This window comes from Peromyscus eremicus, chromosome X (assembly GCF_949786415.1).
Source record: "Peromyscus eremicus chromosome X, PerEre_H2_v1, whole genome shotgun sequence".
Lineage (NCBI taxonomy): Eukaryota > Metazoa > Chordata > Mammalia > Rodentia > Cricetidae > Peromyscus > Peromyscus eremicus.
The window spans coordinates 85,097,660-85,241,838 of record NC_081439.1 but is presented as its reverse complement, the minus strand read 5'-3'; the positions used below and the strand labels follow the sequence as shown (position 1 = coordinate 85,241,838).

The 144,179-nt window shown below is 42.8% G+C and overlaps 2 protein-coding genes, 1 long non-coding RNA gene and 1 other non-coding gene across 4 annotated transcripts; 1 reads left to right on the top strand and 3 right to left on the bottom strand.

Moving 5' to 3' along the window:
- Positions 1-23,118: 23,118 nt before the first annotated feature.
- Positions 23,119-48,859, bottom strand: Fam199x (family with sequence similarity 199, X-linked). The gene is made up of 6 exons (XM_059250807.1): positions 48,444-48,859; positions 34,775-34,994; positions 28,357-28,506; positions 27,913-28,074; positions 25,907-26,173; positions 23,119-24,528 (listed from the first exon to the last, which is right to left on the bottom strand). Exons 1-6 carry the CDS (start codon positions 48,638-48,640, stop codon positions 24,358-24,360), a joined length of 1,167 nt encoding a protein of 388 aa, XP_059106790.1. The 5' UTR covers positions 48,641-48,859; the 3' UTR covers positions 23,119-24,357.
- A 16,874-nt stretch (positions 48,860-65,733) lies between these two features.
- LOC131899858 (uncharacterized) lies at positions 65,734-128,982 on the top strand. The gene is made up of 3 exons (XR_009376135.1): positions 65,734-66,110; positions 127,224-127,420; positions 128,157-128,982. It is a non-coding gene; the product is annotated as an uncharacterized LOC131899858 (long non-coding RNA).
- Positions 118,782-118,900, bottom strand: LOC131900256 (5S ribosomal RNA). Its single transcript, XR_009376174.1, has one exon. It is a non-coding gene; the product is annotated as a 5S ribosomal RNA (ribosomal RNA).
- A 12,830-nt stretch (positions 128,983-141,812) lies between the features above and the next one.
- On the bottom strand, positions 141,813-143,937 carry Zcchc18 (zinc finger CCHC-type containing 18). The gene is made up of 2 exons (XM_059250677.1): positions 143,813-143,937; positions 141,813-143,391 (listed from the first exon to the last, which is right to left on the bottom strand). The coding sequence occupies exon 2, from the start codon at positions 143,276-143,278 to the stop codon at positions 142,112-142,114; it is 1,167 nt and encodes a 388-aa protein (XP_059106660.1). The 5' UTR covers positions 143,279-143,391; positions 143,813-143,937; the 3' UTR covers positions 141,813-142,111.
- Positions 143,938-144,179: the final 242 nt, after the last annotated feature.

Here is a 144,179-nt window from a genome sequence, read left to right as displayed (position 1 = left end):
AATAAAAGACAAGACACACAGGAAGAAGGTCTCTCTCAGGGGAAGGACGACAGCGAGTGAGTGGTAAGCTAAGGGGAGTCGTGGCTCTTGCTCTGATCTCTTAGGCTTTAACTCTGTATTTGGCTCTGTGTTTCTTATTTAATAAGACTACTTAGAATTTCATCTACAATTGGTGCCCATGTGGCAAGAGTTCATTAAAAACCGTTGGTGGTTACGGGGCCCTGGCTCAGCCAGGGGTTACAGGCCCCAGGCCCGGCCAGAGCTATAATCGGTCTGGTCCAGGGGCACACGGTCAGAGCTGCAGCAGCTTGCAGCCAGATCACCAACTCACCTGGACTGCAGAATTGATCCCTGATAAGTCAGAATTACCTTCACTATTTATTCAGTTACAAGATACAATCAGGAACAGGAAGCATCCTTTATATATAACTCACATCCAATCCCATATGGGTCTGCCAGGCCCTCTAGCACAAGGTAATGATGAGATTGATAAATTATTGATGGGAAATGTGCTGGAGGCCTCAGAATTTCATAAAAAACATCATGTCAATAGTAAAGGTTTAAAAAGGATTTTTCCATAACCTGGCAACAAGCCAAAGAAATAGTAAAGAAATGTCCTACGTGTTCCTTTTACAATCAGACACCATTACCAGCAGGATGTAACCCAAAGGGTACTCAGAGGAAGGAAATCTGGCAGATGGATGTGTTTCACTTTGCAGAATTTTGAAAACTGAAATATATACACCATGCCATTGACACATATTCAGGATTTCAATGGGCAACTGCTTTGAGTTCTGAAAAAGCTGATTCTGTAATCACTCATTTGCTAGAAGTTATGGACATCATGGGTATACCTGCACAAATTAAAACTGACAATGATCCAGCATATGTCTCTGTTAAAATGAAACAGTTTTTTGCTTATTACAATATAAAGCATATTACAGTTATACCACCTAATCCTACAAGCCAAGCAGTTATAGAAAGATCAAACAGAACTCTAAAGGATATGCTAAATCAACAGAAAGGGGTAACAAAAAACTCCAGAAATAAATTGCATAATGCTCTATTAACTTTGAATTTTCTCAATGCTAATGAGAAAGGAACAACAGCTGCAGAGAGACACTGGATAATAGAAAAAAAAAACCTACAGAATTAAATCAGCCCATATACTTTAAGGATGTGCTAACCTCAGAATGGAAACCAGGATATGTGTTACGTTGGGGACGAGGTTTTGCTTTTGTTTCTACAGGGAAAGATAAGCTGTGAATACCATCAAAATTGATAAAGGTTCAATTTGAGAAAGACCTCTTAATTAGAAGAAGTGATAGTTCATCAACCAGCATGACCATCCAATTTAAACTAACTTATACCATTAACATATGCCTTTTCATTTAATCAGATAATAACTTGCCAAAAAAGGAACATCCCCAAAAAACCTTGGGGAAAGGTTTTTGTTTTTGTCTTTTAGGAGAATGAAGGTTAAGGAATCTGAAGAACACTGGACAAATGAGACATCTGAAGAAAAAGGACAAATCATCTGTCCCGGGCTGGAGAGATGGCTCAGAGGTTAAGAGGACTGGCTACTCTTCCAAAGGTCCTGAGTTCAATTCCCAGCAACCACATGGTGGCTCACAACCATCTATCATGAGATCTGGTGCCCTCTTCTGGTCATACATGCTGTATACCTAATAAATAAATAAATAAATAAATAAATCTTTTAAAAAAAATCATCTGTCCCACGAAAAAGAGTAAAATGGCCTATTGGTATATCATCTATAAAATTTCATAAGTCTTCCTAAATGTTTGTTTCTGCTCTTCTCTAAAGACATTTAATACAAATGGTCTTCTTGTAGTCCCAGTTCAATTAAAAATTAAAACTGGCTTTGGAGTTGGAGAATGGCTCTCTCCTTCTTTAAACCCAAGCATATTGTTAAAAGGAAAATGCAAACTCCCTGTATCATGCCAGAAGAAAGAGCCATCTTCTGATATGGGACAGGAGAAAAAAAATCAAGGGACTATTCTATTGCTACTAATCTCAATTCTTTGATCCTATTCTGATTCTTTAAACTTTTCTTAAAGTATGAATTTTATATCAAAATTTACAAGATTTATATATATATATATATAAATTTGTTAAGATATTAATGGTCATATAGAGTACTAACTAATTCTAGAAAAAAGGCTTCAATTAGCCGCCTATACATGTCTTTGTGTTTGAGTCTCTATCAGTTTTGTGCAGGAAATCATGGACAGGCCTAACATCAAATTTGAAGTCTCCAGGAAGAAGATGGGGCCCCACCACAACAACGATTCCATGTGGATAATAATATCATTAAGCTGACAAACATCATCTACAGTTCAGCTTTGGACTACAAACTGCTCAGAGCAATTTTGAGATGGCTAGCTGAGATGATTCAGTTTCACAGACTACTTAAATAAGGACTTGGGATAAGCCCTGAACTTTGGCATTATGCAGAGACTGGACAACAAAGGATATAGCTACCTTTCCTAGAATTTGACAATTAACCCAAAATTTTTCTTTTCAGAATAAAGATGCCTTTGCCCATGACCATCAGGAAGCAATTTTAAGAACACGACACCCCCATTCCCAAAGAGGTGGTGTGGGGTGGGTGGTTTTTGGTCTTTTAATGGTTTGGGGTCTGGGATAATTTTCATTGTTTAGGAGGGTTGATTACAAGTTGTTGTTAATGGTTAGAAAAAGGGCTAAGCAAAGGAGATTAGATTTAAGGTTCTTGTTTTAAAAGACGATATATAGAAATGATAGAATAGAGGGTAGATTATTGAATCTACTCTGAAAAGTAAAGAGAAGATATAGATACGACATAGATAAAAAGATAGATTACTGAATCTACTTTTAAAAGATAATTACTAGTTTTAAATACTTTACATTGGATTGGGTTTTTGTATATTGTACACAAATTATATATATTGAGATTGATATTGTTAGTAAATGCTATACATATATTTCTAATCTTTTTCAAGATATTGTACTTATACAGTTTATTTAACAATGTAATGCAATTTGCTAATCCTTGAATGTTATTATTACCAACTATTAGGATATAAAGAAATGAAAGTTAGTAGTTAGACATTACAATCGAACTTGTAGTCATATTAGGTATGTTTTCAAGATTGAGCAGATATATTTTAGATAGACAGGTCATCTTCAAACCCTTCAGAGATCTACAGAATATGGCATTTAAAATGTTTTAATAACTTAGAAATTTTTCTCTTTTTATGACTATGAGACATGTTGGCTCCTGGCAGTATCAATCTACTTCAGAAAAATATGGGCATTGAAGAAACTGCATATGGAGTTAACTTTCATTGTGGCAAAAGTTAGCCACTGGACAACAAAGTATCCTCGAATCAACAGGACAAAATGGACAGACAGGACACGAAACAAAGGACTACCGATTCTTGCCAAGACAAGTGTGGTTGTGGCTTTAGCTACAGGCATCCTCTGAGGCCAGGACAATATGGCATCATCCCTGAAGTGGCCTTCGCAATCCGGAAAAGGTACAGTGCTCCTTTCTTTGAAGGCAGCTGAACAGGCAGCGGGCCGATGGCTTCTGATGTGCAGTGGAACAGTAGATGAAACAGTTATTCTTGAAGAGTAACTAAGCTGACAGAGTCTAACCTCTCAATGGTAGACTGGCTTTTAAAATGTGGATAGGACCACAATCATCACCACACACTTTTCTTGCTTCCCTGTTTCCCTTGAAATTTTTGTTGAGGAAATTGAGTCGTTTATCCAGTTGAAGAACTGACTATGGATCAAGTTACATCTTTTCCTTTCATCTCAGTTTATTCAAACTTGAACCAAATATGTCCTTAACCACATATAAACTAGACCATCAAAACTTGTACTTTACAAGGCCAGGGAGATGGTTCAGTGGTTAAGAGCACTTGCTGCTCTTCTAGAAAACCTGAATTTGGATCCTAGCACCCATATCAATTCAAAAGTGCCTGTAACTCCAGCTCCAGGGGATCTGACAACCTCTTCTGGCCTATGCAGGCACCCATACACAAATGGCATGAACACACATACTACCAAAAATATGAATCTTATAAAAAAAAAACTTGTACTTCTTCCAGCAATAGAAAAAGTACCCATTTTATATAGTGTCAATACTGACAATTGATGGCTACTGGGAGAGGGATAGTCAGTTCTCTTTAAGGATAAGGACCCTGAGAGGTTACCCAGGCTCCAAAAGATGGTTCTACAGGTATGCACAAACAGGCATCAAGTAGATTCTATGTTTTTTTTTCATTTATTGTTTTTTTTTTCAGGAGGAGTTGAAACAAAAATTTAAGAGTTTTTCTTTTCTCTTTTATGGGTTTTAAAAAAGAACACATGAAATTGAGAGGGAAAAGTGGCGGAGTATATATAGGAGGAATTACTGGGAAGGGAATGGAGGGGTGGATTTTATCAAAGCATATTATATGCATGTATGAAATTCTCAAACAGGAGACTGCAACTGTTCCCTGAGACAGAGCCCACCAGCACCCGATTGGACCAAGAGGTGAGTCTTTATCCTCATACCTGAACACCCTAGCCCCTAGGCTTTGGGCCCAGGGGCACAACCCTGTGCCCCACACCACCACCCGTTGTAGTCCCAGTTACAGGCCAGTTAGCAGGCAGACCTCCTGCAGGCAGGTAAGACTACCACCATCCCCCATCAGACCCTGTAACCCACAAGCCCCACCTCCCCCAAATCCCACCTAACCTCTGAGACTGCAACTGTTCCCTGAGACAGAGCCTGCCAGTGCTCGATTGGACCTGAGGTGAGTCTTTGTCTAGGTGGGGCCCAAGGGCACAACCCTGTGCCCCCACACCACCACCCATTTCAGTCCCAGTCTCAAGCCAATAGGCAGGCCTCCTGCAGACAGGTCAGACTACCACCATCCCCCATCACACCCTGTAACCCACAAGCCCCGCCTCCCCCAAATCCCACCCACCTCCAAGACTGCAAGTGTTCCCTGAGACACAGCCTGCCAGAGCCAGACCGGACTAAGAGCTGCTCCCTGAGACAAAGAGTCCATCAGCACCAATTAGACCAAGAGCTCCCACTGGACCAAGAATATCAATCAGACCAAGAGAGGCTCCCTCAGACACAGACACCGCTTGTACCAAGTGGAGAAAGAGATGGGTAGACTCCAGTGCAAAACTACAGTCAACAACATAAAAACCAATATGGCTCCATCAGAACCTACATCAGCAAGACCTGAACATCTCAGCACAGAAGAAACAGAAGAAATCGACCTTAAAAATGACCTTAAGAAGATGATATAGATCTTTAAAGAGAAAATGAAAAATTCTCTTAAAGAATCCAAGGAAAAGTCAAACAAAAAATGCGAAGAATTCAGTAAATCCCTTAGAGAAAGCCAAGAGAAAGCAATTAAACAAGTGAGGGAAACAGTTCAAGATTTGAAAACTGAAATGGAGACAATAAAGAAGACACAAACTGAGGGAATGCTGGAAGTGGATAATCTGAGTAAACAAACAGGAACTACAGATGCAAGTATAACCAACAGAATGCACGACATGGAAAAGCGGATCTCTGGCATTGAAGATACGATAGAGGAAATAGAATCATGAGTCAATGAAAACATTAAACCAACAAAGTCATGACCCAAAATGTCCAGGAAATTTGGGTCACCATGAAAAGACCAAACCTAAGAATAATAGGGATAGAAGAAGAAAAATACCAACTCAAAGGCACAGAAAATATTTTCAACAAAATTATAGAAGAAAACTTTCCCAACCTAAAGAAGGAAATGCCTATAAAGATACAAGAAGGTTACAGAACACCAAATAGACTAGATCCAAAAAAAAGTCCCCTCACCACATAATAATCAAACCACTCAACATACAGAATAAAGAAAAAATATTAAGAGCTGCAAAGGCAGACCCATAAGAATAACACCTGACTTCTCAATGGAGACTCTAAAAGCCAGGAGATCCTGGACAGACATTATGCAGACACTAAGAGACCATGGATGCCAACTCAGACTATTATACCCAGTAACACTCTCAATCAACATAGACAGAGTAAACAAAATATTCCATGATAAAACCAGATTTAAACAATATATTTCCACAAATCCAGCCCTACATAAAAGCACTTGAAGGAAAAACTCAACCTAAGGAAGTTAGATACACCCATGAAAACACAGGCAATAAATAGTTCCACACCAACAAATACCAAAGAAGGGAAACATACAACACAACCAACAAAAATTAACAGGAATTAACAATCACTGGTCATTAATATCCATTAATATCAATGGTCTCAATTCACCTATAAAAAGACACAGGCTAACAGAACGGACACAAAAACAAGATCCAATCATTTGCTGCATACAAGAAACACACCTCAACTTCAAAGACAGACACTACATCAGAATAAAAGGCTCGGAAAAGACTTTCCAATCAAATGGATTTAAGAAGCAATCTGGTGTAGCTATCCTAATATCTAATAAAATAGACTTCAAACTAAAATCAACTGAAAGAGATCGGGAAGGACATTACATATTTATCACAGGGAAAATCTAACAAGATGAAGTCTCAATTCTGAATATTTATGCCCCAAATATAAGGGCATACTAAATGTGAGGGAAGGGATGGCCAGACTGCAACCCACAGCTCCAGAGAGGCTAGCTAGCAGGGAAAGACTCTAGGAGGGACACATGGATTGCCCATCAAAGGAGAAGTAGAGATCTATATGAGTGGACTGGGAGTGCGGGGGTTGGCGGAGGAGGGCAAGGAGTGGGGCATGAGAACATAGGGAAGTGGGAGGGTCGAGCTGGAACGGGGCAGAGTGGGAGGGCAGGGAGGGAGATACCATGATAGATGAGGACATCATGGGAATAGGAAGAGGCAGGGTTCCGGGGAGGCGCTAAGGAATCCACAAGGATGACCCCACCTTGGTCTGCTGGCAGTGGTCTAGAGGGTGCTTGGACTGGTCTACTCTGTTGTCCAGTCTAGTGAATACCCTGTCATCATAGAGCCTTTGTCCAGTGACTGATGGAGGCAGATGCAGAGATCCACCTCTAGGCACCAGGCTAAGCTCCAGGAATCCAATCGATGAGAGAGAGGAGGGATTCTGCAGGCGGGGGATGTTGAGATCATGATGGGAAGACATGTAGAGATGACTGGCCACATTAGTGGAAGCCCATGAACTGTAGAGTAGTGGCCGTGGAGCCCCCATGGGACTGGATTAGGCCCTCTGGATACAGAAGACGGTTGTTTGGCTCGAACTGCTTGGGGGGCACCCAGGCAGGGGAATCAGGAGCCATCCCTGGTACATGGGCAGGCTTTTGGGAGCCCAGTGCCTGTGGTGTGATGCCTTGTGCAGCCTTGGTGCAGTGGGAAGGGCCTTGGACCTGCCTAGGCTCAGTGTGCCAGGCCCTGCTGACTCCCCATGGGAGACCTTGATTTGGGGGATGGGAGGAGGGAGGAGGTGGGATCTGTGGGTGGTATGTAGAGTGAGTAGAACATTTCTTAATAAAGAAAAATGGAAAGAAAAAAAGAAAATTCTCCTGCCGGGCGGTGGTGGCGCACGCCTTTAATCCCAGCACTCGGGAGGCAGAGCCAGGCGGATCTCTGTGAGTTCAAGGCCAGCCTGGGCTACCAAGTGAGTTCCAGGAAAGGCACAAAGCTACACAGAGAAACCCTGTCTCAAAAAACCAAAAAAAAAAAGAAAAAAGAAAATTCTCAAACAAAAATTAAAATGGATATGTTAATGCATGCCTATAATACCAATACATAGGAGGTGGAGACAGAAACAGCAGAAGTTCAAGATTATCCTCAGCTACCTAGAGAATTTGAGGCAAGCCTGGGATACATGAGATGCTGTGTCAAAACAGCAACAGAAACAAAAGAAAAAGACACAACATATATAAAGTAGAACAAGTGAAAAATTTAAACCTGAGGATAAGTTAGGTTTGGTGGCACAGGCTGGTAACCCCCGACACTCAGGAAGCTGAAGGCAGAAGGACTGCAAATCCACAATCTGACTGGGCCACACACTGAGGATAGCACCAAATATTTTTAAGAAATATTAGCTGGGCGGTAGTGGCGCACGCCTTTAATCCCAGCACTAGGGAGGCAGAGGCAGGCGGGTCTCTGTGAGTTCGAGGCCAGCCTGGTCTACAGAGCAAGCTCCAGGAAAGGTACAAAGCTACACAGAGAAACCTTGTCTGGAAAAACTGAAGGAAGGAAGAAATATATGCATTAACATAGGGAAAATACATGATTAATTTGAATTTTTAGCTGAAAGTATTTCTTTCAGAAATTAAGGAAATCAGTTTGTCTCTGTCTGGTTACACCTTTTCGTCATACGTACTATAGCATTGATCTTAATTTCCCTAGCTTTTAAAGGGACTGACTATATTTCCAGTGTGGGGAGAAATATCTTGAGGACTATCTCCTTTAGGTTATTCTCATAGTTACTGCTGAAAAGGCAATTGTCTGAATGTACAGGACATAAACTGAATTGATACTGATGGACAAACTTGATCAGGGATGAGTCACCAAGAAAACCCACTAATCACAAATTAATGCCAACATTAAGAGACCATTCTGCCCTTGCCAGGCACATAGCCAGCTCTAAATTTATAAGCTAATATGTTCATTCTTGCTACAAGCAGTCATTATTAATTGCATGGTATTTTTTTATTTAAAATTTTTTTCATTTTACATACCAACCCCAGTTCCCCCTTCTTCCCCCTCTCCCGCCCTCCCCCTCCTCCCCATCCCACCCCTCTTCCACTCCTCAGAGGGAGTAAGTCCTCCCTTAGGTAGTCAACAAAGTCTAGCGTACCAAGTTGAGGCAGGGCATAGTCCCTCCCCCCTGCATCAAGGCTGAGCAAGGTATCCCACCATAGGGAATGGGCTCCAAAAAGCCAGTTCATGCACCTGTGAAAAGTCCTGCTCTCATTGCCAGGGGCCCGACAAACAGATCAAGCCACATAACTGTCACTCATATTCAGAGGGCCTAGTTCAGTCCCATGTAGGCTCCCTAGCTGTCAGTCTAGAGACCATGAGCTCCCACCAATTCAGGTCAGCTGTCTCTGTGGGTTTCCCTGTCATGATCTTGACCCCCCTTGCTCATATGATCCCCCCTCCCTCTCTTCAGCTGATCTCTAGGAGCTCAGCCTGGTGCTTGGTTGTGGATCACTAATTGCATGATATTTTGTGTTCTGTTTATGATCCCTTTCTGTATGTTTTGGCATATTATTATAAAGTATTAAACAAACATAAAATAACAGGATACTTTTATAGCGGCAATTAATGAGGCAATTCCACGTAGTGTATCTGATAGTCAAAAGGGGTTTATTTTGAGTTAACTTAACAAGCAAAGGGAGTTGGTTACCTGATCCAGGAGGGGTGGACCCCGGTCCAACTTGGTTCTCTGGAGAACTCTGACTTGGTCCGCAGTACCAGCATCCAGCATCCAGGATCACAAGGTAGCCAAGAGATAGCCAGCCCATAAGCATTTCAGGTCTTAAGGGGTCCATGTCTTGGCCACGCCCTAGGCGGGGGCAGGTACCTAGCAGTTATCTGCTGCCTACTAGGGGTGGTGCTTCAGGGGTGAAGTACAATCACCCCTACATAATTTGCATAAATTTTGAAAAATGTTCTAAGAAAACTAGTGGAGAATATCAATAATTTCATATATTTCATATTTCATATGGTTTTTGAGACGAAGTTTCTCTTGTGTAGCTTTGGAGCCTTTCCTGGAACTCACTCTGTAGCCCAGGCTGGCCTCGAACTCAGAGATCCGGCTGCCTCTGCCTCCCGAGTGCTGGGATTAAAGGCGTGTGCCACCACCGCCGCCTGTCTCAATAATATATTTATTGCTTTATCTTGTGATGATTAGGACTCACAACCTTATTAGGTATCATTATTATAATCTAAATACTTTAGAAAGAAACAGAGATCTAAAAATTAAACATGTTAATGGCTTTAAAAAAAATACTTCCCCCAAATATGAGAAAATAGTGACAGCCCTCAGATTAACAAAGCCATAATTAATATCAAGTCACTATCATTCTTCATACATGCAAGACACTATTGTGGATGTAAAAGTGAAAGTGTGGACTAGCAGGGAAGATAGGAAAAGGAACCTAACTGTAAGGCAGAATGACATATAAGGTAAATAAACATAAAGTGTATATTTTAGTAGAAGAACTACATCCTAAGGTAAGTTAGGGTTGCCTTAAAATGAACTAGATAAAAACCCCAGAAGTACCTGTATGTGCGCTATGGCCAGACCAGAACAAAGTCTTTGCTGATCTTTAATAAAATGACCAAAATTACGGTGTGGAAATGTTTTCCATTTAATGGAATGTGTCTTGGTTCTCTTTTGTGAAACTCTGAAAACCAGTGCAAAAGTCAGACTGTGTGTTTTTGTTTACCACTCATCCCCTGGAGCTTACCACAATGCCTAGCATTAGTAGGCATTCCAGAAGTACTGCTCAATAAATGAATGAGGAAGCAGCATCTGTTTCCATTCGGAGAATGAGAAAAATCTGACAGAAAAGTTGTTTCATTTCTGTTCTGTAAATGATGTATCATTTACCTACTGTCAAATAACGAACTACCCCAAAATTCAGCATAACTTCTGTATTATATTATAGCAGAGTCCCTAAGTCAAGATGCTGTATATGCTGAGATGGGCACTCTGTATCAGGTCTTCTCACAAGGCTGCCATCATCACAAGGATTCACTGGCAAGGATCTACTTTGTACCTTACTCACCTGACTGCTACCATGGTTCTGTCCTCCACAAGATATTGCCACAGGCCTCCTTCAGCTCTCTGCCAGGTAATCTTCTCCCCAGGGTACTGCATTGCATAGGAGCTTGCTTTATCAATAACCAATGGAGAGGAAAGGCCAAAGTGCTAACAATAAGAGAATGGCTTTCCTCCCATAATCTAATCACAGAAGTCATAGCCCAAAGTAATGACTTTTGCTGTTTTGTTTGTTTGGGGAGATAGGGTCATATGTTCTCTCCTGTGTCTGCTATAACAATACTTACAAGGCCCAAGAAATGAAAACAGCTTAAGTGTCTCTCAGTGAATGAATAAAGAAAATGTCATGCACATACATGATGGAGTACCATATAGCCATAAAGAATGATGTCCTGTCATTTGTTGCAGCATATAGAAGAAACAGATCAGGAACAGAAAGACAGGCCTCACTCAATATGGGATCTAATGTTTTGCAGGATGATTGTTACTATAAGGAAGAGAGTTGGAGGCAGGGCATGCCAAAGGTTGACCAAATGACAAGTTATAGTTAGATAAGAGTAAATTCTGGCCGGGCAGTAGTGGTAAACACCTTTAATTCCAGCAGGAAGCAGAGGCAGGCAGATGTCTGAGTTCAAGGCCAGCCTGATATAAAGAGTGAGTTCCAGGATATAGACAGAAACCCTGTCTTGAAAAACATAACAAAACAAAAAGAGAATAAATTCTGACATTCTATTGCTCAGTAGGATGACTATAGATAATATAATATATATTTCAGAAAGGTAGGGGGAAAGGGCTTTGAATGTATTCATCATAAAGAAATATTTGATTCATACATATTTACCCTAATTATATATTTAATAATATATACATGTATCAAACCATTACAATATACTCATAAATACATACAATTTATGTGTCAGTTAAAAGGATGTTTTAATTAAGGATGGGGATGTAGCTCAGTTGATAGGGCACTTGCTTAGCATGCATGAGGTCCTGAGTTTAATGCCCAGCATACCATAAAAATAGCAGCATTTAGGAGGTAGGGACAGATCAATGTCAGCTGGGGCTACATGAGAGACCCTTTCTCAAAAATAAAACAAAATGAAATATGGTGTCCATAGCCTGAAAATCTTGAATAACAAAGTAAACAACACAGTACTGAATCACAACTCAAAGGAACTAGTGGCCCAGGAGATGGCTAGTGGGTAAAATGTTTGCTGGGTGAGCATTAAGACCTGAGTTCAGGTCCCCAGTGCCCATATAAAAGTCGGGTGTGGTTGCATATGTATGTAATGCTATCACTGGGAAGGGCAGAAACAGGCAAATCCCTGGAGCTTGCTGGCCAGTTGGTCTAGCTGTAATACTGAGCTCAGGGTTCAGCGAAAGGCTCTGCTTCTAAAAATAAGGTGGATCCCAGCACTGAGGAGGCAGAGACAAGCAGATCTCTGTGAATTTGAGGCCAGCCTGGTCTACATAGGGAGTTTCAGGCCAGCTAGGGCTACAAGGTGAGGCACTAACTAAAAAATAAATAAACAAAACAAGGTGGAAACAGAGGAAGAAACCCAGCATCATCTTCTAGCCTCCACATGTGTATGCATTAGCCTGTGTACCTCACACATATGAACACACACACACACACACACACACACACACACACACACACACACACACACAAACACACACACAAAGGGAATGGGAGGAACCAGTATTTTCTAAAAGATTTCTACATGTTTCTGATGTTCAGGGGAAGAGGAAAATACTATTTCAGAGGTTCTCAAATTTAAATATGCATCAGAATCATCTAGAAGGCTTACTACCATACAGATCACTGGGCTAGAGATGTAGCTCAACTGGTAGAACACCAACCTAGCATGGATCAGAACGAGGGTTTGAACCCCAGCACCAGATTAAAAGAGAACAGCTTGCTGAACCTCATTCCCAGAATTTATTGCTCAATAGGTTTGGGACACAGTCCAAGAATTTGGAGCCTCTTATAAGCGATTCTGATTTTGCTAGCCCATATACTTGTGTGTATGCCTGTCTTAGTGTGGAGGTATGTACATATGCATTTACATGTGTGGGAAGAGGCCAGAATTTGATGCTGAGCATCCTCCTCAATCACTCTCCATCTTATTTTCTGAAGACAGGGTCTCTGACTCAATCTGAAACTCACTGATTCAGTTAAGACTGTCTGGCCAGCAAATCGCCAGGATCCACCTCTCTCCCTCCCAGTTCTGGGATTACAGTTCTGTGCAGTTAGTTGAGCTGGGCTTTTTTTAAAATGTGATTTTTGGAGACTGAACTTATATCCTCACAATTACATGACACGCACTTTACTGGGACACCCCTTTACCCCAACAAGTTTGGTCCCTATAGTAGAATCTTTTGATCTAGGCAGACAAAAACTGACAAAAACTGACCACCATCCAAAAAACCCCTCAAATATGCAGAGGAGCCTGAGAATAAGGCTTTTTGGGCCAACCACTCCAAAGAAAGCAAATTTACGATAAAAACTTTGGGCTGAGGGTATAGAATGGTACTTCTACTTTGGGATTCTGAATTGGCTATGTCTACATCACTGAACAGTTTGCAGCAGATAATCCCTTTCAGCTTAGGTGTAAATTCTCCCATTTTTACAATGGAAGGACGGAGAAAAAAAGATTGTGCTGTATCCACAGCTGTTCACTGGACAAAGAGCACCAGCATCACACAGGAATTTCTGACCTGAGGGGAGGGGAACAACACCTAAGAAGGCTGCTTAGATGAACTGACAGAGCATGAACCACCCCTGCAAACATCTGTTTCTATGCAGGCGAAAGGCTACAGTCAGCCTTATAAAGACTAGGCTCTCCTTGCAGTGAATGAAGATAAAAGCAAACTCTCATGGCTGCACAAAATGCTGACAATAAAGGACAGTTGAGGACTCTGAGAAAACATTTATACCATTTGCATAAAGCTCAGGAAATATAGTGAGAGGAGGAAGGAAGAATATAAGAGCTGCAGGATGAGGAAGGGGGCTGCTGCAAAATAGCATTCTCTAAGCAGGCTATGCACACGAGAACCACAATCTCACAGCAGCTGTGCATCTGGCACAGGGTCCACCTAAGTCAGACCCTCCTAACAGTCAGCTATGAAGGTAGAAAAAAACCATGGAGCCCTACCACACACTGCTGATGTGTTGGTAAACAACAGGTTCTGGAGGAGAGGAGAAGCATGGCATCAAACTGTGTACCAAACTGTGAGTCCACCAGGCTCTGATGGATGGTTCTAAACTCAGGCTCACATGGAAAGTCCTGATTAAACTTTCCATGGGATACTAAAGGACAAAACAAATCAATAAGGAAAAGAGATTTATAGAGGGGTGCTGGTATGACCCAGAGGAAGATGGGAGAATGTGGGAGTGGGAAGAAAGAGGGACCAAAAATATAGAGTGTGCGTGTATGAAAGTGTAAAAGAACAAACTTTACTAATAGAAAAAAAGCAAATTTTCAAGCCCAGCCCTAAATCTCCTGGCAACTCTAGGGCTGGCTACCATTATTGCTGGAATAAGCCTCCTGGGAATTATGATACACTACTTAAGGTTGCAAACCACCACAGTGGATGATCTACAAAATCCCTGCAAACTCTCAAGTTGTATCATTTAACTGGTAACTATACAGTCTGATAAGTTAAAATAAAAAAAAAATCCAATAGTCTCAGAAATGTTCTTAAACACAAGGGGGGAAGCTAAAAACCTCCATTTCCTTATATCTTCCACATGACCCTAGTGAAATCATCTTTACCATTTGGGTTAACTTTGACTAAGGAAATTCTTTGTGTGTGTGTGTGTGTGTGTGTGTGTGTGTGTGTGTGTGTATGTGATGTGCATACATGTCTGGGTGAGTACACACATGTAGAGGGGCTAAGTGTACTTGTGAGTGCATGTATGGAGGTCTAATTTCCATCAGGTGTCTTCCTTGATTGCACTCCACTTCATTTACTGAGTCAGGGTTTCTTGCTGAATTCACTGATTCCAGCTAGTCTAGCGAGCCAAATTACTCTAAGGATCCCATCTCTGCTTCCCAAGTGCTAGGATTATAGGCAGCTGCTATGCCTATAACCTGGCTTGTGTGGCTTTCATCTGGGCTCTGGAGATCTGCTACGGTCCTTATGCTTCCATGCCAAGCACTGTATCCACCGATCCATCCCCTCAGCCTATGAGAAGAAAATTCTTAGATATAGAGGCACATCGAACAGCAAAGACATCCTTCAAGTTACTATGAACTATTCCCTTCCTTCTGCCTGGGAACTCAAATCATTCTATGACTTTTAACAACATACTGAAGAGAACAACTGGGAATTTGTTTATATACAAAAAGCAATAGATATGGTACTTCAATACACATGGGTGGGGGTCTATGCCTGTGAATGCAGCTCAGTTGGTAGAATGCTTGCCTGACATGCACGAGGTTCTGGGTTCCAGTCCTATCACTGCATAAAAACAGGTGCGTTGGTGCATGACTGTAATCCCAGTGCTCAGGAGGTGAGGTGGAGGCAGGAAGATCAGAAGCTCAGGGTAGGATACATTCCATAAAACCTTGTCTTGAAAAGTGAGAGAGGGCAGAGGCCAAGATACTTCCAGAACTCCTCAAGCAATAGAAAAGTACTAATTTTAGATTAGTGTCGACAACATGCAGAATTATTGTTGAAATTAGTAACAATAATGGTTATGGTTTTTATTGCAAATAAATAGAACACTTGACATTAGGAAGTATTTTTATAGATATGATTATATACATGTGTGTATAACACATATAATAGAAGTACATTTATCTCTTAAAAAAATCACAGACAGATGAAATTCTGTCACCTGGGTTTAGCTTTTGTAGCATTAGAGGAGCTACTCTCAACCTGTGGGTCTTGACCCCTTAAATGACCCTTTCACAGCCATTACCTGAGATCATCAGAAAAACACAGATATTTACATCACAATTCATAACAGTAGCAAAATTACAGTTATGAAGTAGCAACAAAAATAATTTTAGCAGCGGGGGTCACCACAACATGAGGAACTGTACTAAAGGGTCACAGTTTTAGGAAGGTTGAGAACCCTTGCTTTAGAGGGTAGAATGAGTAGATCAATGGGGAAAGGTTAGAAAGAAAGATTGGCTGGGATGACAAGGTTGAAGTGGGTATGCGTATGTGGGGATTCATTGTTCTAGCTACCTGAAGCTTTTTTATAGCAGAGTTGAAATTACATAAACCCAGTCATCTGCTCATTTTAAAAGAATATATAGTAATTATAGCATCCTAATGAATGTCGAGCTAAAAAAAAAAAATCACCCCTCTTTATAAAGTGAGTGACATTGGACCTAAATCTAGTAACCGCCAGCCCACCACAAAAACCCCAGATAATGTAATATAACATTCCACTTACCATGAGATGCAAACTAATAGCAAGAGGGTAGAATATTGTCAGGTTCAAGAAGCAGAGACTCTATTAGAATCTCCTACCACGAGAATTAATAAAGAAACACTGATTCTGTAACTCACACTTCTTTATATTTGTAAGAATAGTGGTATTAAATTAAAATGTAATTCCGTCATTTCCCCCTCCTGTCTCCCCCTCCCATGTCTGACCCCACCCTCCCTCCCAAACTCATGGCTTCCTTCTTCTTCTCTAACCACTGTTGATACATATACTTACACACAAATCAACATATAATGCATCCTACTGAATCTGATCAGTGTTGCCTCCATGTGTGTATATGTCCAGGGCTGAGCATTCAGTATTAGATTGTCTTCAAAATGTCTGTACTTCATTCTGTGTCCTAATACTGTCATTAACAGATTTATGTTGAAGGAAGAACTCACAGAGAAAGCTGCATGACAGTCTCTTTGTAATAATAAAACTAAGAAACTGTGGGGTCAGGGGTTCAGCTCGAGAGTAAGAGCACTGGTTTAACATGTTCAAGGGCCCAGGTTCAACCCCACCAAACCCATCAAAACCAACTAACCAAAGAAACTCTTTCTCATAGTCAAATGAAATAGTATCAGAGAAATTCTTCCACTAAACCACCAGCTTCCCAACTCTGGCAATGGTTTTAATAAAAGAGAAAACAAATGCATTTTACTTGCTCTCTCACACCAATCACTACCACCTTCGTGGGCAGCAGTTCTTAGCCACTGATTATTGTTAACTGGTGGAATGATAATGACCGCTAGAGAAACCATCAAATCTCTATAAGCAGCATGCTCCACAAGAATTCTCTGTGATCGTGGAACATTAAAAAAAATTTTTTTTTGTTATTTTGTTTTTATGAGACAGGATCTCTATAGCCCTGGCTGGCCTGAAACTCATAGAGATCCAGCTGCCTCTGCTACCCAAATGCTGTGATTAAAGATGTGCACCACCATGCTCAACATTGTGGAACGTTTTTTAGATTCTGTGTTTTCCAAAACAAAAATTAGCCTAAAGCCACACCTGGCTATTGGACACTTGAAGTATTGCTGTATGACTAAGGAACAAATTTTGAACTTTACTTAATTTCAGTTCATTTATGTAGTCACATATGTCTAATGCCTACCATAAGTACAGTACAGCCATGGAGTACCTTAAAAAAAGAAACACACACACATACAGGTTTTACTTATTATCTAACATTTATTAAAAATGGAAGATTACAGACAGCATGAGTAAGACTGCCTTTTTCATTAAACAAGCTTAATTAATCTACCTTTGACTAGTAAATGAACATAGTTACTAACACAAAACATTTTGAGAATAAGTCTATGCCAATCTGTGAAACTTAAAAAAAAAAAAGCTAAGATTTTTTTTCCAAAGCAGAAAACAACCATAGACATTCCTCTAGTGGCAAGAAATAACATTGTTGATCAAAAAACAAACCAAAACAAACCAAAAACTTACAAAACAAAAACAAAAAAATCAGAGTGGCACCTGAATCTACACATACAACTGATCATAGACATTTCTTTTCTGGAAACTTAACTTTAAAAGATTCTACAGAAATATATAAAGAAAATAGATCGTTTTTGTCAACAACAACAAAAAAACCAACCGAATTTTCACTCACTGTGTGAATGATAATCTCTCTAGAAATCTGACCTCTTCAGAAAAAAATGTTTTGCTCATGACTTTTGGGAGACTGAGACTCTCACAAAAAAAGTTTATAAGAGTCTAATCAAACTGTGAACCAATGATGAGGACAATTCTCTGTTAGTGGGAAATGCTCAGGGATGGAACTTGGAGAGGAGCTGATTCAGAGTATAAAGTAGTAAGCAGCAGTGGGTTTTTTAAAAGAGATAATTAAGATGGAATAATTACCACAATTCTTAATGACCAAAATGACTCCTTTTGTTCTGATATTGGGTTCAAAAGACAGTTCTGCCACATAGCAACCTTCAGTTACAACCATAATACTTGCTTAGACATAAGGACTAAAATATTTCATGTGCAAGGAACTCAAAATAGAAACCAAATGTGTTATAACTATCATTATCCCCTCACATAGCTTTGAGAACAACAAGCAGGTTTTATATACACTGTAGTAAGTACAGAATGTACAGAAGACTGTTGCATATACAAAAGGGCATTAATATAGAATATATTTTTCAGGAACACAGGGAAAAGTCCTGGTTAACAATCTGATACTTTACAATATGTAAGACTACTTGCAGATTCTCCAAGCCAGTCACCTTCCTACTTACTTTGGTTATGATACTGATGCTACATAACTAATTTTTGAAAAGTGGCGAGTTCCACAATTTGCAACTCTTAACCCTCTGTGAAATGTTTCACATGTACTTGTGTTCATTGTTAATTTCTTTTGGTAACAGATTAAATTGCCAACACAAAGATTCATGGACAATATGTTTTATCTAAATTAGAGTACTCAATCAGGAAATTAAATTCACCCACTACAGGAAGAGACACTCTCAGCTCCATTCTATAAAATCCCCGAAATCTCAATGTAAAGCCAAGAGGTCAGCTTCAGTTTAAGATCAAGCAACTTCACAGAACAAGCCATGGCTCTTCTGGACAATTCAGCATCTTAACTGTGTACTTGTCATCTGTACACATTAATTATACAATTACCTTGACATAGTCAAAACAGATATGCATTAATTAAGCAATTCTTCCCCTTCCCACCCCATCCATCAGCACAAAAAAGAATACAGATTTCCACAGGTTCCATTCACCACAGAGATGTAACAGAAGAAACCTGACAATAAAGAAAAACTACTACATACTGAAATCATCAAAGACCACACTGGGTTTTCCGAGTTTGGCATGAACGTCAAATTAAAATGCAATTTGCCATTTTCTGGTCTAGGTTGAAACATCAATAACCTCAATTCAAAAATTAATTGGGCAGGGAGCTGAAACAAATTTAGTACTTAAGAAATGGAAATTTAATTGTAGTGAGCCAATTTGGATCTTGAGCTATGGCATGCAACTGCCTTACTCTTAACACCCAGTTAGAGGAATTGTCAGAGTTTCTTCTAAGTCTCATAGAGAACGTAAATTATTTTTCAGAGACCAAATTTAAATATTCCAAGGATTGTGTTCCAAATACTATACTGACAGAAATGCCTAGCTCAAAATACCCGAGAGGCTTCTTACATATTTAATAATGTTCAATTTTAAGATAAAATTTATCTCACTTCATTCAAGTTTAAACCTACTGCAACGTTACCATACTAGATTTTCACTCAAATATTTATTTCCTAATAGTCCCTTTCGAGATGGATTTATCTCTAACTTAAATATGTTGAATGTCAGTGCATTCAACATTCACACTACTATTGAACACAAAAGAATACTATCAGCTTAGTCCAACTGACTTCACCCTCCATCAATTCTCAAGAATTGAAGACAGAGTGCTAAGAGGTACTGTGTTAAAGGAGAGAGGACAGGGTGCCCCGACGATTACACAGATGAATCCAAGGAATCCCTAAAGTTAACAGAAGAAAATACCTTGCTAGATAATCTTGCTTCTCCAAGAGTTTTTGTCTAGACCCTAAAAATTCTCTTTCATGATATATGTTACCTAGTTTAAAAAGGTATATTCCCCAGACATGTCTGAGTTCCAAACACCAGGGAAGCTAAGGGGAAACGATCACAAGTTCCAGACCAGCCTGGACAACATAAGCAAGTTCAAGGCTAGACTGAAGTATATAGGGAGACCCTGTCTCAGAAAGAAAAGAAATATAAAGTATCCTGGTCTCAGACTTTTTCCCCCAGTGGAAAAAAATAGGTTAACTAAAACTTTACGTAAATGCAAGGCTCTTCAATAATCTGGTGGATCAAAACTAGTTTTAAGCAAATTAGTCTAAGATCTGAAGATTTTTATTTCATTTTATACTCTACTACTACTGATTGGTAAGTTTTGCTTACTAATATCCAAACCCCATGAGCATTATATGAACCAAATTATAACATTCTGATTATTTGAGTCTGGAAAAGCCTGATATTGATGAAAATGACAAAATTCACCACCTTTAAGGCACATGAGGCTACAGAGAAGCCATGAAAAAAAGTCTGCTAAGAGAATCCAAAACAAACAAGACGTCTATAGAGTTTATGTAATAATATTTTTGGCTTAAATATGAAGATATACAATAAATTTTACAATTTTTAAAGCTCATCAGAATCTGGATACCTTTATACAATAATTTCTTATAATTTTTCCTTTTGAGGGAATTTACCACCTTTAAAAGCTAAACAAAAAATGAGATGTCTATGCACACTATAGGTCATTATTTTATAAGTCAGCTTCTGGGATTTAATTCAGCAATATCTAACTTACCCAAAAAACAGAGGAACTCAACAAAACTGCCACTATCTACCACAGAATGAAGAAAAAGTATCATTTTACTCTAAGTTCTTGGTAAGATAGAATGAACTAGCCCTTTACAACCTACTACATTCTAGAACACCACCATCCTTTAATCATTTGCAAAACTGTATAAAAATACATGCCATTTTGCTTAACTCATTGCTCACACTTTTAAATGTTGTATTAAGGACTGACATACTCTTCCAAGATCCCTAATAAAAAGTCTCTGGATAAATCTGCAAAGAGGAGACTAATTCACTCCACCGTGAGTTTTGTACAGAAGACAAATTCTGTACACTGGAGCAAATTCTGGACTTCTCGTTCATTCACTTATTTATCCATACATATCTACAATCTACTTCAATCATATTCACCCACCATCTTTTGCCCTCCTTTCCTTTTTCACTAGAGCCTTTCCTCTTCCCAAATAGTGCCCCCTTCCAATTTCATGAGTTGCATCTCACTAAATCTAGATTTCACATGTAAGAGAAAACCACAATGTTTGTCTGAGTCTGGCTTTGTTTAACATCATGATCTCTATCTATCCATTTTCCTGCAAATGGCATAATTCCAGTCTTCTTTATGGCTGAATACAAACAACTATGCTCTGTATATATGTCACATTTTCTTTATTCATCTGCTGTTAGGCATCCATTTATTGACTATTGGGAACAGTAAGTACTGTGATAAACATGGAAGTACAAGTATTCCTGTCATATGCTGAGTTCATTTATTTTGAGCATATACTCAGGGATGGTATAGCTGGATGACAATATAGTTCCATTTGTAGTTTTTTTAAAAGAACTTTCATATTGATTTCCACTGGTACAACCAGTTTATATTATCACCAGCAGTATAAACAGATTCCTTCCTACTCTCTACTGTCACCAGTATTTGCTCTTGGTTTCCTTGATTATAGCCATTATGACTGGAGGAAGACAGAATCTCAACAGTTTTGATTTGCATTTCCCTGATTTTCCTTTTAATTGATTAAGTAGGCTTTCCATTGAAAAGGAAAAAAAGATACTGACTTGAATTTGTTTTAAAATATACCTCAAAGAGATTCCAAATTTAATAAATTACCACCTATTTCAACAATTCTCTCTGAATTATCTACATGAAACATCCTAACAGATAACAGACCACAGCACAATAACAAAGACAGAAGAGACTGTGTCTTTTTGTGATAGTTGCTATTTTGGAGGGAAAAGAAAGGCTTTAATCTCTATCTCTTAGATCACAAACAAGTCTAGTAGTTCCACTTTTTCCTTTTAAATGAAAGTAGTGTTTTCAATCTCCTCCAAATAGACTTTATATTCTGGTTCTACCATTTAGAGTGAATCTGGACTTACACAAAATTTCATGACACATATCTATAAATACACAAACCTTTACAGACATTAAAAATCTGCCAATGGCACTTTGGTAAACTTATTCAATAGTGACTTAAGTTAAATCTAAGTTAAGAAGACTACATGATTTTGGGGAGCATAGAAGAATTGGTCTTAAATTAGATCCAGAACCAGTTTTGGATTTTCTTCTACTGAGCATCAACAAATAAATAGTTTGCAACTGTGTGATGAAAAAAAGGTTGCTCTGTATCTCAACGCTGCCCATCTTTGTTGGACAACAGAAAGAGCATGCAGATACTTCCTCTGTGGGATTTTGCTAAGGCTAAGGGAAGGCGGAGAGTTCAGATATATTTACTTCTCTTCTTTGTTCTATTTCTGTGTTGGACGGGAAAACAGAGTACACCTTTCATCAAGTATTCTAGGGCCCGACCCTAAGATCTCTTTGGTCCCTCTAAACTAGACTGGAGTACCAAAGGAGGTAGGAGGAAAGTCAGAAATACTACTTGAGCCGAAAGCACACATATTCATGCTTTTACTTTAGTAGCATTTAAAATTCTGATCTTAGTGGGCACTCAAAAGTTACAGCCAGACCACAGACCTCAGCAATGCTGCAAGGTACTAATTTTTACCCTCAGTTTCAATTCTCTAACCCTCTGAAGAAGCAAAATGAAATAAGAATTTTTATGTATCCGAAACTTTAGTAGCACTATGTAGCCCAGGCTGGCTTTGAACTAGCAATCCCCACCTCAGCTTCCTGAATGCTAGGATTAAAGGCATGTGCTAACATACCAGGATTAAATCTTCACTTTTAATTTAGTAAAATTTAAGCCTTTATATCAACTAAAAATGAAGAGATTTAAATTGTTAATCTTTCTGAAGAACTAAAGTTAAATAGTATTGAAACCTCTGAACTCTATATAGTCTGTTCAAAATATTCATTACACAATCAGTTTGCCTTCTTTTTTTTTTTTTTTTTTTTTTAAAGATTTATTTATTTATTATGTATACAGCAGAGGGCGCCAGATCTCATTACAGATGGTTGTGAGCCACCATGTGGTTGCTGGGAATTGAACTCAGGACCTCTGGAAGAACAGTCAGTGCTCTTAACCTCTGAGCCATCTCTCCAGCCCCAGTTTGCCTTCTAAATGCTATAGTAGAAATGAAAATCAGAAAGCAAATTGATTGTCAGTAGTCTCGGTTTCTATCTTCTCTAGCCTGTGTAAAATGCTCAAAGACTTATAGAAGAAGAAAAGGAGTCAGACTATTTCTAAGTTCATGATAATGAATTCTTTGAAAACATTAAAGAACCTCCATGATTTCACATTTAGACTTAGAATCCTATTAGGAATCCACAAAGGTATTTTCTATACTCCACGGCTTTGCAGACTCACAGCAGTTTCTGAAGTTTGGTAGAACTCTAAGTGGTCTATCAGTCAATTTTTAACATTAACCTGTTCACATGCCTGTAAGCTGTTAAACCAAATATAAAAAATTGGAGATGTGCTGCATAAAACAATTTTGATAGAGAAAAACAGATAAATTATTGAGTTTAGAGATTATCTGACAGCCTAAAATGTAAGGATGAAATGGGAAAGTTTGATTGGTATCATTGCTTAATCAGAGTCTTCATTTGAAAATTAATCAACACAGCATTAAGTCTAAAATTTCGCTAGTGTAGCATTATTTTCTCAGTAGTTATTACTTGCAGAAATAATTCTCACTTGACATAAAGTATGGAAAAACAAAAAACACATTTGATTGGAAAAGATTAGGGCCTTTTCTTATACCTTTGCATTAACACTTAATGGAAATGGAACTAAACCTAATGAAGGCACTATTGTAAACAGCAATGCATACCTTATGCGCACCCTCACCTCAAAAAAGATTCGCCCCTAGGAACTCATAATTATACTATGGCCCTCTTGAAAAAAAAATAAACTAAGAAATCTTATCATTAAGAAGGGAACTGAATTGCAGACCCTACACATATAGTGACAAAATAAACTACTTGTACTTTAAAATCCAACAAACTGTAAATGTACTAGTCTTTGAAAAGCCCACTTAATCACCATAAAGTTAAAGTAGTTAAGACATTTACCAGTGGTTCTTAAATCAGAATGTGCACGAGAATAACTTGGCATTGGTTAAAACACAGTGTTGCCCCAAATCCACACTGTCTGTGGGTCTGGGATGGGGTTCAAATGCAATTCTAACATCTTTTCGGGTGATGCTGAAGCTGCAGGTACTGGGACTACCCTCTGAGAACCACTGGCCTAAATTATGAATGGTACATCAGCACAACCGTAACCAAACTTTTGGTCAAGATACATGTAAACCAAGGAGGACAGAAGAATGCTTAGGAAGAATGCTGATAAATTCACCCTATTACATCAAAACATCAACATCTGCTTCGTGGTCTTCTTCAGTCACTTTCAAGGACAGTACCTCTTCATTAAGGAAAAGCCCACTAAGCCTCTCCTTCCGGGCCTGCCTCTGCTCCTTCAGCTGCCTCTTGCGGAAGGCCTTCTGCTGTAATTTTCGCTGCTTGGATCGTTTCTGTGAAAGCGAAAAGTATAAAGTCAGTAAGGTTTAGATATTGCTATATGCAGCCCAGGATTTTGTGGCTTAAATTCTCTATTTTCTAAAATTTTCGGAGTTGTTCAAGTTTCTCTGCAGAGTGATTCTTACACCAACAAGTAATCCACTGGCTTAGATGTAAAAAAAAAAAATTAAGATTCTATTTTTATGGCATTTGACTAGTGACTCTTTTGGCTAGGAAGGGTTAATACTTCATCATTTGGGCTAGCTATGGATAACAAAATACTGTGAAGAATTGTATTTTTAAAATTGAATTAGGGTGTATTGGCATCAACACAGCAAAAATAAAACACTGGAGCACGACACTGAATATAAAATGCAGAAAATATTGCCCAAGTCCCTAATGCTTATGCTTTCAAGGTACACTTTACACCAGAGTAATAAAAATCTTCCAATGGCTGTGAAAGAATCACACCTTCCTAATATCAGGCAAATGCTATCTTAAAAGCCTGTTAGGAACCCAGTAGATACTTAATCCTCATCACTGGTAAACTAATACCAGAAGAGAATGACCACACATCCGGTGAAATCCCTTGGTAACCATCAAAGATGGCTGTTTCTTCTACTTTGACAAAAACAAAACAAAACAAAAACAATACAAAATGGGGAAGGAATCATTGCATATCTTCTGATAACCACTGGGTTTCCAAAGAGTTAAAGAGATTCCCTTTCCATCTTTAAATTGGCTCCACTCTGTGCCATGCAAGGAACCATTCATACTCCCATGCTGAGCCACATAACCATTCCATGTACACTTCTACTTTCTTTTACAAGTGCCCAACAACAAGTTTAATAACAAAAGAATAGAACTAGATTACAGAAAGCATTATTATACTTTTTAATTAGTCAAGGAACAGTTAAGGTTAAAACATCAAGAAAACACTGAAAACACACACAGACACACACAGACACACACACACAGACACACACACACAGACACACACACACACACACACACACACCCCAAAGACACACACACAACAGTTTTAGGAGCTAATAGGCGGCAACATTAGCAACATAGTGAGATTCACTCAGTAGTGAGTTGCAATCTTGAGAATTAGCTATTATTTTCATATTTCCAATATTTCTTACTGAAAATGAACATAAAAATCAGAGAAGATTGAAGGTGGCATGGTTGTGGGTTAAGAGTATTGGAAAGCACTAATAAGCCTTGAGTCCTTTCCTCAACAGCAGTGCATTCTGCTTGTTCCATCAAAACCAAAACCCACAGGCATCCAGAGAGCGGGACAATTTTTAGTTCGCAAGAGATTTTAAATGAAAGCGTGCTAAGGTTTGCTATTAAAAGGTAAAGTTTTGTATTGATGAGAGACTTTACTTTTGAATCCCGAATCCGCTCTGCCGCACTTGCCGACAGGTTGCTGTCACTGTGTGCTCGACTCATGTTGGCACTGGAGTTTGAAGCCGAGTTCCCCACACTGGAGCCACTGCTGCTTGCAGAACTGACCATGCTGGCACTGCTGCTGCTGGCGCTGGCACTGGCACCGCTCACGCCACTGGTGCTTGCACAGCTGAAGTTGCTTCTCTTCCAGGCCTCCCTTGCAGGCCGCTGCCGAGGGCTATGCTCCTTGATATAGTTTCTGACCTTAGGACGGACACAGGGACAAGCACTGTTAAGTATTGCGCCTTCATAGTCCATCCTCAAAATGCTGGAGAAAAAAACAATCACAGTACGTTTACTCTGAAAGAGTCCCAAAGTGCTTCAGATGTATAAAAGAGGTGGAGTAGAAGGTCATAAGGAATATCTGCCAGGCGGTGGTGGCGCACGCCTTTAATTCCAGCACTTGGGAGGCAGAGGCAGGCGGATCTCTGTGAGTTCGAGGCCAGACTGGTCTAAAGAGCGAGATCCAGGACAGGAACCAAAACTACACAGAGAAACGCTGTCTCGAAAAACCAAAAAAAAAAAAAAAAAATCTAAATATAGAAATAAATAAATGCCAAGTCAGGTGCATTAATTCTAGCACTTAGAAAGCTGAGGCAGGAGGGTTGCAACTACTTTCTGCCCAGCCTGAGTTTAATATTGCATTCTAAGCCAGTCTGGACTACAGATTGAAACTGTTTCAAAACAATACTCAAGAGAGAGGCAGGGGAGGAAGAGCATGAAGGAAAGGAAGGACAGGGAAGAAGGGAGGAGAAGGAGGACCAAAATACCAGCAGTGTTCAAAACTCTAGCAAACACACAGGCCTGTATTTTAAAGATATAAAATTACTTAGCAAATTCTATTGGCCTTCAGAATTTTAATTTTAAGAAAAGAACACTTAAACAGAAACAATAAAATAAAACTGATGTGGTTATACATTTTAAAAGATTTCCACTAAAGATGAGTTAAGTATACTAATGATTTTATGTCTGACTAGTGTGTACTTTCCCCTAATTTTTAGTGAGGGGGATAATGGTACCTGATTTTAAATGTAACACATCAACTTACCATACTAGAGAAACTAGCTGAAATGTGGAAAAATACTCCCTGTTGCGAGAAATGAGAGATTTTTCACAAATGCTAAATGCAACACACTAGAAGCCGAGAATTGAAAGCCTTTCAATTAAAGCATGCATCAGAGAAAAGGTGCAACAAAAATGTTATTTGGAAGGGACTGGAAGTGTGCATTTCAACACATAGGAGAAAAAGTTCCTTAGCTTTCACTGTGCACAGGCTCTTAGTCCACAAGACTACTCAAATCCTCAGCACAGATGCCTGCCCACCTGCAAATGTTGTTAAGTAGAACTTGGAGGTTTCAGTTTTTATTTTGGCTTTGAGACATTCAGGATCTCATGTATTCCAGTCAGGCCTTGAAGTCTCTCACTAATCAAGGACAATCCTGATCCTCCTAGCTCTGCATCCCAAGTGCTAGGATTATAGAGTGTGCTATTACTCTAGGTTTTAATTAGTACTTTGAGTCTGATAATTCATCTGCTGTAAACTGAGTTAACACAAACCTGTGCCTTAGTTCAGCCATCCTTTAAGTGGTAAAATAAGTTTCAAGACCTATATAACTAAAAGCAGCTTCTAGATCTTCACTCACCAGAAAGGTATTGCTATGTGAGTCACACAAAACTTCTTAAAACTATATACTCTCAAATATTACTGTCATTTTTTTTCTTTTTCTTTGCAGTTCTGGGGATTGAATTCAGGGCTCTGTGCATGTTACACTCTACCACTGAGCTACAACTCTTAGCTCAGTATCATTTTTTTCTAATGTTACATCTCATGGCAGTGATTCTGGTCTTAATAGTATATGAGTATGCATACGATTATGTAAGCCTACATTTTATAAGATGGTGGCATCTTCAATAGGTAAACAATCTATATTTACTTTACATACCTGCTTCAGTTTTTCATCTGTGAGACAGTTAAGTTCAATGATAAACTCACTGTCAGTAGGGGAGATCTGAGCAGAAGGATCAATGATTTTAATAATATCAAGTTGCTCCCGAAGGCCCATCTCAGTACTGACTTTACGGCTCAGATACTCAATATATTCCACCTATGTGAAGAAAAATTACAACAAATAATATCATTGTTAATACCTGACCTTTACTATGTAAATTATGACACGTTTTAAACATTAGAAGCATTATTTTGCCCAAGAAAGCTGATTATTTCTTAGGATCATTGCTAAGATGTCATAATTTCATTTGTTTCCTAGAAAAAAAAGTTAAAATTCAATTTCAGAATTATTAAGCAATTCACATAATTCAGTGGCTACAAAGAGGAAATTAAGCTTTTTTCCACATACACTTTTAATTAAGAATGTCAACATATTTACCTGCTCATCATTTGTCATCGCACTCCAAGCAAGTTCATCTAGATTCCGGTGCTTGTTTTTCTTTTTAGGAAGCAGGCAAGGTGAACTGGGAATACTGGGTATGACATCAGAAAGTACATCACTTCCACTGGCAATGTCACTGCCTGGTAACTTTAGAAAAGTTAGAAGTACAGGGGTTAAAGAGATTGAAAGCTGCATTTGAAAATGGAAGCATGTTTTATACATCAATTAAGAGCTACTTTAGCCACGCACGGTTGGTTACCCATGCCTGTAATCCCCATACTCAGGAAGTAGAGAGGGGCAATTAGGAGTCTGAGGACAGCCAGAGCTACAGAGCCAATCCCAGGTCACCCTAGGGTATAGAAAATTATGTGTCAAAAAAAAATAATTACTTCAATACAAGACTAAGGTAAATATATAATCAGGATCTTTCAGGTAGATCAATCCTGAACCATACCTATTTTCTACAAAAAGGACCAATGTCAGGATATTCTCTTTGAAGATAGCCCAAGAAAATGTACTTTCTAAAAAGCACAGATCATAAGTAAGAATTACTAAAATGCTAATTTAAGTTTCACTTGTCACTAAGGTTTTTAATTTATAGCCACAATATTATCAGAGCCCATAAAACATGATGAGTAAGCAGTACTGATCACTATCACAGGAGACCTGAATGACCTGCCACTAACTGACTTTATTCAAGATACATAATTCCATGAATTCTTCTCAAGTGCATAGTACTGAATATATAAGAATAACTAAAGTAATTTAAAATATTCTACTGATATAAAGCAAAAACTCTTTCAAGAATAGAAACATTAGAAAAGGAAATAAGACAAAGGAAGACAATGTGTAGACAAAAGAGAAATAAAACCTAAACCCAAAACACAGAAAAATCAAATCAAATCCGATTAAAGCAAGACAAGTATCAAGACTATTATATTGCCTCTAAAAAGAGTGGATTAAACAGCTTTATTAATGTATACTTGATAAACAAAAACTACATAATGTATAATTTGATATATTTGAACATGTATATACACCCACAAAACCAAAACATGTCACATGAAAGTGATAAGCATATAAATATCCTCTAAAATTAATTTAATGTAATATTTTTTAAGATACTAATCAAAAAATAGGTAAAATCTGGGACTGCAATGAGAGAGAGGAGAGGGATTCTGCAGGCGGGGGCCGTTGAGTTCATGATGGGAAGATGTCCAGAGATCATGGGCCACACTAGAGGAAGCCCATGAACTGTAGACTAGTGGCTGTGGAGCCCCCATGGGACTGGACTAGGCCCTCTGGATACGGAAGATGGTTGTTTGGCTCGAACTGTTTGGGAGGCACCCAGGCAGGGGGATCAGGATCTGTCCCTGGTGCATGGGCAGGCTTCTGGGAATCTGGTGCCTGTGGTGTGACGCCTTGCACAGCCTTGGTACAGTGGGAAGGGGCTTGGACCTGCCTAGGCTCAGTGAGCTGGGCTCTGCTGACTCCCCATGGGAGACCTCGATTTGGGGGATGGGAAGAGGGAAGAGGGAAGAGGTGGGATCTGTGGGTGGTATGTGGAGCGAGTAGAAAATTTCTTAATAAAGAAAAATTTAAAAAAAGAAATATATGGAGAATGAAATAAAAAATAGGTAAAATCTTTTCTTAGCAATTTTCAAAGAATATATTCATGATTACAAGCTACATCAACTTTTATTGGTTTTTGGGTCTCTAGATATTGCAACTGTATTTGACTCTGGATGATTTCTAGGCCTTGAATTTTCCAAAAGAGCAGAACTTTAGTACTAAAAACTATTTCTTTCATATGTATTTGAAATTCTAATACATATATGGCACTATAATAGGTATAGGGGATTCAACAGAGTGGAAATTATGCTCATTACATGAAAATTTTATACTTTGGAAGGTAACACAATACCATCCATATACAATTGCACAATGCAGCACATGATGGATGTAAAAAGAGAGACAGGCAGATCCTTGGGGTTCACTGGCCAGTCAGCCTAGCTTAACTGATGAGCTTCAGGTCAATTAGAGACAGTATCTCAAAAGATGTGGATGGTATTCCTGAGACACACACACTAAACCTAACAGACTGTGAATCCTATTTGTCAAATTGACTGGATAAGGAATCAATTTTCCTTACTGGATTATTTAAAGTGGGAAGATCCACCCTAAATGTGGGTGGCAGTTCAGATAAGAGAAAGATTTAAAAGATAGAAGAAAGCAGCTTTCTTTTTGCCTGCTTGATTTCACTTTTACTAGCAACTTTGTCTAATTCTGTTGCTATTCCTGCAGCTGTATTCCTTTGCTGATATTAGAAGCCAGTTTTGGGCTTTCAACACGGACTGAAGACTAGTGGCTTTCCATGCTCCAAAACCACAAAACACTGTTGTACAAGCACAAGAACAGACACCAGCATTAAGGCAATGGAATTGTGAGTCCAAAAATAAACCCATTTGCAACAGTATGCCAAGACTATTCAATGAGAAATACAATAGACTTTTTAGCAAATGATGCTGAATTTAAAAAAAAAAACAACTAGAAATCAATACCCACAGCAATGAAGTTGTATAAACTGAGAATAAAAGAGAAATTCTTCTCTAGCTATCATACGGGGCATTTACTGAAAAATTACACCAACATTACATGCAGTGGAAAAGATTGCAAGCTTTTCCTTCCAACTAGGAAAAACAGATAGGCTTTCCCTAGTTTCAGGTTTTTTTGAGGTGGGGGGGGGCATGTGCAAAAAAAAAAAATACATCAAAGGCCTACATATAAGAACTAAATCTCTAAAACCCTAAGAAGAAACAGGTAATCTTCATGATCTTGGGTAAAGCACTTTTTAATACATCATAAGCACAATAAAGAAAAAACACATGCATAGGACCTTATCTAAATTAAAAACCATTTGCTGTACGTGGTAGAAGCCTGAAAGATTTAGCACTGAGTCAGGAGGGTCCTGAGCTGAAGGCCAGCCTCTGCTGGGTAGCAAGATCTTGTCTAAATAAATTTTGTTTATCAAAGGGTATTATTAAAGTAAAATACACTTCAAGTGAATAAACAATCTAAAAAAGGGGAAATTCCATAAAATATATATTTAGTAAGAAAAAATATAGAAAAAGGGTTTACAATTAATCAGACATCAATAAACACTGGCAAAGGATTTAAATAGGTGTTTCTTTAAAGAACATATAAAAATGATGTAAGTAATGAAAAGATGCTGAACATTAGTCATTAAAGAAATGTAAAACAAAACCACAATATGACACCACTTCACACTCACTATTATGGCTGAAGTAAAAAAGATAAACATCAATATAGACCAAGATGGAGAAACTGAGATCAGCCCCAGAAAGGAATAAAGTACTGTTACAGGCTACAATATGGATGAACCTTGAAAACAGCACAGCAGATAAGAAGCTTGAGATACCCCCACAACAGACTGCTGGCAATGGTCGAGAGACAGCCTGAACTGACCTACTCTGGTGATGGGATGGCCAAACACCCTAATTGTCGTGCTAGAAACCTCATCCAACTACTGAGGGATCTGGATGCAGAGATCCATGGCTAGGCCCCAGGTGGTTCTCTGGGAGTCCAATTAGCGAGAATGAGGAGGGTTTATATGAGCGAGAATTGTTGAGACCAAGGTTGGATAAAGCACAGGGACAAATAGCCAAACGAACGGAAACACATGAACTATGAACCAATGGCTGAGGGGTCACCAACTGGATCAGGCCCTCTGAGTGGGTGAGACAGTTGATTGGCCTGATCTGTTTGGGAGGCATCCAGGCAGTGGGACCAGGTCCTGTGCTCATTGCATGAGTTGGCTGTTTGAAACCTGGGGCTTATGCAGGGTCACTTGGCTCGGCCTGGGAGGAGGGGACTGGACCTGCCTGGACTGAGTCTACCAGGTTGATCTCAGTCCTCGGGGGAGGCTTTGCCCTGGAGGAGGTGGGAATGGGGGGTGAGCTGGGGGGAAGGTGAGGGGGGCGGGAGGGGGGAGAACAAGGGAATCCGTGGCTGATATGTAGAACTGAATTGTATTGCAAAATAAAAATTTAAAAAATTTAAAAAAAAGAAGCTTGATGCAACAGCCATATATAATCGTGTAAGTCCATTTACACAAAAAGAATGGCACATCGAAAGTCAGCAGGATAGCTCAGAGGGTAAAGGAACTTATACTCCAGCCTGAGAACCTAGGTTTGATCTCTGGGATGCACATAGTAGAAGGAGAGAACTCACACCTACGTTGTTCTCCAACCTCCACATGTATGTTGTGGTGCGTAAACCCACACATGCGCACACACACACACACACACATGCACGCACGCACGCACACGCACGCACGCACGCACACACTAAAAATAATTAAAAAAAACATATTTTAGAGATAAATCTATAGGACAGATCGGTGTTTGCCAGATGACAAAGGAAGAGAGGAAGTGAAGCTCTGTACTTAACAGGCATACAGTTCCTTTTGTGAGGTTACAGAAATACCCTGGAATTAGTGGTGATACTTATACAACATTGTGAGTATATTAATGAGCATAAAATTGTATGTTTTTAAATTACTTAAATGGTGAATGCTAAGATTTTTAAGGTTAAAAAAATAAACATGGATTTGAAGTATATTTGCATCTCTATGTAGAACAGAGTTGAAATTATACAAAAACAAAACTGGGGCGGTGCATGACTTTTTCCTCTTTAAAACCTCTTAGTTCAGTGTAGCACTCCTTATAGCACATATATACACAAAACTGAAGGCAACTACAAAACATTATGATGGACATAGCTCTGAAAAAGAATGAGATAGTCCATTATCTGACAAAATCATACAAATATTGAATGAAATATTTGTATATGAACATCCATGCTTTGTGTATATGAACATACACCTGTATCTGTAAAAGCATCACTTCACAGTGGTACCCAGAAGAGTTTTTGAGACTTTTAATTTACCACCCCATGTTATTTGATATTTCATAAAAATAGTTTTAATGCAAATAATGTCTGAACCCTTTTTAAAAATAAGTTCCCACATTTAGATGACTTTAAAAATAGCAGGGATTCAAGTTTATTTGTTGAATAAAACATGTACTATATGCAAGGGAAGCTTCTTTTTACAATCATAAAATGGATGCTCCAATAAAGCAACACACATTTTCTGATATATCATACTCATTATAATGCAGTATTTTCAAGCATCTTGCCACAAAGACATTTTACATATTACATAAGCCACAAGAAGAAAAAAATTATTGTAGGTAGAAAAACATCTATATATAAAAAGCATATAAGTTGATAAACTACAGTGTACTTCTGCTAAGAGAACCAAAAATTACATGCCTTTGATAGAAATGGTTTATCATATTTGATATCTAACATAATCTGATATGTGTCTAGAAGCACATGAATGCTATCAATTATGAAGGAGGGAGAATATATTTGCATAGTAAAGTACTAGGTATTTAATACATGAAAATCTACAAAAGGATGACTGTGGGATCAGAATTCTAAAATGGGTAATAGCAAAGTTATAGAATGTCCATTCCATAACTGTACGACAAGATTTCAAAAAAAAATGCAAAAAAAATTGACTTCACCAAAACTCCAAGGTGGCATCAGTCATACTAATGAAAGCAAAGAAGGCCCTGGATGTTAAACTGGGAGAGCTGCCATACTGGATACTGATGTAGGATTTCATCCCCAAAGTCATTGCTGAAGCATTTCAGATTGGTTATGAGCAGTATTACAAAAAGAATGTCAGCACAAGCAAAGAGACCATCACTAGGGTTAGCATGGTGCTAACCTATAGCTTATGTGTGTTTCATCTACTTGGAGCTAACAACTTATGTTTCTTACAAGAAACTCAATTATGAGCAATGGTACAAGTACCACTGAAAAGGAACCAGAATAGAAGACACTCTGTACTTCTTAACATGACTTCCTGCCAGCTCCCAATCATGAAGAATTCAAATTACACTGAATCTTTTCATATCCTGAGAATTAATGTCCAATAAGAGGTGACTGGCACATGTAAAAAATAAAATTAAGGGCTGGAAAGATGGCTCAGAAGTTAAGAGCACTGGCTGCTCTTACGGAGGTCCTGAGTTCAATTCCTAGCAACCACATGGTGGCTCACAACCATCTATAATGAGATCTGGTGCCCTCTTCTGGCTTTCAGGCATACATGCAGGTAGAATACTATATACATAATAAACAAGTAAATCTTTTTTAAAAATTAACATAAATACTTGGAGGTAGGAATGAAAAATTTGAAAGAAGAATTTACACCTTGACTTATTTAATAATGATGTTAACAAGTGTGTGTGTGTGGGGGGGGACCTTACCTGCCACTCAAAACCCACTTTGTTACAATGTTAGTAAGAAGGAAAAAAATCCTTACCTGCCACTCAAATTCACTATCTGACCAATCCCAGTAAGTGCTGATAGAGGAGGAGACATCGCTGCAGACACTTCCTTCGGGGAATAGGTCAAAAGAAGTGAAGTCTTGATCATCCAACAGGGAATAGCAATCATCTTGATCTCCCACAGAAACCGATGAAAATAGCTCCTCGCTGCATTCCGAGCTTGCAACACTTGTCCCACAAGAAGTGAGGTTCCACCTTCAAAACCACAAGAAAAATCCCATCAGGAATCCCAGAACTCACACAATTTGAAGGCATGAGCAAAACCCACTTATGATATTTGTGAAGAATGTCTTTTGTAGTCTGAGGGTAGTGTATTTTTTAAAGCTTTTACCCTTTAAAGAAATATACTAAGGGCTGGAGAGATGGCTTGGTTACTGTGAGGATTAGATCACAACACATACAGAAAATTAACACATACAAAAAACCCACTAAATACATGGCAGTTATTACTATTATTAAAGAATGAGGTCATCCATTTCAGGCCAGACAAAAGGAACACAAACAAGAGGAACACAAAGTAGACAGAAGTTCAAGTGCCTCTTAAATGATTATTCTCATTCTCTCTCTCTCTCTCTCTGTCTCTCTCTCTCTCTGTCTCTCTCTCTGTCTCTGTCTCTGTCTCTCTCTGTCTCTCTGTCTCTGTCTCTCTCTGTCTCTCTCTCTCTCCCTCTCTCCCTCCCCTCCCTCTCTCTCCCTCCCTTGCTCTACCCCTGTGTGTGCAGGTGCCCATGGAGGGCAGAAGAGAGTGTCAGACACCTGGAGCTGGAGCTACAGGCCACTGTTAACCACCTGACGTGGGTGCTGGGAACTGAACTCAGGTTCTCTGGAAGAGCAGCAAGTTCTCTTAACCACTGAGCCATTTCTCTGGCCCTTTAAAGAACTTTTATTAATGTTATATAGCCTCACTCTAAAAGTGTTTGAAGAAGATTAACATATTTAGTACACTATCCAGCAAGACCTACTACTTTAGCTTCTTGGTGCTTTTTTCCCACGTGCCCATATATTTTAGTATCCCACTTTCACTTACCACTCATTATATACTAAATATTTTAAGTAAACCATACATATATCTTACCTGACATGTTTGGGACTAGATGTGTTTTAAGATTTCAAATGTTTCTTTAATCTTTGGAATTTTTTTGTATGTATACATATTAAGATATGTTGGAGATGAGACCCAAGTCTAAATATAAAACCAATTTATGTGGGGCTGCTCTTCCAGAGGACCTGTTTTGATTGCCAACACTCACATGGCAGTTCACAATCATCTGTAACTCCTTCCAGGGAGTCCAGCACTGTCTGGCCTTTACAGATACGAGGCACACTCATGATACAGACATTCATGAATTCCAAACACTCACACACATAAAAATAAACTAACATATTTTCAACATGCACCCTATACACATAACGTAAAGGTAGTCTTATACACTGTGTATTTATTATGTTTATTTAAAGTGTGTGTGTGTGTGTGTGTGTGTGTGTGTGTGTGTGTTCAGTTAGAGGACAACTTGTGAGAGTTGGTTCTCCCCTTCCACCATGTGGGTCCCTAGGACAGAACTCAGGTCATCAGCCTTGGCTCATTCTAAGTGCCCTTACCTGCAGGGCCATACACAGTATTTTTTTTTCCCGAGATAGGGTTTTTCTGTGTACAACTAACTCAGAGATCCACCTGCCTCTACCTGCTTCTGTGTCTCCTGAGTGATGGGATTAAAGGCATGCACCACCACTACCCAGTGAAATATAAAGTATTTTTAATGCACCTACATTTTGACTACATCCTATCATATGAAGTCAGAATGGAATTTTCTACTTCAGTGGTAATGGTGTTCAAAAAATTCTAGACTAGGGATTTTTCCATAAATTATGTTCAACCTGTGTATTGTATGAAAGCATTTCAATCTCATATAGTAGTCAACAGAACTGAATACATCATAATTTATTCATTTTCTCAATAATAAATATGTAGGCTATTTCCATTTTTTTATAATATTGAGATGAGCCGTGTGTGTGTGTGTGTGTGTGTGTGTGTGTGTGTGTGTGTGTACACTTGTGTGGCAGTAGTACAAGTAACTGAACCTAGAGATTCACACAGGCCAACAAACCTTCTATAACTGAGTTATATTCCTGGCTTTCTGGCTGTCTTTTGATACCTTTATTTTAAGGATGGATTTCACTAAGTTGCATAGACTAGAAGAGAACTCACTCTGTAGCCCAGGAAGGTCTTCAGCTTGCAATCTCTCTACCTCAGCTTTCCCAATAGCTGAGATTACAGTCCTGTGCCATCAATCCAGATGAAATTAGCTTTTTTGTTTATAAATATTTAGCCAAAGGAAAGTTCTCCTAGGATAGGCTACTTAAGCAGTAACTACTGGATCAAAGAATATATGTAATTCTAAGGTTCATGGTACATTTAATCAAAAAGGTTTCTGGGATGGTAAGATAGCTCAGAGGGGGGGCTGGAGAGATGGCTCAGAGGTTAAGAGCACTGACTGTTCTTCCAGAGGTCTTGAGTTCAATTCCCAGCAACCACATGGTGGCTCACAACCATCTATAACGATATCTGGTGCCCTCGTCTGTCTTGCAGTCAAACATGCAGACAGAACGCTGTATACATAATAAATAAATAAATCTTTTTTTAAAAAAAAAAAGATACCTCAGAGGGAAAGGAAGTCTGATGACCTGAGTTACATGCAGACAGAACACTGTATACATAATAAATAAATAAATCTTTAAAAAAAAAAAGATAGCTCAGAGGGAAAGGAAGTCTGATGACCTGAGTTCCATCCTTAGAACCCATATAAAGGTGGAAGGCGAGAAGCCCACAAAGGTGTCCTGTGACCTCCATTGTGTCTATGCCTACACACACACACACACACACACACACACACAAATGAATGAATAAATTTTTAAAATATATAAAATAGCTTTTAATTGTGGGAGCCCACAACTGACTCAGTTTCCCAGTTTGAATCTGAAGTCTATTCTGAATCAATGGAGTTCAAGCTTGCTTGCTCCAGGGCTATGAGAAAGTCCTGATTAGCTGGCAGAGTCTCCTTGAAGGGCTGTGAGAAAGTCCTGATTAGCCCATGGGAAGGAACACACTATCTAGCTAGACACAGCCTGCTGATGCCAGCCAGAGGTACACTGAGATAGAAAAAGAAACTGCCTGCTCCTTGACGCAAGGCAGGATAAATAGTGGTTGAATGCCTATGCTGTGCATTGCTCTACCTCTGTCCTTCCAGACTGTATATAAGCTGGCTGTGAAATAAACTCGGGGCTGTCTGACATTGACCGGCAGACCTCTCAACTCTTTTCTGTCTTCTTCAATGTCTCTTCAATCCGCACGCCTCTATCCAGCTACCCAGCTGATTGTCGGCAGGCTCCACCATTTAATGTGTTTAAAAATGTGTGTCTGGTGCTGGAGAGATGGCTCAGAAGTTAAGAGCACTGGCTGCTCTTCCTGAGGACCTGAGTTCAATTCCCAGTAACCACATGGGTGGCTCACAACCAGCCTGGTCTAAATATCAAGTTCCAGGTCAGGCAGGACTATATACTGAGACCCTGCTTCACAAAAACAAAGAAAAAATATGGATCAGCTATTTCTGTTATTTGTGTTAATGTTTCATTACTGCTTTTATGAGTATTTCAGACATTCAAAGATATAAGATAGATATATATATACACTTTTGTAAATTTCCACTAGTTTTATATTATTGATCATTAAGATCAGACATATACTTAAGTTGCCTTAACAAGAGCAGAGGAAATTAATCCTTAAAATAATAACTAGTATTTCCAATACTAATAAGCTCCTGGAATAATGACTTCCTGAAGAAAAGTCTATTATTAGATTGTTCCTCATCCTTCATTAAATCCAGCTTTTCTTGAATTATGTAATTTTGAAAAATTCCTCATCTGTTTTCTATGGCTACCCTTAAAATACAACAATTCACGACTTAAAAATTTAGGCAATAAAAATTGCATGCTATATTTTCCTTTGAACTGAAGTGTAAAAAACTCTAAAGCACTGAAACACAAACACTAAATTAATTTAGTTCAATAAATAAAAGAGCAACTGTCAATCAACCTTCATAAATATAAAATTCATCTAAGAATTCTAGAACACTTTCCTTTTTGTTGTTTCTTGTATATTGGTATGTATCAGGGAAGGGGTTTATGTAGATACGTGCATGTGTGTGTATTTAGACAAGAAGACAACCTTGTGTCATTTTTTTTCAGGGACCATCCACTTTTTGTTTCGAGACAGGGTCTCGCTGGCTGGAACTCACCAAGTAGGCTAGGCTGACTGGCCAGTAAACCCCAGGGATCTGCCTGTGTCCCTCTCCCCAGCACTGGGTTACAAGTGCAGGCTGCTACACCAAGTTTTGAGTTCTGAGGACTGAACTTGGCAAGTGTTTTAGCAACTGAGCTATTTCCCCAGACCCTAAAACATTTTCTAATATTACTTAGTTTTATCTCATGGTTACCAGGTAGATAATATCCTCGTTTAAAAAAATACGGCTGGGGGAACAACTCAGTTGGTAAGGCTCCTCCTGTGGTGCTAATGTGAGGAAACGAGTTTTAGCTCCAGCACCCATGTAAGAAAGACTGGCACACTAATGTGAGCATGTAATTCCAGTGATGGAAGGATGCAGATAAGAGGAGCCTGTCTTGCTGGGCAGCTGGCCTGGCCTAATCAGTGAGCTCTAGGTTTAATGAAAGATCCTATCTCAAAGAATAAAGAAAACAATAAATTAGGAGCTGGAGAAATGGCTCAGTGGTTGCTCTTACAGAAGACCAGGACTCAGTTCCCAGCATCCACATGGTAGCTCAGAAGCATCTGTAAACTCCAGTTCCAGGGGTTCTGACACCCTCTTCTGGACACTATGAGCACTGCATTTATGTGGTACACCAACATACATGTAGGCAAAACACTCACACACATAAATTAAATAAATAAAAATTTTAAATGTCATTTAAAAAATAAGGTGGAGAGTGATTGAGAAAGACACATGGTATCAAACTTTGTGTATGAATGAACACATATACACATACATGAATAAGGATACACATACACACTAACAATAATAAACAACCCAATAGAATTAACCAAATTACCAGGTCTTTCTATAAAAGCTCTACATAGCAATCAGAAATTCTGTCCCAGGTGCAGCAATATACTGAGCAAACTATTTTTTCTTGTCTTCCAATCCCATGTGACTCCACACCACTCCCTACCTTTGTTCATTCACCCATTCAACAATTGTTAGTAACAGCTAAGTGCCAAATACTATCTTCAGTGCTAGAGGAAGCTGCTACTAATTGTTTTTAATTAGAATTGCCTTTCAGCTTGCAAAAATCCTGTGGAAACCTGTTTGCCTCCATGAGGAATAACAGCATTCTTCACAAAAAGCCTGTCACACTTAACAATCTAACTAGTCAATCACTGACAAGAGTTAGGCCGTTGCTTGCTTTTGTACTCTTCCTATGCTCCTCAGGGTTTCAGATTTGTGTGTATATAGCAAGGCTCTAGAATATGGATCCTCTTGGACGCCAATACCTTTTTTTTAAAAATCAGCAGCAAGTGAAAAGGATTCACAGCTAAAACAAATAATTGGCAAAATGAAAAAATAGTACCTTTCTCTATCAAAAATTTTTAAATTCTGAATATGTATATCTAGTCTAACTTGCAAATATAATTCTTATTATTATCTTTAAGCAATGCAGAGAAAACAAAGTGAGTAATACTTATCCACTTCTGGCAGTTGGTACTATGTGAACAAGAGGTTTACAATTCCCCTTCTAGGAATCTACTCCCTTCCCCAAATAGAAATTTGGAAAATAAAAGATGTATTACAAATATGTACAAATAATATCATTTTATTGGTTATTTTTTTGTTTTTGTTTTCCCGAGACAGGATTTCTCTACCTGTTAAAGGTGTGTGCAACCACTGCCTAGCAAATAATATTATTTTAAATAGATAAAATAAATGCCCCCAAAGCATGAAAAAACCCGGTATATCTCAATAATGACATTTTTCTTTCTTTCTTTTTTTTTTTTAAATGGGACAGTCCTTCAAAATTCCTGCTTTTTTTTTTTTTTTTTTTTTTTTGGTTTTTCGAGACAGGGTTTCTCTGTGTAGCTTTGCGCCTTTCCTGGGACTCACTTGGTAGCCCAGGCTGGCCTCGAACTCACAGAGATCCGCCTGGCTCTGCCTCCCGAGTGCTGGGATTAAAGGCGTGCGCCACCACCGCCCGGCTCCTGCTTTTTTTTAAAGATTTATTTATTTATTATGTACACAGAAGAGGGTGCCAGATCTCATTACAGATGGTTGTGAGCCACCATGTGGTTGCTGGGAATTGAACTCAGGACCTCTGGAAGAGCAGTCGGTGCTCTTAACCTCTGAGCCATCTCTCCAGCCCCTCAATAATGATATTTTTCAAACTATCTATTGAAAATGGGGAGAAGATGCAGTGGTTAAAGCACTTGCAGCACAAGCCCAAGGAGCAGACTTTGAATCCCAGAACAGTTAGGGTGGGATTATGGTCCACCTATCATGCTAGCATTCTGTGGACTGAGACAAGGGATGCCCCGGACAAGCTGGTTAGACAAACTGGCTGAATAGACAAACGCTGGCTTCGATGCAGAGATCCTGCCTGAATGAACAACATGGAGAGCAGACAAAAACAATTGTCAACATCTCTTGAGCCTATACACACAAACACGCACTCACATACATGAACACATACACATACATACACATGAGAGGAAAACAGGAAAGTACAACATAATTACAATAAACAGCTCACAAAATAAAATAAATGGTAAATTAAATTATATATGTGTATGTGTATCTATATCTATATAGAGAGCGATATATAGATATATATAGAGAGAGCCTCTGATCCTGTTTTGTTTTTACTTAAATAGGTGAAACATCTCTAATCTAAAAATCAAGAATTTATAGTGTCCCCAAATCCAAAACTGCAGGCAAGCTTTATACCATGAGTGGAAAATTCTACACTGACCTCACATTATGGGATACAGTCAAAATAAAGGTCTACTAAAAATACTATATAAAATTTGCTTCAAGCTATGTCTGCAATACACATGTGAAACTTAAATTTAGTATTTAGACTTTGGTCACATCTCTAACATATCTCATTATGTATGTAAATACTGCAATATATACATACATACACACACATATACACACACACACACACACACACACACACACACACACATATCAGAAACACATCAGATCCCAGTATTTCAGATAAGTAACATTCAATCTGTATTTGTACACAGAAAAAAAACATGAAAAGAAACCAAATGTTGACTTATGTTATCTCTGAGAAAAGAGATGTGTGGCTTTTTAAAGTGCCTTCAATTTTCTATAATGAGCTTTTGCAATAAAAATTTAAGTAAGATTCTTTTAGAGTGTTCTGATAGTTTGGAAGTCTCAATGAATGTTCAGTGTGTGTTCAGCATGGAATCATTCAAATTCACAAGCCTTTACACCTCTAAATTATTTAGTTATTTTTACGTGTTTGGGTGTTTTCCTGGCATGTCTGTGTGTGCCCTATATGCATGCCTGGTGCCCATGGAAGCCAGAAGAGGGCGCTGGATCCCTTGGAAATAGAGTTACAGATGGTTGTGAGCTGCCATGTGAGTGCTGGGAATGGTCCTGTGGAAGAGCAGCCAGTGCTCTTAACTACTGAGCCATCTCTCCAGCCCGAGCCCTCACATTTTAGTCCACTAAGGCTGCAAAACACCAAAATTCTAACTATGAACATAACATTATGGTCAATGGAGAATTTCTCCAAAACTTTAAGAGAAAAACGTCGACAAAAGTCCCAATATTTATGGTGTTTGACTTTAACAATTAAGCTTGCTATTCAAATTTTAGTTTTATTTTTGAAGAGGAAAGCCAACAGCATTTCTTCCCAAGGCTGTTCTAGAGTACATATGGACTAAAGACTTGGTTATCTTGATAAGTAGACATTTAAATACTAAAATTAAACTGGTTGCTTTTACTCATGTCTGTGATTCCAGTACTCAGCAAGTTACAGAGTACTGTATGAGTTTGAGCCCAGCAAATTCAAGAGGACCCTAAGCTACAGTGTGCTCCAGGCTAGCTGTCTTGGGCTACAGAGCAAAACCCTGTCAAAAATAAAATTAGAAAAAAATTAAAATTAAGAGCTAAGTTCTTTTCTGAGGGGAGGAGGGCCAGGGGTAGATATGGGGGTGAGGGAAGGTAGAAGAGAGGGAAGGGGAAAACTGGGGGGAGGGGAGGGAGGGGAAACTGCAGTCGGGATGTAATACATGAGAGAAGAATAAAAGAACTAGGCATGGTGCAGGCCTGTAACCCCAGCATTCAGGAAGTAGAGACAGGAGGAGCAACACAAGTCCCAGGCCAACTTGGTCTTCGTCATAGTGAGTTCCAGGTCAGTGAGGACAATATAATGAGACTGTAATTAAAAAACAAAACCCATGAGGCTATGGAGATACGTTAAAGTGCCCCAAGCCTGAAGAACCTCCAGTTTGATGCCTACATGGGAAAACTGCAGGTGCTATAAAAGGCACAAAACTGGAGATGGGGATGTGGCTGAGTGCTAAAGTGCACTCCCTAAATATCTCTATCCCCACCAGTGAAAACAGAAAAAGAAGATAGAAAGCAGATACTGAGATTTTTGTGGTAAGTGGCGACTAAATATGTGGTTATAAAATCTCACAACTGATCCGGGCCTGGCCTTGGTGGCACACAGTTGTAATCGCAACTGCTCAGGAGGTATAGAAAGGAATACAACTTCATGGCTAGCCTTGGTAACTCAGCAAGATCCTGTAAGGTCAGACTAAAAATATGACAAGGGATATGCAATAGTAGTAGAGCATTTGCTTAGCATGCATGAGGCTCTAGAACCATCTCTAGTTCTGCAAGAACCAATCGCCCAACTGAGTAATTGATATATTCAATAGCTCATTTCATATCCTGCCAGAAAGCACACAAAAATCAGGTAATGTCCTTACCCATACACTTTTCACAACAGTTTATGTCGGTGACAAATTCTCCCGAAAGATGAAGGTAGTTTTATTATCCTCTTTCGTCTCATATTTGAGTTATACGGCTTACCAATATTGTAGGAAGGAAACCAGAGATAGAAAGGTAGGTAAATGAAACCTCTTTTTACAATGGAAAAACCTCGCCAAAAGAAAATGTCTTAAACATGCATATATATTTAACACTGACATTTTGTTTATAAATTACTCATTTTTGACTTATTAAAATTTACTCTATTTATTTATTCTATTCTTCCAAAATTCTAGACAAATCCAATTACATCATAAAATATAGTCACAGGAAAAGGTAAATAAATACTAAGATGGAGTCGAGTAACTTAACCCAAACCTGTTTCAAGCTCCTGGTGTCAAGTGATTCTCCTACCTTGGCATCCTAAGTAATATAGACCACTTGTGTATGCCATCGCAACATCTGGACAGTGAGTTCTTTAATAAAGGCATTTACTTGTGATGGAATTTACTTCCCCAAATCTAGACTGCTGGTATGGCAACCTAGGTCACAGACAAGATTCAATCTTACAGGCCATTAGTACTAGTACTGTAACTCCCTGGGTTAATGAGATTGGAGATACAGCCTGGTATCTGATAAATGAGAAGGCACAGAACTGTCATCATCACAAGGCCCTTATTTAAACAGTCTGGCCATTTTCTTATCTGGTAACAAACAGGAAGCAAAATAAAGATAAACCAAATATCTAACCACTGACAAACTTTCTAGATGCAATAAAGTTTGTTTTATAATGACTAACTCTTAAGTTGAATATTCACGCTCAACTATTCATATCTGGTCTATGGACTGTGGTATGACTTGGCAAATGATGTGAAGAAAAAAAAAATGATGCATACAACTCCAAAATAAAAGAACTCCCCACATTAAACCATGCCCACATATATGACGTAACTGTGCTTCTCCCTGAAAAGACAAGCATATGATCTCCTCAAACATCATCTTGCAGAAGGGCAAGAAGGCAGAACATTGCCGAGGGTGAATACATTTAAAAAGAAAGACAAGCCAGGTATGATGACTCACACTGGGGAAGCAGGATCTCTGTGAGTCTAGGGCCAACCTGGGTTGTATAGTAAAGTCCAGGTCAGCCTAGGATACAGAGCAATAAAACTTTCTCCCCACCCCCACCCCCAAAAAAAACCAGAAAGAAAGAAACAAAGAAAAGAGCCAGGCAGTAGTGGCCAATGCCTTTAATCCCAGCACTCAGGAGAAAGAGGCTGGCGGAGCTCTGTGAGTTCAAAGCCAGCCTGGTCTCCAAAGCGAGTTCTAGGACAGCCAGGGCTGTTATACAGAGAAACCTTGTCTCAAAAAGCCAAAAAATAAAATAAAAAATAAAAAGTAAAAGGAAAGAAAAAAGAGTCAAGTTTAGTGATATATGCCTATACTCTCAACATGAGAGACAGAGACAGGAAGATCACAAATTCAATGCCACCCTTGGCTACATGAGACCCTATCTCAAACCTCTAGACAAACACACATTAAAAATAATAATAAAAAACAAGTTATCTAGGGCAAAAATCCATTGTACATATATTACCAACTCCTTTCTACCCTACTTTCTGATGAAAAATACACATAGCTAGGATTCCTGCTTACTGTTCCAAGTCTTGGGAAAAGTTGGGTTGGAAAGGGATATTAGAAATGAAACAGTCAATCCAGATTTGGTGGCTCTTCCTTCAATCCTAGTACTCTGGAGACCAGGACAGAACTGTCTCAAGTTCCAGCCCAGCCTGGGCTACATAGTGAGTTCCAGACCAGCCTAGACTACAGAATGAGACACTGTCTGAAATAAACAAAAATAACTAAATAAATAAGCAGACAGGAAATAGGAGAGGTAATGTTTGACTTCAGAAAATGGAGCCTTAATAGGAGCCTCCCCTTCCCACCCTGGCTGCCCCTATTCTGGAAAACAGTCTTGACCTTAAATGTCTTAAGGGGTGATAACAGAGGAGAGCAAGTTGTAAAAGAAAAACCACAAAATCCTCAGATGCTGGGAACGGAATTTGTATCCTCTTTGAAAGCAGTGCACGCTCTTTGCCACGGAGCCATCTCTTCGGTCCCAAGTCTCACCGAATCCCTTACCCTTACTCACCAGATTTTGGCAGTGCTTATTCTCAATCACCAGAGATGGTAAGCTCTGAAATTATTTAAATTTACTGGGTAGGTAACTTTGTCTAGTGCTTCAAAAATTAAATACCTTAAGCACACTTAATTTGTCAATTTTCCATGCATTTCGTAACACCATGGGCTAAATAGGCTTCTCTTAGTTTAAGAAAGTTCTGTGACCATTTATTTTTTTTTTTTTTAAAAGAACTAGATGATCTAATGTTAAGTTTTTTATTTATTTATTTTTTCTCAAGATGAAGTTTTCCTGTGTACCAGTCTGGGCTGTCCTAGAACTCACTCTGTAGACCAGGCTGGCCTCGAACTCACAGAGATCTGCCTGCCTCTGCCTCCAGAGTGCTAGGATTAAAGGAGTGTACCACCATGCCCAGGGATCCTTTAGTTCTAATCCAAGCTTTATCACTGGCTCCAAAGGAATAGTCTATTACTGAAAGGCCTTTACCTGACTAGGAATTATGAATTTCATACTTGGTCTTTCTCTCTGAGCCTCAGTTTCTTCAGTATGCAATGGAGATTTAGAATTTTTATAAGAAACTCACTGTTGTCTCATTTTAAAATGTGTTGTGCTGCTATTCTAGATTATTCAGCTATAACACTGTTTCCCAAAACTGTGAATTTACCATTTAAAATCTCATTATATATGTAAATGCATGAGTTACACAGTAAAAAATAGATTGATTTAAGGATTGGAGGGGAAAGTGCACAAAATATGGATGGATGTAACCAAATACACATAGCAAACTTGGATCAGAAAGCAGAACTGGATTCCTTATTTCTATTAACCACAGATGGATTGTTTTCCTCATCTCTTATCCACACTCTACGAGCCTCTGTGTGTGTGTGTGTGTGTGTGTGTGTGTGTGTGTGTGTGTGTGTGCGTGCGCGCGCGCGCGCGCGCGCGCGCGCAGCGCGCGCGGTTTATATAAAGTTGAGGGGCTGGAAACATGGCTCCATGGTTAAGAACATGTACTGCTCTTGCAGCAGACCTAAATTCTGCTCCCAGCATCCACATACAGGCTGTTCACAATCGCCTATAACTCCAGTTCCATGGAGTCTGATACCTCTGGCCACATGTGAGGCTTTGGTAACTGTCACGCCTACAAGGCGGGGCCAAGACAGGAGCCCTTAAGACCCGAGATCCGGATGGGCCGGCTCTCTTGGTTCCAGAATCATGGACAGTGGAGGTAGACTGAGCAGAGTTCTCCAGAAAACACCGCTGGACTGCACAACACCTTTCCCAGACCCTGTTACCTATCCCTTACTTGTAAGTTACCCACAAAATAAACCTCCCTTTTAACTATGTGGAGTTGCCTTAATACCACAACCAACGCACACACACATACAATTTAAAATACAATAAACCATTTTGAGGCCAAATTAAAAACCCCTTCCAAATCGCCCAAATTAGGTATAACACTTAAATGCTTGCATGTTCAGAACTGCCTTCCAATAAAATAATTTAGATGAGCCCTCTGAAGAAGTTATTTGTACAAATCAGCCCATCTTACACTTGCTCTACTTCCCTCACCAGGGATGCAATCCACGTGGTATGCTTTAGGAAGGAATTTTCCAGAGTTTACATTTTGGGATAGCCTACAGAAGTAACGCAAGGTGTTCACAAAGGAGGGAGAAAAAAATGACTAGTTTCTAGGCTAAGGGTATAGCTCAGTTGGCAGAATGATTGTCTAGCATGCATGCGGCTCTGGTATCAATCCACAGTGCTGCAAAAAGAAAATTATAAATTTGAACCGATTAAAATACAATAAGCTTAGTTGGACATCAAAAATGTTTGTAATCCCAGAATTTGGGAGACAGACAGAGACCAGGAATCAGGAGTCCAAGGTCATCCTCACTGCAAAACCAAGAGATCCTGGTTTCAAAGCAAAATGGGGGGGGGAGACTAATTTTCTAATGCTCTGGTACAATTTGGTTGAGGGTGAGGTTAAAAATTGAGAAAGAGGAGGTTCGAGCGTTAAAAGTGCTTTCATAAGATCCACAGATCGATTCTGGGCTCTCTCAAATCTACTCTATAGTGTGCCGGAAATGAAAGGGGTTAAACTTTTGCAGATGAATCTAAAAACCAAGAGTTGGGGTTTAGGATTCTCAGCGTACAGATGGGGGCGGGGGTCACGAAGAGGTAAAGGAGAAGATCTGGAAGGGAGGAATCACTAGAGTCCAAAGAGGAAAGGGGGAGAAGAAAGAAGGCACAGGAAAACCGGTCTAAGAAAAATCAGAGGGCAGGGGGTGAAAACTGGGAGGAGCTGGGAAGAGCGCTGGTCAAAGAAAGATGGGGGAGGGGGCAGCTCGCAGCTTAGCCCCGCACGCACGAGGGACCTGGAGCAGCGGGCAGGAGCGCGACCCGGCGTCCTCCAGCCGCCTGCTGGGCTGCGGGAAGTCCGCCCCTGCTCTCGGAAGTGCTCCTTACCTGTTGGTGTGAAACCGGTGGAGCGGATCCGTGCGATGGCAGGAGGAGAGCTGGCAGCCGAAGTCGCTGATGTCCAGGCAGCCGGCTTCCTCGCTGGGGCAGGTGCCCACCCCACGAGGGGCTCCTAGGAGCGGGAAGGGTTCCTCTGGGGTTAGAAACTTCTCATAGGAAGTGGTGGCCGACGCCTCGTCGGACATGGTGGGAGATGGGCCGGCTCGGACTCCCGGGCTGGAGATGGGCTACTCAGGCGCTCGCCCCTTCCCCCACGCTAACCTGTCCGCGGTGGCCGCCGTCCCCGGGTGTGCTCACCACCGCAGCCGCCCGAGGAGTGAAGGGCTCTGCACAAAGGTCGGTGGAGGCCGCAGGGACCCGCCGGCCACCCAGTCCCCTTCTCCGAAACCTCGGAAGCCGCCGCCGATGCCGGGCCCAGCGAGTCACTGCGGCGCCGCCGCCCGGCCCGGCTGCCCCGCCCACTGCGCTCGCCGCCCGCTGCGGCTTCGGTCCGCCCCGCGGCCGCCACCAACTACAGGGCTGCCCGATCCGCTGCCCTTGCCCCCTGCCGGAGTGGAGGAGGAACTGAATGTCGGTGGCTGAAGCCCGGGGCGACCTGGCTGGCCTCGTGCTCTACGCCGTCCCGGATTCCGGGATGCTTGAAGGGCCCGTGCCTCAGCCAACCTCCTTCTTGCGCTTCCCACTCGCACTCAGGAACCCAATGATAGCCAAATAACAACTGTAGCCCTTAGGACTAGGGACTTAGCCAAGGTCACACGGAGGGAATATGTGAAAAACGAATCCCATGTGCCCTTTAACACCTGGACCACCCACCCTGTCTGGATTCTACTTGTACTGAGCTCCTGCAGTATGTGTGCCCGGCCAAAGCAATGAGCTGTAAGGGAAACGGACCATAGAGAGAGGGGGAAAAATTCCCGCCTCACTTTTAAGTCACCTCACTCAAAAAAAAAAAAAAAAAAACCCTGGTCCAGCCGCTAGGCTACTCAGAGCTGCTGTACAGTTCTTTTGTGTTCTGTGCTTTCTTTCTGTTGTGTACTCAGTTGGGAATGTCCTGCCAGTCTCCTCTGCTAATCCTTAAATCCCCAGCTCAAGCGCTATCTCCTAGGAGAAGCCTTCCCTACCTCCCAAAGGGGACTCCTGCTGCTATGTCCCGCAACTCTGGCTTCCGTTGATATTATGCAGCTTAACTTGTTCGACTTAAATCAACTTACTAGGTAGCACATGGTGCTCCTTTCTCCTAGCACTTTACTTTTATCTGTGTTCTAGACATGTGATTCCAAGCCTTGGAGGCATGTTTTTGTTTTAATGTTAAGCTTCTTAAATGCCCCTTTAAAAAAATGTATATATACGGGCTGGAGAGATGGCTCAGAGGTTAAGAGCACTGGCTGCTCTTCCAGAGGACCTGAGTTCAATTCCCAGCACCCACATGGTGGCTCACAACCATCTGTAATGAGATCTGGCGCCCTCTTCTGGCATGCAGGCCGAACACTGTATACATAATAAATAAATAAATCTTTAAAAAAAAATGTATATATACATCCCTAGTTATCCCTGGAAAAAATTCTGATTAATCCTGGTTACATAATCCCTAAAAATAGGAAAATTGGTGGAAACTCAAGTTCCTTACATAAAATGATATGGTATTTGTATATAATCTACACACATTTTTCAAAAGACTTTAAATCATATCTAGAGTGTATAAATGCTATGAAAATTTATGGTAATTTGTTTGAAGGATAACAAAAATCTGCATGTTTAAAGCACATGTGTGTATCACTATATGATGGGAAGTGAACCTAGGGCCTTGAGCATGCCTCACAACTGTTCAACCACAGAGCTACTCAGCCCTTTGCCCCACCAATATTCCCTTGCCCAAAGTGATTAAATCCAAGAATGTGGATTTCAGAGATGTAGATAGCCAGCCCTATGTTCTGGATGCAGGTATTCACATAACAACTGAATGCAGCTGTTTTATTTAGATTATAAGAAAATGTATTGCATTGAGAATGTAGCTTTCAAAATTATCATTCCTTAAGATCTAATTAAGTTGACCAACTTAAAAACTGTACAAATGGGGCCGGGCGGTGGTGGCGCACGCCTTTAATCCCAGCACTCGGGAGGCAGAGGCAGGCGGATCTCTGTGAGTTTGAGGCCAGCCTGGGCTACCAAGTGAGTCCCAGGAAAGGCGCAAAGCTACACAGATAAACCCTGTCTCGAAAAACCAAAAAAAAAAAAACTGTACAAATGATGGTGTTTTGCCTATAGTCCCCAATGCACCAATCCACAGAGGTCTATTAATAACTCAGGGTATAAGCCAGCCTATGACTCATGCTGGCAATCACTGCATTCAGGAGACTGAGGCAGGAGGATTGCCAAAAGTTTAAGTCCAGCCTGGTCTGCACTGTAGGGCCCTATATATAAAACAACATAGTGTAATCATTCCATATCCTCACTATTGTTCATGGTGTCACAATGATGCATCAACTTCTCATCTATGGTTATTTGGACCTCCATGTTTTGAGTATTGTTTAAATCTGCACATCAGATTTCTTTGTGCTTCTTACTCTATGACAATTTGTTGGAACATTAGATGAACAGTGGCTGTGATGGGAAATCACACATCTAAAACTGTAAAACAGACAAATTTTTGTAACGACTATGATAGAAGTTATAGCTAAGAATGCTGCTCAAAATAAGGGAATAGGTTCCACGCCCAGACTGAAGTCTGCAGAAATAGCTATGAGATAATTGTCCAAACTGTCCAAAGTAAGGTGTAGTCTCCAGGGATAAAAGCACTACCTTTTTCTTTCTTTCTTTTTCTTTTCCTTCTCTCTCTCTCTCTCTCTCTCTCTCTCTCTCTCTCTCTCTCTCTTTCTCTTTCTTTCTACAAAGGCAAGAAACAATCTCATATCCTGAAGTAATTTTTGAACTAAGGCCTTTTCAATGACCTTCTAGGGCAAGAAATGCTTTAGTCTTGAGTGCTATCTTAAGTTTCTAAAGTTAATATAAACAACTTCCACAAACCTGGTCACTTAAGACAACAAAAATTTATTTTCACAAAGTTCTGGAGGCTGAAAGTCTGAGGTCTGGGAAGGCCACACTAAGGAGTTGCTCGGAAGAGAAATGGTTCCTTCCTTGTCTCTTTCAGTTTCTGGTGGCTGCACATACCTTCTGGCACTTGTGACTTCATCTTTCCATTGCATCTTAGTCTTCAGAACATTTACTTTTGGGCATATTTGTCAGATCTGCCTCACATCTGTTAGCACACTGTTACAAGGCTTCAGGCACAATCATATAATTCAGTATAAAGTCCTCCAATCGAAATCTGTAACTGAATCTACTATTCTTGCCGTCTACAGTAATATTCACAGGTACTACATATTAAGAAATAGATATATCTTTTGAGAGAACTGCTATTCAACCTACGACAGAGTGTGGCTTAAATCACTTGTTATTCTCTGAACCATAACATGTACAGCTTGTCTACTTATCAGTCCTCTTAATAGGTATGAAATTATGAGGGCTGCAGAGACAAGGAACGAGTCCGCCATTTTGATCACGGGTTTAGGGTTTCAGGTGTTTTGTTGTTACTGTGGTTTGAACCCAGTGCCTTGTACATACTAGGCAAGTGTTCTACCACTGAGCTACATCCCTAGGCCAGGTTTCTGTCCCTGAATCAGAGCTCCTCCTTTATTTTCGTTGTCTTGCATTATCTATTTTTTTCTTATAAGACACATGGTTTCAAACTAATGACTTCAGAGACAAGTCTAATAATAAGGATAATTTAACATGCTTTGACAAAATAAGTATAAGGACAATAATTGAGTTACTTTCCAATGAAGACTTGAAAGGCAGAGGCAGGATGATTATGACTCAAAGCCATTGTTGGCTACATATGCAGTTTTAGGCCAGCCTGGTCTAAGTGACACCTTTGCTCAAAACAAAACAATGATATAATTTTATTATAATCTCAAAGAAAGCAAAAGTAAAATAAAACCTTGAAGCCCCCTCCTTGTCTTTGTTTTTTGATGTTAGGGATTGAATTTAGGACCTGCATGTGCTGTACTAACTATCCTTCTACCACGGAATGAAACTCCTAGCCTTTGCTTTGATCATATTTAAAAACTTTTTTTGAAGCCGGGCGGTGGTGGCGCACGCCTTTAATCCCAGCACTCGGGAGGCAGAGGCAGGCGGATCTCTGTGAGTTCGAGGCCAGCCTGGTCTCCAAAGCGAGTTCCAGGAAAGGCGCAAAGCTACACAGAGAAACCCTGTCTCGAAAAACAAAACAAACAAAAAAAAATTAAAACAACAAAGATTTTTGTACCTTTTACGTAGATTTAACATTTTACAGTTTTAAAAGCCATGTTACTGGTCCTCCCCCCCCATAGTACTAAGTAATATTTAATCTTAAATCTGCATCTTCAAAGGCAAAACTCTTAAGAGAAATAAGGTAGAAAACCAGCATCCTTTACATCCTTACAAAAAACAAAACAAAATAAAAAAAACTTTTTTGAGACAGTTTTGATAATTAAGTTGTATTGACTGGCCTTAAACTCATATCTTCCTGCCTCAGCCTCCCAAGTTGCTGACATAGAATACAACATTTACAAATGCATAAACCTTAGAATATAAAATATAAAACAAAGTACAATTACATGCTATGCCACAGGTATATCAGATATATAGGAAAATACATTTTGAGGGGCTAGCAATAACATCAACTAAAGAAATTTAGTTATTTTCCAGCAGGTTCAAAAAAATCTTTATTCCAATCAAATAGCCTGAATTTGCTGTGGATATCTAACTGAAAAACACTGCCCTAAAAATACTAAATTAAAATAAATAAAATACAGTGACCAAATACATATTTATAAACAGTTAAAACTGAAATTATGATAATAACACTCTGCTGTGGTTGCCTGCATTATCAGGCAGAACACCACCAGTTCTCAGAGAAACTGTGATATCACGAGTTATCTCCCACAAAAAAACAGTTTCTGAAAATTATATAACATTTTATTCACATTTAACATAGGCAGTGCTGACCCTTTCTTGACCTTCTCTTCTGATTGGTCAATACTTCCTATGCTCTCATCAATAGAAACAACAATTGAATATAATTGTTTCCAACACCTCGCTTTTGTCTTATCCAATAAGAAGTCTCTTATTCTCATCCATGAGCCTCGGAAAATATCAAAGTGGTCATAACTGGTGAAACATCGTCTTGAATGGTATTCCATTTAAATTTAGAAATCAGCCTTAGCCAGAAAAGAAACTTTTAGGAAACTTAAACAATTAGGACAGTTAGTGATGAGAAACAAGAGTACTTATTGGAAAATAACATAAAGCAGTTAAAACAAAATACAAGGTTTATTATGATCAAGAACCATACCTCTTTCATAACTGAGAAAACTGTTAGAACTATTGCGGAAGGCTTTCAAAAAATCCAAACATTAACTGTTAGAACTATTACAGGAAGGCTTTCAAAAAATCCCAACATTCCAGATAAGTACAATTTTTTAATTTAATCAAATTTTCTTCTTATGAAAACTGTTTATTTCAGTTACCAAACCAAAAGAAATCTTTTCACAATCTGATTTTTGGAGGGCATGAAGATGAGTATATTTTTATGAACAACAAAACATTTAAATTAATTAAAATAAATTACAGCATAATGAACAAATCTAAATTAATTAAAAACAAACTAATACAAGAGGTTATGCCAAGGGAATATTTCCAAATATACTCAGAAATAGGTTTTCAGCTAAGACTGAGTCCTTTATATAGATGAAAGTTATTTGGGAGGATAATCCCAATGAAAATTATTGTCTTAGGTCTTTTATTAATGGGACAAAATTGGCTTTTATTAACAGATTAACGTGGGTAATACAGGGTCCATATAATATAATATACGTGTTGGGGAAAAAGTGAATAAGATGCCAGATGTCATGAAACTTTCATGGTTGCAATGTATATTTTAAAAATCAGATTATTTTAACCTGCATTTTTCTGTCTTACCATTAGCCCTACCCAATATGTGTACACATTTATAGTATCTTCATTGATGTTCATAATGAGGGCTGCTATGTCTTGTGAATAATAATTGATTTGTTAAATTAGCACTGTAACAAAGAAGTCTGGAGACTGGTTTTTAGCTCAGTGGTAGAGCAGTTGCTACCATGTCTGATGCCTTGAGTTCAATTCCCCCCACAGCTAACCAAACAAATATGTCTTGCTATATAGCCTGGGATAGCCTGAAACTGTTGATCCTCCTGTCTCTTTGTGCTCTTAATTACTGGATTATAGATGTGAGCCACTATGAGTGGCTCAGGGTGTGTGTGTGTGTGTGTGTGTGTGTGTGTGTGTGTGTGTGTGTGTGTATTTGTGGTATTTTTAAGTTGTTGTTTTGGTTTTGTTTTTACTTTTTGAGACAGGTTTTTAAATAATCCATCCTGGCAAAGAACTTAAGCTGAGGATGGTATTGAACTCCTTATCCTCTAGCCTCTGCCAATGAGTGCTGGAAGTCACAGGAGTATACGGTAAGGGTATATTTTTATTACTTAAAAAATGATGACCTGGTCTTTTTTTTTTTTTTTTTTTTTTTTTTTTGGTCTTTTGAGACAGGGTTTCTCTGTGTAGTTTTGGCGCCTTTCCTGGAACTCACTCTGTGGCCCAGACTGGCCTCCAACTCACAGAGATTTGCCTGCCTCTGCCACCACCACCCAGCCTGGTCTGGTCATTTTTAATGCTTGTAGATTAGAGCATTCCTATTTATCAACTATTCTACTGCAGTGTATTCTTTCTGTATCTTCAAAAAATCAGATTATGGTTTACAGATAAATAAATAACCAACAGTTGATAAAATCAGTTTATGATCATTTCTGTTACAAGAACAGCTAACACAAAATAACTGTAATTGAACTAAAGCTTTTAACAAACACCTCTGTCGAATAATTGTAAGAAATTTTCATGTTCCATAGTGGCAAAGAATTACAATGAAATTTTTTTTATATATATAATCGTTTCCAATTTGACAGAATATGGTATGTAGGTTTCAGCAAAACAGGAGCTGTTAGAAACAGAGAGCCTCATTTTAAAGTTAGACTACATGTTCATGTTGAGAGGCCTTCACACTTGTACATTATCACACTCCTGATTCCTGGGGATGTATATAGCTTTTCTACCAACAAAGGGAGACTACATAGGCCCTCTTTACACAGCCTCTGAAAACTGTGAGATAGATATGAGTCACCCATATGTGTATCTGAAAACAGATCCTGAGCAGAGCAGGGCCAGGGGCAAGGGTCAAATGCAGGACAATGAGAAAAACAGGACAGGACAGGGGGGAGGGGAGGGACAGAGATGATGGTAAACAGAAACTGCTTTTGTCATTATTTGAGGAGAGGCTCTGGAATAGGTTATGCAACATGAATTGGTTATTCTTAAGGCAAAGAATCCTTGTACCTTAAACCCTCACCGTCAGGCAGACATTGGACACAGGTGCACAGGGTGGTAGTGTGGTATGAGTCTTACAGGCAGAGAAGCTCTTCTACAGAATGAAATTCTCCAGAGAAAGGAGCAACTAGTAGTTGCTAGTAGTTTTATCAGCTAGTAGTTTTATCTAAACTGGTTATCAGCATTATGTTCCCTACAATGTGGAATAGTCATACACATTACAACACAGGGACAGTCCTTAAGAATCATACCTAAAACATACAACAGAATGCACTAGTGAACATGAATACATGCATTATATATGAGTTTGTTTCAAAAGGTACGTTATGATTACAAGTAGAGATACTTTAATGCATTTCCTTTTCTAACATACCATTTACGCACATCTTCTTTGCTCACCTACCCATTTTTCTAAACAGGAGCACCTGGTACTGCACTCTGTGATCATGGCAAGTTGTCCAGAAGTAAAATAACTGGGTTGGTTAGGGAAATTAAAGGTAGCTAAAAAGTAGGGTTTGGGATTGAAGGTGAACAGAGTACTCAACAGTCTTCTCACTTTCTATGCATCTACTGGCCTGAGGGATATCTTCCTCTGCTTGTCTTCCCACTGCCAACACTTTACATTTGAAACAGGATTTTTCCTCCTCTTTCTTGGATTCTGTAACTGGACTTACACTGAACTGACCTTTGCAGCTTGACAATAGCTAGAAATAAGGAGAAAGCTGTGAGAAAAGGCCTTCCATGCTATTCCTGTTCCCTATCTTCATAAAATTAGCCATTTTAAATAGCCAAATTAAAATTCATAAAATTACGCAGAGCACCACAGCTTGCTATGTGTGATATTGTTGGATGCCGCAGAATTTACCTTCAATTCAAACTTACACACTTTCCTAGGTGTGTAGGCAAACGGGCCCTGAAATGCCAAGAGGGGTTGAAGATCAGGAACTATAAAAGTATCACAAGGATGGGGACAAGGTAGTATATCTCAGTTACCTTCAATACATGGGGATTTGTCCTCTCCCTTCATGTGCCATAATTACCAATCCTTCACTAAGAAGCAGTGTGGACTGCCCGAGGGAATTGGAAATGAGAGTGAGTGGGAATAAAGAGATAAGGGAATCCTGGGAACTGTGAACTCTGGCAAAACTAATCAAATCTTTTTGTTTTAATCCTGGAAAAACAGGATTTTTCAGGAATGAGCCAACAATATATGAATCTACAGACTGATACTACAGAAATTACTACTGCATTGGCTGGAGACAGGCAAGTTTATTATACTGCTAAATAAGCATGGTGGTCTATGCTATATGGTCTACAAAGAAAGAAGTGAGGTGAGGATCTTGTACTTTTATCCCCAATAGCCTGAGGTAAAATAGGCAGTATTGACGGTTGCATGGGCTAAAGGAAGTTGGTAGGTGAGCTGTTAGTGAACATTGTTATTTTACTCCTACCCTAGGTGACCAGCTTTCATGAGATAGTTGATTTTTTATTGGTGGCTATCCTTGTGTTCAAAAGAGAACCCAGGTGCCTATATGCATACTGATACTGATACAATTTGTGTGACACACACATACACACACACACACACACACACACACACACAATTTAAAAGACTTCATAGCCCTTTTTCTTTTTTCTTTGGTTTTTCGAGACAGGGTTTCTCTGTATAGCTTTGCGCCTTTCCTGGAACTCACTCTGTAGCCCAGGCTGGCCTCAAACTCAGAGATTCTCCTGGCTCTGCCTCCCGAGTGCTGGGATTAAAGGGGTGCACCACCACCGCCTAGCTGGCCCTTTTTCTTGATGACATTTGAGAAGTAAAATGGTATACCTTAATTTTTCTTTAAATGTGCCTTCTCCCCACGTGCTCCACCTTATTCCCTTAAGACAAGGTGGTCCCTCACAGCCTGGATGTTGAGCTTATGGATTTACCAGATTTTTACCTGAGAGCTGGGGATTTGAACTCAGGTCCTCATGCTTTCTTGCAGCAAGTTCTCTTACTTATTGATCCATCTCCCTATCCACACCTGAGTTTATTTGCACTAAAGTATCAGCTCCAATTATTCTTGATTAGCGACAATTGGCCGAACACTCACTTCGCTGCGAGCTGACTGGAATGAATTTTCAAGCCTGCTGTTTCAAAAATCAACAGAATTAGATGGAATGTAAGTTAATGGGAGAACACTAGCCCTACTATGCCTGAAGCCATGGAATCAATTTCCATTACGGAAAAAGAAACAGACAAAATCCCCACAAAACAAGTTCAAAAAGAGAGCAATGGAGAGCATAGTTAAACTGCCACCGAAGTATTTTGTGAGGTTTAAGCAACAATGGTTTTTGCACTGCCATGTGGTCTGCTCCATAACTCCTCCAATAGCCGTTATTATCCTTATTATTCATGGGCACCTGAGTTAGGCAAGACTGTAATTCCACCGATTTCAAGAACTATAATGGCCGGGTTCTGGAGAGATGGCTCATCAGTTAAGAGCTCTTGTTGCTCTTGCAGAGGACCAAGGTTTGGTTCACAGCACCCACATGGTGGCTCTCAACCCTCTATAACTCCAATTCCAGGGGATTCAGCCTCCTCTTCTGTCCTCTGTGGGCAACACACCCACGTGGTACACAGGTATAAATGCAAGCAAAAGACCTATACATATAAAATAATTTTAAAATCTAAAAATAATTTTTAAAATATATATACTTTGATATACTACTGCTTAACTTTGTGCGACAAAATGTTTCTCTTCTCACTGGCACACTAGCAGTAGGTATTGCTAGTACAGTCATTCTACAGAAGAGCAAGCCAACTGAACACCTACTTAATTTGCCTAAGACACCATGGTTGATAGTAGGTGAGTGGAGATTACAATCCAGAAACTGCTGTTCAAAAAAACTCCTATGAGCCAGGGAGATGGCTCAGCAGGTGAGAACCTGTTGGCACACCTGCGCCCCCCCCCCCCCACTGCACTTAAGGTGTGCAGTTGAAGTTACACACGAACGAGTTACAAATTCAAGGTGAACACATCAGTAATGGCACACCGAGGGCCAGAGTTGGTCCAGCAGCTTATATGGGGCACTGTAAACTATCATCTAAGAAAATGAATTTCGCTGGGCGGTGGTGACGCACGCCTTTAGTCCCAGCACTCGGGAGGCAGAGCCAGGCGGATCTCTGTGAGTTCGAGGCCAGCCTGGGCTACCAAGTGAGTTCCAGGAAAGGCGCAAAGCTACACAGAGAAATCCTGTCTCGAAAAACCAAAAAAAAAAAAAAAAAAAAAAAAAGAAAGAAAGAAAAAAAAAAGAAAATTAATTTCAACTTCAAAATGATTGATAACCTTGTGAATCAACCTCGAACAAATGAGAAAGGGGCAAGCCAGTCATTTTATATGCTTTGGCATAAAAGATGCTCGGCTGCAACAGTGAGCTGGCCCGCCAACGCCTCGCAAATCTGGAGGTTGGAGCGGGCTGGGGGATGCCAGCGGAAACCTCGGCGGGACGGTGTCCTGGGTGGTACCGGAAGGATGCCGCAAGCTTCTCAGGGGCTGTGACCTTCCCAGAGGCCTTTGGAACCCTGTCCAGCGTGGCTACTGCCGCTGCCGCTGCCTCCGCCTCTGGAGGCCGCAGGGGAAAGGACAAAATGGGATGTCGCGGCACGTCTTTCTGGTTCATGGCTAGAAATGTACAGCCATAAAGAGGCTCAAAAAGAGGGGAACTGAAGTGAGAGGGGGAACAAGGGACAGAAGGAATTCGCGGCGACTGTTGATGACGCCACACCCACGTGTATTGCTGTTTCCGGTGTGTTGCTCTCAGTGGGGGGTTTTCTTTTCTTTTCTTTTTTTTTTTTTCTTTTTTTTTTTTAGGTTGTTTGCAGTTAGCACCCAGCGGGATGCAGGGATGGACTCTGAAAGATAAAGGGAAGAAAAGATCTGGGGAAGGAAGTGTTGCTGGCCGGTACTCACCTATGTCGCGTTTGTATGAAATGATCTGGGCTCTTGGTTTTAGATTAATTCAGCCTTGGGTGGGATTGTTGTTTTGTGGTACAAATTATCGAATGCTGCTCTTGGTGTGTTCTGTAGCTTCCCTATCGTCTGTGAGCAGGGGAAAGTTCGGCTTTATTTTCGCACTTTACATACTGAAGTTGTTATTTGCATTTGAATTGGAGCAATTATAGCACACAGAGTTTAGGGACCTGGAGACTGCCCTGGGGGAAGGACTGGCAGAGTGCTCTCTTGGACCGCTTTCAAATCTTTTGGACAGAAAATAAAGCAAAACTTTCCTTCGGGCATTTTTTCTCTCGGGGCTTTTAGCTGTTTGGCTGGGGGTGGGTGGTGGGGGAGAGGGGGGGACAGATGGGGAGTGGAGGAGGTCAAGTAATACCTAAGGTCCAAAGAGGTTTATTGCTGGTGAGAGAATTTGCAGCACTCTGGGCATTTGAAATTCTTCTGTGCTAGCTGGTTTTTTTTAGTATGCCAAGTCAGTAACAGCATGAAATCTTGCGCTCATCAAAACCTTAAGCAAACTTTTCATGCTTCAGAACTGTCCAGCCTGCTGCTTTGTTAATGAGAGAACAAGAGTGTAGCAGGTAATCCAAGTTAAATTTCTCTGAGCATCCTATTTCTCTGGGAGACTTGTTAAAAACACAGACTGGCCGGGCGGTGGTGGCGCACGCCTTTAATCCCAGCACTCGGGAGGCAGAGCCAGGTGGATCTCTGTGAGTTCGAGGCCAGCCTGGGCTACCAAGTGAGTTCCAGGAAAGGCGCAAAGCTACACAGAGAAACCCTGTCTCAAAAAAAAAAAAAAAAAAATTACCAGTTCAGTGCGGAGCACACAGTGGTAATGTGGAACATTTCAAATAAAATAAATGAGACAACATACAAAGAGAAAAGGCAGGGAGTCAACAAAACAGTAAAACCAAAGCAATTCAAAAGGGCTGTTGTGTCTTATGCCTGTTACCTCAGCACTTGGACTATCTGTTTTGAGTCGAGCCTAGGCTACAGAGTGAATTCCAGGATTCCTAGAGCTACTCAGTGAGTTGCTATCCAGCAAATATTCTCCTCCCAATTCACCTGCTTACTTACTGACAGATTGGCCACTCAGTTTCAGAATCTGTGGTTTAATTTGTCTGTGCTTACTAGGTATGTGCTGAAAATCTGGTAGTAACCAAAACTTTGGGGATCAACCTGACTGGAGATTAGAGTAGGCTGGGGATACAGGTGGTGCACTTCCTGGCACTTCCTGCCTGCCCTTGGAAGTACACAGAGCTCTCACTAAAGATAACCATCCTTGAGGCCTCCCAGAAGGGCCAGTATAGCCAGTGTCACTGCTACTGCCCTGGAGGACATGGGTAGGGCCAGTGGAACACCATCACCAACACTGGAGAGAAGAGGAAGTGGGGAATCTCAGGGCTTTTTCTCAGCTCAGAGTCAGGCATGCCCATCCACCCAGGGAATAGAGATAGGGGAACAGAAGTGAGAGGGGATGATGAGGAGTTGGGAGTGAAAAATGGAATAAACTCTGGGTGACTGTTGTTGATGTCCCCATAAGGTGTGTGCTATTTCCAGTGTGTTTATGTCATGGGGCACCTTTGGTTTGCTTGCTGTTTGTCACAGGCAGGATGGGAAGGAACAGTGGTGAATGATGAATGGAGGGTAATCTGTGAAAATGTTGCTGTTTTCCCACACTCCAGAGTAGCATTTCTTTGGAGATTGTTTGGGCGAGAGCTCCACCTCAGCCCCTGGCACCCTGGCATCCCTATACCCAAAGAGTCAGGAATGTTCTGGTGGAAGATCCACCTCAACTCCCCTCCCCCATCTCTTTCCCCAAACCCGCCCCTTCAAAGCCCTCCAAACACAGCTCCTCCCCCAGAGAGGCTCAGGACCATTCCCACAGGGTATATAAGCTGCATCCCAGAAAACAGACACGTGGTTCTTGTGGTCTCTCATCCAGGTCTCCTCTCTGAGAGGCCAGGGAATCACCCAGGAACACTTTACCCATTAAACCTGGGCTTTTCCTGATTCAGTCCGATTTGGATTGCTGTGTTGGCAGAGAGGCCTATCAGGGTGCAAAAAGACTTACCATCTGGAGGTCCACTGGGGGCGGGGGTGATTTTTTTCCCCACTGGCCCAGGGCTGCGTGGTGGGAAAATACTGCTCTCCCCCACACCTGCTCTCTACCAGACTGAGATCGGCTCCTGGCTAGGTAAATTTCCTTTTCAAGTCATTGCCTAGGAGGCCCAGAGCCTCTTTGTTTTTCGGGGTGTCCTACCAGAGACATGGATGCGCCAGGCCCCCTGACCCTTTCAGAAGCAAAGGGCTGCCTTTGCTCCACCTGACCCATTCTGGAGCAAAGGGCTGCCTTTGTTCCTTGGGACCCCTTCTCCAGAAGATGTTCTGTTGAAGGGAATTTCCCATACACCCCCATTTTTTTTGACCCAAGAATTAGCACAGGGGACACATTGTGCTAGACTTCAGGTCCCCAGCATAGACTTGAGAAACGGCACTTGCCATTCAAAGCCTGATCCCCAACCGCCCCTGTGGGGTCTTTTATAAAATCTATTCAAATTGGGGCTATCTGATATAATTGGACAGAACTGCCCTGCATCCATGGTTTTGGGTTGGCATTCCCATCCTCCCTACAGGGGCCAATGTCTCACAGCTCTGGTCTTGTTGGCTAGAGTCATGGTGCCTCCAGATTCCCGCCTATCTGGGAACTGGGATTCAAAAAAAAAAAAAATCACTCTGACCATGCTGCCCAGGACACTGGCCCCTCCCCCACTTCCCCCAGACTCTGCCTACCCAACCCCCTCCTCCAGGGCCACAAATCTAAGACCAAATTCCTCCTCCTTACCTTCCTTCCTGTCCCCTTCTCTTCCCATTGCTCACCCCTATCTCCCAATGCCTCAACCTACACACTGGCCTAACACCCCCAAATCTTACCAGTTTCTTCTCATACTCAGTCTCGCCAGACTCCTGCCTTCCCACCCATTTCATTTCTTGGTCAGTGCCAGATACTGGAAAAAATTTTTTAAAAGGCTGAGGAGGATCCCCAAACTCCCCTACAGGAATTGAAAATGGCTTTTAAGTTTTTAATGCTCGAGAATGTCAGCCGAGTCAACCTGACAGACAAGGCTGCAACAATACACTCCAAGCCCAAGCCTTAGCAGCTGCTCTGAGGCCCCCAGGGCCCCCACAAGGGGTACAAGGGAAGACGGCCATGAGGCTCCATCTCATCGGAGCTCAGCCCAAGTCAGCTCCTCCAAAAACTTGTTTCAAATGTGGAAAGCAGGGCCACTGGTCACGGTATTGCCCTGACCCCCAGCTGCCCAGGAGGTCATGCCCTGTCTGCTGACAGTCTGGGCATTGGAAATTGGTATGCCCCCCATGCAGGATCATCCTCTATGCCATGCCATGGAGGTCCAACCTCACCAAAACTGGCAACCGAGAACTCATAAGCCTGGCGGAGAACTGACATGGCCTAGACCTGCTGACTCCCATTGCCCTCTCTGAGCCTAGGGTGATGCTGCAGGTAACAGGTAAGTCCATTGACTTTCTTTTGGACACGGGAGCTACCTATTCTGTTTTGACATCTCACTCAGGTCCTACAGTTCCCTCACCTATTTCTGTCATGGGGGTGGACGGGATCCTTTCCTTCCCACTTAAGACTCTGACACTTCCCTGTATTCTTGCAGGGCGATTCTTCTCACACTCTTTTTCTGGTCATACCTGCTTGCCCTGCACCTCTGCTTGGTCACAATATTCTCAGCCTTTTTGGGTCCACACTCACCTTGACCCCCACACTCTTCTGAGTATTTCACAGGTCCATTCACAGGGGCCCTCCAGATCTGTCAGCCTCTGCATCAGCTTCGAGGACACGAACCAGGCGAGGATTGGCAGGTGGACTTCGCTCACATGCCCACACTTAAAGAACTCCATTACCTCCTAACTATGGCTGACACCTTTATCCTCAGGAAAGGTTGAGAAGGCCAATGGACTCATCAAATGACAGCTCACCAAGCTCTCCACTGAATTCAGGTTATCTTGGCCCTCCCTTCTCCCCACTGCCCTTACCTGCCTCCAGGCCACCCCACGCTCTCCTACAGGTTTGAGCCCTTTTGAGCTTCTTTATAGAAGGCCCTTCCTCCCCAATCACCACCTCCCAGCCCAAACTCCCCCACTGGCCGGGTACCTCCCCTACCTCTCTTTTCTGAGGTCCCTTCTCCGTTCCTACTGTGATCCTCACCACCCCCTTGTCTGGGACATCCATGCTGATACCATCTCTCCAGGCTCAAGCGGGCACCTATTCAGGATACGTGATCTGTCCAGCAGCTGGGACCCTCCACCCTGGTTTTCCGAGATGTCCCAATAAAGGGCCTATCTGTTCTTCTGCTCTGTACATTCATCTTTACAGTACAACTAGGGCAGATGTTAATGATCTATTTTTTTCCTAGAAACTTGCCTTCTTTGCCTCCTGAAGAAACAGATGCCTAAGGTCTCCAGGATGACAGTTAACCGGATGCTCCTCCACTCATATCTCCTGCTGAATGTGAGCTCACCAATTCCCAACTCCTCTTCCCCACGTCACCCCATGCCCGCAGGAAGTAGTCAGACTTGAACCGGCATCCCTATACCCAAAGACTCTGGAATGTTTGGGTGGGAGTTCCAACTCAGCCCCTGGCACCCTGGCATCCCTATACCTAAAGAGTCTGGAATGTTCTGGTGGAAGATCCACCTTAACTCCCCCTCCCCCATCTCTTTCCCCAAACCCACCCCTTCAAAGCCCTCCAAACACAGCTCCTCTCCCAGAGAGGCTCAAGACCACTCCCACAGGGTATGTAAGCTGCATCCCAGAAAACAGACATGTGGTTTTTCAGTCTCTCATCGCAGTCTCCTCTCTGAGGGCTGAGGAATCACCCAGGAACGCTTTACCTATTAAACCTGGGCTTTTCTAATTCGGTCTGATTTGGTTTGCTGCATTGGCGGAGAGGCCTTCAGGGTGCAAAAAGACTTATCGGGAATGAATGTCTTTTCCTGATTGATTCTGCTTTTCAGACTTATTTGTGTTAGAAATTACTGAAGAGGGCTGGGAACATAGCTCAGTCATTAAAGTGCTTGTGTTCCAAGCATAAGGGCCTGCGTTCAGAACCTATGTGAAAATGGCTAGTGAATGTACACACTTGTAACCACAGTGCTGGAAAAAGCAGATACAGATAGGAAAATTATTAGGGTTCCCTGGCCAGCCAGTTTAACCTAATTGATGAACTCCAGGCCAATGAGAAAATCTGTTTCAAAGGATATGGATGGCCTCCTTGAAGATAGCGCTGGGGTTTGCTTGTGTCCTTAGACACTGATATACATGTTCACTCTCATGCACATGAACACCCCCCAACCCCCACACATTAAAAACATTACAGCACCTACTTCTGATGGATCACAACAGCCTGTAACCCAAGCTCCAGAAGATGGAATCTCTTTCTCTCTCTTTCTCTTTCTCTCTCTCTCTCTCTCTCTCTCTCTCTCTCTCTCTCTCTCTCTCTCTCTCTCTCCCTCTCTCTAAAAAAATGTTAAATGTTAAAAATGTTTTCTTGTTTATTTTTTTTGCCAGGAGAAGGTGCCTGATAGGTGGGGACATGAATTACAGGCTGTGTGAGCTACCAGAAACGGCTGCTGGCAACTGAACCCATATCCTCTGGAAAAGCAGCCGGTGCTCTTAACTACTGAGCCATCTCTTCAGCCTCACCATTTTTTTTTAAAGCTAAGTTTTGAGTATTATGCTGGGCATGGTGGCTCATGCATGTAATTTCAACATTTGAGAGGTGATCACAGGTTATGAGTTCAAGGACAGCCTGCCCTATGTGACATTTTTTATTACTCCTCTGTAAACAAACAAACAAACAAAGCAAAACAAAAACAAAACAGGCTCCTGAGATTGCTCTTGCTATGGCCTGACCATTGGAGAGGGTCCTGACTTCTTAGGAATTGGGCTTTATTCTTGCCCTTTACATCCTTCTGGTTGCCATCTCATATTAAACAGGGACAATCAGAGCACAAAGAGTAAGAATAATACATTTTATCATTTGGATGGTAATTCTTTTGTTCTACCTAGATCCCAAGCTTGGTAAACAAGAAGAGTGACCTCAAGGACTGCCCACTGGCCTTTGGTGCTTAGCAGCAGTGAGCTTCTGTGACAGGTGGAAGCATCCGGTCTTGGGTACGTAGGTCACTAACCGTACAAGTGTAGCAGCTCTAAGGTGGTGAGAGAAAGTGGGATTCTGTATCCCTTGGTTCCAGCTGGCATTAAAGCATTCAAGTAAGCATATGTATTGAGATTCCTCCGTCTTTAAAAACATATGCATGTGGTCATGTGCATGCCGTGGTATGCTGGTAGAGGTCAGAGGACAAGTTGCTGGAGTTTGTTTTTATTCTTTTATCATGTGTCTTGGGGGTCCAACTCAGGTCTTTAGGTTGGGTGGCAGTGCTTTTACCCATTGAGCCATATTTCCAGCCTCCCTCAGAATCAATTGCAGTTCTTTTGTAGGCCCAGTAAGTTGGTATTCCCTAAGCTTTAACTCGGGCCCATGTTACAGCTTTTGACTCAGGGTCTGATGCCTTTGGCCATAAGTTTTTCACAGCCCTTTGGAATGCTGCTGGTGAGTAGGATCTGCAGGTTCTCTTTTCTAGCTTCTTACAGGCTTTTGTGCTTCTTCAGCATCAACTCTCCACCTTGTCTTGTCTCTCATTCTGTAGCCTTGCTTCCTGCCCTGGCCACTCTGGAACTCTTCAGCAGCTTCATATTCAACTGATAACAGTTAGCCATCTTTCTTGGCCTGATAGCTTCCGCTTGGATGATGCTCTTGCCCGTTGCTCTTTGCTGCTGCTTTGTGTTATCAGCTCAGCCTGCACTACTAAGTGTAGGTAAGGAAAGACCATTTGAGAAAAGTTGTTTATTGGGCCTAATGTTACGACATCACAAGAAAGCATACGGGAATTTGTCTAATCAACTCAGTAAGTGAGCTCCAGCAACCTGCTTACACAGCCAGAGCCACTGAGGCTTGTGTTTTGGACCATTCATAGCCTTATTACATACCAGTGACAGAAATCTCCTTTTCTGAGCCTCAAGGGACGTGCACTCCCTCTGGGCTATATAGAAGTAGTTTGGGGGTCATCTAAGGTTCACCAGGGCTTGTGATAGCAAAACAACTGGTACAGTTTCAGACAACCCTGGGTACATTCAGGATCAGGGGAAATCAGCTGGGACTATCCTATGGTTTTCTTTTCTTTTTTTTTTTTTCGTTTTTGTTTTTGTTTTTCGAGACAGGGTTTCTCTGTGTAGCTTTGCGCCTGTCCTGGAACTCACTTGGTAGTCCAGGCTGGCCTCGAACTCACAGAGATCCGCCTGGCTCTGCCTCCTGAGTGCTGGGACTAAAGGCATGCGCCACCACCGCCCGGCCCATCCTATGGTTTTCTTAAGGGATCCGTAGAATATTCTAAACGTCTGTTGCTGGCCTAAGAGTAGTCCAGCTGGCTATGTGACTGACAGGGCAGCCAGGGCAGCAAGAGGGAGTCCAACAACTGACAGTTAGAGAGCCACATTCCCCTATCTGCTGTTGTTTTATTTACAGGAAAATTAACATCAAAAGGAGTCCTCACACTATAAACTTAAATAATTTATCCTTAATACTGATAGTGACATTTTTCAGTGATTGACATGTGTCCGGAGCTCCAGTCAGAGGTGGATCCTCCTCCTTGGTCTCAGATATGTTTTGTGTAAGAAAACCTAGTGAAGATCACCAGACTGCATTGGTGAAGATTTCTGGCACAGTTCCATGAATTAGTGATGCAGCAGGTTTTAAAAACAGAATAAAGATGAAAATATCCTCCAGGACATTTTCCTTCAGACCTTTGGTATTCCTAGTTTGGTTCCTTGTGCAGCCACTTGGGAGAACTGAGCGGTATGCAAGCCCAAACTAGTTTTTTGTTTGTTTGTTTGTTTGGTTGGTTGGTTGAGAGTGTTTTCCATGTAATGGAAGGATCGAAGTAAGGGAATCCGCATTACCAGCCACACAGTATCCCCTCAGAGGTACAGCCTATGATCTTGAGTTAGGTCAGCACAGTGCAGAACTCCCAAGTTTGCTGGTCTGAACATTTGACATATTTGGGTGCACTTTTACTTTGCAAAGAACTCATTTCATGTCAGGGAACTGTGCCCCTACCATGAAATTTTAATTCTTCTGAATTATGCAGCCTTCTGCTTTGTAAGCCAGCAAGTCAGTGCTATTGCAAGCAGTGTAAGTCAGTGATTCTCAAACTTCTCCATGCTTCTGAGTCAGCCGCAAAGGTAGTTAAAGCATAGACCACTCCGTCCCCTACAGGGGGAAATGCCAATACTACTGAGCTTAGGATCACATTAAGAGATGCTGTTATCTAAACCAATCTGAACTAAGTGAACCTTAATGTATAACCAAAGCCCCTGGCTGTGATGCTTTGGCTTTGGTCAGAATGCTCTGCCGCATTAACAGAATTTTTTAAAATTACTTATTATTGTGTGTCTCTGTGTGTGCGTGCACGAGAATGCACACGTGTGCACATGAGTGGGTATTCATAATTTGTGTGTTACCACAGGGAGTGTGTGGTGGTCAGAAGACAACTTTGTGGGCTCAGTTCTACCTTTAAAAACTAATTATTTTGGGCTGGAAAGATGGCTCAGCAGTTAAGAGAACTTACTGCTCTTGCAGAGGATCTGAGTTCAGTTCTCAGCATCTTAATGGTGGCTCAAAACCATCTGTAACTCCAGTTCCAGAGAATCTGATGCTCTATTCTGGCATCTGTGGGTACTGGGAATGCAAGTGGTAACAAACATACATTCAAATTTAATGTATGTGGACATTTTGCCTGCAAATATATTTGTACCCCATGTGCATGCCTAGGAAGCCAGAAGAGGACATTGTATTCCCTGGGATTGGAATTACAACAGTTGGTGAGTCACCCTGTGGGTGCTGGGAATAGTACCTGGGTCCTCTGCAAGAGCAGCCAGTGCACATAATCTCCTAGCCATCTCTCTAGCTCTTTTCTACCTTCATGTAGATATGGGACTAGGCTATTTTGCAGGCCTTTAATGGAAATACTTTTAAAAAAATGAAAACTGAGTTTATTTAGAGTTGGACCCAAATTGGGGAGCAAAAATTTCTCAGTATTTCTTAGCCTTGCCAATATCAGTGTTATAACTCATAGAAGAGATTATATATGCACCTGAAGGTTTAGCTGTAGAGAGTAGGAGGAAGGGAGGCAGGGAGACGCAGAATAGAAGCTACTAGAAGCCTGGGAAGTCACCTTTTTCCTTAGGATTTCTCCTCAGGTAAAGGCAGTTCCTTGATTATGATATAGAAATAATTTCAGGACAAGCCAGAGTGAAGCAAAGTTAGTAAACTTATTTATTGTGTAGCTAGAAAGGCATAGGAAAAAGACAATCTATAATCCTGAGACATGTATGGGCTTCTCAGGAGAGAATTGCCCTTATGTGTCTTTCAAATGGCTATCTTTGTTTGTTCTTGTAATTTATAGACCTTTACTCCTTAGCAAATGAGTCCAACTAGCCTTCACAGTGGCATACACAATAAATGTCATTTTGAAACCTTTGAAAGTAGTTATCCCTTTACAACCCCTCACATAGTGCAAAGAATAGACCCAGACACTTGACGGTTATAAGTGTATTTGCATCAGGTGTGCTGGAATCTGAACGAGGAGTCAAATTCTTAAGGATATTACAGTAATTCCCAGCCCTCAAAACCACAGAATGGACCAACACTTCAGGAGTCCTAAGCCTTGTTTTGTTTTACCTTGCAAAATTGATCCTGCCTGTGACCTAGATTTCAGAACTTTGTTGAAGACACCATTAAATATGAGCAGAAGTTTGTTTCTGAAATCTTAACAAAAATCTCCTAGCACAGTAGGTAAAGATTCCCTTATATAGACAAACTGCCTTTAACTGAGAAGTCCAGAAACATCTTTAATGGCTCCTAACCTGCCAGAGGCCAACTGACTTGCATCTGTTTTATTTTCTTACCTTTGTGGGAATGTTCAAAGCCACTGTGTCTCTTATTTTCATTTATCTTTTTATCATTTTAAAACAATTTTTAAATTTATTTTGATCATATTCTTCCCCTGCGCCAAGTTCTTTCAGAGCATTTTCCCTCCCTACCCACCCAACTTTTCAGTTCTTTCTCAGAAAACAAACAAAAACCCAATACAAAAATAACCCCCCAACCAAGAAAGCAAAATAAACAATTCCCCCCCCAAAAAAACCAAACCACCCAATTGTAACCAAATAAAAGCACTCACAAGTGCCCATATGCATGCACAGAAACACACACACACACACACACACACACACACACACACACAAAACAACAACTGTGGAGTCCATGATAAGTTGGTCAACAACTCGTGAACACGACTCCTGTCTTGGAGTGGTTGATATACCCAGTGTCACTCTATTGGAGAAAACTGATTTTCCCTCTCCCAGGAGGCATAAGTGACAGTTCATTTGTTAACCTTTATCCTAGTGGCTAGGTTTTCTTTCATTCATTTTAAAAAAATATATAACAAAATAAAATATAATAAGATAAAACAAAAACTATCACATTGAAGTTAGACAAGACAAACCAACAGAAGGAAAAGAGTCCAAGAGCAGGCACAAGAATCAGAAACCCTCCCATTTGCACACCCAAGAATCCCATAAAAACACTAAACTAGAAGCCCCAATGTATATGCAGAGGACCAGGTGCTGGAAGAGGGAGTCAGCTCCCCTGTAACTGAACTTACAAACAGTTGTAGTCCACCATGTGGGTACTAGGGATTGAATGTAGGCCTCTGGAAGACCAGCAAGTGCTTTTAACCACTGAGTCATGTCGCCAGCCCCTTCTTTGCATTTTCATGCCCCCATAATTTTCCATGGCCTTTTATCCTGCCTCAGACTCAAGTTACCAAACAGGTCTTTCTCCTGGTGCCAAGCAGGAGGATTCTTGTTGTGGATCATTTAACTGACAGGTTTGGCATTTTTTATTGTGGGGGAGGGCTCCATACTAAACGACATCTCTGTGCATGGCTAGGCACATTGCCAGTGGTCCGATCTGAGTGAAATTATCTCAGAGACAAAGACAGAAAGATTTTATTGCATACTGCATAGAAAACTTTTTATTTACTTTTATTTGTATCTCTATGAATGTTAACAAGTATGGTAATGAGGTTCAATGTGATGTTATGTTACATGTATATCAATGTAGGCAGTGAGATTCATCCCAGATACATGTCAGTGAAAACTATTTCAGGATGAGCTTTTTTTTTACTTAAAAATTTTAATGCATTTTGCATACCAAGCACAGATCCCCCTCTCATCCCTCCTCCCACTCCTCTTTAGCCTTCCGCTGCTGCTAGACCCTCTCCCCATCCTCTCCTCCAAAAGGGTCAGGGCTCCCATGGGGAGTCAGCAAAATCAGGATGAGCTTTAATGAAGCATGTTAGGGAGCTTATAAAGTAGGGATATTGAGTAATACACACAGCAAATTTAATGTGGACGTTAAGAAACATGTATACAGACATGTTTCTGAGCATCTCACGAGGGAGAGGTATACTATGTTTTTGTTAGTATATATTAATTACATAGAACAGTGGTTTTCATTATGACATTTTCATGTGTAATACACAACCTATTTCGATATTAATACCCATTACCCTCTCTTGTCTCCTTCCTCTTCCCCTCAGACTCACACATCACTAGATATGTGTGTGTTTTCTGTGCCTTTTAAACTGCTCAGAGGATATAATTTATATAAGTTAGGCTTAAAATTAAATTAAAAAATGTGAGCTGGTTTACTTATTTTACTTAAATAATTTTCTTTTCTAAATGTACTTGTTAAGGTGTTTTTGTAAGCATTGCAGCTTGGATGGAAAAATATTCTGGCACTCAAGAACCAAGGAATACTGTTACAGCTTTGATGGAGAAGTATTCTGGCAATCGGGAGCCAAGGAATACAACATCACAGTAAGCTTAGCAGCTTACAGCCCTGCTCCAGGGAAAGGCTTCCCCAGTGTTAACAGCTCCGCTCTGGTAGGGGACGGTTTGGTTTCCCCAGCCAAAGTGTTACAGTTCTCGTCCGGTTTCTGGAGTGTAACAACTCTGTTCTGCTAGGGGAAGGTTTCCCCAGCTCCGCTCAGCGTAGACTCTGTCTCTGCTTCTGAGAAAGATGGTCTGGCCCAAACCCCATTCAAGAGGCTTATTGGGAGGGAGGAATCCAGGAGAGTGGCGGCCTCAGCGAGGGTGGAAGGCAGCAGGGAAGTAGTTCTGGTCCGGTTTCTGGAGTGTAACAACTCTTCTCTGCTAGGGGAAGGTTTCCCCAGCTCCGCTCAGCGTAGACTCCGTCTCTGCTTCTGAGAAAGATGGTCTCGCCCAAACCCCATTCAAGAGGCTTATTGGGAGGGAGGAATCCAGGAGAGTGGCGGCCTCAGTCAGGGTGGAAGGCAGCAGAGAAGAAGGTCGGTCGGTCGCAGCAAGCTGAACAGACACAGGGCTTATATAGGGATTCTTAGGGGCGGAGTTTTTCCAGGGAGAAGATTTTCAGGGCAGTAATTGGTCAGATTTCAGTCCTTGAGCCCTGATTGGCTACATCTCGTGCTCCGGGATTGGTTGGTTTTCTGCTCAGGGATTGGTTCATTTTTCCTGCTCAGGGATTGGTTACTTTTCTGCTTAGTTGGCCAGGGGCAGATATGGCTCTAGTTCCAGGGCCAAAGTGTGTTTCCTTCACTGGCCCTTTTTAGCCTTTTGGCTCTAATTTCAGGGTCAGGGCATATTTCTTTCATTGGCTCTGATTCTGGGGCCAAAGTGTGTTTCTTTGGCACTGGTTTCAGAGTGAGGGCATGTTTATTAAGTTCTGAGTCCAGGGCTAAAGTGTTTTTTTCATTGGCTCTGGTCTCTGGATCAGGGTGTGTTTCCTTCACTGGCTCTAGTTTCAGGGCCAGGGTGGGTTTCTTTCACGGGCTGGGGTCTTAGGGCCAGGGTGGGTTTCTTTCACGGGCTGGGGTCTTAGGGTCAGGGTGTGTTTCTTTCACGGGCTGGGGTCTTAGGGTCAGGGTGGGTTTCTTTCACGGGCTGGGGTCTTAGGGTCAGGGTGGGTTTCTTTCACGGGCTGGGGTCTTAGGGCCAGGGTGGGTTTCTTTCACGGGCTGGGGTCTTAGGGTCAGGGTGGGTTTCTTTCACGGGCTCTTTCACGGGCTGGGGTCTTAGGGTCAGGGTGTGTTTCTTTCACGGGCTGGGGTCTTAGGGCCAGGGTGGGTTTCTTTCACGGGCTGGGGTCTTAGGGCCAGGGTGTGTTTCTTTCACGGGCTGGGGTCTTAGGGCCAGGGTGGGTTTCTTTCACGGGCTGGGGTCTTAGGGTCAGGGTGTGTTTCTTTCACGGGCTGGGGTCTTAGGGTCAGGGTGTGTTTCTTTCACGGGCTGGGGTCTTAGGGCCAGGGTGGGTTTCTTTCACGGGCTGGGGTCTTAGGGTCAGGGTGTGTTTCTTTCACGGGCTGGGGTCTTAGGGTCAGGGTGTGTTTCTTTCACGGGCTGGGGTCTTAGGGCCAGGGTGGGTTTCTTTCACGGGCTGGGGTCTTAGGGTCAGGGTGTGTTTCTTTCACGGGCTGGGGTCTTAGGGCCAGGGTGGGTTTCTTTCACGGGCTGGGGTCTTAGGGTCAGGGTGGGTTTCTTTCACGGGCTGGGGTCTTAGGGTCAGGGTGTGTTTCTTTCACGGGCTGGGGTCTTAGGGTCAGGGTGTGTTTCTTTCACGGGCTGGGGTCTTAGGGCCAGGGTGGGTTTCTTTCACGGGCTGGGGTCTTAGGGCCAGGGTGGGTTTCTTTCACGGGCTGGGGTCTTAGGGTCAGGGTGGGTTTCTTTCACGGGCTGGGGTCTTAGGGTCAGGGTGGGTTTCTTTCACGGGCTGGGGTCTTAGGGTCAGGGTGTGTTTCTTTCACGGGCTGGGGTCTTAGGGCCAGGGTGGGTTTCTTTCACGGGCTGGGGTCTTAGGGTCAGGGTGGGTTTCTTTCACGGGCTGGGGTCTTAGGGTCAGGGTGTGTTTCTTTCACGGGCTGGGGTCTTAGGGCCAGGGTGGGTTTCTTTCACGGGCTGGGGTCTTAGGGCCAGGGTGGGTTTCTTTCACGGGCTCTTTCACGGGCTGGGGTCTTAGGGTCAGGGTGTGTTTCTTTCACGGGCTGGGGTCTTAGGGTCAGGGTGGGTTTCTTTCACGGGCTGGGGTCTTAGGGCCAGGGTGGGTTTCTTTCACGGGCTGGGGTCTTAGGGCCAGGGTGGGTTTCTTTCACGGGCTGGGGTCTTAGGGTCAGGGTGTGTTTCTTTCACGGGCTGGGGTCTTAGGGCCAGGGTGGGTTTCTTTCACGGGCTGGGGTCTTAGGGTCAGGGTGGGTTTCTTTCACGGGCTGGGGTCTTAGGGTCAGGGTGTGTTTCTTTCACGGGCTGGGGTCTTAGGGCCAGGGTGGGTTTCTTTCACGGGCTGGGGTCTTAGGGTCAGGGTGGGTTTCTTTCACGGGCTGGGGTCTTAGGGTCAGGGTGTGTTTCTTTCACGGGCTGGGGTCTTAGGGTCAGGGTGTGTTTCTTTCACGGGCTGGGGTCTTAGGGCCAGGGTGGGTTTCTTTCACGGGCTGGGGTCTTAGGGTCAGGGTGGGTTTCTTTCACGGGCTGGGGTCTTAGGGCCAGGGTGGGTTTCTTTCACGGGCTCTTTCACGGGCTGGGGTCTTAGGGTCAGGGTGTGTTTCTTTCACGGGCTGGGGTCTTAGGGCCAGGGTGGGTTTCTTTCACGGGCTGGGGTCTTAGGGTCAGGGTGTGTTTCTTTCACGGGCTGGGGTCTTAGGGCCAGGGTGTGTTTCTTTCACGGGCTGGGGTCTTAGGGTCAGGGTGTGTTTCTTTCACGGGCTGGGGTCTTAGGGTCAGGGTGTGTTTCTTTCACGGGCTGGGGTCTTAGGGCCAGGGTGGGTTTCTTTCACGGGCTGGGGTCTTAGGGTCAGGGTGTGTTTCTTTCACGGGCTGGGGTCTTAGGGTCAGGGTGTGTTTCTTTCACGGGCTGGGGTCTTAGGGTCAGGGTGTGTTTCTTTCACGGGCTGGGGTCTTAGGGCCAGGGTGGGTTTCTTTCACGGGCTGGGGTCTTAGGGCCAGGGTGGGTTTCTTTCACGGGCTCTTTCACGGGCTGGGGTCTTAGGGTCAGGGTGTGTTTCTTTCACGGGCTGGGGTCTTAGGGTCAGGGTGTGTTTCTTTCACGGGCTGGGGTCTTAGGGTCAGGGTGGGTTTCTTTCACGGGCTGGGGTCTTAGGGTCAGGGTGGGTTTCTTTCACGGGCTGGGGTCTTAGGGCCAGGGTGGGTTTCTTTCACGGGCTGGGGTCTTAGGGCCAGGGTGGGTTTCTTTGGCTGGCTCCTTTACCCTACAGTTTTATCAGTTGCATTCTTCAGGAATAACAGGACAAGGGCCAGTATAGTTAAATTCAAGATCACAGACATTAAAGCTTTGAGTAAATAGTTCATTTGTTGTTTTTAACCAACCTTGTTTGAAATATCTTTGGGAAAGGGGGCATTGTTTTTCTAGGCAACTTGAATTTCCTCAGTTGTGCTGAAGTTTCTTTTTCTCAGATTTTGGGGTGATGTTGTTCTTCCTTTGTTAGATAGCTCCAAACTTTTCTCTGTGATTTTTAAATTTGTCTCAGAATGATTCAGTCAAGCAAATTAATATAACCATTACCTGACATGCTTAGCTTACCTGAGATGAACATTAGAAATATAATCATAGTAATTTTCAAAGTCCAATTGTAAGTAAATTTGGTGCAACTCTGTGAGTTTAGTCCTGGATTTTGGCACAAAAATGTGAGTTTTGCAACTCTGGGAAGAGATTCCAGTTGGGAATCAGGCAACAGCTGGAGCTACAGCGAGGTAGCCACTTAGAACAGCTGACAGCTGGAGGGCGAAGTATCCTGGGTGCCCTGGAGGGGAAGTTTTTCTGACTGTTTGGGAGAGTCAGACCTGGAACTGCTTCAGCAGGGAAGGGTATCCTCGGGAGAGTCAGGGTATACATGGTGCGGTGGAGGATGGTCTCCCCACAGGATATAGCAATCCTGCTCCTCTCCTGGAGAGCTGCTACAGCTGAGCTTTACTCAGTCCCCAATTGAGGGGGCTTCCCAGCAGAGCTCTGCTTCTCTGGACTAAGATGCTGCTTCCTTTGCTTCACACTGCAAAAGGGAAAACCCCTGAAGAAATGTAGCCATCTCCTCCAGCTCCGGCGAAGCTTTTTCTGCTCCACCTTGCTCAGGGACTTCTCAGCAAAGTTCTGCTGTTTGGCTCCACCTCACTCAGCCCCTCTAAGGGAACATCTCTGCAAGGTTTTTTCTGCTCAGTCCACTAAGGGACATCTTAGCAAGATTCTTCTTCTCTGCACCAGCAAATGAAGATCTTCACACCCAAAACTCCTTTGAGAAAGAGAATAACTGCCTCTACCAGGGTGGAGAGAACAGCCCACAACTGACCAGGCAGGGCAGTTTGTATAGGATGTCTCCAGGGCAGAGTCAACCAGGGATTTTTAGTTTTTTTCTGTGCAGGGACTGGTCAGTTTTGTGAGCTAGGAGCAGAGATGGCCCTAATTTCAGAGCCAAATTGTGTTTCTTTCACTGACTCTGATTCTAGGGACCAAGAGTGTTACTTTGGTACTGGTTTCAGAGTCAGGGCATGTTTCCTTGGTTCTGGGTTTGGGGATAAAATGTTCATTTCTCTGGCTCAGGTCCCAAACCCAGGCTGTGTTTCTTTACTGATTCTGGGCCCCAGGGCCAGGGTGCTACTCTGTGATTGGTTGGTTTCACAAGTCAGTTGGCCAGGGGCAGGGATGGCTCTGATCTGACTGAGCCAAACTGTTTCTTTCTGCCCTGATCTGAGCCATCTTTCCCTAGTTCTGAGCTCCAGGGTCAGGGTGGGTTTCTTTCTTTCTTTCTTTCTTTCTTTCTTTCTTTCTTTCTTTCTTTCTCTCTCTCTCTCTCTCTCTCTCCTTTCTTTCTTTCTTTCTTCCGTTCTTTTTTTTTAATCCCAAATCATTTTTGTGATTCTTGTTTCTTAAGACACATAGTAATTACAGTTGTTAAAGTCATTTTTGACTGTTCTGGTTTTCTTCATACCATCTTTAAGCCATAGTTTTTGTGCCATGTGACAAATAGCCTTTGGATAAAGTCACGTGTTGGATCCAGAGCGCTTCTTTCCACATTTTCCTTTTTCACTTTACTTGACTTTATTTTACCACATAGCACTTTTCACTCCTTGAGACCTTAATTATCAAAATCAGGGTGGGTTTCTTTAGCCAGCCCCCTTTCCTTACACCAATACCCTTTTATTACCATAGTGATCATTCTGAAGAGAGATCTCAAAAATCAGTCCCCTACAACTGGAGAGATAGCTCAGCAGTTGAGAGAGCTGGCTGCTCTTGCAGAGGACCCAGGTTCAATTCCCAGCACCCGCAAGGCAGCTCACAACTGTCTGTAATTCCAGTTCCAGGGAATCCAATGCTCTCTTCCGGCCTTTGCAGGCACCAGGTACACATAGGGTGCACTGATGTATAGGCAGTCAAACACTCATACACAAAATAAATAAAGGAAAATAATTTAAAAAATTATTCCTCCTATCTAATTGAAACTTTTCATATTTTGGCTCCCATCTCTCCACTCACCCCCACTCTTTTTTCTGTCTGTGACTGTAATGAATTTAGATTACACAAAGGTGAGAACATAAAGTATTTGCATTTCTCCAAAAGCCTGGCTTGTTTCACTTCATGTAGGAGGTACCTGTAAATGTTGTATCTTGTGTCAGCTCCTTTTTCCTTTGAGACAGAGTCCCACTGTGTAGTCTTGAATGACCTGGACTTGTCTATGGAGATCAGGTGGGTCTCTAACTCACAGATATCCTTTTGCCTCTGCTTCTCAAGTGCAGGGATTGAAGTAATGCACGACCACAACTACCTCTGTCTCAACTCTAGAAGCACAGACTCTGAGTCCCAAACAAGTGGAAGGTTTTACAGCACTGTGTTTTAGACTTATTTCTTATGAGGCAATAGGGAAACCAGATAATTAGGAAGCCAATTTAATATAAAGAGTGGACTAAAATTAACAAGGTGGCAAGTGGTTTGTATAAGATAGATTAGTAGGGAAGGTTTTTATTTTTGCTGCTGCTGAGTGGTCTTTTTTTGATCCAGGGACTACAAAATGAACAGAAGTAGACAGTTGTTGGACTACTGGAAGGGAAAGTTATCCAGTATATTCACTTTGGATAATCACACCTGCTTTTATAAAACAATCTTGAAGCATTTTGTCATTTTCTTAACTGAGTGTGTTAAGATTAACACTGGCAAACCATTCTGTGGATAACAAGATATATTACTGTAGTGCAAAGACCAAGCCTTTGAGAAGTCCCAATATTTGACATGGGGCAGGGCAGGGGGTAGGTGGGTGGGGCGACACAGGAGGTCTAGATGACTTTAAACTACCACTGAACATAAAGGAGAGGTGGGAAGAGTATATTTAACAACTACCAAAATGTTATTAGGGATAAATGAAAAAAATGAGTGTGTAAGCACTGTTCTGTTATTGTCTACAACTCCAAATCTAGCTGTTATCATTGATTATTTATTCCAACAGCGTATTCTGACAGAAGATACTGTCAATTTCATGAATTATAATTTCTAGTTCAGTATATTGCTTTTCTTTTCATTAGTGCATTGGAGGTATGCACTGTTAGTATCACCATGCTCCAGAACAGGAAGCAATGGAATAGCATGCTTCAATTTTTTGCTCAAGATATCATGATTTTGATCAAAAAAAATGAGTGGAGAGTCCAACCTAGAAATTGTGGTTTCAAAAAGGCCCTGTGCTTCAGGCATACAGGGAGAGTTAGGTATGAGACACAAAAATGGGAAACAGAGTAGAAAGTTACAGATTCAAGATGAACACATCAGAAATGGCACATTGGAGGTCAGGATTAGTCCAGCAGCTTAAATAAATCACAATAAACTGAGAAAATTAATTCTTACGTAAGAATGATTGATAAGCTTCCAAATCAACCTAGAACACAAATTGGGGGAAAGGTTCAACAGTGGAAAGGGGCAGGCCCAGCATTTTGTTTTAGCATAAAAGACGCCTGGGGTGCAAGAACGAATTGACTCGCTAACGTTCAGGAGCTCCTGGGGTCAAACCCTAGCTCGAGATGGTTGGAGAAGTGGGAGGTGGCTCCTTCATGCTGTGTCTGAAGCGTACTTCTAATTAGTGGCGACCTTCCCTTAAGCCTTTCGGGAGGGATGGGGTCGGTGCGGCAAGTGCCATCGCTGCTGAGTCCAGCTATAGGGGCGCATACAGAGGGGAACCAAATTGAGGAGAGACCACGAGAGGAAGTAAGCGCCGAGTCTAACTCGGCGACTATTGATGACGTCCCCTCAGGAGGTATCGCTGTTTCCGGTGCTTGGATACCGAGTTTTAAGGGTTCTGTGGGAGTTTTTTGGTGGGAGGAGGGCGCAAACTGTTGAAGGAACGTGAGATTCTGGGGGAGGTTGTTTCAGGCTCGGATCCACACTCTGGGGATCCCGTTGGGATGAATTTCGTGCAATATCCTAGGCTTTTCGTTTCAGATTCTCACTACTGGTGTGAAGTTTCTTCTGAGTGCCAAACCTGTTCCGAGTACCACTTTTGTGGCTCTTTATTCTGGCTGTTTACGGCCTGCTAGTTGCCATCTGATTTGGAGCTCAGGCACTGAGAAACTTTAGAGGGTGATCTATCTTCTGTTAGCAAAACCTACCGCAAAAAAAAAAAAAAAAAAAAAAAAAAAAGAAAGAAAGAAAAGAAAAGAAAAAAGAAAAAAGGAAGAAAGACAGAGACTTACCGCGGACACCAAGTGCCCTCTTCCACACACATATACACAAAGTTTAAAAGAAAGGTTTTGAAGATAAGCCCCGTGACTTGGAAGGCTGACACAGGAAGATTCCCAAGGGCGGGAGATCATCCTTTGCTACATAAAGAGTACTAGCCAGGGCACCCTAGCAAGACCCTGTCTCAGTCTCAAACGCGTGCGGGACACACACACACACACACACACACACACACACACACACACACGAAGATGGAAGGAAAGGAAGGTCAAGGGAAAGAGGGAGGAAGCATTGGAGGGTAAAATGCACAGAATATTCCTCCCGGCATGTTTCTTCCTGGTGTTATTTCTAGGTGCCACTTGTTAGAGGACTAAGTACCACTTAAGGCCCAAAGTAGTTAATTGGTGGTCAGATCATTTCCCATGTGGGAGTAGGACCCTCTTGGAGAATGAGTCTTAACCCAGGACAAGTGCTCCATTTACTCATGGAGCCTGAAATTTCATAAGAGGACATTGATGCAGGGCTCACCACCTTGCCTGCAGGAATACTTGTGTACCAATTATTTGGTGTTGGAAGCTTAATTCATAGCAAGGAACTGTGCACCTACCGGCAAGCAATCTTCTAGTGATGTGGAATCACCAAAACCTGCTGCTGTTATCCAGAGAAGCAACTGGATAGCAGGCAATCTAAACCAGTGATTCTCAAACTTCTGTGTCTGAATCTGCATGACTTACTAAAATACAGATTGAAGTTCTCAGAAAAAGTCTGCACCTTTGTTAGCGATTCTACAAGGCTGATTGATCAGAATCTATGCTTTTTGGAGAGTTAGAGTGGTACAGATCAGGAGCCAAATTATCCTGGACTATTTTAGACTTACTGTTTGTTTGGGTTGAGACAAGGGTTCTCTGTGTAGCCCTGGCTGTCCTGAAACTCACTCTGTAGACCAGGCTGCCCTCAAACTCACAGAGATCTGCCTGTCTCTGCCTCCCAAGTGCTGAGATTAAAGGCGTGTGCCATCATGCCCTGCTTTTAGCCCCTTTAATAGCCATTCATTGCCCACATCTGTGTTCGGCCTAACAGCTTTGTGACTTTTAGGATTTCCCAACAGACCACTAGCTTCCACCGATTCAAAGGCTAACAATGTCATCGCATAGCATCTGAGGCATACAAGAGATTTCTCCTCCTTACTTTAGCCTGTCTGCCTGAAAATTGCCTTGATCTGTGACTTTCATTTGTTTTATCATTATAATAACTTCATAACCTATCATCATGTTGGAACATGGTATTCAGGGCAACCTGAGCCTATGCTCCTGGGTCATGGTCACTCAAACTTGGCTCCAAGATAAACTCTTACTCCCTTTGACACAAGGGTTGTGGTTTTGCATTGACATTGGTTTCCATCCATAGAGTCCCTTTCTGTTGTCCTGTGATGGGCACTGAATTTAAGTTGCAAATACCATGGGTGTACATCTTGTATAATATTAGCAGGACCAGCCTTAATATTATACATCCCAGGGGCTCAGAAGAGAGAACTACTAACGGCGAGGACTATTCTCAGGAAATATAATCTCAGCACACCGAGCTCTATAGTCCACTTGCTTTAATTCCTCGGGCATAACATCCTTTATACCCAGCTTCAGTTCTGTTCTCATGTCTAGCTCCTTTCTAGCCTGATTTCTCTCTACACTTATCTAAGTTCTATCTTAATTCTCTCATCTTAACTCTGCCTCATCTAGGTCCTTTTCAGCTTGTTCTTACCCAGCTAGTACTTTCCCATCTGGCTCTTCCTCATCTTCCATCTCATTTCTCTAGTACTCTCTTCTAGCCCTTTAACCTAGTTCTTCCCCATCTCAGTTTGTTCCTCTCAAGTTCTTACCCGTCTAGTTCTTTCATTCTCTTTTCTCTTCTCCATCTCCCTGTGCCCTGGAAGTCCTGGTATATAAAGCCAGGCTTCCAGGGTCAAACGGAGGGATAATAAGAATCACATAGAGAGGCAATAACCATTAATTATCATTTGCAACCCCAAAGGGAAGTGACCAGTGGGGAAATGAATTAACTAAAGGCTACATTCGGGTAATATCTAAGAAGAGGGATCTTATGTGCTCAACTATTAAACTCTTAAACGTGATTAGTAGAAAATATTAAGAATCTATAAGTTGCTCGGTCAATGGGAGAAAATAAAACTGTCTGCTTTTTTCCTGTGGCTCCCATCTGTCCAAGCTATCTGCCGTTTTTCTGAAGGGTGGGGGAAAGTGTGCTCAGTCGCTAGGCAACCTGTGTACAACTAGATGCCTCTGGTGATAGTTAAAGGGAGATCTGGAACTAGAGGTAAGGTTTGGGGAAGGAGGAAGTAAGGCTTAATTGGCACATCTGCCAGGCCTTCTCAAACAGGTAGCCTGGATGCTTAAGTCTGTTCTTAGAGAGTACAGAGGTATCTCTGATAAGGTACTCTTCTCCATCTGGGGATGGACCTGGCCTGATGCTGCCAATGATGATAATTACAGGGAGGCTTGGATGGGGGTTCTGGCCGAGCATAGCTGTCAGCACAGAAAGTTATCTAAGTATTCCTAGGAGTGGTTAGGTAAGGAGTTAAAGGTCTATAAAGTTAGTAAGGATATAAGAAAGGAGGATCCGAGCTAAATTGTGTAAAGCTATTACTTAACATCCACCTGACCTAGGCGGTGTCTCCTTGTGGAATTTATCTTAAATCAGGAGACTTGCATATGGACTGTTATTACTGCTAGTCCTTGAAAGTGGCTAGGGAGATATCTGATTCCAGAGAAAGCCTTTCCTGCGGCTGTTCTCCAAATACCTGGAATGTGTATATTCAGAGAGTGATCAATCCACACTGTTAGCCCTTCTTAGGGAAAAGTCAATTGGGAAAACTATGAAGGCACACATGATTTTCATAACAGAATACAGCTGATATATAACAAGCCAAATAACACCAAAAATTCTTTGGAATTTGGCTTCCTCTGGAGGAATTCCCTGATCCCTCCAGGTAGTGACTTTGCCATAACCAGCTGAGTTCTTAGGATACATTCCTGTGGCCTGCAGCAGGTTAATATGTTGGCTCATGGGCCATAATTAGAGAACTGGTGGTCTAAGTAGAAATGACATAAGAGGCGGTGGTGGCGCACGCCTTTAATCCCAGCACTCGGGAGGCAGAGCCAGGCGGATCTCTGTGAGTTCGAGGCCAGCCTGGGCTACCAAGTGAGTTCCAGGAAAGGCGCAAAGCTACACAGAGAAACCCTGTCTCGAAAAACCAAAAAAAAAAAAAAAAAAAAAAAAAAAAAAAAAATGACATAAGAAAACTTTTTGGTTGCTTGGTTTTTTTGACAGTTTCTCTGTGTAACAGCTCTGGCTGTCCAGGAACTTGATTTGTAGATCAGGCTGGCCTCAAACTCACAGAGATCCACCTGTCTCTGTGTCCTTTGTGCTGGGATTAAAGGTGTGCACCACCACTGCCCAGCTGACTTAAGAAAACGAAGCTAGAAGGCTGGGGATGTAGTTCAGTTGGTAGAGAACTTGCTTAGGGTGCATGAAGCCCTGAGTAATCCCTTAAACTGTGGAAACTAAGGGCACTCAGGAGGTGGAGGCAGGGTGGAGCTGCATGTGACCCTGCCTCAGAAAAAATAAATAAAAGTAGAGTCCCAGACCCTAAGAATTTGTTCTGAGACTGAATGTGTGCCCACATTGAGAAGTAAAGAAAGGGGCTGGAGAGATGTCTCAGCAGTTACGAGCACTTGTTGCTCTCGAAGAGGACTAAGTATGATTCCCACCTTTCACATAGTGCCTCACAACCTGTAACTCCAGTTCCAGCAGATCTGACGCCCTCTTCTGACCTTGGTGGGCACCTGGCATGCATATGGTGCACAGACATACATGACATACATGCACACAAAACACTTTTACACATATAAATAAATACACAAATCTTAAAATCTTGAAAAAACAAATGAAGATATTTACAGTTTTTTAGTGAAACACAGGGTAGAGAAAACTCACTTGTCTTTCTCTGGCATGCACATAGCAGTGTGACAGCATACAATAGCTCCAGTGAAAGTCAAGAAACATCTCTGGATTTAGCTGTGTATCAAGTTACCGGTCCTGAGAAATTGCATTTTCTCCTGGCACAACCCTCCAGGGATCTTGAAGTGGGTCTTTTTCACTCTAGCATGGAATTTGATGGAGGACTCCAATTTCCGGGGCATTTTTCAAAATTACATTTGTAAGAAAGGCTAACTGCACCCTCAATGGTCAGCTCTGAACTTAATCACAGGTATGAGTTCAAATAGGGTTTGGTTTTTGTTTTGTTTTGTTTTTTATGCTTGCTTGCTTTTATTTTAATTTTTTTACATACTGCATAGAATATATCTTGTTGATTTTAGTTGTGTTATTTTATCAACAAACCACACAATAATTGGTTGAAAGTGACATTTGGATTTATGCATATAACTTTGAATAATAAGTCAAACTAATTAATATGACAATCACCTAGAATACTGTTTTTGTGGTAGGGAGATTTGTAATGTACTGCTAGCAATTTTGAAATACATAATATGTTTTTAAGTATAGTTTCCATGCTAAGCAATAGGTCTCAAAACTTATTCCTCCTATATCTGAGACTTCCCACATTTTCACTGCCATCTTCTATTTTTATCACTGTCCAGCAAAGACTTTTGGTTTTTTGTTTGTTTGTTTGCATTTATTTATTTATTTGTTTGTTTTGGGCTTTCAGGACAGGGTTTCTCTGTGTAGCTTTGGCGCCTTTCCTGGAACTCACTCTGTAGCCCAGGCTGGCCTAGAACTCACAGAGATCTGCCTGGCTCTGCCTCCTGTGTGCTGGGATTAGAGGTGTGCACCACCACCACCACCACCACCACCACCACCACTCGGCTGCTTTTATTTATTTTTTTATGAATAAATGTCACCACCATTCTTCATCTGTTTCCAAGAACATAGTAGTTTTTAGATTCCTCAAATACGCAATATTTGTTACTTTCTCTCTGCTTTTAAAGATGTGTGTGTGTGTGTGTGTGTGTGTGTGTGTGTGTGTGATGTATGCAGATGCCTATAGAGACCAGAAGAGGGTATTGGATCCCCTGGAGCTGGAGTTATAGATGGTTGTGAGCCATCTGATATGGGTGCTGGAAACTGAACTCTGGTCTTCTAAAGAGCAGCAAGTGCTATTAACTACTGAAGCTCTTCCCCTAACCCAGTATTTGTTGTTCTTTAAAGTCTTGTCATATTTCATGCGGGTTTCATGTGTATTGCTGAAAGGGAGAGAAATTTTTATAAGAAAAAAAGTGTTTTATTTTGGAGATGTGCCCCATTTTCTTTTTCCATCTGTTACTGGAAACTAGAGTCGGCTAATGTGGTTATTGTCAATAATACAGCAGTGGATATAGGGATGAATGTATCTCTTGCATATACTTATTTCAAATGGGAGTGTAGAAAAAGTGGAGTTGGGATGCAGTCAGTGGTAGAACACTTAGCTAACAGTGGAAAGTCCTTGCTGTGATCCTTTACACCACATTTAGGTTGGAAGCATTATATGGTTCTCTTTTTCATTTTTAGGAAGTGCATGTAGTTTTCCATAATGACACTACAAATTTACATTCTCACTAATAAAATAAAAAAATATATGTTCCCCTTCTCCACATCTTTTATTTAGTGTGTGCATATATGTGTTTGGGCATGGATAATGTGTGCCATAGCAGCCATGTAGAGGCCAGAAGACATCTTGCAGGAGTTGGTTCTCTTTCCACTGTGTGGGTCCTGAGGATTGAACTCAGGTCGTTGGGCTTGGTGCTAGATACCTTTAGTCACTGAGCCAGCTCAGCAGCCCTGTTTGCAGTATTGATAAAACCCAGGATCTTGACGTGCTGGGCAAGCACTCTGCCATTGTGCTACAACTCTGACCTCTCATCTTTGTGATGATAGCCATTTCAACACATAGATACAAAACAACGAAACAAAATCTTCATTTGAGTGTGTAGTTTGCGATGAGTGGCGAAATCATCCCTCTTTAGACCATATAAGCAAACTTTTTGGTTCTCCTGATGAGTCAGCTGGGAGACAGTCTCCTGACCTGCTTCCCCTGGTGTTGTAAGGTTAGAGCTAATAAAAAGCTTTTCCCAAGGGGTTATTTGTATTCTGCTTATAGTAATGTGGTGTTGTGGGGTATTTGCACACTGTATGAAGATGTATTGCTGTGACTGGTGTAATTAAAAATCTGAATGGCCAAAAGCTAGGCAGGAGGTATAGGCAAGACTTCCGGGCAGAGAGAGAACTCTGGGAAGAAGAAAGGCAGAGTCGCCAGCCAGAGTTGGAGGAAGCAGGAAAGCAGGACATGCAGTATGGAAGAGAGAGACAAGTCACGTGGCAGAACGTAAGTTAGAAATATGGGTTAAGTTATAAGAACCAGTTAGAAAAAAAGCCTAAGCTAAGGCCAAGCTTTCATAATTAAAGAAGTGTCCATGGTGTCATCATTTGTGAGCTGGTGGCCCAAAGAAAAGCTGGACTCTGCACTGATGACAGGAAAGAAGCAGCAGACAGCAGCCTCAGGAAGAGCTCGCCGGAAGCTGCTGCTGTCAGGGTGGCAAGGTGGCCCGTTACGGAAGTGGCCAGGCTGCAGGACGGGTAAAGGATGAGCAGCTTGAAAGTTCCAAACGGCAGGAAGAAGCGGGTTATGGAAGGAGGGAGGCTGGGGAGCTGAGGCTGAAGACAGGTAGAAGGCTGTAGCGAGCCAGAGCAAAACCGAAGGTGCTGGTTGCTAGAAGAGTGTCAAACCTTAGACACCCTAAGCCTCAAACTGCAACACTGGCCGATGTCGTCATAGGCCTGCTGAAAAGCTGCAATGCAAGCTGCTGCAAAGGCATAAACAAAAGCAGCACCACTTGCAGAGTAAAGGGTCCTGTCCTGATACCTTGTGTCTTTAACACTACTCACAGCAGTCCCTAGCTAGGCCACCAGGGGGAGTGCGTCTCGCTGACAAGGTGGAAATAATCCTGAGCCATCTAGATAGAGTTCATTGCCATTGCTCTCTGAGGAGTGGATGGGGGTGGGGTTTGGGGGGAAGGTGTGTGGTGAGGAGAAGGGAAGGGAGAGGGAACTGTGATTGGTAAGTAAAATAAAAAAAAAATCAGATTAAAAAGAAGAAAGAAGCCAGGCAGTGGTGGTGCAGGCCTTTAATCCCAGCACTCGAGAGGCAGAGCCAGGCGGATCTCTGTGAGTTCGAGGCCAGCCTGGTCTACAGAGCAAGATCCAGGACAGGTACCAAAGCTACACAGAGAAACCCTGTCTTGAAAAAAAAAAAAAGGAAAGAAAGAAAGAAAAAGCAAATTCTCGCGACTTAGCTTTATCTTCTCACATAGTCTGTGAACTAGGTGTGCATTAGGCAGAGAACTAGCACAGAGAGGCTAAATTGGTACCAGAGGAAAAGGGAGATCACTCATCATGGGAGGTCACCCACCATGTCACAGGCTGACCCTTGTGATGGCAAAAGGTCCACCCCCATACAAAACCTGTCTTGGCTGACGGTACACCTTCAGAAGCCAGAGCAAGCACCTAGAATAATTGTGTAGTTTCCTCAGTTCATCTGCGGAGTATTCAAAATAGCAATACTGGTATATAGGGAGTCTGCCAGGCTTAAGGCATCAAGCTGCCCCTTAGGGCAAGCAGGGGAACACAGGAGAAAAGCAGTTCAACAACTTCTAGTTAAAGGATCAGTGCTCTTGCCACCGATGTCTTTGCTTACCAAAGGAAAATGAACATCAGAAGGAGTGCTCATAATCAGAACTTACTATAGCCTGGTGTGATAACACCTCCCGACCCCCAGGTCCAGCACTCATGATGCTGAGGCAATAGGTTCATGAGTTCCGGAACAGCCAGGGGAACATAGCAAGTTCCAGGCCAACCAGAACCAAATAGCAAGCTCTCTCAAACAAACAAACAAACAAACAAACAAACAAACAAAAAAGCAAGAAAACTATAAAAGTAAGTCAGCATTAGCAGTGATAATAAATTTAACTGAGTTTCATAATTAACCAGTGCCCCAAGGAGATATAAATCAGTATCATTTAGGGGCAATTCTTCATATGTCTATTGGCCACATGTATGTATGCCTTCAAGAATTGTCTGGGGCTGGAAGGATAGCTCAGCTGTTAAAGGCTAGGCTCACAACCAAAAAATATAAAGAGTTCGGTTCCCAGCACCCACAGCTGTCCCTCCAGCTACCTTTTTTTTCCTTGCCAGGCAGCGGTGATGCATGCCTTTAATCCCAGCAATGGGAGGCGAGCCAGGCTCTGAGTTCAAGGCCAGCCTGGTCTATAGAGTGAGATCCAGGACAGGCACCAAAACTAAACAGAGAAACTCTGTCTCAGGGGGAAAAAAGAAAGAATTGTCTGTTGAGGGCTATTCACTTTAAAATTGGGTCATCTGTTTTCCTGCAACTGAGTTCTCTTATAGGTTTCTAGCAGCAGCCTCTTAGTCGATGTGTGTCTTGCAGACATTTCCTCCTGACCTGGACGTTGTTGTCTCTCCTCTGTTTGCTTTGCTGTGCAGTGATGGTTTTCGTTGACTGCACTCCCATTTATCTATGTGAGTTCTTGGTGGTGGTTTGTTTGTTTTTTTTCCTTTTCTTTTTTTTATTTTTATTTTTGGTTAAATCCTCCCCTCCAAATAATTGTGCAGACCAATGTCATGTGTTTTGCCAGTGTTTTTTTTTTCTTTAGGTCTCTTTTTTTCAGTTATTGGTATTGACTGTACTACGATGGAATTGTTTGTGATGTCCTTTAGCGTATGCTTAGGTGATGGAGCAAAGATGATCTTCTTAAATAAACAAGGAGTTCTCCTTCAGGTTTGCCTGTATCACACAAGTCTAAGATGACAAATGAGTCCATTAAAATCCCTTTCTAAGTTTTATCGAAGTGGTAGTCATTTACATTGGGACTCTTGAGGCATCAACAACATGAAAGGGGTCTTTCTAATTTCTGGCAAATTATGTAGAAAAATCCATTTGTGACAGAATAATTGACAGAGAAAAATTAATTATAAGAAGGAAGACTAGAGATGTATGGTAGACAATGTTTTTTCTACCTACAGTGAACTCTCTCCTCAGAAGATAGAATCTTTTTGTTTGTTTGTTTGTTTTTTTGAGACAGGGTTTCTCTCTGTAGTTTTGGTGCCTGTCCTGGACCTCACTTATAGTCCAGGCTGGCCTCAAACTCACAGAGATCTGCCTGGCTCTGCCTCCCAAGTGCTGGGATTAAAGGCATGCACCACCGAATCATTTTTTTAACTCAAGGACAGGGAATCAGAAATGCAGTTGCAGCTGATCTTTATTGGATGTCCTACAGTTTTCTGGAAGGGGGCAGCCCACAGCTCTTGAAACCCTCCCACCAACCTGAAAATGGCCAGGACACATTTCATTAACCATAGACTTCCACTGGCTCCCTGCCAAATCTCTCCCCAGACACATTACAAAACAAATGAAACCCAGCCCCAAATACAGATACACACAAAACAAACAAAGCAAAGCCAGGACAACAGCAACAGAACACAAATCAGAACGTGTAAACTGGCCTGGGTAGGTCTGTCCTGCCACTGTCCAGGGAGCCAAGAATATGCTAAGATTGAAGCCATGGTTTACAACTGAGAACCTCCCCGGAAATGCCAGGTTAGGAGTGAAAAGGTCTCTGTAGAAGAGCTCTGGTATTTGGCACTAGGAGAAAGACTTATATTTTCCTCTTTAGGTAACTGGAAGCCTATGGCCTATGGCTAAATCTTCACTTGCATAGTTCCTGATTTTTGCTGCATCTTAAAAAAAACTTTTTAAGTATGGTATTTAATTTAGGGTCTCACACCTACTAGGTAAGCACTCTACCACTGAGGTGTAGTGGTATGGTTTACCACTATGGTATGATAAACCAGCTATGGCTTAATCTTTTCTGTAAGTTGTAACACTAAGCTAGCAGAGAAATTGAGAATTTCTTTCTCCTCAGCTTTGGCCAAAATTCTAAATAAATTAATTTGCTTGTTTTACATAGATTGATTTTTTTTAATGCAGGCAAGCATTTGGGCCCAAAGCCAGGCTTTATATCTGGAGATCCATCAGCTGGATGGACAGTACCTTGGAGGTTTTAGAATTCTAGTGTGTGGAATAACCATATTACAGCCAGTCAGCAAGACAGACAGGCAGGCAGGCAGACAGACAGACAGACAGACACACACACACACCCCTCCCTCTTGAAAATTGAGCGATTCCCTTTTCCTCTGGCATTGATTTAGCCTCTCTGTCCTAGCCCTCTGCCTAAAGCACACCTATTCCCCTAGACTGTCTCTGTAAGGAGATAAAGCAAACTTGGGGAAGTGTGGACTTTGCAGCACTTCATCCGAAAAGTGACTGTCAGGTAGGAATGACTGAATCTTATGGAAACATATATTGCAGGGAACACATCTGTGAAGACATTTAGCTCTTCAATTTCCTTTGGTCACTGTGCTTATTTACTAGAAGTATATTTACTAGAAGTTAGAAGGGAGTGTTTGCTTATTTTTTTATCATTATTTCAGAGAAAAATATAATAATATAATAATATTTCCAATAACAGGTATGGAAGTTTCATTCCCTTAATGTGGTAGAATTCAGATCGTGTGTGTGTGTGTGTGTGTGTGTGTGTGTGTGTGTGTGTGTGTGTACAGTGCTGACTATTGGCCCAGCCCATAGTGCTTGCTTGGCAAATGCTTCATCACCAACATACATCTCCAACTCAGTCATTACTGTTTGGGGAAGGTTATTATTCTGCCATTCAGAAATAAAACCTGTGCATAGGTTTTATTCTATTTAGGGTGTAATCAGTCTCTGTATGAAATAATAATCTTGCTATGTGTAGTTGTTGGGGTCAGAATTTCTTAGCAGTAGTCAGGATTTAAACTGACAAAAAAAAATGCTCAATATGGCTTCTTGTGTCTTGAAAATTCTACAAGACTGTCTTAGAGCTGAGGCTGAATTGTGTTCATGAGCAGGCTATTGGATGAGTATCATTGGCACTGAGTGAGACCATGTTGGTTTTGCTCCTAACAGACAATTTCTTTGGCCATGGCCATTCCACAAACACCACAAATAAACAATTTCAATTATCAATTACAAGTACCATTTTTGATCCTCAAGAAACTTTGTAAGATATGAGGAAGGATATGATTGACTTTAAACGCTTCACTTAACATTTCACTCAGAGGCTTTGTGCTCTCCCAGAATATTTTAAGTACAGCTAGAGTTCTCAGAGCAAAATGTATAGAGCAACTCAATGAAATAATACCCAGTGGCCACCAGGTGGCGAAATTGCATATGGATTTAAGCAGCACAGGCCAATAAGGGCCACATTCCAGCCTGAAGGCCACGTTTGTGCCTATATCAGGGTTTCTGTCCTGGCTACAAAAGGTAAAGTGGTGATTTTATTTATTTTTATTCCATTGGTTTTGGAACACTTCCCTTCCTGTCCAAGACTGCTTTGAGAGCCATGTGGTGCTGTACCTGCTGTGACATTCCAGGTAGAAGAGAGAAATGATGCGCAGATGTTTCCAGTTCTGCAGCTGTTGAGATTCTAGTCTGCACATCACTGCTCATCCCTGCATTTGCCACCATATGGATGGATTTAAAGGATGAGGAGAAAAGAGAAACTGACATTTTTTGAGACATCAAATACTCTAATCATAAATATATTATAATTTATCTTAATTGCTATGAATGTAAGAGTCTTGAAAGATTAACATTCATTTTAGAATACTTTCTTCCATACCAATAGACGATAAGGAAATTTAAAATGGTAATACTGATTCTATGGGAGTGTTGCAACTCTGGGGGAAGGGGATCCTGACTGGTGAGGGAGTCACCTTGAGCTGCTAAGACAGCTCTCGCAGCTGAGCTGTCCGCTCGGCCCTGGAGGGGAAGGCATCCTGACTGTTCTGAAGCCAGGCAGTACCTTGAGTTGGCGTGCTGTGGGGAATGGTCTCCACACAGGATATAGCAATCCTGCTCCTCTCCTGGAGAGACACTACAGCTGAGCTTGGTTCAGCCCCCACTTAAAGGGGGCTTCCTAGCAGCGCTCTGCTTCTTCTATAGTCCAAGATACTGCTTCTTTGGCTTCACTCTGCTAAAGGGGAAACCCCAGCAGAAATGTAGCAATCTCCTCCAGCTCCGAATCTGCTCAACCTCGCTCAGCCCACCTAAGGGAACATCTCTACAAAGTTTTTTTTTTCTGCTCAGTCCACTCTAAGGGACATTTAGCAAGGTTAATCTCTGCCCTGGCAAATGGAGATCATCAAACCGAAAAATTTTGAAAAAGAGATTAATTTGGGAAGGACTCAAGAGATGTCTGCCTCTACCAGGATGGGAAAGAACATCCACAAACTGAACAGAGAGGATGGTTTATAGGATTTCTAGGGGGCAGAGTTTCTCGACTGAGAATATTTTCTGTCCAGGGATTGGTTACATCTCTGTTCAGGAATTGGTCTCTTTCGTGGGTTAGGAGCAGAGAAGGCTGTGATTCTTTCACTGGGCTTTCGTAGTTTTTTCACTGTAATTCTAAGGACAGGACATATTTCTTTGAATGGCTCTGATTCTAGGGACAAAGTGTGTTTCTTTGGGTCTGGTTTCACAGTCAGGGCATGTTTCTTTGGTGCAGGCTTTACGGATAAAGTGTTTCTTTTGAGGCTCAGGTCCCAGATGCAGGCTGTGTTTCTTTCCCTTGTTCTGGGATGCAGTTTCAGGGTGCCTGATTTCCTGCTCTGTGATTGGTTGGTTTGTTAGTCAGAGACAGAGATGACTGTGATCTCAGAGCCAAACTGTGTTTCCTTCACTGGCCTTTCTTAGCTTTTTGATTCTAATTCTAAGGCAGGGCAGATTTCGTTCACTGGCTGTGATTCTAGACATAAAGTGTGTTTCTTTGGCAGTGGTGTCAGAGTCAAGGCATGCTTCTTTGGTGCTGCATTGAGGGAAAAAGTGTTTCTTTCTTTCTTTTATTATTTATTTATTTATTTATTTATTTATTTATTTATTTATTTATTTATTTATTTTTGTTTTTCGAGACAGGGTTTCTCTGTGTAGCTTTGCCCCTTTCCTGGGGCTCACTTGGTAGCCCAGGCTGGCCTCGAACTCACAGAGATCCCCCTGGATCTGCCTCTGGAGTGCTGGGATTAAAGGTGTGCACCACAGCCCAGCAGGAGAAACTGTTTCTTTGTCTGGCTCAGGTCCCAGATCCAGTGTGTGTGTGTGAGTGTTTTTTTTTCCTGGCCCTGGGAGGCAGGGTCAGGTTACATTTTTTCCTGCTCTGTGATTGGTTGGTTTCACTGGTTAGTCAGAGGTGGAGATGGCTGTGATCTCAGAGCCAAACTGTGTTTCTTTCCCTGGCCTTTCTCAGCATTTTGGCTCTAATTCTGGGTCCAGGGCACATTTCCTTCACTGACTGCGATTGGAGGGACAAAGTGTGTTTCTTTGGCAGTGGTTTCCCAGTCAGGACATGTTTCTGGGGCTCTGGGATTAGGGATAATGTGTTTCCTTCTCTGGCTCAGGTCTGAGATCCAGGGTGTGTTTCTTTCCCTGGTTCTGGTCTCCATGGTGAGGTCACTTAATTTCCTCTTCTGTGATTGGTTGGTTTCACTGGTTGGCTAAAGGCAGAGCTGGCTGTGATCTCAGAGCCAAACTGTGTTTCTTTCCCTGGCCTTTCTCAGCATTTTGGCTCTAATTGTGAGGCCAGGGCATTTTCCTTTCACTAGTTCTGATTCTAGGGACAAAGTGTGTTTCTTTGTCAGTGGTTTCACAGTCAGGGCATGTTTCTTTGGTGCTGGCTTTACGGATAAAGTGTTTCTTTTGAGGCTCAGGTCCCAGATGCAGGCTGTGTTTCTTTCCCTTGTTCTGGAATGCAGTTTCAGGGTGCCTGATTTTGAGCTCTGTGATTGGTTGGTTTCACAGGTCAGTTCCTTAGAGGCAGAGATGACTGTGATCTCAGAGCCAAACTGTGTTTCCTTCACTGGCCTTTCTTAGATTTTTGATTCTAATTCTAAGGCAGGGCAGATTTCTCTCACTGGCTGTGATTCTAGGGACAAAGTGTGTGTCCTTGGCACCAGTGTCAGAGTCAGGGCATACTTCTTTGGTGCTGCATTGAGGGAGAAAGTGTTTCTTTGTCTGGTTCAGGTCCCAGATCCAGTGTGTGTGTGTGTGTGTGTGTGTGTGTGTGTGTGTGTGTGTGTGTGTGTGTGTGTGTGTGTTTTCCTGGCTCTGGGAGGCAGGGTCAGGTTACATGATTTCCTGCTCTGTGATTGGTTGGTTTCACTGGTTAGTCAGAGGCAGAGATGACTGTGATCTCAGAGCCAAACTGTGTTTCCTTCACTGGCTTTTTTTAGCTTATTGGCTCTAAATCTGGGGCCATGGCACATTTGTTTCACTGGCTCAGATTCTAGGGACAAAAGTTTTTCTTTGGCAGTGGTTTCAGAGTCAGGGACTGTTTCTTTGGTGCTGGCTTTGGGGATAAATTGTTTTCTGTGGCTCAAATCCCCATTCCAGGCTGTGTTTCTTTCCCTGGTTCTGGGATACCTGATTTCCCTGGTCAGGGTCCCTGATTTCCTGCTCTGTGTTTGGATGGTTTCACAGTTCAGTTCCTCAGGGGCAGAGATGGCTGTGATCTCAGAGCCAAACTGGGTTTCTTTCCCTGGCCTTTCTCAGCATTTTGGTTCTAATTGTGAGGCCAGGGCATTTTTCTTTCTCTGGTTCTGATTCTAGGGACAAAGTGTGTTTCTTTGGGTCTGGTTTCACAGTCAGGGCATGTTTCTTTGGTGCTGGCTTTAGGTTTAAAATATTTCCTTTGAGGCTCAGGTCCCAGTTGAAGGCTGTGTTTCTTTCCCTTGTTCTGGAATGCAGTTTCAGGGTGCCTGACCTTCAGCTCTGTGATTGGTTGGTTTCACAGGTCAGTTCCTTAGAGGCAGAGATGACTGTGATCTCAGAGCCAAACTGTGTTTCCTTCACTGGCCTTTCTTAGACTTTTCGCTCTAATTCTAAGGCAGGGCAAATTTCTCTCACTGTCTGTGATTCTAGGGACAAAGTGTGTTTCTTTGGCACTGGTGTCACAGTCAGGACATGCTTCTTTGGTGCTCTATTGAGGGATAAAGTGTTTCTTTGTCTGACTCAGGTCCCAGAATCAGGGTGTGTGTGTGTGTGTGTGTGTGTGTGTGTGTGTGTGTGTGTGTGTGTGTGTGTGTGTTTTCCTGGCTCTGGGATGCAGGGTCAGATTACATGATTTCCTGCTCTGTGATTCCTTGGGTTCACTGGTTAGTCAGAGGGAGAGCTGGCTGTGATCTCAGAGCCAAACTGTGTTTCTTTCACTGGCCTTTCTTAGCTTTTTGTTTCTAATTCTGGAATCAGGGCACATTTCTTTCACTGGCTGTGATTCTAGGGACAAAGTGTGTTTCCTTGGCACTGGTGTCAGAGTCAGGGCATGCTTCTTTTATTCTGGCTTTAGGAATAAACTGTTTCTTTTAGTGGCACTCGTCCCAGACCCAGGGTGTGATTCTTAACCTGGTTCTGGTGTCCTGGTTCAGGCTGTCTGATATTGTGCTCTGTGATTGGTTGGTTGCACTGGTTGGTCAGTGGCAGACATGCCTTTGATTTCAGAGCCAAATTTATTTCTTTCACTGGCCTTTCTTAGCTTTTGGGCTCTAATTCTAGGACCAGGGCATTTCTGTCACTGGCTGTCATTCTAGGCACAAACTGTGTTTCTTTGGCAGTGGTTTCAGAGTCAGGGACTGTTTCTTTGGTCCTGTCTTTGGGGATAAAGTGTTTTTTCTGTGGCTCAAATCCCCATTCAGGCTGTGTTTCTTTCCCTGGTTCTGGAGTACCTGATTTCCCTGGTCAGGGTCCCTGATTTCCTGCTGTGTGATTGGTTGATTTCACAGTTCAGTTCCTCAGGGGCAGAGATGGCTGTGATCTCAGAGCCAAACTGTGTTTCTTTCCCTGGCCTTTTTGTAGATTTTTGGCTCTAATTCTAGGGCCAGGGCATATTCTTTTCACTGACTCTGCTTCTAGATATAAAGTGTGTTTCTCTAGCACTGGTTTCACTGTCACACAAGTTTTCCTTGGCTCTGGGTTTAGAGATGTAAAGTGTTTCATTCTCTGGCTCAGGTCCCAGACCCAGTTTGTGTTTCTTTCCCTGGTTCTGATCTCCACGGTGAGCTTACTTGATTTCCACTTCTGTGATTGGTTGGTTTCACTGGTTGCCTGAAGACAGAGATGGCTGTGATATCAGAGCCAAACTGTGTTTCTTTCCCTGGCCTTTCTTAGCTTTTTGGCTCTAATTCTATAGCCAGTGCACATTTCTTTCACTGGCCCTGATTGGAGGGGCAAACTGTGTTTCATTGGCTGTGGTTTCTGAGAAGGCATATTTCTTTGATTCTGGGTTCAGGCATAAAATGTTTCTTTCTGTGGCTCAGGAATCAGATCCAAGGTGTGTCTCTTTCCCTGTTTCTGATATGCACAGTAAGGTTACTTAATTTCCTGCTCTGTGATTGGTTGGTTTCACTGGTTAGCTAAAGACAGAGATGGCTGTGATCTCAGAGCCAAACTGTGTTTTTTCCCTGGTCTTCCTTAGCTTTTTGGCTCTAATTCTGGGTCCAACGCATGCTTCTTTCACTGGCTATGATTTTAGGCACAAAGTGTATTTCTTTGGGTCTGGTTTCAGAGTTAGGGCATATTTCTTTGCCTCTGACTTTAGGGATACTGTGTTTCCTTCTCTGAATCAGGTCTCAGATCCAGGGTGTGTTTCTTTCCCTGCTTCTGTCTTCCTTGGTGTGTTTCTTTGGCAGTGGATTACCAGTCAGGACATGTTTCTGGGGCTCTGGGTTTAGGGATGAATTGTTTCTTTCTCTGGCTCAGGCCTCAGATCCAGGGTGTGTTTCTTTCCCTGGTTCTGGTCTCCATGGTGAGGTCACTTAATTCCCTCTTCTGTGATTGGTTGGTTTCACTGGCTGGCTAAAGGCAGAGCTGGCTGTGATCTCAGAGCCAAACTGTGTTTCTTTCCCTGGCCTTTCTCAGCATTTTGGTTCTAATTGTGATGCCAGGGCATTTTCCTTTCACTGGTTCTGATTCTAGGGACAACGTGTGTTTCTTTGGGTGTAGTTTTACAGTCAGGGCATGTTTCTTTGGTGTTGTCTTTAGGGATAAAGTGTTTCTTTCTGAGGCTCAGGTCCCAGATGCAGGCTGTGTTTCTTTTCCTTGTTCTGGGATGCAGTTCCAGGGTGCCTGATTTCCTGCTCTGTGATTGGTTGGTTTCACAGGTCAGTTCCTTTTAGGCAAAGATTGCTCTGATATCAGAGCCAAACTGTGTTTCCTTCACTGGCCTTTCTTAGCCCTTTGGCTCTAATTCTGGAATCAGGGCACGTTTCTTTCACTGGCTGTGATTCTAGGGACAGAGTGTGTTTCCTTGGCACTGGTGTCAGAGTCAGGGCATGCTTCTTTTATTCTGGCTTTAGGAATAAACTGTTTCTTTTAGTGGCGCAGGTCCCAGACCCAGGGTGTGATTCTTAACCTGGTTCTGGTGTCCTGGTTCAGGCTGTCTGATATTGTGCTCTGTGATTGGTTGGTTGCACTGGTTGGTCAATGGCAGACATGCCTTTGATCTCAGAGCCAAATTTATTTCTTTCACTGGCCTTTCTTAGCTTTTAGGCTCTAATTCTAGGACCAGGGCATTTCTTTCACTGGCTGTGATTCTAGGCACAAACTGTGTTTCTTTGGCAGTGGTTTCAGAGTCAGGGACTGTTTCTTTGGTGCTGACTTTGGGGATAAAGTGTTTTTTCTGTGGCTCAAATCCCCATTCCAGGCTGTGTTTCTTTCCCTGGTTCTGGGATACCTGATTTCCCTGCTCTGGGTCTCTGATTTCCTGCTGTGTGATTGGTTGATTTCACAGTTCAGTTCCTCAGGGGCAGAGATGGCTGTGATCTCAGAGCCAAACTGTGTTTCTTTCCCTGGCCTTTTTGTAGATTTTTGGCTCTAATTCTAGGGCCAGGGCATATTCTTTTCACTGACTCTGCTTCTAGATATAAAGTGTGTTTCTCTAGCACTGGTTTCACTGTCACGCAAGTTTTCCTTGGCTCTGGGTTTAGAGATGTAAAGTGTTTCATTCTCTGGCTCAGGTCCCAGACCCAGGGTGTGATTCTTTCCCTGGTTCTGGTCTCCAGGGTGAGCTTACTTGATTTCCTCTTCTGTGACTGGTTGGTTTTACTGGTTGGCTGAAGACAGAGATGGTTGTGATCTCAGAGCCAAACTGTGTTTCTTTCACTGGCCTTTCTTAGATTTTTGGCTCTAATTCTCAGGTCAGGGCACATTTCTTTCACTGGCTGTAATTCTAGGGACAAAGTATGTTACTTTGGGTCTGGTTTCACAGTCAGGGCAGGTTTCTTTGGTGCTGCATTGAGGGAGCAAGTGTTTCTTCCTCTGGCTAGGGTCCCAGATCCAGGGTGTTTGTAGTTTGTTTGTTTGTTTTTACCTAGTTCAGGGATGCAGGGTTAGGTTATGTGATTTCCTGTTCTGTGATGGGTTGGATTCACTGGTTAGTCAGAGCAGGAGATGGCCCTAAACTCAGAGGCAAACTGTGTTTCTTTCACTGGCCTTTCTTAGCTTTTAGGCTCTAATTCTAGGTCCAGGGCATTTCTGTCACTGGCTGTCATTCTAGCCACAAACTGTGTTTCTTTGGCAGTGGTTTCAGAGTCAGGGACTGTTTCTTTGGTGCTGACTTTGGGGATAAAGTGTTTTTTTCTGTGGCTCAAATCCCCATTCCAGGCTGTGTTTCTTTCCCTGGTTCTGGGATACCTGATTTCCCTGGTCAGGGTCCCTGATTTCCTGCTCTGTGATTGGTTGGTTTCACAGTTCAGTTCCTCAGGGGCAGAGATGGCTGTGATCTCAGACCGAAACTGTGTTTCTTAGCGTGGCCTTTTCTGAGATTTTTGGCTCTAATTCTAAGGCCAGCCCAGTCCCCCTCTTCCCAGCCAACTGGCTGTGTTTCTTGGAACAAATGTGTTACCTTGACAGTGGTTTCAGAGTCAGGGCATGATTCTTTGGTCTGGGTTTAAGGATAAAGTGTTTCTTACTCTGGCTCATGTCCCAGATCCAGGGTGTGTTTCTTTCCCTGGTTCCTGGCTGTTGTGTCAGCTGACTGGATTTCCTGCTCTGTGATTGGTTGATCTTACTGATTGGCTAAAGTCAGAGATGGCTGTGATCTCAGAGCCAAACTGTTTTTCTTTCCCTGGCCTTTCTTAGATTTTTGGCTCCAATTCTACGGCTAGTGCATATTTCTTTCACTGGCCCTGATTGGAGGGGCAAACTGTGTTTCTTTGGCTGTGGTTTCCGAGTCAAGGCATATTCCTTTGGTTCTGGGTTCAGGAATTCCTTTGGTTCTTTGTTTCCTTCTCTGGCTCAGGTCTCAGATCCAGGGTGTGTTTCTTTCCCTGGTTCTTGTCTGCATAGTAAGGTTACTTAATTTCCTTCTCTGTAATTGGTTGGTTTCACTGGTTGGCTAAAGGCAGAGATGGCTGTGATCTCAGAGGCAAAATGTGTTTCTATCACTGGCCTTTCTCAGCATTTTGCCTCTAATTCTGGGTCCAGGGCACATTTCTTTCACTGACTGTGAGTCTAGGGACAAAGTGTGTTTCTTTGGCAGTGGATTACCAGTCAGGACATGTTTCTGGGGCTCTGGGATTAGGGATGAATTATTTCCTTCTCTGGCTCAGGTCTGAGATCCAGGGTGTGTTTCTTTCCCTGGTTCTGGTCTCCATGGTGAGGTCACTTAATTTCCTCTTCTGTGATTGGTTGGTTTCACTGGTTGGCTAAAGGCAGAGCTGGCTGTGATCTCAGAGCCAAACTGTGTTTCTTTCCCTGGCCTTTCTCAGCATTTTGGCTCTAATTGTGAAGCCAGGGCATTTTTCTTTCACTGGTTCTGATTCTAGGGACCAAGTGTGTTTCTTTGGTTCTCATTTCACAGTCAGGGCATGTTTCCTTGGTGCTGGCTTTAGGGATAAAGTGTTTCTTTTGAGGCTCAGGTCCCAGATGCAGGCTATGTTTCCTTCTCTTGGTCTGGGATGCAGTCTCAGGGAGCCTGACTTTCAGCTCTGTGATTGGTTGGTTTCAGAGGTCCTTTCCTAAGAGGCAGAGATGACTGTGATCTCAGAGCCAAACTGGGTTTCCTTCACTGGCCTTTCTTAGCTTTTTGGCTCTAATAATAAGGCAGGGCAGATTTCGTTCACTGGCTGTGATTCTAGGCACAAAGTGTGTTTCCTTGGCACTGGTGTCAGAGTCAGGGCATGCTTCTTTGGTGCTGCATTGAGGGAGAAAGTGTTTCTTTGTCTGGCTCAGGTCCCAGATCCAGAGTGTGTGTGTGTGTGTGTGTGTGTGTGTGTGTGTGTGTGTGTGTGTGTGTGTGTTTCCTGGCCCTGGGATGTAGGGTCAGGTTACATGATTTCCTGCTCTGTGATTGGTTGGTTTCACTGGTTAGTCAGAGGGAGACATGACTGTGCTCTGAGAACCAAACTGGGTTTCCTTCACTGGCCTTTCTTAGCTTTTTGGCTCTGTTTCTGGGGCCAGGACACATTTCTTTCACTGGCTGAGATTCTAGGGACAAAGTGTGTTTCTTTGGCAGTGTTTTCCCAGTCAGGACATGTTTCTTTAGCTCTGGGTTGAGGGATGAATTGTTTCCTTCTCTGGCTCAGGTCTGAGATCCAGGGTGTGTTTCTTTCCCTGGTTCTGGTCTCCATGGTGAGGTCACTTAATTTCCTCTTCTGTGATTGGTTGGTTTCACTGGTTGGCTAAAGACAGAGGTGGCTGTGATATCAGAACCAAACTGTGTTTCTTTCCCTGGCCTTTCTCAGCATTTTGGCTCTAATTCTGAGGCCAGGCGATTTTTCTTTCACTTATTCTGATTCTTTGGACCAAGTGTGTTTCTTTGGGTCTGGTTTCACAGTCAGGGCATGTTTCTTTGGTGCAGGCTTTAGGGATAAAGTGTTTCTTTCTGAGGCTCAGGTCCAAGATGGAGGCTGTGTTTCTTTTCCTTATTCTGGATTGCAATTCCAGGGTGCCTGACTTCCTGCTCTGTGATTGGTTGGTTTCAGAGGTCAGTTCCTAAGGGGCAGAGTTGGCTGTGATCTCAGAGCCAAACTGGGTTTCCTTCACTGGCCTTTCTTAGGTTTTTGGCTCTATTTCTGGGGCCAGGACACATTTGTTTCACTGTCTGTGATTCTAGGGACAGAGTGTGTTTCCTTGGCACTGGTGTCAGAGTCAGGGCATGCTTCTTTTATTCTGGCTTTAGGAATAAACTGTTTCTTTTAGTGGCACTCGTCCCAGACCCAAGGTGTGTTTCTTTCCCTGGTTCTGGTATCCAGGGTCAGGCTGTCTGATATTCTGCTCTGTGATTCGTTAGTTGCACTGGTTGGTCAGTGGCAGACATGCCTTTGATCTCTGAACCAAACTTTATTTTTTTAATTGGCCTTTCTTAGCCTTTAGGATCTAATTCTAGGGCCAGGGCATTTCTTTCACTGGCTGTGATTCTAGGCACAAAGTGTGTTTCTTTGGCAGTGGTTTCAGAGTCAGGGACTGTTTCTTTGGTCCTGTCTTTGGGGATAAAGTGTTTTTTCTGTGGCTCAAATCCCCATTCAGGTTGTGTTTCTTTCCCTGGTTCTGGGGTACCTGATTTCCCTGGTCAGGGTCCCTGATTTCCTGCTGTGTGATTGGTTGATTTCACAGTTCAGTTCCTCAGAGACAGAGATGGCTGTGATCCCAGAGCCAAACTATTTTTCTTTCTCTGGCCTTTCTTAGATTTTTGGCTCTAATTCTAAGGCTAGCCCAGTCCCCCACCCCCACCCCAATTCCTGTAATTCTAGGAACAAAGTATGTTATCTTGCCTGTGGATTCAGACTCAGGGCATGTTATTTTGGTCTGGGTTTAGGCATAAACTGTTTCTTACTCTGGCTCATGTCCCAGATCCAGGGTGTGTTTCTTTCCCTGATTCCTGGCTCTTATGTCTTGTGACTTGATTTGCTGCTCTGTGATTGGTTGATTTTACTTATTGGATAAAGTCAGAGATGCCTGTGATCTCAGAGCCAAACTGTGTTTCTTTCCCTTGCCTTTCTTAGGTTTTGGCTCTAATTCTATGGCCAGTGCATTTTTCTTTCACTGGCCCTGATTGGAGGGGCAAACTGTGTTTCTTTGCCTGTGATTTCCTAGTCAAGGCATATTCCTTGTTTCTGAGTTCAGGGATAAAATGTTTCTTTCTGTGGCTCAGGTATCAGATCCAAGGTGTGTCTCTTTCTCTGTTTCTGATATGCACAGTAAGGTTACTTAATTTCCTGCTCTGTGATTGGTTGGTTTCACTGGTTAGCTAAAGGCAGAGATGGCTGTGATCTCAGAGCCAAACTGTGTTTCTTTCCCTGGCTTTCCTTAGCTTTTTGGCTCTAATTCTGAGTCCAAGGCATGCTTCTTTCACTGGCTATGATTGTAGGCACAAAGTGTATTTCTTTGGGTCTGGTTTCAGAGTTAGGGCATATTTCTTTGCCTCTGGCTTTAGGGATAATGCCTTTCTTTCTCTGGCTCAGGTCTCAGATCCAGGGTGTGTTTCTTTCCCTGGTTCTGGTCTCCATGGTGAGGTCACTTAATTTCCTCTTCTGTGATTGGTTGGTTTCACTGGTTGGCTAAAGGCAGAGATGGCTGTGATCTCAGAGCCAAACTGTGTTTCTTTCCCTGGCCTTTCTCAGCGTTTTGGCTCTAATTGTGAGGCAAGGGCATTTTCGTTTCACTGGTCCTGATTCTAAGAACAAATGTCTACCTTTGGGTCTGGTTTCACAGTCAGGGCATGATTCTTTGGTGCAGGCTTTAGGGATAAAGTGTTTCTTTCTGAGGCTCAGGTCCCAGATGCAGGTTGTGTTTCTTTTCCTTGTTCTGGGATGCAGTTTCAGGGTGCCTGATTTTGAGCTCTGTGATTGGTTGGTTTCACAGATCAGTTCCTTAGAGGCAGAGATGGCTGTGATCTCAGAGCCAAACTGGGTTTCCTTCACTGGCCTTTCTTAGCTTTTTGATTCTAATTCTAAGGCAGGGCAGATTTCTTTCAGTGGCTGTGATTCTAGGGACAAAGTGTGTTTCCTTGGCACTGGTGTCAGAGTCAGGGCATGCTTCTTTGGTGCTGCATTGAGGGAGAAAGTGTTTCTTTGTCTGGCTCAGGTCCCAGATCCAGGGTGTGTGTGTGTGTGGGGGGGGTGTTTTCCTGGGTGTGTGTGTGGGGTGTGTGTTTTCCTGGCTCTGGGATGCAGGGTCAGGTTACATGATTTCCTGCTCTGTGATTGGTTGGTTTCACTGGTTAGTCAGAGGGAGAGATGACTGTGATCTCAGAGGCAAACTGTGTTTCTATCACTGGCCTTTCTCAGCTTTTTGGCTCTAATTCTGGGGCCAGGGCACATTTCTTTCACTGACTGCGATTCTAGGGACAAAGTGTGTTTCTTTGTAGTGGTTTCCCAGTCAGGACATGTTTCTTTGGCTCTGGGATTAGGGATGAATTGTTTCCTTTTCTGGCTCAGGTCTCAGATCCAAAGTGTGTCTCTTTCCCTAGTTCTGGTCTCCACAGTGAGGTCACTTAATTCCCTCTTCTGTGATTGGTTGGTTTCACTGGTTGGCTAAAGGCAGAGCTGGCTGTGATCTCAGAGCAAAACTGTGTTTCTTTCCCTGGCCTTTCTCAGCATTTTGGCTCTAATTCTGGGTCCAGGTCACATTTTTTCCACTGGTTCTTATTCTAGGGACAAAGTGTGTTTCTTTGGGTGTAGTTTCACAGTCAGGGCATGTTTCTTTGGTGCTGGCTTTAGGGATAAAATGTTTTTTTCTGAGGCTCAGGTCCCAGATGCAGGCTGTGTTTCTTTCCCTTGTTCTGGAATGCAGTTTCAGGGTGCCTGATTTTGAGCTCTGTGATTGGTTGGTTTCACAGGTCAGTTCCTTTTAGGCAGAGATTGCTCTGATATCAGAGCCAAACTGGTTTCCTTCACTGGCCTTTCTTTGCCTTTTGGCTCTAATTCTGGAATCAGGGCTCGTTTCTTTCACTGGCTGTGATTCTAGGGACAAAGTGTGTTTCCTTGGCACTGGTGTCAGAGTCAGGGCATGCTTCTTTTATTCTGGCTTTAGGAATAAACTTATTTTAGTGGCGCTGGTCTCAGATTCAGGGTGTGATTCTTAACCTGGTTCTGGTGTCCTGGTTCAGGCTGTCTGATATTCTGCTCTGTGATTGGTTGGTTGCACTGGTTGGTCAGTGGCAGACATGCCTTTGATCTCAGAGCCAATTTTTTTTCTTTCACTGGCCTTTCTTAGCTTTTAGGCTCTAATTCTAGGTCCAGGGCATTTCTGTCACTGGCTGTCATTCTAGGCACAAACTGTGTTTCTTTGGCAGTGGTTTCAGAGTCAGGGACTGTTTCTTTGGTGCTGACTTTGGGAATAAAGGGAATAAAGTGTTTTTTCTGTGGCTCAAATCCCCATTCCAGGCTGTGTTTCTTTCCCTGGTTCTGGGATACCTGATTTCCCTGGTCAGGGTCCCTGATTTCCTGCTCTGTGTTTGGTTGATTTCACAGTTCAGTTCCTCAGGGGCAGAGATGGCTGTGATCTCAGACCGAAACTGTGTTTCTTAGCGTGGCCTTTTCTGAGATTTTTGGCTCTAATTCTAAGGCCAGCCCATTCACCCTCTTTCCAGCCAACTGGCTGTGATTCTTGGAACAAATGTGTTACCTTGACAGTGGTTTCAGAGTCAGGGCATGATTCTTTGGTCTGGGTTTAAGGATAAAGTGTTTCTTACTCTGGCTCATGTCCCATTCCAGGGTGTGTTTCTTTCCCTGGTTCCTGGCTGTTGTGTCAGCTGACTGGATTTCCTGCTCTGTGATTGGTTGATCTTACTGATTGGCTAAAGTCAGAGATGGCTGTGATCTCAGAGCCAAACTGTGTTTCTTTCCCTGGCCTTTCTTAGCTTTTTGGCTCTAATTCTATAGCCAGTGCATATTTCTTTCACTGTCCCTGATTGGAGGGGCAAACTGTGTTTCTTTGGCTGTGGTTTCCGAGTCAAGGCATATTCTTTTGGTTCTGGGTTCAGGAATTCCTTTGGTTCTTTGTTTCCTTCTCTGGCTCAGGTCTCAGATCCAGGGTGTGTTTCTTTCCCTGGTTCTGGTCTCCATGGTGAGGTCACTTAATTCTCTCTTCCTTGATTGGTTGGTTTCACTGGTTGGCTAAAGACAGAGATGGCTGTGATCTCAGAGCCAAACTGTGTTTCTTTCCTTTGCCTTTCTCAGCATTATGGCTCTAATTCTGAGGCCAGGCCATTTTTCTTTCACTGGTTCTTATTCTAAGGACAAAAGTGTAACTTTGGGTCTGGTTTTACAGTCAGGGCATGTTTCTTCGGTGCTGGCTTTAGGGATAAAGTGTTTCTTTCTGAGGCTCAGGTCCCAGATGCAGGCTGTGTTTCTTTCCCTTGTTCTGGAATGCAGTTTCAGGGTGCCTGATTTCCTGCTCTGTGATTGGTTGGTTTCACTGGTTAGTCACAAGGAGAGATGACTGTGCTCTCAGAGGCAAACTGTGTTTTTTTCACTGGACTTTCTCAGCTTTTTGGCTTTAATTCTGGGGCCAGGGTACATTTCTTTCACTGACTGTGATTCTAGGGACAAAGTGTGTTTCTTTGTAGTGGTTTCCCAGTCAGGACATGTTTCTTTGGCTCTGGGATTAGGGATGAATTGTTTCCTTCTCTGGCTCAGGTCTGAGATCCAGGGTGTTTTTTTTTTCCCTGGTTCTGGTCTCCATGGTGAGGATACTTAATTTCCTCTTCTGTGATTGGTTGGTTTCACTGGTTGGCTAAAGACAGAGCTGGCCGTGATATCAGAGCCAAACTGTGTTTTTTATTCCATGGCCTTTCTCTGCATTTTGGCTCTAATTGTGAGGCCAGGGCATTTTTCTTTCACTGGTTCTGATTCTAGGGACAAAGTGTGTTTCTTTGGGTCTGGTTTCACAGTCAGGGCATGTTTCCTTGGTGCTGGCTTTAGGTTTAAAGTGTTTGTTTTGAGGCTCAGGTCCCAGATGCAGGCTGTGTTTACTTCCCTTGGTCTGGAATGCAGTTTCAGGGTGCCTGAATTCCTGCTATGTGATTGGTTGGTTTCACAGGTCAGTTCCTAATAGGCAGAGATGGCTGTGATCTCAGAGCCAAACTGTGTTTCCTTCACTGGCCTTTCTTAACATTTGGCTCTAATTCTGGAGCCAGGACACTTTTCTTTCACTGGCTCTGATTCTAGGGACAAAGTGTTTGTCTTTGGCACCAGTGTCAGAGTCAGGGCATGCTTCTTTGGTGCTGCATTGAGGGAGAAAGTGTTTCTTTCTCTGGCTCAGGTCCCAGATCCAGGGTGTGTGTGTGTGTGTGTGTGTGTGTGTGTGTGTGTGTGTGTGTGTGTGTGTGTGTTATGTGTTTCCTGGCTCTGGGATGTAGGGTCTGGTTACATGATTTCTTGCTCTGTGATTGATTGGTTTCACTGGTTAGTCAGAGGGAGACATGACTGTGCTCTGAGAGCCAAACTGGGTTTCCTTCACTGGCCTTTCTTAGTCTTTTGGCTCTGTTTCTGGGGCCAGGACACATTTCTTTCACTGGCTGTCATTCTAGGGACAAAGTGTGTTTCCTTGGCACTGGTGTCAGAGTCAGGGCATGCTTCTTTTATTCTGGCTTTAGGAATAAACTGTTTCTTTTAGTGGCACTCGTCCCAGACCCAGGGTGTGATTCTTAACCTGGTTCTGGTATCCAGGGTCAGGCTGTCTTTTATTTTGCTCTGTGATTGGTTGGTTGCACTAGTTTGGTCAGTGGCAGAGATGCCTTTGATCTCAGAGCCAAATTTATTTCTTTCACTGGCCTTTCTTAGCTTTTAGGTTCTAATTCTAGGTCCAGGGCATTTCTGTCACTGGCTGTCATTCTAGGCACAAACTGTGTTTCTTTGGCAGTGGTTTCAGAGTCAGGGACTGTTTCTTTGGTGTTGACTTTGGGAATAAAGTGTTTTTTCTGTGGCTCAAATCACCATTCGGGCTGTGTTTCTTTCCCTGGTTCTGGGGTACCTGATTTCCCTGGTCTGGGTCCCTGATTTCCTGCTGTGTGATTGGTTGATTTCACAGTTCAGTTCCTCAGGGGCAGAGATGGCTGTGATCTCAGAGCCAAACTGTGTTTCTTTCCCTGGCCTTTTTGTAGATTTTTGGCTCTAATTCTAGGGACAGGACATATTCTTTTCACTGACTCTGCTTCTAGATATAAAGTGTGTTTCTCTAGCACTGGTTTCACTGTCACGCAAGTTTTCCTTGGCTCTGGGTTTAGAGATGTAAAGTGTTTCATTCTCTGGCTCAGGTCCCAGACCCAGGGTGTGATTCTTTCCCTGGTTCTGATCTCCACGGTGAGCTTACTTGATTTCCTCTTCTGTGATTGGTTGGTTTCACTGGTTGTCTGAAGACAGAGATGGTTGTGATCTCAGAGCCAAACTGTGTTTCTTTCCCTGGCCTTTCTTAGCCATTTGATTCTAATTGTAAGGCAGGGCAGATTTTGTTCACTGGCTGTGATTCTAGGGACAAAGTATGTTTCTTTGGGTCTGGTTTCACAGTCAGGGCAGGTTTCTTTGGTGCTGCATTGAGGGAGCAAGTGTTTCTTCCTCTGGCTAGGGTCCCAGATCCAGGGTGTTTGTAGTTTGTTTGTTTGTTTTTACCTAGTTCAGGGATGCAGGGTCAGGTTATATGATTTCCTGTTCTGTGAAGGGTTGGATTCACTGGTTAGTCAGAGCAAGAGATGGCCCTGAAATCAGAACCAAACTGTGTTTCTTTCACTGGCCTTTCTTAGCTTTTAGGCTCTAATTTTAGGGTCAGGGCATTTCTTTCACTGGCTGTGATTCTAGGGACAAACTGTGTTTCTTTGGCAGTGGTTTCAGAGTCAGGGACTGTTTCTTTGGTGCTGACTTTAAGGATAAAGTGTTTTTTCTGTGGCTCAAATCCCCATTCCAGGCTGTGTTTCTTTCCCTGGTTCTGGGATACCTGATTTCTCTGGTCTGGGTCCCTGATTTCCTGCTCTGTGTTTGGATGGTTTCACAGTTCAGTTCCTCAGGGGCAGAGATGGCTGTGATCTCAGAGCAAAACTGTGTTTCTTAGCGTGGCCTTTTCTGAGATTTTTGGCTCTAATTCTAAGGCCAGCCCAGTCCCCCTCTTCCCAGCCAACTGGCTGTGATTCTTGGAACAAATGTGTTACCTTGACAGTGGTTTCAGAGTCAGGGCATGATTCTTTGGTCTGGGTTTAAGGATAAAGTGTTTCTTACTCTGGCTCATGTCCCATTCCAGGGTGTGTTTCTTTCCCTGGTTCCTGGCTATTGTGTCAGCTGACTGGATTTCCTGCTCTGTGATTGGTTGATCTTACTGATTGGCTAAAGTCAGAGATGGCTGTGATCTCAGAGCCAAACTGTTTTTCTTTCCCTGTCCTTTCTTAGATTTTTGGCTCTAATTCTATAGCCAGTGCACATTTCTTTCACTGGCCGTGATTGGAGGGGCAAACTGTGTTTCATTGGCTGTGTTTTCTGAGAAGGCATATTGCTTTGGTTCTGGGTTCAGGCATAAAATGTTTCTTTCTGTGGCTCAGGAATCAGATCCAAGGTGTGTCTCTTTCCCTGTTTCTGATATGCACAGTAAGGTTACTTAATTTCCTGCTCTGTGATTGCTTGGTTTCACTGGTTAGCTAAAGGCAGAGATGGCTGTGATCTCAGAGCCAAACTGTGTTTCTTTCACTGGCCTTTCTCAGCATTTTGGCTCTAATTCTGGGTCCAAGGCATGCTTCTTTCATTGGCTATGATTGTAGGCACAAAGTGTATTTCTTTGGGTCTGGTTTCAGAGTTAGGGCATATTTCTTTGCCTCTGACTTTAGGGGTACTGTGTTTCCTTCTCTGGATCAGGTCTCAGATCCAGGGTGTGTTTCTTTCCCTGCTTCTGTCTTTCTTGGTGTGTTTCTTTGGCAGTGGATTACCAGTCAGGACATGTTTCTGGGGCTCTGGGTTTAGGGATGAATTGTTTCTTTCTCTGGCTCAGGCCTCAGATCCAGGGTGTGTTTCTTTCCCTGGTTCTGGTCTCCATGGTGAGGTCACTTAATTCCCTCTTCTGTGATTGGTTGGTTTCACTGGCTGGCTAAAGGCAGAGCTGGCTGTGATCTCAGAGCCAAACTGTGTTTCTTTCCCTGGCCTTTCTCAGCATTTTGGTTCTTATTGTGATGCCAGGGCATTTTCCTTTCACTGGTTCTGATTCTATGGACAAAGTGTGTTTCTTTGGGTCTCATTTTACAGTCAGGGCATGTTTTCTTGGTGCTGGCTTTAGGTTTAAAGTGTTTCCTTTGAGGCTTAGGTCCCAGATGCAAGCTGTGTTTCTTTCCCTTGTTCTGGAATGCAATTTCAGGGTGCCTGATTTTGAGCTCTGTGATTGGTTGGTTTCACAGGTCAGTTCCTTAGAGGCAGAGATGGCTGTGATCTCAGAGCCAAACTCGGTTTCCTTCACTGGCCTTTCTTAGCCCTTTGGCTCTGTTTCTGGGTGCAGGGCATGTTTCTTTCACTGGCTGTCATTCTAGGGACAGAGTGTGTTTCCTTGGCACTGGTGTCAGAGTCAGGGCATGCTTCTTTTATTCTGGCTTTAGGAATAAACTGTTTCTTTTAGTGGCGCAGGTCCCAGACCCAGGGTGTGATTCTTAACCTGGTTTTGGTATCCAGGGTCAGGCTGTCTTTTATTTTGCTCTGTGATTGGTTGGTTGCACTGGCTGGTCAGTGGCAGACATGCCTTTGATTTCAGAGCCAAACTTTATTATTTTAACTGGCCTTTCTTAGCTTTTAGGCTCTAATTCTAGGTCCAGGGCATTTCTGTCACTGGCTGTCATTCTAGCCACAAACTCTGTTTCTTTGGCAGTGGTTTCAGAGTCAGGGACTGTTTCTTTGGTGCTGACTTTGGGGATAAAGTGTTTGTTCTGTGGCTCAAATCCCCATTCCAGGCTGTGTTTCTTTCCCTGGTTCTGGGATACCTGATTTCCTTGGTCAGGGTCCCTGATTTCCTGCTGTGTGATTGGTTGATTTCACAGTTCAGTTCCTCAGGGGCAGAGATGGCTGTGATCTCAGAACAAAACTGTGTTTCTTAGCATGGCCTTTTCTGAGATTTTTGGCTCTAATTCTAAGGCCAGCCCAGTCCCCCTCTTCCCAGCCAACTGGCTGTGTTTCTTGGAACAAATGTGTTACCTTGACAGTGGTTTCAGCGTCAGGGCATGATTCTTTGGTCTGGGTTTAAGGATAAAGTGTTTCTTACTCTGGCTCATGTCCCATTCCAGGGTGTGTTTCTTTCCCTGGTTCCTGGCTATTGTGTCAGCTGACTGGATTTCCTGCTCTGTGATTGGTTGATCTTACTGATTGGCTAAAGTCAGAGATGGCTGTGATCTCAGAGCCAAACTGTGTTTCTTTCCCTGGCCTTTCTTAGCTTTTTGGCTCTAATTCTATAGCCAGTGCATATTTCTTTCACTGTCCCTGATTGGAGGGGCAAACTGTGTTTCTTTGGCTGTGGTTTCCGAGTCAAGGCATATTCCTTTGGTTCTGGGTTCAGGAATTCTTTTGGTTCTTTGTTTCCTTCTCTGGCTCAGGTCTCAGATCCAGGGTGTGTTTCTTTCCCTGGTTCTGGTCTCCATGGTGAGGTCACTTAATTCTCTCTTCTGTAATTGGTTGATTTCACTGGTTGGCTAAAGGCAGAGCTGGCTGTGATCTCAGAGCCAAACTGTGTTTCTTTCCCTTGCCTTTCTCAGCATTTTGGTTCTAATTGTGAGGCCATGGCATTTTCCTTTCACTGGTTCTGATTCTAGGGACAAAGTGTGTTTCTTTGGGTGTAGTTTTACAGTCAGGGCATGTTTCTTTGGTGTTGTCTTTAGGGATAAAGTGTTTCTTTCTGAGGCTCAGGTCCCAGATGCAGGCTGTGTTTCTTTTCCTTGTTCTGGGATGCAGTTCCAGGGTGCCTGATTTCCTGCTCTGTGATTGGTTGGTTTCACAGGTCAGTTCCTTTTAGGCAAAGATTGCTCTGATATCAGAGCCAAACTGTGTTTCCTTCCCTGGCCTTTCTTAGTCTTTTGGCTCTAATTCTGGAATCAGGGCAGATTTCTTTCAGTGGCTGTGATTCTAGGGACAAAGTGTGTTTCCTTGGCACTGGTGTCAGAGTCAGGGCATGCTTCTTTTATTCTGGCTTTAGGAATAAACTGTTTCTTTTAGTGGCACTCGTCCCAGACCCAGGGTGTGATTCTTAACCTGGTTCTGGTGTCCTGGTTCAGGCTGTCTGATATTGTGCTCTGTGATTGGTTGGTTGCACTGGTTGGTCAGTGGCAGACATGCCTTTGATCTCAGAGCCAAATTTATTTCTTTCACTGGCCTTTCTTAGCTTTTAGGTTCTAATTCTAGGGCCAGGGCATTTCTGTCACTGGCTGTCATTCTAGGCACAAACTGTGTTTCTTTGGCAGTGGTTTCAGAGTCAGGGACTGTTTCTTTGGTGCTGACTTTGGGGATAAAGTGTTTTTTCTGTGGCTCAAATCCCCATTCAGGCTGTGTTTCTTTCCCTGGTTCTGGGGTACCTGATTTCCCTGGTCTGGGTCCCTGATTTCCTGCTGTGTGATTGGTTGGTTTCACAGGTCAGTTCCTCAGGGGCAGAGATGGCTGTGATCTCAGAGCCAAACTGTGTTTCTTTCCCTGGCCTTTTCTTAGATTTTTGGCTCTAATTCTAGGGACAGGACATATTCTTTTCACTGACTCTGCTTCTAGATATAAAGTGTGTTTCTCTAGCACTGGTTTCCCTGTCACGCAAGTTTTCCTTGGCTCTGGGTTTAGAGATGTAAAGTGTTTCATTCTCTGGCTCAGGTCCCACCCAGTTTGTGTTTCTTTCCCTGGTTCTGATCTCCACGGTGAGCTTACTTGATTTCCTCTTCTGTGATTGGTTGGTTTTACTGTTTGGCTGAAGGCAGAGATGGTTGTGATCTCAGAGCCAAACTGTGAATCTTTCACTGGCCTTTCTCAGCTTTTTGGCTATAATTCTGAGGTCAGGGCACATTTCTTTCACTGGCTGTGATTCTAGGGACAAAGTGTGTTTCTTTGGGTCTGGTTTCACATTCAGGGCAGGTATCTTTGGTGCTGCATTGAGGGAACAAGTGTTTCTTTCTCTGGCTATGGTCCCAGATCCAGGGTGATTTTTGTTTGTTTGTTTGTTTTTACCTAGTTCTGGGATGCAGGGTTAGGTTATGTGATTTCCTGATCTTTGATGGGTTGGATTCTCTGGTTAGTCAGAGCAAGAGATGGCCCTGTACTCAGAACCAAACTGTGTTTCTTTCACTGGCCTTTCTTATTTTGAGCTCTAATTCTGGGGCCAGGGCAAATTTCATTCACTGGCTGTGATTCTAGGTACAAAGTGTGTTTCTTTGGCAGTGGTTTCAGAGTCAGGGACTGTTTCTTTGGTGTTGACTTTGGGGATAAAGTGTTTTTTCTGTGGCTCAAATCCCCATTGAGGCTGTGTTTCTTTCCCTGGTTCTGGGGTACCTGATTTCCCTGGTCAGGGTCCCTGATTTCCTGCTCTGTGTTTGGATGGTTTCACAGTTCAGTTCCTCAGGGGCAGAGATGGCTGTGATCTCAGACCGAAACTGTGTTTCTTAGCGTGGCCTTTTCTGAGATTTTTGGCTCTAATTCTAAGGCCAGCTCAGTCCCCCTCTTCCCAGCCAACTGGCTGTGGTTCTTGGAACAAATGTGTTACCTTGACAGTGGTTTCAGAGTCAGGGCATGATTCTTTGGTCTGGGTTTAAGGATAAAGTGTTTCTTACTCTGGCTCATGTCCCATTCCAGGGTGTGTTTCTTTCCCTGGTTCCTGGCTGTTGTGTCAGCTGACTGGATTTCCTGCTCTGTGATTGGTTGATCTTACTGATTGGCTAAAGTCAGAGATGGCTGTGATCTCAGAGCCAAACTGTTTTTCTTTCCCTGGCCTTTCTTAGATTTTTGGCTCCAATTCTACGGCTAGTGCATATTTCTTTCACTGGCCCTGATTGGAGGGGCAAACTGTGTTTCTTTGGCTGTGGTTTCCGAGTCAAGGCATATTCCTTTGGTTCTGGGTTCAGGAATTCCTTTGGTTCTTTGGTTCCTTCTCTGGCTCAGGTCTCAGATCCAGGGTGTGTTTCTTTCCCTGGTTCTTGTCTGCATAGTAAGGTTACTTAATTTCCTGCTCTGTAATTGGTTGGTTTCACTGGTTGGCTAAAGGCAGAGATGGCTGTGATCTCAGAGCCAAACTGTGTTTCTTTCCCTGGCTTTCCTTAGCTTTTTGGCTCTAATTCTGAGTCCAAGGCATGCTTCTTTTACTGGCTATGATTGTAGGCACAAAGTATATTTCTTTGGGTCTGGTTTCAGAGTCAGAGCATATTTCTCTGCCTCTGGCTTTAGGGATACTGTGTTTCCTTCTCTGAATCAGGTCTCAGATCCAGGGTGTGTTTCTTTCCCTTGTTCTGGTCTCCATGGTGAGGTCACTTAATTCTCTCTTCTGTGATTGGTTGGTTTCACTGGTTGACTAAAGGCAGAGATGGCTGTGATCTCAGAGCCAAACTGTGTTTCTTTCCCTGGCCTTTCTCAGCATTTTGGCTCTAATTCTGGGGCCAGGCCATTTTTCTTTCACTGGTTCTGATTCTAGGGACAAAGTGTGTTTCTTTGGCAGTGGATTACCAGTCAGGACATGTTTCTGTGGCTCTGGGTTTAGGGATGAATTGTTTCTTTCTCTGGCTCAGGTCTCAGATCCAGGGTGTGTTTCTTTCCCTGGTTCTGGTCTCCATGGTGAGGTCACTTAATTCCCTCGTCTGTGATTGGTTGGTTTCACTGGTTGGCTGAAGGCAGAAATGGCTGTGATATCAGAGCCAAACTGTGTTTCTTTCACTGGCCTTTCTCAGATTTTTGGCTCTAATTCTGAGACCAGGCCATTTTTCTTTCCCTATCTGTGATTCTAGGGACCAAGTGTGTTTCTTTGGATGTGGTTTCACAGTCAGGGCATGTTTCTTCGGTGCTGGCTTTAGGGATAAAGTGTTTCTTTTGAGGCTCAGGTCCCAGATGCAGGCTGTGTTTCTTTCCCTTGTTCTGGAATGCAGTTTCAGGGTGCCTGATTTCCTGCTCTGTGATTGGTTGGTTTCACTGGTTAGTCAGAGGCAGAGATGACTGTGCTCTCAGAGGCAAACTGTGTTTTTTCCACTGGCCTTTCTCAGCTTTTTGCCTCTAATTCTGGGTCCAGGGCACATTTCCTTCACTGACTGTGATTCTAGGACAAAGTGTGTTTCTTTGGCAGTGGATTACCAGTCAGGACATGTTTCTGTGGCTCTGGGTTTAGGGATGAATTATTTCCTTCTCTGGCTCAGGTCTCAGATCCAGGGTGTGTTTCTTTCCCTGGTTCTGGTCTCCATGGTGAGGTCACCTAATTCCCACGTCTGTGATTGGTTGTTTCACTGGTTTGCTAAAGACAGAGGTGGCTGTGATATCAGAGCCAAACTGTTTTTTCCCCTGGCCTTTCTCAGCATTTTGGTTCTAATTGTGAAGCCAGGGCATTTTTCTTTCACTGGTTCTGATTCTAGGGCCCAAGTGTGTTTCTTTGGTTCTCATTTCACAGTCAGGGCATGTTTCCTTGGTGCTGGCTTTAGGGATAAAGTGTTTCTTTTGAGGCTCAGGTCCCAGATGCAGGCTGTGTTTCCTTCTCTTGGTCTGGGATGCAGTCTCAGGGAGCCTGACTTTCAGCTCTGTGATTGGTTGGTTTCACAGGTCAGTTCCTAAGAGGCAGAGATGACTGTGATCTCAGAGCCAAACTGTGTTTCCTTCACTGGCCTTTCTTAGCTTTTTGGCTCTAATTCTAAGGCAGGGCAGATTTCGTTCACTGGCTGTGGTTCTAGGCACAAAGTGTGTTTCCTTGGCACCAGTGTCAGAGTCAGGGCATGCTTCTTTGGTGCTGCATTGAGGGAGAAAGTGTTTCTTTGTCTGGCTCAGGTCCCAGATCCAGAGTGTGTGTGTGTGTGTGTGTGTGTGTGTGTGTGTGTGTGTGTGTGTGTGTGTATGTGTGTGTGTGTATGTGTGTGTGTGTGTGTGTTTCCTGGCCCTGGGATGCAGGGTCAGGTTACATGATTTCCTGCTCTGTGATTGGTTGGTTTCACTGGTTATTCACAAGGAGAGATGGCTGTGATCTCAGAGGCAAACTGTGTTTCTTTCACTGGACTTTCTCAGCTTTTTGGCTCTAATTCTGGGGCCAGGGCACATTTCTTCCACTGACTGTGATTCTAGGGACAAAGTGTGTTTCTTTGGCAGTGTTTTCCCAGTCAGGACATGTTTCTTTAGCTCTGGGATTAGGGATGAATTGTTTCCTTCTCTGGCTCAGGTCTGAGATCCAGGGTGTGTTTCTTTCCCTGGTTCTGGTCTCCATGGTGAGGTCACCTAATTCCCACGTCTGTGATTGGTTGGTTTCACTGGTTGGCTAAAGACAGAGGTGGCTGTGATATCAGAACCAAACTGTGTTTCTTTCCCTGGCCTTTCTCAGCATTTTGGCTCTAATTGTGAGGCCAGGCGATTTTTCTTTCACTTATTCTGATTCTTTGGTCCAAGTGTGTTTCTTTGGGTCTGGTTTCACAGTCAGGGCATGTTTCTTTGGTGCTGTCTTTAGGGATAAAGTGTTTCTTTCTGAGTCTCAGGTCCAAGATGGAGGCTGTGTTTCTTTTCCTTATTCTGGATTACAGTTCCAGGGTGCCTGATTTCCTGCTCTGTCATTGGTTGGTTTCTCAGGTCAGTTCCTAAGAGGCAGAGTTGGCTGTGATCTCAGAGCCAAACTGGGTTTCCTTCACTGGCCTTTCTTAGCTTTTTGGCTCTATTTCTAGGGCCAGGACACATTTGTTTCACTGGCTGTGATTCTAGGGACAGAGTGTGTTTCCTTGGCACTGGTGTCAGAGTCAGGGCATGCTTCTTTTATTCTGGCTTTAGGAATAAACTGTTTCTTTTAGTGGCACTCGTCCCAGACCCAAGGTGTGATTCTTAACCTGGTTCTGGTATCCAGGGTCAGGCTGTCTGATATTCTGCTCTGTGATTCGTTAGTTGCACTGATTGGTCAGTGGCAGAGATGCCTTTGATCTCTGAACCAAACTTTATTTTTTTTTAATTGGCCTTTCTTAGCTTTTAGGCTCTAATTCTAGGGCCAGGGTATTTCTTTCACTATCTGTCATTCTAGGCACAAAGTGTGTTTCTTTGGCAGTGGTTTCAGAGTCAGGGACTGTTTCTTTGGTCCTGTCTTTGGGGATAAAATGTTTTTTCTGTGGCTCAAATCCCCATTCAGGTTGTGTTTCTTTCCCTGGTTCTGGGGTACCTGATTTCCCTGGTCAGGGTCCCTGATTTCCTGCTGTGTGATTGGTTGATTTCACAGGTCAGTTCCTCAGGGGCAGAGATGGCTGTGATCTCAGAGCCAAACTATTTTTCTTTCTCTGGCCTTTCTTAGATTTTTGGCTCTAATTCTAAGGCTAGCCCAGTCCCCCACCCCCACCCCACTTGCTGTAATTCTAGGAACAAAGTATGTTATCTTGGCTGTGGATTCAGACTCAGGGCATGTTATTTTGGTCTGGGTTTAGGCATAAACTGTTTCTTACTCTGGCTCATGTCCCAGATCCAGGGTGTGTTTCTTTCCCTGATTCCTGGCTCTTATGTCTTGTGACTTGATTTGCTGCTCTGTGATTGGTTGGTTTTACTTATTGGATAAAGTCAGAGATGCCTGTGATCTCAGAGCCAAACTGTGTTTCTTTCTCTTGCCTTTCTTAGGTTTTGGCTCTAATTCTATGGCCAGTGCTTTTTCTTTCACTGGCCCTGATTGGAGGGGCAAACTGTGTTTCTTTGCCTGTGATTTCCTAGTCAAGGCATATTCCTTGTTTCTGAGTTCAGGGATAAAATGTTTCTTTCTGTGGCTCAGGTATTAGGTCCAAAGTGTGTCTCTTTCTCTGTTTCTGATATGCACAGTAAGGTTACTTAATTTCCTGCTCTGTGATTGGTTGGTTTCACTGGTTGGCTAAAGGCAGAGATGGCTGTGATCTCAGAGCCAAACTGTGTTTCTTTCCCTGGCTTTCCTTAGCTTTTTGGCTCTAATTCTGAGTCCAAGGCATGCTTCTTTCACTGGCTATGATTGTAGGCACAAAGTGTATTTCTTTGGGTCTGGTTTCAGAGTTAGGGCATATTTCTTTGCCTCTGGCTTTAGGGATAATGTGTTTCCTTCTCTGGCTCAGGTCTCAGATCCAGGGTGTGTTTCTTTCCCTGGTTCTGGTCTCCATGGTGAGGTCACTTAATTTCCTCTTCTGTGATTGGTTGGTTTCACTGGTTGGCTAAAGGCAGAGAAGGCTGTGATATCAGAGCCAAACTGTGTTTCTTTCCCTGGCCTTTCTCAGCGTTTTGGCTCTAATTGTGAGACCAGGCCATTTTTCTTTCACTGGTTCTGATTCTAAGAACAAATGTCTACCTTTGGGTCTGGTTTCACAGTCAGGGCATGATTCTTTGGTGCAGGCTTTCTTTCTGAGGCTCAGGTCCCAGATGCAGGGTGTGTTTCTTTTCCTTGTTCTGGGATGCAGTCTCAGGGAGCCTGACTTTCAGCTCTGTGATTGGTTGGTTTCACAGATCAGTTCCTTAGAGGCAGAGATGGCTGTGATCTCAGAGCCAAACTCGGTTTCCTTCACTGGCCTTTCTTAGCTTTTTGATTCTAATTCTAAGGCAGGGCAGATTTCTTTCACTGGCTGTGATTCTAGGGACAAAGTGTGTTTCCTTGGCACTGGTGTCAGAGTCAGGGCATGCTTCTTTGGTGCTGCATTGAGGGAGAAAGTGTTTCTTTGTCTGGCTCAGGTCCCAGATCCAGTGTGTGTGTGTGTGTGTGTGAGTGGTTTTTTTTCCTGGCTCTGGGAGGCAGGGTCAGGTTACATTTTTCCTGCTCTGTGATTGGTTGGTTTCACTGGTTAGTCACAAGGAGAGATGGCTGTGATCTCAGAGGCAAACTGTGTTTCTTTCACTGGCCTTTCTCAGCTTTTTGGCTCTAATTCTGGTGCCAGGGCACATTTCTTTCACTGACTGCGATTCTAGGGACAAAGTGTGTTTCTTTGGCAGTGGATTACCAGTCAGGACATGTTTCTTTGGCTCTGGGATTAGGGATGAATTGTTTCTTTCTCTGGCTTGTATCTCAGATCCAAAGTGTGTCTCTTTCCCTGGTTCTGGTCTCCACAGTGAGATCACTTAATTCCCTCGTCTGTGATTGGTTGGTTTCACTGGTTGGCTAAAGGCAGAGCTGGCTGTGATCTCAGAGCAAAACTGTGTTTCTTTCACAGGCCTTTCTCAGCTTTTTGGATCTAATTCTGGGTCCAGGTCACATTTTTTCCACTGGTTCTGATTCTAGGGACAAAGTGTGTTTCTTTGGGTGTAGTTTCACAGTCAGGGCATGTTTCTTTGGTGCTGGCTTTAGGGATAAAGTGTTTTTTTTCTGAGGCTCAGGTCCCAGATGCAGGCTGTGTTTCTTTCCCTTGTTCTGGAATGCAGTTTCAGGGTGCCTGATTTTGAGCTCTGTGATTGGTTGGTTTCACAGGTCAGTTCCTTTTAGGCAGAGATGGCTCTGATATCAGAGCCAAACTGGTTTCCTTCACTGGCCTTTCTTTGCCTTTTGGCTCTAATTCTGGAATCAGGGCACGTTTCTTTCACTGTCTGTGATTCTAGGGACAAAGTGTGTGTCTTTGGCACTGGTGTCAGAGTCAGGGCATGCTTCTTTCATTCTGGCTTTAGGAATAAACTTATTTTAGTGGCGCTGGTCCCAGATTCAGGGTGTGATTCTTTTTTTTTTTTTTTTAAGCCTACAGCACCCGGTATTCCCAGGCGGTCTCCCATCCAAGTACTAACCAGGCCCGACCCTGCTTAGCTTCCGAGATCAGACGAGATCGGGCGCGTTCAGGGTGGTATGGCCGTAGACCAGGGTGTGATTCTTAACCTGGTTCTGGTGTCCTGGTTCAGGCTGTCTGATATTCTGCTCTGTGATTGTTTGGTTGCACTGGTTGGTCAGTGGCAGACATGCCTTTGATCTCAGAGCCAAATTTATTTCTTTCACTGGCCTTTCTTAGCTTTTAGGCTCTAATTCTAGGGCCAGGGCATTTCTTTCACTGGCTCAGATTCTAGGGACAAAAGTTTTTCTTTGGCAGTGGTTCCAGAGTCAGGGACTGTTTCTTTGGTGCTGGCTTTGGGGATAAATTGTTTTTTCTGTGGCTCAATTCCCCCTTCCAGGCTGTGTTTCTTTCCCTGGTTCTGGGATACCTGAATTCCCTGTTCATGGTCCCTGATTTCCTGCTGTGTGATTGGTTGATTTCACAGTTCAGTTCCTCAGGGGCAGAGATGGCTGTGATCTCAGAGCCAAACTGTGTTTCTTTCCCTGGCCTTTTTGTAGATTTTTGGCTCTAATTCTAGGGACAGGGCATATTCTTTTCACTGACTCTGCTTCTAGATATAAAGTGTGTTTCTCTAGCACTGGTTTCACTGTCATGCAAGTTTTCCTTGGCTCTGGTTTTAGAGATGTAAAGTTGTTCATTCTCTGGCTCAGGTCCCAGACCCAGTTTGTGTTTCTTTCCCTGGTTCTGGTCTCCAGGGTGAGCTTACTTGATTTCCTCTTCTGTGATTGGTTTTTTTTACTGATTGGCTGAAGACAGAGATGGCTGTGATCTGAGAGCCAAACTGTGTTTCTTTCACTAGCCTTTCTCAGATTTTTGGCTCTAATTCTGAGGTCAGGGCACATTTCTTTCACTGGCTGTGATTCTAGGGACAAAGTATGTTTCTTTGGGTCTGGTTTCACAGTCAGGGCAGGTTTCTTTGGTGCTGCATTGAGGGAACAAGTGTTTCTTTCTCTGGCTAGGGTCCCAGATCCAGGGTGGTTTTTGTTTGTTTGTTTGTGTGTGTGTGTGTGTGTGTGTGTGTGTGTGTGTGTGTGTGTGTGTGTCTGTTTGTTTTTACCTAGTTCTGGGATGCAGGGTTAGGTTATGTGATTTCCTGATCTGTGATGGGTTGGATTCACTGGTTAGTCAAATGGAGACATGGCCCTGAATTCAGAGGTAAACTGTGTTTCTTTCACTGGCCTTTCTTAGATTTTTGGATCTAATTCTATTGTCAGGGCATATTTCTATCACTGGCCCTGATTCTAGGGGCAAACTGTGTTTCTTTGGCTGTGGTTTCCAAGTCAAGGCATATTTCTTTGGTTCTGAGTTCAGGGATAAAATGTTTCTTTCTCTGGCTCAAGCACCATATCCATGGTGTGTTTCCTTCCCTGGTTTTGGTTTCCATGGTGAGGTCACTTTATTTCCTGCTCTGTGATTGGTTGGTTTTACTGGTTGGCTAAAGGCAGAAATGGCTTTGTTCTCAGAGCCAAACTGTGTTTTTTTCCCTGGCCTTTCTCAGCATTTTGGCTCTAATTCTGGGGCCAGGCCATTTTTCTTTCACTGGTTCTGATTCTAGGGACAAAGTGTGTTTCTTTGGCAGTGGTTTCCCAGTCAGGACATGTTTCTGTGGCTCTGGGTTTAGGGATGAATTGTTTCTTTCTCCAGCTCAGATCTCAGATCCAGGGTCTGTTTCTTTCCCTGGTTCTGGTCTCCATGGTGATTTCACTTAATTTCCTCTTCTGTGATTGGTTGGTTTCACTGCTTAGTCAGAGTCAGAGATGGCTGTGATCTCAGAGCCAAACTGTGTTTCTTTCCCTGGCCTTTCTCAGCCTTTTGGCTCTAATTCTGAGGCCATGGCATTTTTCTTTGACTGGTTCTGATTCTAGGGACCAAGTGTGTTTCTTTGGGTCTGGTTTCACAGTCAGGGCATGTTTCTTTGGTGCTGGCTTTAGGTTTAAAGTGTTTCCTTTGAGGCTCAGGTCCCAGATGCAAGCTGTGTTTCTTTCCCTGGTTCTGGTATCCAGGGTCAGGCTGTCTGATATTCTGCTCTGTGATTGGTTGGTTTCACAGATCAGTTCCTTAGAGGCAGAGATGGCTGTGATACCAGAGCCAAACTGGGTTTCCTACACTGGCCTTTCTTAGCCTTTTGATTCCAATTCTAAGGCAGGGCACATTTCTCTCAGTGTCTGTGATTCTAGGGACAAAGTGTGTTTCTTTGGCAGTGGATTCCCAGTCAGGACATGTTTCTGTGGCTCTGGGTTTAGGGATGAATTGTTTCTTTGTCTGGCTCAGGTCCCAGATCCAGGGTATTTTTTTTTCCTGGCTCTGGGAGGCAGGGTCAGGTTACATGATTTCCTGCTCTGTGACTGGTTGGTTTCTCTGGTTAGTCAGAGGGAGAGGTGGCTGTGATCTCAGAGGCAAACTGTGTTTTTTTCACTGGCCTTTCTCAGCTTTTTGGCTCTAATTCTGGGTCCAGGGCACGTTTCTTTCACCGACTGTGATTCTAGGGACAAAGTGTGTTTCTTTGGCAGTGGATTACCAGTCAGGACATGTTTCTGTGGCTCTGGGTTTAGGGATGAATTGTTTCTTTGTCTGGCTCAGGTCTGAGATCCAGGGTGTGTTTTTTTCCCTGGTTCTGGTCTCCATGGTGAGGTCACTTAATTTCCTCTTCTGTGATTGGTTGGTTTCACTGGTTGGCTAAAGGCAGAGATGGCTGTGATATCAGAGCCAAACTGTGTTTCTTTCCCTGGCCTTTCTCAGCATTTTGGCTCTTATTGTGAGGCCATGGCATTTTTCTTTGACTGGTTCTGATTCTAGGGACAAAGTGTGTTTCTTTGGGTCTGGTTTCACAGTCAGGGCATGTTTCTTTGGTGCAGGCTTTAGGGATAAAGTGTTTCTTTCTGAGACTCAGGTCCCAGATGCAGGCTGTGTTTCTTTTCCTTGTTCTGGGATGCAGTCTCAGGGTGCCTGATTTCCTGCTCTATGATTGGTTGGTTGCACAGGTCAGTTCCTAAGAGGCAGAGCTGGCTGTGATCTCAGAGCCAAACTGGGTTTCCTTCCCTGGCCTTTCTTAGCTTTTTGGCTCTAATTCTAAGGCAGGGCACGTTTCTCTCACTGGCTCTGATTCTAGGCACAAAGTGTGTGTCTTTGGCACTGGTGTCAGAGTCAGGGCATGCTTCTTTGGTGCTGCATTGAGAGAGAAAGTGTTTCTTTGTCTGGCTCAGGTCCCAGATCCAGGGTGTGTGTGTGTGTGTGTGTGTGTGTGTGTGTGTGTGTGTGTGTGTGTGTGTGTGTGTTTCCTGGCTCTGGGATGCAGGGTCAGGTTACATGATTTCCTGCTCTGTGATTGGTTGGTTTCACTGGTTAGTCAGAGGGAGAGCTGGCTGTGATCTCAGAGGCAAACTGTGTTTCTTTCACAGGCCTTTCTTACTTTTTGGATCTAATTCTTGTGCCAGGACACATTTCTTTCACTGGCTGAGATTCTAGGGACAAAATGTGTTTCTTTGGCAGTGGTTTCCATGTCAGGGCATGTTTCTTAGGTTCTGGTGTTACAAATAAATTGTTTTTTTTTTTCCCTCTGTCTCATGTCCCAAATATGTTGTGTGTCTTTCCCTTGTGTATAGCTTCTGAGTCAGGTGTTTTTTTTTTTTCCATCCCCTTTCATTACACTCATAGCAAACGTAAAATTCGGTCACATATCTGTTCCGTGTTCATTACTTGCTTGTGACATTTAAAAAACACACTAACAAAAGTTTGCTGTTGGTTTATTTAAATAATGTTTCATCCAAAGTTCATCCATTGGATTCATTTAAAGTGTGAACTATGAGCTATTTTTTGTAGAGGGAAGCTCAGGACAAGAGAAGAGCATATATTCAGTATTCAGGTGAAATTCACTGCTGAGTCAGTTAGTTCTCATGATGGGGTTATAGATTTTTGGAAGCCATAAATACATCTTTGTCTTCAAGGAGTTCTGTCTTGTGTTCCTATGATGTTCTGTAACTATATCCGTTACAAGCCTTATATCACTAGTGTGTTTTTATCCCTCTGTCCTCTTATTTCATGGCAGGGAGCATTTCATTGTCAACATTGCACATCTTACACATACCGTAGATACTGGGACATAGTAGGAGGGAGTGTCCTTTCGTCTAACTTGGCTGTGGGAACCAGTGAAATTTTTAGCATGGCTGTGCCATGATAAGGTTGTTATTGGAGTTAGATAAAGGTTGCTCACTTTTTGGAAACATGGAAAATTGGAAGCAGGGAGTCGTCTACTGTAGAGTTCCCACTAGAGAGGATGAAGTTCAGAACTAGGGTGATGACAGAAAAGACAGAAGGGAGATTTACTGAGAAGCAAGTTGGCACAATTTGGGAACCTTACCTATGTGGAGAATGAGGAGCTTCAGGCTTGGGTAATAGTGATGCCCCTTGAAGATTCAGAGCGGAAACTGGGAAGCGGGTTTGAGGTAGGAGAGATCAGTTCAGTTCGGGCCATGCTAAGCTTGAGGTGACTGCTAGGAATTTGCCATCTGTCAGGATTTGGGAGATTGAAACTTAAGAGAGAAGTCAGGAATGAAAATCAGAGAGTCCTAAGTACATAGATGGGCTTAAAATTAGATGCCATCATTCACAGACAGAATATGTAGTGAAACTTTAAGAAACCCTTACATGTATCAAGTAATCGGAAAATTGGAATCCCAAGACGAAGATAGAAAAGGAATAGACATAGAGATTAGAGGAAAACCAAGACAGTGTGGTGTCATTGCAGCCAAAGGAGGAGAGGCTTCAGAAAGGACAGAGCAGGAGCATGTGGCACTTTATACTCAGCTAGGGAGGTGACGGTAAGGAAAATTTCCATGTGGCTGAGCTGTACAGGGTTTTGGCAGGAGGTGAGTCCAGAAAGGCTAGTTAGTTCCTCGTATAGGCAGTTTTGTGTGTCAATTTGACACAAGCTAGAGTTATCAAAGAGGAAGGAGCCTCAGTTGAGGAAATTCCTTGACGAAATCTAGCTGTAAGCTGTTTTGTTAATCAGTGATCAATGGGAGAGGGCCCAGCCCATGGTCAGTGGTGCCATCCCTGGGCTGGGGGGGGAGTTCTCTAAGAAAGCAGGCTGAGCAAGCCATGATGAGCAAACCAGTAAGCAGTACCCCTCCATGGCCTCTGCATCAGCTCCTGCCTCCAGGTTCCTGCTCTGCTTGAGTTCCTGTCCTGACTCCCTTTAATTTTGAACATCAATGCTGAAGTGTAAGTCAAATAAACCCTTTCCTCCCCAAGTTGATTTTTGGTTATGGTGTTTTGTCACAGCCATAGAAACCCTAAGACAGTCCAGATCCAAAAGGAGCTTGGTTATCAGATCAAAGTACTCTGGGCTACATTTTGTAGATAGTGGAGAGTCATCAGTAGTTTTTAGATAGGAATGACCTGGTCAGAATAAGGTTTACAAAGGTCAGGCTGGCGCAGCATAGGGAATCCTATGGAGGAAGAGGACTGGAGACAGAAACTATCAAAGTGAAGTGAAGGGGCATTTAAGTTGTGGAGAAAGGTACCATCTCTGAAGATCTCTAGCAGAAAAAATTGGCAAGCCCTAAAAGAAATAGGAATACTCAGTGAGCCATACAGTAAGCATTATTAATAACCATGTGAGTTATCTTGCTAAATCCTCACAATAAACCTATGAGATAGATAAGCATCATTAACGTCATTTTGTGAACGATAAAACAGGAACATAGAGATAAAGACATTTGATGAACAGAACTAGTAATTGGAAAAACCTATATTCCAAACTCTGGTGATTTGGCTAGCAGTCACCTCCCTGCTCCCTCCAGGAGGTTAAACCTATGGCTTTCCCTAAGCACTCTACTACTGACCATATCTAAAAGATCTCATTAACTACCAAAGGCTAACCATGAACTTAAGCAGGTCTTCAACGTGCTATCCTCCTGCCTCAGCCCTCCAAGTAGCCGGAATTACAGGCCCGTGCTCCCAGGCCTGGCTCTAACATCTGTTCTTAAGGACTTTATTGTTTTGCCTTAACTGGCTGTGGGAAATGAAGATGTTATGAGTAGGCATTTTCCCTCTCTGTCATTTGGCATAGTTACAAAGCTGCTTAATAAACTTTGTCTGATCCATGGAGCAGCCTGGGTCCTCATGGTCCGGGCTGCCTGAAGCATCCACATGCAGGTGCTGGGCAGTCAGGCGTCATTATGGTGAGCAAGTATATGGTGGAGAAATGGGAGAGAAAGAGAGGTAGAATGGTTCATGAGCTATGGTAAGAGGTAGTTCTGAGGAAGCTAGGGCAGTAATGAATGGTCTGATGTTGGTGGCCTGCTTACCACCTGAGACCAGGGTGATGTCCATGCCTGTGCTACGGCCTACGGTCATATCTGGGTCAGCAACAGCCAGGGTCTATGTTGATGTCCATGACCCATGTTGCCACCAAGGGTGTGGGGATGCCTGGGGTGTGGGATGCCACCTGTAGCCATTTTGGTGTCCGAGGGCCATGCCACCACCAGGGCCATGTTAATCTGAGTGGCCTATGTTGCCACTGGGAGACATGATGACATCCAGGCCTGAGCTGCTGTAGTGGGGCAGGGGGAGTGTCTATGACCCTACAACACTCAGGGTCTATGTTAATGTCTATGGCTTCAGTAACCACTAAAGGTTGGGCAGATGACTGGGGTCTGTTCAAACACCTGAGTCAATGTTGGTCTCCTAGGACCATGCTTCCACTGGGGCCATATCAATCTAGATGGCCTATTCTTCTACCCGGGGCCATGGTGACATCCAAGCCCAGGCTGTGGTGAGTGGCCATGTCTGGGTCCGTAGCCTTATTGCAACCAGGGTCTGTGTTGATATCCATGACTCCTGATACCACTGAAGGCCATGCAAATACCTGGGGTCTCGGTTGTCACCTGAGGCCAGGTGGGGATCTGAGGGTGCAGCAGGGCCATACAGATCTGAATGGTCTGCACTGCCGCATAAGGTGCCATGGCGACATCTGGAACTGGACTGCAGCTGAGGGCCATGTCTTGGTCCATGGCCCTATAGCAGCCAGGGTCTCTGTGGATGGCTGTGGCTCATGATACCATCAAAGGTCATGCTGATGCCAGGGGTCTGGTCTGCCACCTGGAGCCATGTTGGTGTCCAAGTGCTACACTGCTGCTGGAGTCTTACCGATCAGAGTGGCCTGTGCTGCCACCTGGGGCTAAGGTGACATCTGAGCCCAGACCATATGGCCATGCCGCCACCAGGGCCATGCCAATGTGAGCGGCCTATGCTGCCACCTGGGGCCATGGTGTTGTCTAGGTCAGGGCTGCTACCTAGGGCTCTGTCTATGCCCATGGCCCCACTGCAGCCAGGGTCTGAGTTGATGTCCATTGCTCCAGGTACCATTGAAGGCTGTGCTGTTGCCAGGGTTCTGGGCTGCCACCTGGGACCATGTTGGTGTCTAAGGGTTTTTCTGCTGCAGGGGCCATGATGATCTGGGTGGCCTGCACTGCCACCTGGGGCCATGGTATCTGAGCCTGGGCTGCTACCGGGGACCATGTTTGGTCACAGTAGAGTCTGTGATGTCTGTAGCCCGTGGTGCCACCAAAGGCCACACAGATGCCTAGGGCCTAGCCATACCCTGTAGCCATGTTGGTGTCCAAAGGCTATGCTGCTGCTGGGGTCATGGTGTCATTTGGGCCAAGGCTGCTGCCAAGGCCATGTCTGGGTCCGTGGCCCAACAGCAGCCAGGGTCTGAGTTGATGTCCATGGCTCCTGATACCATCAAAGGCAATGTTGATGCCAAGGGTCTGGGCCATCACCTGTGGCCATGTTGGTATACACAGACCTTGTTGCCATGAGGGCCATGCCAGTCCAAGTGGCCTGCACAGCCACATGGGGCTGGGCCCGGACTGCTGCTGTGGGTCATGTCTGGGTCCATGGCCCAACAGCAGCCAGGGTCTGGGCTTAAGTCCATGGCTTGTGTTACCTCAGGGGGTCATAGGAATCATGCATGCTGAAATCTGAGAGCCATGCTGAGTCAACCATATCCCTCACTGGCCCCAGGATAGTTGGCCCTGCCCATCGCTAGACACTGCAGTAGGAGAGCTGGTGCTCCCTTCCCCCCCATGGGAGAGCTAACTCCAGCACTCGGGAGAGATGGTCCCACCCCTCACCACAGGCATGGGAGAGCTGGTCCCAATGGCATGGGCTTAGGAGAGCTGGCTCACATAAGAGGGTGATCCCAATGGCCTGGACCAACCAGCTGGGCTACCACTCAGACCCACATCCTGGGCCTTGAGTTGGCCCACCCTAACAGCTGCCCCATCTATGACTTTCTGGAAGGGTCTGGTCCTGCAGAATGATAACCACAGGCTTCCCATGACTCAGGGCAACAACAGGATATCTGAGAGGCGTTTTGATGAAGGCCCAGTGATGATTGTGTACCAGAAGACAGAGGCCTTGAATCAGATCAATGACTCATTGCAATGGGGCTGATTGAACAAAAGGATGTACTACATGACACACTGTAGCTCCCGGACACCACTAGGATGAATGAAGAGGTGTTGGAAAGATGGAGGAGTGAGGTGGGTGCTTTGTTTGTTTTTAATTTTTTTGGGGGGGGACATACTGCAGGAGTGAGGGGTAGATAGGTAGGGACTGGGAGGTCAGCAGGATTAGGGTACATGATGTGAAATTTCCAAAGAATCAATGAAGAATTACATTTGCCGGGTGGTGGTGGCATACACCTTTAATCCTAGCACTCAGGAGGCAGAGCTAGGCGGATCTCTGTGAGTTCGAGGCCAGCCTGGTCTACAGAGTGAGATCCAGGACAGGCACCAAAACTACACAGAGAAACCCTGTCTTGAAAAACAAAAAAAAAAAAAAGAAAGAAAGAAAGAATTACATTTAAAAAAGAAAAATCCTTATCTGCACCCAGGTGGTGGTGGTGAACACCTTTTACCCCAGCACTCCGGAGGCAGAGGCAGATGGAGCTTTGTGAGTTCAAGCCCAGCCTGGTTTACAGAGGGAGTCCTAGGACAGCTAGTGCTGTTACACAGAGAAACCCTGTCTTGAAAAAAATAACAACAAACAAACAAAACAACAACAACAAAAACCTTTGTCTGCTAATCTGGCATTGGTTATTTTGGGATCAATCTTTTTGAATGCCTTAACTTTTCAATACAGATCATATTTTCCTGTTCCCTATATAAATTCAATCATTCTGGTTTGTCTCGTGGACATTGTAAAAGACTTTCTACGGACTATGGGCACCATTGTGTCCCTATGAAGAGTGTTGATATTTTGTTTATGTTTTAGCAGGTAGTCAAGTGGACAGAACTCGGAGAACACCGTCAACCTCTGTGAAGAACAAGTGGAACTGAGTTTATTTAGCCTTTATCTAGGCTGTTTAGACATGGTGCTACATCCGCATAATTCAAAGGTCAGCAGGAAACATGGGCAGTTACTCTGCCGAATCTGGATCCTTCCTATCAGGCTCCCTCCATTCCAGAAGTTTACCCTCCACACTTTCCAGCTCATATGAAAACCCTGAACTCTGTCCTCTGATCTTCAAGCCAGTAAGGTTCACTTTAAGCCACCACTCAGGAACATGACTTAGGGCTATGTTGTGGCTAAAAGCCTTAAAAATGGGGATCTCATCTAGTTCTGACCTTTTCTTTGAAATGCCAGTTTTCTTTGAGTTTGAGTTTCTTACTGCTTCAGGTTACTTGTCAATACTTTTATGTAGTTTTTTTTTAATATTTTTCTCCAGAGTATACAGTTGTTATATCTGATCACAGGTTAGTTTCATAGGAGCTGCTCGGGCACTAAGTGGAAATCACAACCTGTGTGGGCTGTGTTATACAACCTGTGGCACATATAGCACAAATACTCTGGTGGTGCAGCAAAAATGCATACATGTTTGATTCACATGATGTGACTTGAGACGGCAGCGTTTCTAAGCATATAAGAAAAGGGTGATGACATTTTCAATCAGCATGCTCGGAGGACTGAGAAGTTTGACAATTGCCTGCTTGGGGGTTTTCATTAAGTCATATAGCTTCCCCATAAATAGGTAGAGTTTCACTGCAGGCAACCCAAGTGTCTCTCCCATGAAGAGCTTCAAGGATCAAGTATTCCCTATCCTAATATCTCTGAATTTAAAAAAAAAAAAAACAGTGTTAAACTTGAAGTAAACTGTCATTTCTATGCAGTCAATAAGTCAGATGGACAGAACCAGACTCCCACACAAGCCTCTGCCAGACCTGATGTCTATACAGAAAGGAGTGGATCAATAGACAAGCTCTTGAAAAACTTAAATAGGGATGAGGGACTCAATGCATCTAGGGAAGAGAGTGGTAAAAATGACACCCAGATTTCTCCTTTGGGCACCTAGGCATATGGTAAATATAGGATTAAGAAGATAAGGGAAAAATAACAACTTTAAGGGAGAGGATGTTTTAGCTTTGGCCCTGTATGAAATATCTGTGAGGCATCTAGGTAAAATGCTCAGTAATTTGGAAGACTGGACAGAACTGTGGAATAAAGATATACATTGAGTGATAGATGAGGTTATAGGCATGGATGAAATGTCCAGATGAGAAAAGAAGCAATAAAAAACCTAAAGGGGAGAGAATAATAAATGGGTCAGTTTGGGAAATTGAGAAGTAGCTATAAAAATAAAAGGTAAACTTTAAAAGATTGTGTGTAGGGGGCTGGAGAGATGGCTCAGAGGCTAAGAGCACTGACTGCCCTTCCAGAGGTCCTGAGTTCAATTCCCAGCAACCACATGGTGGCTCACAACCATCTGTAACGAGATCTGGTGCCCTCTTCTGGCCTGCAGTTATACATGCTATATACATAATAAATAAATAAATCTTTAAAAAAAAAAAGATTGTGTGTAGAAGTCAAGGATGAGATTTTTCAACCCATTAATGTTCAGTAGGTTCCAATTCTCTAAAAGCAAGCATTGTGTGGCATATGTCAGATCTGACAGCAAAAGGTTTATCATCTCACACTTGTAGTTTGAGTTCAGTAGCAGGGGGCACAACCATTTTGTTATGGTTTCAGGAGTTCATAGGGGAGGTAAACTGCATCATGTAGTCCCTACTAACCATTATCCCAAGTAGCCATCCCACTGTGTGGTCCCTTGCCCTTGAATTTGGTGGGTCCTCTGAGTAGTTTTAACTGAAAGCATATATGGAATTGATACTGCTTAACTTCATAAAGTTTACATGTAAGTGTAGCCTACATCCCTCATCAAAAAGCCTTTTAGCCAGGTGTAATGGCACATTTCTTTAATCCCAGCACTTGAGAGGCAAAGGCAGGTAGATCTCTATTAAACTAGGCCAGCCTGATCTACATATTGAATTCCAGTCCAGCTAGCACTATATAGTGAGACCCTATTTACCTACCTACACACACACACACACACACACACACACACACACACACACACACAAATAAATAAACAAAAAGAAGCTTTTTATGACAGATAGAGACTAATATAGAGATAGAGAGATCCACTACTGGTTAGAATGCAAAGAATGTGAAAGGAATGGAGTTGGGTACCCAACTCCAACTGATACATCTGGAATGGAACCCTGCACCTAAGGTCCAGAGAAATCACATAAGAGGAGGTGGGAAGATTGTCAGAACCATAAGACCAGAATATCTGTTGTTATATAATATCCCATACACATATACACATGACAGAGGAAAATGTATCCATAAACTCTCAACAGTATGTTTGCCTGAACAAAACCAGCAAGCATAAAGACACCACCAGTTGGCATGCCACCACGAGTAGGGGCACATATTCTCATAAGGTCCCACCCCTAGATCACAAGCTACAAGTGGCCAATGGCTGCTGAGATAGGGTGAATCAGTTTCCTCTACAGATGAGCTTTCACAGAGGTTGTCTAAACTCAAGTGGTCAATCCTAGTCATATATACCATACAAACAAAGCTAAATGTAGTTAGGTTATATAAACATGTACATGCACACATACAGATGAATATACATTTAATAATAGTAATTAATGGAGAGGCCATGAATTAGGAAGGGGGAACAGAAGGGGAAGAGGGAGGAGAGGGAGTGATGTACATGCAGTACTCACATATGAAAATTTTCCAAAAACACTAAAAAAAAAAAAACAGTATGTGTAAGATGCCTTGCAACGTTTGCTTTGGCATTTTGGTGCCATGAACAACCATGTAAGTCTAATTACCTTGCTAATCAGAACAAGTGGAGGAGCCCAGAGATGCCATGGAAAAAAAGAGCATGCTAGCTAAGCCCAGATTTCCAGGTCTGGACAGGCATTTGAATGAGGCTGTCTGAGTTCCTCCAGACCAATTAGCCAACCAGCTGGGTACCATAGTTGCTCAGTAGATAGGAAGCTGAGGAATTGTACAGTAAGTCTCATCCAGATTCCTCACCTACACAGTCATGAGTACAATAAGATAGTTATTAAGACCCAACTCAGGGAGTGATTTATTCTACGACAATGTATAACTTGGACATTGGATGTTGCAGTAGTGAGAGCATAAGGGGATAGCTGATAGCAGCTGGAAGGTCACAGACAACTAAGGGAGCATTTTTCTCTCTTCTGCTTTTCTCCTTGTTTAATTCTTCTCTCATACATTTTACCCCAAGCACAATTTCCCTTCCCTCCACTGCTCCCCATCCCCCTATTCCTTGCCCCTCCCCCAGATCTATAACTCCTTCATTTCCCTTCAGAAATGAACAGATCTCCCAGGGCTCTCAACTGAACACAGCATAACCATTGCTGGTGGGAGAACTTCTCTTAATAGCAGTTTGGCATACTGCCAAATAAATATAATTTATTTATACCCTTATTTTTATTTTAATGTATATGTGTTTTGCCTCCATGTGTATCTGTGCACCACACGCATGCCTGGTGCCTGCAGAGGCCAGAAAGGGTGTTAAGTCCCGTGGTACTAGAGTTACAGATATTTGTGACCCATTATGTGGGTGCTAGGAATCGAATCTGGGTCCTCTGGAAGAGCAGGTGGTGCTCTTGCCTGTTGAGCCATCTTTCCAACCTCCAAAGGAACTTTTTTATAATGATGATAGATACTTGGGAATGTGTACGTATTAATAGGGAAGTTCTCTATAATGATGGTAGGTGCTTGGAAATGTGTATATGTTAATACAGACATGCTACGAGAAAGAAGCATAGAGATGTAGAAGAGGGAGGAGAGAGCTAATGTATAGAGTATCTAAGAAGGGAAGATGAGATCCAAACTCTGGAGATAGGACTAATCTTGGATATAAGAATGGTGATACACTTAAGCTTCTAAAGAAAGAGATGCTGGTGACAGTTGTGTAGCTTGGTCTGTTTGTAGGGACCCTAGCAGTGGGACCAGGATCTGTCCCTGGCACATGATCTGGCTTTTTGGAACCTATTCCCTATGGTGGGATGCCTTGCTCAGCCTTGATGTAGGAGGGAGGAGCTTGGTCCTGCCTTAACTTGTATGCCATGCGTTGTTGACTCCCATGGGAGGCCTTATCATTTCTGAGGAGTGGATGGGGGTTAAAAAAAGAGGTGGGGGAGGGGACAGGAGGAGAGGAGGAAGTGGAAACTGTAGTTGATATGTCAAATAAATTTTAAAAAATAATAAAAAAATAAAAAAGAGATGCTTCCTCTCCCATGGATCTCTAAAAATATGAAGCTTCCCCATGTACTAGAGTAAAGAGAATATATAAAGGTTAGGTAGAAATTAATTGGTATCCCAAGGATAGTTGACATGCTCCTTATCAGGATTACTTACAAAACAGAAAGTAACTGGTATCTATATATACTTTGGACTAGCAACTGGATTACCTTCTGCTAAAGCCATTTGTGAACATTAAAGCCGCACCTCCACAGAGTTGAGCTGGTCTGGGTTCCATGGGCTTTCAGAATAATAAAGGCTATAGGTTGGTTTGTGGTATATAATTGTATCACAGAAACACTTTGACTTCCCCTTTGATAGCCACAGACTTCCACATGCTAATAAGGAAAAGATGTGTCAACAAAAAGTGGAAAAGCAACTTGATATAACATTAAACCTCTTTAAAATTATCTATTATGGAAAATTGGAATTATAACATGAATCTTAGATGGTCTTATAATAAAAAACCCAGAGCCAGATATCAGCGTGAAAGCTGAAAGATCAGAGAAGCAGAACAGCCAGCCACTAGTTCTTACCTCTACAAAATCTTCAGCCTCAAGAGAGCGAGTTCCTGTTTCCTCATGCCTTATATACCTTTCTGTATCCTGCCATATTACTTCCTGGGATTAAAGGCATGTGTCACCACTGCCTGGTTCTGTTTCTCTCATGTAGCCCAGGGTGGCCTTGAACTCCAGAGATCCAGACAGATCTCTGCCTCCCAAGTGATAGGATTAAAAGTGTGTGCCACCACTGCCTGACCTGTATTTCCAATTTAGTAGCTGGCTCTGTTCTCTGATCCCCAGGTAAGCTTTATTAGGGTACACAATACATCACCACATTTCTCCTTTTTTTGTCTAAAATAATAAAAGAAGGCTATAACTAATATAAGAAAAACTATACACAATAAGTATAATAAGTATATACAATATACACAGTCAAGAATTACATTAACAATATCCAGTCCATTAACATTTGACAAATTCAGACAAAAAAAACCTCCATTATTTATCCTATTTTAGTAAGTCCAAAATGCACCTAGTTCACTTTCTATCCTAATTTGTATTACCAACTGAAAACTATCTTTTGATGTCTTTCAAGCTTACATATTTTACACCTCTTTAGTGAGTTTCTTTTCTGAATTTGTTAACAAGGAAAACTAAACTATCTAATCTTCAACTCCCTCAGAGACCTGAGAAGGAAATAATATTAACTGAGTAAGGAGGAAGTGCAAACAATCGACTTCCAAAAAATGTGAGAAATGAGAGAAACAGCTGGCTGCCTGGACAGTCATCCAAGATTTCTCTGCAATGTTGGGGCATTCCAGTTCATTGGGGCTCATTGTCTCAGTAGTTGGATAATCAGAATGAGGGAAACAGGTTTCTTTTAGAATATCTTTGCTCCTACCAGGACTATTACAGAGGGAATCCATTCCACTACAATAGAAAGAATAAAGAAAAATCTCAATACCATGTGATATCCATGGCCCAACTATTATGGGAAAAGAGTAAGAATATGTATGACTCTTGTGTTACAGGGAGCCTACTGGAGATGAACACTCAGACACAGTTTATAGCCAATTAAAAGTCTTTATTCCAGCCCTCTGGGACTACATTCAGGTATTGGGGACCCAAGAGTAGCACTGAGCATTTATAGCAAGGGGCTTATAAAGGCAAAAACCCACATCTTGGTATCTTGCTTTGCACCTGCAGGGGGAGGTTTTGTGAAAGCAAATGTTTTAACTGAAACTAAGGTAAGCTTATGATAGCTGGAGGGGAAGGTTTTGCACAAGCAAGCAGTTTAACAGAAGCTAAGTTAGCTGAGGCATCTTGATCTTGGTTTACTTTAACAGAGTTGGGTAATTTTCCATGGGATTCTCCATCAAAGAGGTAAAATTCTAGTCAAGCCTAAAATGGCCTCAGCAAGAATACAAGATGGAAAAAAAATCTCTGTACTGCCTTGATCTGTCACATATGTTTATCTAAAAGCCAATCTGGAAGAATATGCACCAAATAGAACTACAGGGAGGGAGGGAGGAAACTTTCACATTGACTTTTCTCCTTTCTATGGTTGAAAGGTTTTTTTTAAAATAGAATATATATTTTATAAATAATATTAAAAGAAATTATTTTAAGAGGGCAAACAATAAAATGTTAGCAACTTATACAAAAACTATCAAAACAATTTCCCTGATATTTCTCTTGCATCAAGTCTCCTGCCTAGCCCTTGAGCTTCTACACCTCCTTGGCTTGCCAGCTCAGATCCTCCAAAATATGAGCTATCTTTTTGCATAAGATTTGATTTACTCCCTTTCATTGAATGTATTTTTTCAGGTACCGGGAGGTGAATCCAAGGAACCAGGGAACTTATGCATTCTCAGCCAGACCAGCCCTCTTCCCTTCAGACCTGAGCTACACAGCTTTTTACAGAGCTCCTTCCCTCCCCTCCCAAACCAACAAAGCATCCTACAGTGCCTTTCTGGTGCAAAGATGTTCCTGCTGGGAGAGGCACTATTTGATTTTCTCTCAGACTTACCTCTCCTTCTCCACGTGGGGGAGAGTTCCTCAGGCTCCTGATTTTAGTGGAATTCTGTGCGGAGAGTCTGGAGATCTATCTTCAAGTTAAGACTTTGCAGATGTTGATTCATTTAAACCTCACTACAGTGCTATGAAGAGCCTCCCGTTATTGTCTTCGCTTTACCAATGTGGAAGCTGAAGCTTTCCCAAATGCGTATACCTGCTAAGGGAAGGAATACCCAAATCATGCCTTTCCTTCCTTTATTTACCATTCCAGGGCACAAAACCCTGGTTAACCACCTTGATACATAATATAGTATATTATAATCGAAATATAATTTCTCTAAAAGCAGAGCTATATATAGTTCAAGGGTAGACTACTTGCCTACTCTATTTAAGTCCCTGGGTTTGAGCCTTAGCACTGAAAAAATAAACTTCGTATACCACTAAGCCACTGCCTGATGAAGTCCAAAAGGTGCATTGAGAACATGACTTAATTAGCACAGCTTTGCTTGTTCAAACTAAAGCAATTATCTTCTTTTTCACCAATATATCCTTGAGAAGTGGTGTAGCCCCACCAAAGGAAGGTTTATAATAGTCAAAAGAAGGTAGTGATGTCCTTTCATTACAGTAGGAGAACATGGGACCAGCTCTCCTCAACATCTCGAGATGTGGTATTCAGCTAGGGTAAAGATGAGGTGGTTGGAACTATGGGTTCAGAATTCTGTATACACTATCTTGAGGCAAAATTCTTTCGTTGGTCTTTAGCCTGAAAGTCTGCATCAGCTTTGAGGAAGAAGAATTGCTGTGATCAGTGATTTTTTCCTTTTCTTAAAGGTATTCTGAATCTGGAGACCTCATTGGTGTTCCATGTTTGGGGATGGAGGGCAAGCTTTCCATACAGCTTGTTTTCACAGCAATTATAATCTCTCCCATTTATATACTTCAGAAACAATGATAGAATGTTTAAGTCACCATGATACATATTTCCCTAGTATTACCCTTGTATGCTGAAGAAATAGGGAATCAGCAGACTTCTAATAAGAGTTGAGAGTACTCAAGTACATATAATCAGATGGATCAGTCATCTTTCAAGTCAGGGATGGAAGACAATGCACTGCTCTTGTGAGTGGTTGGTAGTCTAGATGAGATGTTATTGTGGGGTGTGTGAGGGTAGTGGTAAGGGAGACAGAAGTAGAAAGACACCAGAAAAACTATAGAAATACATGATGGGGCATGCTGACAGAGGTGAAGGAGAGGCATATAAGATTTTGATTAGAACTGGGAATGTCATTCAGTGGTAAAGTGCATGCCTGTGCACAAGAACTTAGGTTCATCTTCAGCATTAAAAAGAAACTTGTTGATTTCAACTGCTAGTGAACTATGGTAATATTTGCTGAAAAAGAAGCAACTGAAATGGAAATAACAGAGGAGCAGTGCCCCGGCCAGCGGGGTGTCAACGGGGGCGACCCACCTGTGGGAGAGAATGAGAGGGATGGGGGAGACACGAGAGAACGACAGCAAGACAGTGTGTTCTGATCAAGCTGCAAATTTTATTCTCCTCAGCAAGGCTTATATAGCATGGGAGGGGGAGGGAAGGAGGGAAGGGGTGCACGACGTGCCGTACGTGCAGGTGAAGGGGGACGTGCAGGTGAAGGGCTACGTGCAAGTTGTGCAAGTCGTGCAAGTCATGAGGCTGCTAGGTGGTAAGGTCACTCACTGGTCAGGGCCCATTGTTCTGTTGCTATGCTACCTGACCTGCCTGACCTGTTCCTTATCTTTGGTTTAGGGTAGGGGCTTGTTCTCTGGCTTAGCTAGTACTTTTCCATGGTCCATGTTTGGTCCCTGACAGAGCAGAATTTTTGGAATTTATTTAAATTTTATTTATTTTTAGATGTATAAGTGTTTTTTGGTTGCTTCTCTGTATCTGTACCATGTGCAGTGCCCCTGAAGGCCAGAAGGAGGCATCAGATCCTCTGAAGCTGGACCTACAGACAGTTGAAAGCTGCTTAATGCAAGTGCTGGAAACCAAACTTGCTAGAGCCTCTGCAAGATAAGCCAGTGATCTTAACTGCTGAGCCATCCCTCCAGGCTAGGGAGCATTTTATTTTATTTTTTTTAAACAAATCTGTTTTGAGGGTATTTGGTTTAAGTTGCTTATTGTTTTAATTCCAAGTGGGTGTGTGATATGCACAATTGGTTATATGAGTCTGGAGTCCATAGAAGAGACTAGAGTAGAACATATAATTTTGGAACATAGTATGAAGTACCATGGGGGTAAATACCAACCAACACACACACAACTGGATAATAATGAAAAATCTGCCTTTCATGCAAGCTTGTAGATTCCAAGCAATTCAAGCAGTCCCTAATGGTAATTTTATGGCCAAAGGGTATATACTGTGTGTAAAATGAAAGACTGAAAATAAATGTAATAATTTAATAAATAAATAATAAATAATACTGTAAGGAAAAGAGACTATAGATTGGTGGAAGACAAAACAAGTGATAGAAAAATCAATTTAAAAGTCAAGTTATATGTACAAAAGACTTGCCCAAAATAAAGACAAATGCATGAACTAAAAAAAAATATTTGTAAGATGTACTTAATGTCACTGAATTATACACTAAAAATATTTAAAATGTGAATTTTATATGACTCCAATAAAATGAGCAATAAAAAAGACATACCATAGGAACAGTACATAATCATATCTTTTTTTCCTGTTGTCTAAGAATTTCAAAAAATAATCCAAAACAGTGTGAAAAATTATAGGTGAAGAAAGTTATTTAAAACATGAACAATTCCTTTTTGTTGTTGTTTGGGGGTGGTTTGAGATTGGGTCTCACTATGTAGCTATAGTTTTCCTTAGTTATGATAGAAGGGAAATTAGATACAGAACTTTGGACTCACCAAGATAGGATAAATAATGGAGTATTTTCTCTGAAATTGCCAAATACAAATGGATTGAACATTATAAATGTAATTCTTACCTGAGAATTGTTCTTATTATGTATAGTTTTACTGTGTTAATATTAAATCCTTTCCTTTTTATTTAGACACAAAGGGGGAAATGTTGCAGAATAATCTTTCTGTACATTGTGAATATGTGTCTTTGCCAAGGCACCTTCTGGTTGGTTTAATAAAAAGCTAAATGGCCATTAGCTAGGCAGGAGGTGTAGGTGGGAGAAAGAGAGACAGAGAGAACTCTGGGAAGAAGAAAGGTGGAGTCACCAGCAGATGAGAGGGAATGGACATGCAAGAAAAGTGGTAAAAGCCGTGAATTACATGGCAACACGTAGATGAATAAAGATGGGTTAATTTAAGTTATAAGAGCTAGTTAGAAACAAGCCTAAGCTATTGGCCAAGCTTTTATAATTAATAAGAAGTCTCCATGTCATTATTTGGGATCTGGCAGGAGGGACTGAAAAATCTGCCTACACACACTTGTAAAAATGCTCTTTTACCATAAAGACTCCATGAAATTACTTCCACATTGGAACATGGATTTGAGGGCACCTAAATCCCTTTTACAAGGCTATGGTTACTCAAATTTGACTCCAAATAAGCTAGCTATTCCTGTTTGAGTTGAGAACTGTATTTTTTCAACACACAAATACCATATATACTTTTTTCATCCATTTTAATTCCTTTTCCATACCATGCCTAGAAAACTAAAATGTCTCATTTCTAAATTGGTTCATAGAAGCACTGATCTTTCCCTGACTTTCTTAGATCATGTCATGAAGAAACCTTCTGATTACCTTTTACCTATAGTAAGTCATAAGACACTCCTCATTCCAAAGGGATCTATGCTGCTCAGAGAAGCCAAGAAGAATCTGAACAGGACAGTCATTGCTAGGTTTTCTCCACAGGGTAGGTGCTCTATCCCTAAAATACTAATTAGATGTGTAATAGTGAAATGCAGAGAGAGATTTATTCAATGTGACCATATTGGGAAGAGGAACAGATACCCCCAAGTCTATCTCTTGGGTACCCACATGAGCTTTAGGTTTAAATAGAGGAAGACTGGGGCAAGGGGCAGGAGGTGTGCATAATTAAGCAAGTCTCCTCTGAGTGTTACCTAGTTGACCGTATTGCCTCAGTTCTGGTTCTGCAGGGTGGTCTGAAGAATTCCTTATTGCTGTAAGTGCTTGAGAGATTCAGTCTGGCTCACTGGAGTTGGTTACTTCTATACTAGTGTGCAGCTGTGCTATCATAGAGAATTGCCCTCGTCTGAGGGAACGTCCTTCCTGTGAGGTTCTGCTGTTCCTCAAACCCATGGTGATTGTAGGTTTAGGACACTAACTTGTCTCTGTGCCTTAGAGAGAGGTGAATGATGAACATGCTTGTGTGCAGAGGTTCACAGGTAGCCCAAAGGAAAGGGGGAAAGACACAAAAAAACGAAGGCAGAAATGCCAGCCAGGTTTTCTCCTCTTGGTATCTTCCTGTTGAAGGTACATAGTTTTCTTTTTCTTTTCTTGTTTTAATTATTTTGAGACTATGTAGCCCAGGCTGTCCTGGAATTCTCTATGTAAACTAGGCTGGCCTTGAACTCAAGGAGATCTGCCTGCCTCTGCCTCCAGAGTGCTGGGATAAAAGCATACTCCACTACACTCAGTTAGTACATATTTCTTGAATAAAGGAAAATTCAGTGTCCCACAAAGTGAAATAGAAACGAACACTTTGCATCGTTTTTGGTGAAATAAAAAAATCACACACTTTCAGGTTTGTGTAGTTAAAAGGACGGGGAAGGAAGTCAAGAAGATGAATGACAGAGATTTTCAGATCACTCATCTATACTGAATCTTCCAGGCAACTGCAATGAAAAGAATGGCCGTGGTGCCCACAGCATGTGTTTCTTTTGAAAATCACCTACTTTCTGAGGAAAATTATGGCTGCACAAAGTGTAAACCCGAGGAAGTCACCCAAAACCATAGCATAAGACTGTGAAAAGGTGAGCAGCCAAGGCAGAAATAATCTTATAATCTGGGATTCAAGATAGATTTGAGAGTGTTAGAGAAGAGGAAAAAGCTGTAAACCTGAAAGAGGGTTAAGGAGGTTCCTCTAGCTGTGGAGGTCTGAGCGACCTAGGCAGGAAGAGGTAGGGGATTACCACCACCACCACACACATACACACACACACACACACACACACACACACACACACACACACACACACTTTAGCTCCTGAGATATGGAAGTGAGTGTGAGAAGCTCAGAATTATTCCAGAAGGATGCAATAAATGGGCCCCTTGAACCTTTGCCCCTGGCAAGTTCTCAGCCAAAGGATCCCAGGGACACAAGCCCTTCTACTCTCCTCCTGGTCTTGAAAGTTAAGGGGGCTGAGGCTTTTGGATAACATGAAGTGCTGGAGCAGGGGAGGTGGTAATGGGCAGAGCAAAGATGGTTAACTCCTCCTTCATCACCAAGAAATGAGTGTGGCCTCAGCAAAGGGGGTGAAAATGATGTGTGGGGGGGAGGTGAAACAGGACCAGAGGCCAGACCCAAGCAGAGCCAAGTAGGGTGATTCTAGCAGAAGCACTGGAAGGCAAATTGTGAGTGCAGCATCCCAGAGAAACCTGGATAGGTTGCATGTAGCAGCTGGCCCCTACTCCTCACTCGGGGCCTCAGCCTGAGCTCCCATTGTCCCTATCGAGTGGGCCATAGAGCCTGCTAACATAACCCGAGTCTCAACCACAGACCACAGTGACCTAGGTTCTGTGTGACACTTGCTGTCTACAATTGTTACTAGACTTCCTGTTTCTGCCTGCCTTCCATCCTGATCAGCATGAGCTCTCTACGTCCTTGTTTCTACCTGGCCAGCTGTGTACTTCCTCTCCCTGACATGCCAGCTGCCACAGCTGCACACTCTCTCTTGGACCTGTGCAAACCCTATTATATTGGGGTAAAATGATCCAGCTTGAGGCTGCAGAGATATCTCAGCAGTTAAGAGCACTTTATGGCCTTGAAGACCTAGATTTAGTTCTAGTACCTACCCCTTAGAAGCTCCAGTTCCAGGGGATCTGACACCCTCTACCGGCCTCTATAGGCTCATAATATATGCAGGCAAAAAGTCCTACACTTCAAATAAAAATAAATCTTTTACAAATGCCTCAGATCCTTAGATCAGCTTTCATTACACTCTCCTGTCAGCCTTACATGAAATCACTCTCCATTAGTCTTCTTAGCATAAAGACTAATGTACCCATAAGGAAAATGCTCAAAGAAAAATATCAGATGTCATCTCCAGCCTCTGATCTCAGGCCAAGAGGTGAGGCAGAAACAGATGGACAGGGATGGCCCCTCTTTGACCCATGGTCAGACTTCACACGATACATTTGAGGCCATTGAGACATTAAGTACTTGGTGCAGATGGCTCTATGAGCCAGGAGGCAGGCCAGTTATAGGAGGCTTTGAAGAGAGACTTAGCTCATCTCAGCTTCCCATCTTACCTCTAAGTAAAACACCCCTACTATAACTGTTACAGTTAGTTTCAGTTTTGATCTTCCCCAAAGATATAGTATGCATGACATTAAATTCGATGCTTATATATTCATTTATTTTTGAAGTCCACAATATATACTGCTTGATGAAAAAATACGTATACAACAGCACTTACTTGTTTGATCACTTTTACCTATACACATATATCTAGGCACACAGGTACAGGGAAATACATAAGACATTCACCAAAGGCTGACAATGTTTGTATCAGGGTGAGAATTTCAGGTAACATGTACTTTTGCTTTTTTTTTTAAATTTTTTTTAATTTTTTAATTTTTTTAAATTTTTTTCTTTTTTCTTTTTCACTTGGAAGGTTCAAAAGGATACCACTTTGTGAACAGACTAAAATCACCAGAGAAAGACACACAGGGAAACAACCATTAAGCAATCAGAGGAATGAATAAGCAAGGAATGATGGGGGGCCATCCCTCTCCATTACATGGTATACAAGTCTGCTTTTCCTTCCCCAAGCAAACTGGTTTTGAATTAACTCCTTCCGAAGCCCACCCCATACCTGTTTCTTTCAGAATAAGTTTCTGAGGAGAGTTAAACACTGATCTGGGGCTGAATCTCACACCTTAGAATGGTGTAGAGGGTTTTGATCTCTCCATATGAGTCAGCTCCTGCAGAGTGACTATCAGATTCTCAAAAACCTGGGCCTTGTTGCTGGTGTTGTCACAGGTTTCCTTGGCATGGCCCTCCTCACCACAGTGGGGGCAGCGGATTGGATACTTTCGCTTTCTGTTTCTCCGCAGATCCCCAGGCCCATTATTCCTTTGCCCAGAACCACTGCTAGTGGAAGGAGACTCATCATCAAAATAGTTGGGGGAGTCAATAGCTAGCATTTGATCCTGAATAGTGTCTCTGCCTCTGAGGGAGGAGGACAGTGGAGGCACAGACTCCACCAGGATCACATCTTCATCTGAGTCATCCTGGGAATCATCTATCTCTATGACATTGCAATCAGCACCGCCTATCACTATAGGCAGGGAGCCCTGAAATACGACAGGGCTGGCGGCCCTCTCCATTACTGACTCAGATCTTCTGGGCCGCTTATGAGCAAGCAAGCGGTCATTCCGTTCTTCTTCCTCCCTTACAATCCTGATTAACTCCAGGAAGTCGGGAAGGCATTCCTGCTCATTATGCGCATGCATTTGGAGAAGACTCTTAAGCTTGATGCGCAGGTCCCTACTCAGCTCAGCCCCTACAAGGAGCTGGTGCAGTCGAATCCTGTTTGCATCTCTCTCAGCAAGGACCCCTGCCTGAATAGCATTTTGCAGCTGCACCTCTAAACGGATCACATACAGGGACGGTTTCTCTCCATGTGCCTGCAGGGTGTTTAAAAATTTACCCTGTGCTGTCACACTGCTCTCAGACTCCCCAAACACCAACTTCATTGCCCGCAAAAAATCTGCCACATTTAGATCGGGATTGGAAGCCTGGAGCAAACGCATGATCTCCCGGGCAGGGCCCCTAAGGGTTCTCATCAGGCGTTTGAGCTTTTCCTCCTCAGACATATGCCATTCTGGCAGGACCTCATGGACTTGGCTTAGCCAGTTCTCAAAGGTTTCTTCCCCCTGGGCCAGCTCTGCCCTCCCAGAGAACAGCTTCAAATTTCTCTCTGCTATGTTGGCTATCAAAGGACCAAGACTCCTCCCCAGGGCCCTCAGCATGGAGTGGGCCAAAGGCAGAAAAGCCGAATTCTGCCTTCGGCTGTTACCCATCCGAGCAAGGATGCTAGCCATGTCTGACAACAATTGGATATCTGAATACAAGATGCTTGGGCTCTCTGTGAACAAAAGCGGCGCAATCAGCAGCAACGTTCCTGGGCAGTATCTCCCTCGTGTTTGGGTAGGAACTGTAAAAGAAAAAAAAAAAAAAAAAAAAGCTCAAAACCACAGTGGACTTGGAAAGAAGCTTCTAATCACATTTTCTACAGTCTTATATATATAAGGCCAGTGCCCTAAAACTACTCAGCAGGAAACTGACACTTACAACCTTGAGGAGCAATAAGATTTCTCTGTGCTAGTGAGGCCTTTGTCAGAGCCACATTTACTCCCTCCCCCACTGTACCGCCTGTTCTCTAGGAGAGGCAGCAACTGTTGCTTGGAATTCTAGCTGCAATAGCCGTTGGAGCCCATGCTAGGCTCTCAAAATAGAGGGCAATAGAGTAAGCCTCACAGAATTATGTTAATGAGTAAGGCCTGAAAAGATATTAGGTCACAACGCTCCCCTCCCCCTTTTTTGGTTCTTCCCAGAGCTCAAAAACTGGCCTTCACCTTTATTTAATGCACCCTCTGCAACAGGTGATTTCCGTGAGATTTCTGGTCCTGGGTAGGGTTGATCTCTGTCCACAGGCTTCTCAGATCCGGGTCCTCTGAACCTCTAGGTTAGACTGCGCCACAGCAAAGGGAAGGGAAGAGAAGGGGGGTTTGAGACGTCAGAAGCTGTCTCATCCTTCCTTCAGCGACTCCATTGTTGCCAGGAGGAAAAACCCTACAGAATAAAAGCCAAAGGGCCCACCCCTCCCCCAATATGCTTCACCCGGGAAACCAGCGGCCTACCAGTTCCGCAATCAGCCACACAGAATTCAAGTTTGCAATCGGCTTTGATGGGCTGCTATGGAGAAAAAGAAGAGAGGTTGGA

Excerpts from the sequence above, each read along its gene's own strand:
- Fam199x (XM_059250807.1), bottom strand. The coding sequence starts at position 48,640 with ATGTCCGACGAGGCGTCGGCCACCACTTCCTATGAGAAGTTTCTAACC. Across the intron at positions 28,507-34,774 it reads ATAGTGAATTTGAGTGGCAG|TTACCAGGCAGTGACATTGC; the intron begins GTAAGGATTTTT and ends ACTTTTCTAAAG. Across the intron at positions 28,075-28,356 it reads CGATGACAAATGATGAGCAG|GTGGAATATATTGAGTATCT; the intron begins GTAAATATGTTG and ends TTCTTCACATAG.
- Zcchc18 (XM_059250677.1), bottom strand. The coding sequence starts at position 143,278 with ATGGCTAGCATCCTTGCTCGGATGGGTAACAGCCGAAGGCAGAATTCG.